At 41.1% G+C, this 144,179-nt stretch overlaps 3 protein-coding genes across 3 annotated transcripts; 2 read left to right on the top strand and 1 right to left on the bottom strand.

The window, feature by feature from the left end:
• The first annotated feature begins 35,771 nt into the window (after nt 1-35,771).
• myef2 (myelin expression factor 2) lies at nt 35,772-58,643 on the top strand. The gene is made up of 16 exons (XM_061883877.1): nt 35,772-35,952; nt 38,967-39,166; nt 39,873-39,925; nt 40,684-40,691; nt 40,779-40,872; nt 42,896-43,078; nt 43,185-43,338; nt 43,430-43,479; nt 43,548-43,608; nt 47,767-47,868; nt 52,299-52,337; nt 52,423-52,509; nt 52,614-52,700; nt 57,644-57,804; nt 58,079-58,130; nt 58,287-58,643. The coding sequence occupies exons 1-16, from the start codon at nt 35,843-35,845 to the stop codon at nt 58,448-58,450; spliced, it is 1,605 nt and encodes a 534-aa protein (XP_061739861.1). The 5' UTR covers nt 35,772-35,842; the 3' UTR covers nt 58,451-58,643.
• Nucleotides 58,644-59,023: 380 nt separating this feature from the next.
• On the bottom strand, nt 59,024-98,879 carry slc24a5 (solute carrier family 24 member 5). Its single transcript, XM_061883865.1, has 9 exons — nt 98,612-98,879; nt 98,168-98,347; nt 75,531-75,614; nt 75,294-75,397; nt 75,110-75,210; nt 72,275-72,558; nt 67,368-67,574; nt 59,744-59,845; nt 59,024-59,640 (listed from the first exon to the last, which is right to left on the bottom strand). The coding sequence occupies exons 1-9, from the start codon at nt 98,772-98,774 to the stop codon at nt 59,318-59,320; spliced, it is 1,548 nt and encodes a 515-aa protein (XP_061739849.1). The 5' UTR covers nt 98,775-98,879; the 3' UTR covers nt 59,024-59,317.
• Nucleotides 98,880-135,280: 36,401 nt separating this feature from the next.
• LOC133540876 (E3 ubiquitin-protein ligase RNF128-like) lies at nt 135,281-137,812 on the top strand. The gene has a single exon (XM_061883891.1). The coding sequence runs from the start codon at nt 135,689-135,691 to the stop codon at nt 136,769-136,771; it is 1,083 nt and encodes a 360-aa protein (XP_061739875.1). The 5' UTR covers nt 135,281-135,688; the 3' UTR covers nt 136,772-137,812.
• Nucleotides 137,813-144,179: the final 6,367 nt, after the last annotated feature.

Here is a 144,179-nt window from a genome sequence, read left to right on the forward strand (position 1 = left end):
ATTAAAGGCCTACTGAAATGAGATTTTCTTATTTAAACGGGGATACTGTAGCAGGTCCATTCCATGTGTCATACTTGATCATTTCGCGATATTGCCATAGTTTTGCTGAAAGGATTCAGTAGAGAATATCCACGATAAAGTTCGCAACTGGAGAAAAGCCCTGCCTCTACCGGAAGTCGCAGACGATGACGTCACATGTTGATGGCTGCTCATATATTCACATTGATTTTAATGGGAGCTTCCAACAAAAACAGCTACTCAGACCAAGAAAACGACAATTTCCCCATTAATTTGAGCGAGGATGAAAGATTCGTGTTTGAGGATATTGATAGCGACGGATTAGAAAAAGTAAAAAAAAAAAAAAAAAAAAACGCGATTGCAATCGCGTTGTATTGAGACGGATTCAAATGTTTTTAGAGACATTTACTATGATAATTCTCGAAAATCTATAATCTTTCTATTGTGTTGCTAGTGTTTTAGTGAGTTTAACTGTACCTGATAGTCGGAAGTGTACGTCCACGGCCGGGTGTTGACGCGCAGTGTCTCGGGGAAGTCGACGGCAGCTGTACGGGAGGCAGAAGCTCAGCTGATATCCAGTAAGAAGCAACTTTTTAACCACAATTTTCTCACCGAAACCTGCTGGTTGACATGTAGTCCAGATCCATGTCCGCTCTGATCCATAGGAAAGTTTCACCTCCGTGAATTTTAAACAAGGAATCACCGTGTGTTTGTGTGGCTAAAGGCTGAAGCTTCCCAACTCCATCTTTCTACTTTGACTTCTCCAATATTAATTGAACAAATTGCAAAAGATTCAGCAACACAGATCTCCAAAATACTGTGTAATTATCCCGTTAAAGCAGACAACTTTTAGCTGTGTGTGTGCGCAGCGCTCATATTCATAACAGCCCGTGACGTCATGTGTACACGTCATCATTACGCAACGTTTTCAAGAAAAAAAATCCTGGGAAATTTAAAATTGCAGTTTAGTAAACTAAAAAGGCCTTATTGGCATGTGTTGCAATGTTAATATTTCATCATTGATATATAAACTATCAGACTGCGTGGTGGGTAGTAGTGGGTTTCAGTAGGCCTTTAAAAGCTGTGTCAAGTGTTGAAGGTGGAAAGCAGTGATTTGATGCTAGTGGCCTGAAAAGGCTCATTCCTTACAGGTTAAAATGTTTTCTAAATCGACAGTATATTCTGAGCGAGTGACTAACTACAGGATTAATGTTGATTGTCTTCACTGATATAGGCAAAGCTGCACCCATTAGTGCTTCCAAAGAAGCAGGAACCACAAGAATGCGTCTCCAGCCTCACTTATGTAGGACTTTCCAGTATGATGCACTTCCGACTTCTGGCAACAAATGTGTGTTCCTACTTCCTGAAACAAACACGTGCATGTTCTAATCATGGCAGACTTAGCACCAGACAACGAAAACAACTCATTTTGGACAAATGAGGATGAACTACTGGTTATAGAAGCAAGCAAGAAAAGAGTGAAATTTTGGTGCAGAAGGAAGTCGAGAAATTGAGGTTGGTGTGACTTGACTGTGTAAATGTGGAACTCTGAGCCAACCTATGCCAACATAAATGGCATGCTTACACAAAATCTATGGGAAAAATCTTCCCCGGCCAGCTAGACCAAATGGGAAAACTGTCCATCAAGTAAGTCACCATAATATTGATCATGATACATACAGCACATCATGCTTGTTAGTACAACTACGGTACATATGCTGTCAAGATAGCGGTGTAAAAAGAAAACAAGAAATGTGGGCTAATAATTTATAGATACAGCAATATGAGTGTTCATAGTTTTCAGTCAGTACAGATTTGTGTCCTATCACATCGTATTCATTCAGCTGCTAACGCAATAAGCTTGCTTACAGCTATTGCCGAAGCAAAGTTTTTCCAGTGTTAGTACACTGGAAAAAGAGTTCCTCAGTGTTTGCTCCTACAATAACAATGTAGATACAGTTTGGTTATTATACAGGTTACAAAATGTAAATAAAGCATTGTTGGCGGTTTTTGGATGCATTTCAGAACGAGCTGATTATTACTTTTTAGAATTCCAAAAAATACAAAAAAACTTTTGTGTTCTTGTCCCTCATAAGGATTGTGAACGATAGCAAAATCCCCCCAAAAAGTGCAGTTTCCCTTCGATTTTAGGGCAATAACCTCACGCTTATGTGCAGGTACGAATGGAGCTTCAACTCGCTAATTGCGATGAAGGCCACTTGGCTGTTCCATTTGAAAATACCCTTCAGCACGGTCTGCACGGGCTACAGGGAGAGGCACTTTCAAGCCGACGAGTATCCAAACATTTGACACACAAAGCAGGAGAGAGGAACTATCACTAGCTGCTGTGCTAAGTCACTAACAGTACTGAGAAACCTAAACAGATTAGGTTAATAAGGTCACTACAAGGAGGGATTTAAGTTATTTCTAAATAAAGCTGTAGTCACTCACCAAAAGCCAATTGCAATCGGTGACGAAAGCATTGCATCCATAGCCACTTTTTCATCTCGACTGCTTTGATGATATTGCTCTTGTTGTCCATTGTTGCTGCCAAGAGTCCTTTTTCGTCAAGCCCACAGTTATCAAGGACATCCTGCAGATCTTTGGCAATATTTACACTGGTGTGGTCCTCTGGAAAATAGTTTGTTTGTCGGCACACTGTTTTCATCTCCAAATCTTCAATTAAGAGCACTGTTAAGCACGTACAGTACATGGCTCGCATGTGCAGCTTATCCCTATGTCAGTTGTTAAAGCGAATTACTTTAGCGAGCCCTTCTGTCAAGTTCTGTCTGATTGTCGTGTACATTTTATGCAAAACCTCTCTAGCAAAATGATTTTCTACAGGTTTATCAATGGGGACCAAATCCTTGGCGATGTGATAGGCCACCGCCTTGGTAATGTCGCACCAACTTTCACCTTTTTTGTGGTAAGGCAAAGCAGCGCTGAAGGATGTTTGATTGCAATGAACCGTGTTTCGGAACAGAGGTCAAGGCAGGCTGCGAGCGCTTGGAGGCTGCAGCAGCACCACGTAGTTTCACATTCTCCCCATACAGCAGTTGGTGGTACTGGTGTGAAGGTTGAAAAAGCTCAAAGTGCTCCCAACTTTTGAAGAAATTTGCTCGCAGCATGTTTTGCAAATAACATTTTGTTGCTCTTCATCTGCAATACAAAATCCAAAATACATCCAAATTACAGAACCATCGTTTTTTTTTCTTCTTTTGAACTATATCTTCTTCTTTATCACTTGGAAACGTAGTCACCATATTCTTTTGAAAAGTTTATTGTGTTTGTGTTGTTTGCTTTGGAGAAGCCTACGTAAACACGCAAGGGGCGGGGTTGCCTGTCAGGAGCAGAGAAGAGCAAACGTCAGTGGCAAAGAAAGCATCAAAAGATATAATATTTCCTTTAATTGCCGCCAGGGCGCTAATTAATTGAAAACCTCTTCTCACTCCGGCGTTTACCAAAGGCATGCGGTAAAGGCAAGCATGCGCTAATTATTTTAAAACCTCTTGTCACTCTGGCGCTTACAAAAGGCATGCTGTAAATTTAGGCCTGCGCTTATAAATTTGAGTGTGATGTACAGATACCATCATGAAAAGCATATTTAATGAAAAAAAACGTTATTATGGTCTTACCTTTACTTATAAATGAAGTCCATGTGCAGCTCCTTCTGATCAAAAGCATCAATAACTTGTTTATAGATGTCTTCCTTATCTTTCTTCAGTTTTAAGTCTCTCTGTCTCGATGGAGATCTTCCTTTATTACCTCCTGCTTCGATTGAAAGTCCAGTTTAGAAAACTGTTTTATTTTAGATATGTAATCCTCCATGTTAAAAGTGCTTCGATTGAAAGTCCAGTTTAGAAAACTGTTTTATTTTAGATATGTAATCCTCCATGTTAAAAGTGCAAGCGAGAAGAAAAAATAAACGATCGCTGTTCACTCTTGCTGCTTGTTGTCACTTCTTCTGCAGCCGAGTAGTCGCAAGAAGGATCACTAGCGCCTTCTACCACCAGGAGGCGGGAGTCATTTAATTACTTATATTTGATACACGCAGCTACGTTATATGAATAAAACATAGCTGCTTACTGCTCTTTTTAGCATATTCAATAGCTTGGACCTTAAATCCTACTGAATAGCTCTTAATCTCCTTACCTCTTTGCGATTTCAAATTATTTAAATCAGCCTCCCCCATTTTGAAAATGATGACAGGTGAAGTGTCACTCGTGACGTGACGAGTTTGACCCGGCGGAAATTCTAGGCATATGCTAATTATTTTGCAAAACGAGTTTGACCCGGCGGAAATTCTAGACATGCGCTAATAAAAATAATGTTTTGCGAAACGAGTTTGACCCGGCGTTAATCCTGAGCCGGCGGTAATGCTAACCATGCGCTAATTATTTTGCGAAACGAGTTTGACCCGCCAGTAATTCTAGGTAGGTGCATACTATATACCTGGCGGCAAGTCAAGGAAATACGGTATATCGCTATAGAGGCATTGTCTCAAATACTATTTTCCTCTAGATTTGTTGTAATATTTACAAAGTAGTTATTAAAGCTTTCAGCTACTTTGTTCGTTTTGTTATTTTTTACATTTCAGTCAGATAAAAATTGAGGGTAATCATTCACAGCATAATTTTTTACTGATGATATTTAGAATACCCCATGTTGCGCTCATGTTTTTATTACAATCTAATAAATGCCTGTTATATTCTTTGACAACATGTTTGTAAGATGCTCGTTATCTTGTAGTGCTATTTTTTTTTACTTATTTTCTGCCCCTGTAGATCTTTGTGTGAAATATACTAAAGTGCTGGATTTTTCTTCGTTTTAGTTAGATTTGTTGTGTTTTGTCATTTCCCTGTCTTTTCCTTGTTTATGGTGTCTGTTTTTTCTTCAGTAACTATTCCCCAGCGAGGCACACCTGCAACTAATCCCTACAGAGGTGTATTTAAGCTCGTCACCGACAGCTGGGTCCTGCCGGTTATTGTTTCCTGTACCGCCCACGTGCAGACGTCCTTATTCCTGCAATTCTTCACCTCTTTGTGTTTACTTCCTAGCCTCCCTAAGGTTCAGAGGATTTTTGTGTTGGACCTTTTGTGCTCCAGTGCACCCAGGCCTATTCCCCTGCCGACCACTGAGAGACTTGTTTGAGTTTGTTTATTCATGGTGTGCACTTCTGCTCCATCGCCTTTTGCTGAACTTTTGGACTTATTAAATTATTCTTTTGTTATAATTCTACCTGGCCTCCCGTCTCTGCATCCCGGGGTCACCCCCACTTGACCCGATCCTAACATAAGAACCGGCCACATCATGGACCCCTCAGAGACCAACCCCGTCAGAAGAACTCTGCACCAACAGGCCAAGAGACTACACCAACAAGTAGAACAGTTTAACCTGCTTGGCACATGTATCAACACCATGGCGGAACGCCAACACGCTCGTCTTGATGCTCTAGAAAGACAACTGGGAAATGTACTTACCGCTCTGCAGGCGATGACCCCTCCTACAGCCGACCCAGCAGTCCAGCGGAGACTTCCTCGCCCCTCATATAATCCGTTGCCTGACGACCCCCCTCCAGCAGCCTGTCCACCTCTCTCCAAGCCCGAGCTATTCTCAGGCGAGTCAGGTGACATGCGTCCCTTCCTCACTCAGTGTGAGATCTATTTTTAACTTTTACCCACGTCCTTTTACTCAGAAAGAGCCCACGTAGCGTGTGTTATGTCCCACTTGAGTGGCCGGGCAGTTGCCTGGGCCAACGCACAATGGAGACGCCAATCCTCGGTGTACGCCTCATTCGTCGCTTTTTCCAAAGCAATGAAGAGCATTTTTCAACGCGAGTTGTCAGGACGCGAGGCCGCACGATCATTACTACGCCTACAACAAGGACAGCACAGAGTCACGGACTTCGCCATCGAATTCAGAAGGCTGGCTACTGAAAGCGGATGGCCCACTTCCGCATTGGCGGACGTCTTCTCCCTCGGATTGGCCGATCGCATCCGGAAGCAGATGATCCCGCTCAAGACTCCTGACAGCCTCGATGAACTCGTCACTCTGGCGGTGGAGATTGAAAATCGCCTAATCGACTGGGAGAGAGAGAGGTTCCAACGCCAGAGATTCCACGCTCCGACATATAGTGGGAGTGGCCAGGGATCGAATCAAATTACAGCCGCGCCGATACCCAGGGTTGACACCCTGCCGATATCACACAAAGAGGATTCCATGCAGCTCGGAGGAAATCGTCTCTCTCCAGCTGAGAGAGATGGTCGACTTCGCCTCCAGCTGCGTTTATATTGCCGCTCTCTAGCTCCACTTCCTTGCAGCACCCCAGCTGCACACCCTCCAGCCACCGATCCCGCTCCTCTACTACCACCTACAGGTCAGACTGTATCAAGGCTCCAACTCTCGGGCATGCTCATGCTTGCCTGGGACAAGGACCAGAAAATGGATATTAGGGCTCTTATTGACTCTGGTTCTGATGACTATTTTATCAACGAGTCCGTTGTTAAACGTTTTTCTATACCCGTGGTTAAATTACTCAAACCTAGAGTAGTCCAATCCCTCGACGGAGGCCACCTGGCGAGCGTCACCCATCAGACTCAGCTGTTATCACTTGAATTATCTGGTAACCATCCATCCATCCCATCTTCTTCCGCTTATCCGAGGTCGGGTCGCAGGGGCAACAGCCTAAGCAGGGAAACCCAGACTTCCCTTTCCCCAGCCACTTCGTCTAGCTCTTCCCGGGGGATCCCGAGGCGTTCCCAGGCCAGCCGGGAGACATAGTCTTCCCAATGTGTCCTGGGTCTTCTCCGTGGTCTCCTACCGGTTGGACGTGCCCTAAACACCTCCCTAGGGAGGTGTTCGGGTGGCATCCTGACCAGATGCCTGAACCACCTCATCTGGCTCCTCTCGATGTGGAAGAGCAGCGGCTTTACTTTGAGTTCCTCCCGGATGGCAGAGCTTCTCACCATATCTCTAAGGGAGAGCCCCGCCACACGGCGGAGGAAACTCATTTCGGACGCTTGTACCCGTGATCTTATCCTTTCGGTCATGACCCAAAGCTCATGACCATAGGTGAGGATGGGAACGTAGATCGACCGGTAAATTGAGAGCTTTGCCTTGCGGCTCAGCTCCTTCTTCACCACAACGGATCGGTACAACGTCCGCATTACTGAAGACGCCGCACCGATCCCGCCTGTCGATCTCACGATCCACTCTTCCCTCACTCGTGAACAAGACTCCTAGGTACTTGAACTCCTCCACTTGGGGCAGGGTCTCCTCCCCAACCCGGAGATGGTTTCAACCCTTTTCCGGGCGAGAACCATGAACTCGGACTTGGAGGTGCTGATTCTCATTCCGGTCGCTTCACACTCGGCTGCAAACTGATCCAGTGAGAGCTGAAGATCCCGGTCAGATGAAGCCATCAGGACCACATCATCTGCAAAAAGCAGAGACCTAATCCTGCGGTCACCAAACCGGAACCCCTCAACGCCTTGACTGTGCCTAGAAATTCTGTCCATAAAAGTTATGAACAGAATCGGTGACAAAGGACAGCCTTGGCAGAGTCCAACCCTCACTGGAAATGTGTTCGACTTACTGCCGGCAATGCGGACCCATACTCTCTGAGCACTCCCCACAGGACTTCCCGAGGGACACGGTCGAATGCCTTCTCCAAGTCCACAAATCACATGTAGACTGGTTCGGCAAACTCCCATGCACCCTCAAGAACCCTGCCGAGAGTATAGAGCTGGTCCACAGTTCCACGACCAGGACGAAAACCACACTGTTCCTCCTGAATCCGAGGTTCGACTATCCGGCGTAGCCTCCTCTCCAGTACACCTGAATAAACCTTACCGGGAAGGCTGAGGAGTGTGATCCCACGATAGTTGGAACACACCTTCCGGTCCCCCTTCTTAAAGAGATGAACCACCACCCCGGTCTGCCAATCCAGAGGCACCGCCCCCGATGTCCACGCGATGCTGCAGAGTCTTGTCAACCAAGACAGCCCCACAGCATCCAGAGCCTTAAGGAACTCCGTGCGGATCTCGCCCACCCCCGGGGCCTTGCCACCGAGGAGCTTATTAACTACCTCAGCGACCTCAGCTCCAGAAATAGGAGAGTCCACCACAGATTCCCCAGGCACTGCTTCCTCATAGGAAGACGTGTTGGTGGGATTGAGGAGGTCTTCGAAGTATTCCTTCCACCTATCCACAACATCCGCAGTTGAGGTCAGCAGAACACCATCCGCACCATACACGGTGTTGATAGTGCACTGCTTCCCCTTCCTGAGGCGGCGGACGGTGGTCCAGAATCGCTTCGAAGCCGTCCGGAAGTCGTTTTCCATGGCTTCCCCGAACCCCTCCCATGTCCGAGTTTTTGCCTCAGCGACCGCTGAAACCGCACACCGCTTGGCCTGTCGGTACCTGTCCACTGCCTCCAGAGTCCTATGAGCCAAAAGGACCCGATAGGACTCCTTCTTCAGCTTGATGGCATCCCTCACCGCTGGTGTCCACCAAGGGGTTTTAGGATTGGCGGCCCGACAGGCACCAACTACCTTGCGGCCACAGCTCCGATCAGCCGCCTCGACAATAGAGGTGCGGAACATGGTCAACTCGGACTCAATGTCCAGCACCTCCCTCGTGACATGTTCAAAGTTCTTCCGGAGATTGGAATTGAAACTTTGTCTGACAGGAGACTCTGCCAGACGTTCCCAGCAGACCCTCACAATGCGTTTGGGCCTGCCAGGTCTGTCCGGCATCCTCCCCCACCATCGCAGCCAACTCACCACCAGGTGGTGATCGGTAGAAAGCTCCGCCCCTCTCTTCACCCGAGTGTCCAAAACATAAGGCCGCAAATCCGATGACACAACTACAAAGTCGATCATGGAACTGCGGCCTAGGGTGTCCTGGTGCCAAGTGCACATATGGACACCCTTATGTTTGAACATGGTGTTTGTTATGGACAATCCGTGACGAGCACAAAAGTTCAATAACAAAACACCACTCGGGTTCAGATCCGGCGGCCATTCTTCCCAATCACGCCTCTCCAGGTTTCACTGTCGTTGCCAACATAAGCGTTGAAGTCCCCCAGTAGGACAAGGGAATCACCCGGGGAGCACTTTCCAGTACTCCCTCGAGTGTACCCAAAAAGGGTGGGTACTCTGAACTGCTGTTTGGTGCGTAAGCACAAACAACAGTCAGGACCCGTCCCCCCACCCGAAAGCGGAGGGAAGCTACCCTTTCGTCCACTGGGTTGAACTCCAACGTGCAGGCTTTGAGCCGGGGAGCAACAAGAATTGCCACCCCAGCCCGTCTCCTCTCACTGTCGGCAACGCCAGAGTGGAAGAGGGTCCAGTCCCTCTCGAGAGAAGTGGTTCCAGAGCCCTTGCTGTGCGTCGAAGTGAGTCCGACTATATCCAGCCGCAACTTCTCCACTTCGCGCACTAGCTCAGGCTCTTCCCCCCCCCAGTGAGGTGACGTTCCACGTCCCAAGAGCTAGCTTCTGCAGCCGAGGATCGGACCGCCAAGTGCCCTGCTTTCGGCTGCCGCCCAGCTCACATTGCACCCAACCTCTATGGCCCCTGCTATGGGTGGTGAGCCCATTGGAAGGGTGACCCACGTTGCCTCTTCGGGCTGTGCCCGGCCGGGCCCCATGGGAACAGGCCCGGCCACCAGGCGCTCGCCATCGTGCCCCACCTCCGGGCCTGGCTCCAAAAGGGGGGGCCCCGGTGACCCGCGTCCGGGCGAGGGAAATCTGGGTCCATATTTTCTCTTCTTCATAGAGGTCTTCGAGCTGCTCTTTGTCTGATCCCTCACCTAGAACCTGTTTGCCTTGGGAGACCCTACCAGGGGGCATAAAGCCCCCGGACAACATAGCTCCTAGGATCATTGGGACACGCAAACTCCTCTACCACGATAAGGTGGCAGCTCAGAGAGGAGTATTTGGTAACCATTTTGAATCAATGATTTTTTTAGTTATTCCTTCTCGTTCTGCTCCGGTTGTGCTCGGGCTTACCTGGCTATCTAGACACAATCCCCATTTTGACTGGTCCAAAGCCACAATCATTAACTGGGGTATTTTTTTTCACACTGTTTGTCTGCGTTCCGCATGTCCTCGCACAGAGTCCCCGCATATCGTTACCCAGGAAGTCATACATTTATCGGTTGTGCCCACTGCCTACCACAACCTTAAATAAGTTTTTAGCAAGGATAGGGCTGTGTCGTTACCTTCACACCGTCCCTATGATTGTGGTATTGATCTCCTCCCTGGTGCTACACTCCCTTCTTCGAGACTATTCAACATTTCTAGACACGAAAGTGATTCACTAGAGGACTATATCACCATTTCGCTTGCTTCTGGTCTTATTCGTCCCTCCAACTCTCCTCAAGCCGCCGTTTATTTTTTGTGGAAAAGAAGGATAAAACACTCCGCCCTTGCATCGATTATCGTGCCCTCAATAATATTACTTCCATCCATCCATCCATCCATCATCTTCCGCTTATCCGAGGTCGGGTCGTGGGGGCAGCAGCCTAAGCAGGGAAGCCCAGACTTCCCTATCTCCAGCCACTTCGTCTAGCTCTTCCCGGGGGATCCCGAGGCGTTCCCAGGCCAGCCGGGAGACATAGTCTTCCCAACGTGTCCTGGGTCTTCCCCGTGGCCTCCTACCAGCTGGACGTGCCCTAAACACATCCCTAGGGAGGCGTTCGGGTGGCATCCTGACCAGATGCCCGAACCACTTCATCTGGCTCCTCTCGATGTGGAGGAGCAGCGGCTTTACGTTGAGCTCCTCCCGGATGGCAGAGCTTCTCACCCTATCTCTAAGGGAGAGCCCCGCCACACGGCGGAGGAAACTCATTTCGGCCGCTTGTACCTGTGATCTTATCCTTTCGGTCATGACCCAAAGCTCGTGACCATAGGTGAGGATGGGAACGTAGATCGAACGGTAAATTGAGAGCTTTGCCTTCCGGCTCAGCTCCTTCTTCACCACAACGGATCGATACAACGTCCGCATTACTGAAGACGCCGCACCGATCCGCCTGTCGATCTCACGATCCACTTTTCCCCCACTCGTGAACAAGACTCCTAGGTACTTGAACTCCTCCACTTGGGTCAGGGTCTCCTCCCCAACCCGGAGATGGCACTCCACCCTTTTCCGGGCGAGAACCATGGACTCGGACTTGGAGGTGCTGATTCTCATTCCGGTCGCTTCACACTCGGCTGCGAACCGATCCAGTGAGAGCTGAAGATCCCGGCCAGATGAAGCCATCAGGACTACATCATCTGCAAAAAGCAGAGACCTAATCCCGTGGCCACCAAACCGGAACCCCTCAACGCCTTGGCTGCGCCTAGAAATTCTGTCCATAAAAGTTATGAACAGAATCGGTGACAAAGGACAGCCTTGGCGGAGTCCAACCCTCACTGGAAACGTGTCCGACTTACTGCCACTAATGCGGACCAAGCTCTGACACTGATCATACAGGGAGCGGACTGCCACAATAAGACAGTCCGATACCCCATACTCTCTGACCACTCCCCACAGGACTTCCCGAGGGACACGGTCGAATGCCTTCTCCAAGTCCACAAAGCACATGTAGACTGGTTGGGCAAACTCCCATGCACACTCAAGAACCCTGCCGAGAGTATAGAGCTGGTCCACAGTTCCACGACCAGGACGAAAACCACACTGTTCCTCCTGAATCCGAGGTTCGACTATCCGGCGAAGCCTCCTCTCCAGTACACCTGAATAAACCTTACTGGGAAGGCTGAGGAGTGTGATCCCACGATAGTTGGAACACACCCTCCGGTCCCCCTTCTTAAAGAGAGGGACCACCACCCCGGTCTGCCAATCCAGAGGTACCGCCCCCGATGTCCACGCGATGCTGCAGAGTCTTGTCAACCAAGACAGCCCCACAGCATCCAGAGCCTTAAGGAACTCCGGGCGGATCTCATCCACCCCCGGGGCCTTGCCGCCGAGGAGCTTTTTAACTACCTCAGCGACCTCAGCCCCAGAAATAGGAGAGTCCACTACAGATTCCCCAGGCACCGCTTCCTCAAAGAAAGACGTGTTGGTGGGATTGAGGAGGTCTTCGAAGTATTCCCTCCACCGATCCACAACTTCCGCAGTCGAAGTCAGCAGACCACCATCCGCACCATACACGGTGTTGATAGTGCACTGCTTCCCCTTCCTGAGGCGCCGTATGGTGGTCCAGAATCGCTTCGAAGCTGTCCGGAAGTCGTTTTCCATGGCTTCCCCGAACTCTTCCCATGTCCGAGTTTTTGCCTCCGCGACCGCTAAAGCTGCACACCGCTTGGCCCGTCGGTACCTGTCCACTGCCTCCGGAGTCCTATGAGCCAAAAGAACCCGATAGGACTCCTTCTTCAGCTTGACGGCATCCCTCACTGCTGGTGTCCACCAACGGGTTCTGGGATTACCGCCACGACAGGCACCAACAACCTTGCGGCCACAGCTCCAATCAGCCGCCTCGACAATAGAGGTTCGGAACATGGTCCACTCGGACTCAATGTCCCGCACCTCCCTCGTGACATGTTCAAATTTCTCCCGGAGGTGTGAATTGAAACTCTCTCTGACAGGAGACTCTGCCAGACGTTCCCATCAGACCCTCACAATGCGCTTGGGCCTGCCAGGTCTGTCCGGCATCCTCCCCCACCATCGCAGCCAACTCACCACCAGGTGGTGATCGGTAGAAAGCTCCGCCCCTCTCTTCACCTGAGTGTCCAAAACATAAGGCCGCAAATCCGATGACACAACTACAAAGTCGATCATGGAACTGCGGCCTAGGGTGTCCTGGTGCCAAGTGCACATATGGGCACCCTTATGTTTGAACATGGTGTTTGTTATGGACAATCCGTGACGAGCACAAAAGTCCAATAACAAAACACCACTCGGGTTTAGATCCGGGCGACCATTCTTCCCAATCACGCCTCTCCAGGTTTCACTGTCGTTGCCAACATGAGCGTTGAAGTCTCCCAGTAGGACAAGGGAATCACCCGGAGGAGCACTTTCCAGTACTCCCTCGAGTGTACCCAAAAAGGGTGGGTATTCTGAACTGCTGTTTGGTGCGTAAGCACAAACAACAGTCAGGACCCGTCCCCCCACCCGAAGGCGAAGGGAAGCTACCCTCTCGTCCACCGGGTTGAACTCCAACGTGCAGGCTTTGAGCCGGGGTGCAAGGAGAATTGCCACCCCAGCCCGTCGCCTCTCACTGCCGGCAACGCCAGAGTGGAAGAGGGTCCAGTCCCTCTCGAGAGAACTGGTTCTAGAGCCCTTGCTGTGCGTTGAGGTGAGTCCGACTATATCCAGCCGGAACTTCTCTACCTCACGCACTAGCTCAGGCTCCTTCCCCCCCAGTGAGGTGACGTTCCACGTCCCAAGAGCTAGCTTCTGTAGCCGAGGATCGGACCGCCAAGTGCCCTGCTTTCGGCTGCCGCCCAGCTCACAATGCACCCAACCTCTATGGCCCCTCCTATGAGTGGTGAGCCCATTGGAGGGATGACCCATGTTGCCTCTTCGGGCTGTGCCCGGCCGGGCCCCATGGGGACAGGCCCGACCACCAGGCGCTCGCCATCGTGCCCCAACTCCGGGCCTGGCTCCAGAGCGGGGCCCCGGTGACCCACGTCCGGGCGAGGGAAATCTGGGTTCATTTTGTTGTAATTCCATAGAAGTCTTTGAGCTGCTCTTTGTCTGATCACTCACCTAGGACCTGTTTGTCTTGGGAGACCCTACCAGGGGGCATGAAAGCCCCCAGACAACATAGCTCCTAGGATCATTGGGACACGCAAACTCCTCTACCACGGTAAGGTAGCAGCTCAGAGAGGAGCAATAATAATAATAAGGAGCAATAATAATAATAATAATAATAATAATAATAATAGCAATAATAATAATAATATATAATAATAATATTACAATAATATTACAATAATATTACTGTTAAAAATAAATATCCTCTACCGCTTCTCGACTCAGCTTTCAACCCACTACACACTGCTAGACTTTTCACCAAATTGGAACTCAGCAATGCTTACCACTCAGTCAGAATTAAGCAAGGAGATGAATGGAAGACTGCATTCAACACACCATTAGGACATTTTGAATACCTGGTCATGCCTTTCGGCCTCACCAATGCTCCCGCCGTTTTTCAGGGCCTCATCAATGATGTCCTGCGTGACATGCTCGACCGTTTCATGGTAGTGTATTTAGACAATATCCGGAGGTTGTTCCTTTTTTGGGTTTTATTATGAGAAGGGTCAACTCTGAGCAGATCCGGCAAAAATCCAGGCAGTGGTTGATTGGCCCACCTCCAAAGGTTTCTAGGTTTTGCTCATTTTTATCGTCGTTTTATCCGCAATTTTAGAAGAGTAGCTGAACCATTAACAAGACTTACTTCCACTAAGCTCCCCTTTTTATGGACTTCAGAGACTCAGTCTGCGTTTGATAAACTCAAGTCTTTGTTCACCTCTGCACCGGTTCTTGTCCACCCTAACATTTCCTCTCAATTCTTTGTCGAGGTTGACGCATCTGACTCCGGCGTGGGGGCTGTTCTCTTCCAGCGCTAAACTTCCGACCAGAGTCTGCACCCCTGTGCCTTCTTCTCACGCCGCCTGACCCCAGCGGAACGCAATTATGATATCGGCAATAGAGAGCTACTCACTGTGGTGTTGGTGCTGCAAAAATGGAGACACTGGCTGGAGGGTTCGGAGACTCCTTTTGTGGTGTTCACAGACCATAAGAACCTGGCCTACATTCGTACTGCTCAGCAGCTCAATCCCAGACAAGCAAGGTGGGCATTATTTCTAGCCAGATTCAATTGCATCATGACCTTCCGCCCCGGCTCCCAGAATGGTAAGCCAGATGCCCTCTCGAGGATGTACTCCTGCCCCGAAGAAGAGGTCAAGACCGAGATGATCTTCCCGCCATCAGGAGTGCTGGGAGCATTGCAGTGGGACATTAAAGGCCATGTCAACGAGGGACTCAAGAACGTTCCCTCTCCAAAGAACTGCCCTCAAGGACATTTGTTTGTGATCCCAGAGCTCCGTCCAGAAGTACTGAACTGGGCCCACAGCTCCAAGGTCACCTGCCACTTGGGCATTACCCGTACCGTTTTCCTCCTGTCCAAACGCTTTTGGTGGCCAACCTTCAGGGCTGACACCAGGGAATTTGTATCTGCCTGTGCCACTTGTGCCCGTAATAAAGCTTCACACCAGGCACCAGCTGGTCTTCTGCGTCCACTTCCCATTGCCTCCCGCCCGTGGTCTCATGTGGTGCTGGACTTCGTCACAGGACTTCCACCATCCAAGGGCAACACTGTGATATTGACTTTAGTCGACCGCTTCTCCAAATTGCCCTCTGCACTCGAGACTGCAGAGTTGCTCATATGCCATGTTTTCCGGCTGCATGGTATACCATTGGATGTGGTTTTGGACAGAGAGCCACAATTCTCGTCTGCTGTTTGGAGGGCGTTCTGCAAAGCCTTAGGAGCATCGCCTAGCCTTTCTTCTGGATACCACCCGCAGACAAATGGTCAGACTGAGCGGACTAATCAGGATCTGGAGTCTGCCATCCGCTGCGTCTGGCACCAGCAGCCGGCCTCCTGGGCGTTCAATCTACCATGAATTGGGTACGCTCATAATACCCTCATCAGCTCTGCTACAGGCATGTCCCCTTTTCCCTACACCTGCTCTGTTATGCACCGCAGAACGCAACCAGCGCCTCGCCAACCACCACAGCAGCACGGCACCGGACTACAGGCCCGGTCAAAAGGTGTGGTTGTCATCTCGTGACCTACTTCTCCAAGTGGACTCAAAGAAGACTGAGGGAAATAGCGCAGACAAGAGGGGGATATGACAGACAGACAACAATACCAACAACAACAAAATCAGAACAACATTAGCAATTACGATATGTACAAATATGATACGAAAAGTGATAGCAAATAATCATTTAGTGAAGTAAATATTATTACCACATAAATGACAATGAACATTATTGCACTACAAATTAAGCAATAAAAATATTCCATCCATCCATTTCCTACCGCTTGTCCCTTTCAGGGTCACGGGGGGTGCTACATAATAATACAAAAATATCTCTATTATCAAGAGTACAATTGTTTCAAATGCAACAATACATATATGTAATGATAACTTGAATTAGAAAAGAAAGCAGATACATGGAGGGAAAGAAAGATAAGCAAACTTTATTGACCTTGTAGATTGTTATAGTAACATTAGGTTAAATTTTGTCAGTTTGCCCTGTTTTACCCAGTTTTGACGAGAGGAACAACCTTGATATATGTTTCATGAAACATGATTATATGCATGAGTTTATATATGCATATGTGCTTGTATATGTACAGTATGTGTACAGTATATATGTTTGTGCAGTGAGTGTATATGTACAGTATGTGTAAATGTATGTTTGTGCAGTGACTGTATGTGTACAGTATGTATATATATGTATGTTTTTACAGTGAATGTGTGTCTGAATGTATGTACCGTGAGTGTGTATGTATGTAGTGTATTTGTGTATGTACGTGGGAGCGTACAGTATGTACCTTTGTGTGTGGGTGAATATCAATGTGTGCGCAAACGTTTGTATGAATTAATGTACGTATGTATGTATGTATATGTGTATGAATATTTGTGTGTACATGAGTATATATGTGTATTTTTATGTACAATATACAATTTTGTATTTCTCTCCCTGTGTGCGCGGGAGCCAAAGTACGGCCCCAGCCACCCAGAGATCCCCCATCCTATACAGCAGGTGCAGTGCCCAGGGAACAAGGGACCAACGGCGAGAGACGAGAGACAACACCCCACACAGGCCAGGAGACTCCCCGCAGTCGGACCACCCCCACGCCCGCCGCGGGACCACCCAGCACAGGCCCACGGGAACCACCCACCCCACCTGCAGGTTTTTTTTAATGTAGTAATTGTTTTAGAGCCTTTAAGTTGTTCACGCAGGCTGTTCCATAGATGGATCCCTCTAACGGTTATGCACATGATTGTTATCTTTGTCGTGGCCTTGGTTATTTGGAGAATGCCAGTTCTTCTGAGGTTGTAGCATGATTCTTTGGGTTGTAACGTATCTTGGATTCTCTGGGGAAGAATGTGATTGTGCGCCTTATACATGACTTCAGTGTTCAAATCAATGAGGTAGTGCAATTTTACTGTTTAATTTATTAAAGACTACATTTGTTGGGGCACAATATTCGGCATGGTTAACTACTCTGATAGCTTTCTTTTGTCATAAAAAACAATTGGTTGGATATTTTTTTTTATAGGTGTTCTGCCATATTTTCACATTGTAAGTAAGGTATGGACATATGAAGGAATTATATAGCATATGGAGAACCCTGAGATTAAGAGAAGATTTAATTTTACATAATCTTCCAATTTGTTTTGATATTTTGTTTGTTAAAATATTGTTATGCGCTTTCCAATTTTGCTTTAATTGTTAGAATACCGATTTGTACTTGGCATTGTTTATTTACTCTTCTATTTCCAAATACAATATATATTGTTTCTTGGATTTAACAAAGAGAGAACAGTCTACCAAGTCAAATTCATTGTATGTTAAACAAACTTGGCCAAAAAATAGAATTCTGATTCTGATTCAGATAATGTATTCTTCTTATTATTAATATTTTTTAGTCCCTTTGTCATGCATTGTTGATTTTTCTTATTTTGCTTCTTACTAAGTTGCTTCCATGGACAATATTTGTTGTAAAGCATCATGAAAGTATTAAAAAGTACTATATGCATCGGCTACATCATTTTCAGTGTGTATCTTTTACCAAAGTTGTTTCCTCATTATACACTGTCCCTCTAATGTGTTCACACCAGTGAGTTTGCTTCTTGCAGTGGTCAGTTAATGCCAAAATGGTAGGTTTAATTAGGCTTTAATCTTGACGAGTAAGGTACTTGTTATGCTACATCAGAGCTTGCTAACATGAATTTACATTCAATGTGTTAAGTTATGATGCATATTATTTGTGCTGGTGTGTTTTTCATAATTAATAACAGGTTATGTAGTATTTTATTGTTTGATACAGTATGTGCACTACTTTAAGAGATGTATATTTTCCAATCAAAGAAAGCAAGGAAATTACTGTCATTATTTACATCACAAACACAATTCACCAACATTGCCTCGTTGTCATTCCACAATTTTGACAAAAGCTATACACAAAAGTTACAATATTAAACAACATACGTAAATACATAACGGTATACAATGGTAAAATACTGGTATTTGCAGTATGCAATAATAAAAGAGGCAAAGCACTCGTTCTACTGGTGGCCCGAGCTTGACATTGTGGTAGTATTTCAAATACTATGACATGTGTATTATTATTGTGTATGTTTGTACTGTGTGTCTACTTATTAGATGATGATGCAGTTGTGTTGCCAATAATAGTAGTAATTACATCACAAGCACAGCTTTGTCGTTCATCATTGTTGTTGTCAGCTATTACGCGCCTTCCCTCCATTTTATGGTCACAGTACTCTGATCGGGTGGCGACAGGGCGTGAAAGAGGCGGCAATATCATCATTCCCGGTTAATATCGGCACCTACTCAGTGGCGTAGCGGTTAGAGTGTCTGCCCTGAGATCGGTAGGGTGTGAGTTCAAACCCCGGCCGAGTCATACCATAGACTATAAAAAAATGGGACCCATTGCCCTGCTTGGCACTCAGCATCAAGGGTTGGAATTGGGGGTTAAATCACCATAAATGATTCCCGGGCGCGGCACCGCTGCTGCCCACTGCTCCCCTCACCTCCCAGGGGGTGATCAAGGGTGATGGGTCAAATGCAGGGAATAATTTCGCCACACCTAGTGTGTGTGACAATCATTGGTATTTTAACTTTTAACTTTTTCCCTGGTCGCATGGAAATGACAAGGCGTAGTTCTCAGACTTACCCACTCTGGAGTACGTTCTCAAAAACTCTTGTCAGAGTAATGATACACAAACGATACACATCTTTACCGTTTTCACCTAAAAACATTCCCAGGGACAGGCCCTAATATATTCGGGAACACTAATATTCTACAGATAGGTGTTATCTTGTAGCTTGGCATTTAACTGTTGGCGCAATATGCCGCATTCTCTTCTTGCAGGACCTACAACTCCTGTCTCAATGCTGTGTTGTCCTTTCTCGGAATCTTTCATTTCATCTTTAAACTTTCTTACATCTTCACAGAAATAATATCTCTCCCTGTCATTATGTGCTTGTAGACTTTCTATATTTCATTGTAGACCTCTGATGCTACATTGTAGATTGTTTGCACCAACATTTCTATGTTTATGGTCATCTGTTTCTTGAAATTCTATCTGGGATTGTTCAGTTGACCGCGTGTCATAGTTGCTAAGCCGTTGCCGTTGTTAGCTTGATGGCTAACTGCACTTCTATCTTGTTTATTTCCACACATGTTGTACCTTGCGGAGGAGGTCAAAGCTGTGTCTGCCTGTTTTAGAGATCACTTTGTTTGATCAGAAACGCTCAAAATTTGGCCAAACTCTCACAGCATTATTGCATTATAACTTTGGGTTGCTAGGCAACCTCTTTGAGCTAGTGTTCAGCTAGTTAGCCTTCAGCTTGCGACACCTTCACCTTACTGGTCACCAAGCCCCCCCTCTGGAGCCAAGCCGGACATAGCCCGAAGGCTCCCCTCCAAAGGGATCACTATCATAGGCGGGGGCATAGAGGTTGGGTGCTTTGTGAGCGGGGCGGCAGCCAAAGGCAGGGCCACTGGCGGTTCAATCCTCCGCTACAAAAGTCACCTTGCTGGGGATAAAGTATCTAGACGCATAGCAAGTAAAGTATCCTGACGTACAGCAAGTTGGACTGGTTTTGGAACCAGTCCTCTCTAGGGGGGCTGTGCCCTCATTCACTCTAGGGCTGCAAACAGTGAGAGGTGACGGGCGGGGATGCCAATACTTGTAACCCCGCGTCTCAGAGCCTGTACATTGGAGTTTAACCCAGTCGACTAGAGGGTAGCTTCCCTCTGCCTCTGGGTAGGAAGACGAATCATGACTATTGTTTGTGCCTCTGCACCAAACAGCAGTTCAGAGTACCCGCCGTTTTTGGATTAAATAGAGAGAGTACTGGAGAGTACTACTCCAGTTGATTCTCTTGTTCTTCTGGGGGACTTCAACACTCACATTGGCAATAACAGTAAAACCTGGAGAGGCGTGATTGGGAAAAACGACCACCCTGATCTGAACCGAATGGGCTTTGTTAACAGAGGTGCGTAGTAACCCGCTACATTTACTCCGTTACATCTACTTGAGTAACTTTTGGGATAAAGTGTACTTCTAAGAGTAGTTTTAATGCAATATACTTTTACTTGAATACATTTATAGAGCAGAAACGCTACTTTTACTCCGTTCCATTTATCTACATTCAGCTCGCTACTCGCTACTGATTTTTATCGATCTGTTAATGCACGCTTTGTTTTGGTTTGTCAGACAGACCTTCAAAGTAGGATCTATCACATGCCTGCATTTCACCAAACAAATGCAGTCACGGGTGAGGTTTGACTCCGTTTCACCAATCAAATGCAGTCACTGGTGACATTTGACTCCCTTTCACCAATCAAACAGAGCCAGGCGGTCACATGATTAACTGCACACTTTTTTTGAATGGGTTGAATGGGTTGTACTTGTATAGCGCTTTTCTTTTTCTTTTTATAAACCTTTATTTATAAATTTCAACATTTTCAAACAAATGAAAATAATAATCAAAGTAAGTACCAAAACAGTACAAAACAGTATGAAAAACGTACAAAACAGCACCAGGGGGTTTGTAAAATAGAATGCAAAAAAAAAATTATACATATATATATATATATATATATATATATATATATATATATATATATATATATATATATATATATATATATATAATTATGTATAATTAATAATATATATATATATATATATATTATATATATATATATATACAAAATAAACAAAGTGAAAAGCCATATGCTCACTCAATCTCAGTAAATAACTTGAATTTGGAACACAGCATCATCGTTTTCACAGCTTTTTGGTTGTTAGAGGTAGAGAGTTTTAATGTAGAGTTCTAAATCTTTTTTAAAGGCACAAAAAACAGGTTGGGTATTGAGAAACTTACATTTATGAATATAAAACTTAGCCAATAGTATAATGAGGTTGCAAAGGTAAAATTAATTTTCTATTTTTTTTTCAATTGTCACAACCACTGGCTTGTTAGTGGCTGTAACATTAAGGGAGACCACACCGATTTGTACATTTTAGCCAACAGATCTTTTATTTTACAACATGTATCAGTGATCAGTAATGTGAATTAACCAAGGAATGTATCAGTAAATGAGTGTTGTCCAAAAGGGTGCAAGTGTGGTGCTAATCCCGGCCGTCGTTGCCGTGACCATACGGTCACCAAACGAATGTGCCTGTGGGACGAGAGCGAGAGAGAGAGAGAGAGCATGAGAGAGAGAGCATGCTGATGGGAGGCCTTTTATAGGCCGCCCAATCAGCAGCCCTCTGAGATGTTGCACGTCTTCACAGGCCAGCTCCACCTGCGGGTCGGAGGACCAAAGTGCCCCAAACACTAACCGACAGAGCCGGTCATGACAGCTCCACCTGCGGGTCGGAGGACCAAAGTGCCCCAAACACTAACCGGCAGACATGACATCCCCCCCTTAAAAACAGAGACCCGTGTTAACTGGGTCTCTGAAGCACCATCAAAAAATAGAAAACCAAAACCTACAGTAGCCCCAGTAGCTATATTCTAGTCCCACTGACGCACCTCCCCTCCACCCCAGACCAACCAGAACCCAAACCATCCCAAACACCCTCCTTCCCCTCTGACCTTCCCTGCACCCAGCAAATCCTGGTACCCGGACAGCGACCTTTAAGGGAAACAGAGAAAAACCGCAGGTTAGGAGTGAGTGGAGATGATTAGACCTCCTGGTCCAGAGCCCGAGAGAGCGCATCAGCCATTACTAATGAATGGAGCGAAATCAGACGCAGCTGACTCTACTGATTTCGTCTGCTCGTCTGACACAGATGCATCATCTTCAATCACTTGCTCACAATGAACTTCCAAACGAGGTAACGGTGTTAGATCAGAGACGCCAAAATCAACTGGATGCACAACAGAAACACACCCAGCTACCTTGGCATTAGATTTACGGCCCTTCAACAGCGGGCAGTCCTTTTTCCAATGTCCCTCCTGCAAACAGTAATGACATTTATCCGTCGGGCTTGGGCGAGATTTGCTACTTCCATTATCAAATTTAGGAACATTACTGGAATTGCCATAATTGGATCGATTTGAACTACGACCATAACGAGGAGGAGAACGTTGTGGAGGAGAACGAGCAGGATCATAACGTTGGTGGCTATTATACCGTGGAGGACTGCTGTAAGGCCTACGTTTATGAGTCAACACAAAGGTATCAGCAAGCGAGGCTGCCTCCTCCACTGACTTTGCCTTTTGCTCATTAATGTAGGTTGCAATTCGATCTGGTACAATGTTCTTAAACTGCTCCAAAATCAACAAATCACGCAAATTTTCGTAAGTTGAGACAGACTCTGAAGTGAGCCACCGGTTAAAATAACTACTCAACTCTCTTGCCACTTCAGCATGGGTCTGATTATCACGTTTACGCCAGTTTCTGAAACGTTGTCTGTAAGCTTCTGGATTCAGTTCATAACATTTCAAGACCGCTTTTTTCACCTCAGCATACTTGTGCCTATCAACAGGTGTTAATGCCAAGTATGCCTCCCGTGCGCGTCCTACTAGTACAGTTTGCAAAAGCACCGTTCTATCCTCTTCACTCCACTTTTTGTCAGAGGCCATCTGTTCAAACAGTGAGAAAAACACGTCTGGGTCACGTTCGTCAAACTTTGGAACATACTTTACCATGCTATCCATACTTGACCCGGACAGATTTCCACTAATCTTACCTTCTGACATTAGTTTCAAACGATCCTGTTCAATTTTAATTTTCTCAAGCTGTACTGTAAGGTCCATTTCACTTTTTTTCAAATCCATTTCTTTTTCAAATTTGAGTCTCTCCATATCTGCTTGCTGTTGCAATTCTCGTTCTAATTTGATTTTTTCCAGTTCAAAAAGACGTTCTTTCTCCTTAGCCTTTTGCGCCCACTCAAATTCAAGTGCCTTCATCTCTCTTTGTTGCTCAAAAGTCAGTATGCCTACCCTCTCTGACTGCATAGGCTCTGACATACCCTTCACATGAGCGTCACCACCTTTTCCTGAAGGCAAAATGCTCTGGTCACACAAAAACTCGTGAATGGAGTCACGCAAGGGTCCCTTCTTACCAGTTCTAATGGCTGATGACAATTCCATGCCATACTTTTCTGCCAATTGCAACAACTGTTCCTTATTAAGGGCAAACAACAATTTCTCAGATGGTGCTTCCACAAAAGCCTCCATCCTGCTCAACCCAGGCCGTCAGTACCAATCTGGCTACTGTACCAAACCAACAATGAAACTACTGAAAAAACAACCCAACCAAAAACTAGCTCTAATTACGCTAGGCTCTCTCTCTCCAACCAATCCAACCAGGTCTCTAAAACATTACAGTTATGTTAACACAGCAAACTAACCTCGGAGCATCCCCCTAAACATTTTCCCCCCACTAGACTAATCTATTTTCACACAGAGCCCGAGGACGAGGATCATTTACTCACCAATACCTGTGGAGACGTACCATCCCGACAAAGCCGATTCAGCCGTTTCTCCAAGGCGGTGCCCTCGCCCAGGCTCTGTGACAGCAGGAACCTAGAACCCGTACTAGATGGGGATAAAGGCGACAGCTCCTAAGAGGCTGAATGCAATGCTACAAACTGCAATGAAACTAAACCAAGATGGCTGGAACAAACAATTCAGTGTCTACCTAACTTGCACGGTCAAACAAAGCCTCAAAAGTACAAATCAGTAGATCCCCCAATTAACTAACTGATAACAGGCCCTAACTGACTATCAGCAGTACACAATTAGTAACTCAGCTCTACTCACCTTCCTACGCTCCAAAAGCCAGTAGAAGGAATACTCAATACAAAGAGCTCTACGCACCTTCCTACGCTGCCATAGCCAGTAGAAGGAATTACCATAGCCTAAAGTTACTACCAAAGATCGGACGAGCCCCCATATGTCACAACCACTGGCTTGTTAGTGGCTGTAACATTAAGGGAGACCACACCGATTTGTACATTTTAGCCAACAGATCTTTTATTTTACAACATGTATCAGTGATCAGTAATGTGAATTAACCAAGGAATGTATCAGTAAATGAGTGTTGTCCAAAAGGGTGCAAGTGTGGTGCTAATCCCGGCCGTCGTTGCCGTGACCATACGGTCACCAAACGAATGTGCCTGTGGGACGAGAGCGAGAGAGAGAGAGAGAGCATGAGAGAGAGAGCATGCTGATGGGAGGCCTTTTATAGGCCGCCCAATCAGCAGCCCTCTGAGATGTTGCACGTCTTCACAGGCCAGCTCCAGCTGCGGGTCGGAGGACCAAAGTGCCCCAAACACTAACCGACAGAGCCGGTCATGACAGCTCTACCTGCGGGTCGGAGGACCAAAGTGCCCCAAACACTAACCGGCAGAGCCGGGCATGACACAATACAGTGTAAAACCAAATATATATATTATTCAATATACATTATTGTTTTAGTTGCTTAAGATATATCCCTGGCTCTGAATTTGTTCATTGCTATTTTTATGTTTTTGTGCATTACTTGTTGCCTTCATCATTAAACGAACAGGTTACTCTGTTACGCCTGTGTGGCATCGTGGTACCGGGTTCAATTCCCTCGAGGATGCGTCAAAATTGAACACCGCAAAGGTAAGTTTTAACAGATTTATTCTACAACAAGGACCTAAGAAACAAAACACTGGAGCTAACAAAAGGAAACCAAAGACGCTAGTATGAGAACTAGGTGATACAAAATACAAACTAAACTGACCCGTAGGTACAAAAGAGAAAACAAAACCTTCAGCATGAGAACTGGAATAAACAATGGCTAGCGTGAAAAGCTTAGCGAGAATATAAATACATGAGAGTATTGCAGGCGTAACTCGTTGCGTGAAAAGCAAATCATGAACCCAGGCTGAACAAACAAAAGAGGACGGCTTATAAAGTGACTGTGATTATCTGTAGCAGGTGTGCGGGGCCGTGAACAGCAGGCGAACTGATGAGTAACCATGGTAATAACTAAACAGGAAGTATGAGGGTAGAACGACGGAGTGATAAAAATGCAACAATAAACCATAATATGGGAAGATCAGAGTACGGATCTTAACAGTATCCTCCCCCAAAAGGACAGATCCCAGATGTCCCAAAAACATAAACACAAACTTGAACCCCCTCCCCAAAACCAGAAAGTCCACAAACGAAGGGAGGGCGGAGGGAGGCCACGGTGGAGGGTCGCCAGGTCGCATGTCCCCGAATCCACCGAGGACAGGCAATGTGGCGGCGGCGGATGGAACGCCATTGCCGAAAGAGTTTTGGCGGCCGACCTTGAAAAGGCCACATCAGTGGCCGCCTTGCAGGATGAGGTGCACGGCGAGGTGGACGACCTCGCAGAGGCCACACCCGTGGCAGACGTGGAGGATGACGCTTCAGCACCGAAGACCAGGCATCCTTGGAAGCAGCAGACGAGGGTGCGGGGACTGCAGCCAAAGCAGGCCCGAGTGCAGCTGGCGAGGATGATGCGGGTGCTGCAGCCGAAGAAGGGGTCATTGGCAGCGTGGAAACCACAGAAGGCGTCATTGGCGGCGTGGAAGCCGCAGAACGCGTCATTGGCGGCGTGGAAGCCGCAGAAGGCGTCATTTGCGGCGTGGAAGCCGCAGGAGTCGTCATTGGCGGCGTGGAAGCCGCAGGAGTGGTCATTGGCGGCGTGGAAGCCGCAGGAGTGGTCATTGGCGGCGTGGAAGCCGCAGGAGTCGTTATTGGCGGCGTGGAAGCCGCAGGAGTCGTCATTGGCGGCGTAGAAGCCGCAGGAGTCGTCATTGGCGGCGTGGAAACCGCAGGAGTCGTCATTGGCGGCGTGGAAACCGCAGGAGTCGTTATTGGCGGCGTGGAAACCGCAGGAGTCGTCGTCGACGTGAATGCAGGCGTAGTCGTCGGTAGTGCTGGCGTGGGCTCCAGCCCCAACGTCTGCGCTGATGTGGGCTCCAGCCCTGTCGTCGACGCTGGTGTAAGTTCCAGCCCCGTCGTCGACGCTGGTGTGGGCTCCAGCTCCAGCCCCATCGTCGGCGGTGCTTGGCGGCGTGGAGCTGGTACCGGAGTGGGCTCCAGCTTGCGAACTGGTGCTGGAGTGGGCTCCAGCCCTGGAGTTGGTGCTGGCGTGAGAACCAGCTTAGAGTCTGAAACTGGCGTGATAACAAGGCTAGAAACATTTTATGGTGTGAAAACCAGGCTTGAGTCCTGTGCTGGTGTGAGAACCAGACTGGGAGAAGTAGCTGGTACAAAAACCAGGTGAGAGTCTGATGCTGGCTTGATAACCAGGCTAGGGACAAAACTAGATGGACTGGGACAAGGACTTGTGCCGAACACCGGAGGAGGAGGACGTGCTGGAGGTAATGACCTCGCAAGTCTGAACACCGGTGGAGGAGGTCTGCAAGGCCGTTGAGACTTGGCCTGGCGAAAAACAGGTAAAGGTGGTCTGCATGGTGGCTGTGGTTTAGAGGGTAGCATCTGTGCTACGTCCGTAGCACAGCTATAAGCCATAGCCCCCCCCCCTCCAGACGGGGATCCCAAACCCGTTCCCTATGGTCAGGGACTGACCTTAAGGGAGGGTGGTGGGAGGTTTGGAGGCGGGCCGACTCCTCCCCTTTAATTTGTCCAGAATTTCCTTTAGAAAAGGGAGGAAACACCTTGGACTTGGCCGGAAAATGGGGTTTTAATGGAGGTGTAGGAGAAGCACATGATTGTGAATTACCAGAATAATAAAAAATAAAAATTGTCCTGATAATTTTGTATTTGATCATAAATGTTATTGTTAGAAAGTTGTTGAGCGGTAGATCTACTGTCCACAATATAAAAATCTTCAGCAAAGATATCGACGACAGGGGGCGGTGTTGCGTCACCGGTGGGCGTTCCCCACATGTCATCACTACAGTCTGAGATGGTGTCATGGCGGCCGAAGGAATGATTGAAAAAAAAACAAGCAGGATTACCGGTAGTGGAAGGTGAATCCTGAATGGAATGACAGTTGCTGTATCCATGGGGAGGAATAAGTGGTGCTGGAACATTACTGCCACGCGGGGGACCTCTCCACTGTACCCCCCGCCTCTTCGGGGCAGCGCGAACGGCTTCGGAGGAGACTTCAGGCCCACAGCCGAGTCTTTCCTGCTCCCAAGCCATGAGCTCCAACCACAGCCCTAAGTCGAAGGGTTCCTTCCTCTGGTTCGACGCGAGGGAATTTTTTTTTTGCTGGGTTCATACTGTTGCGCCTGTGTGGCATCGTGGTACCGGGTTCGATTCCCTCGAGGATGCGTCAAAATTGAACACAGCAAAGGTAAGTTTTAACAGATTTATTCTACAACAAGGATCTAAGAAACAAAACACTGGAGCTAATAAAAGGAAACCAAAGACGCTAGTATGAGAACTAGGTGACACAAAATACAAACTAAACTGACCCGTAGGTACAAAAGAGAAAACAAAACCTTCAGCATGAGAACTGGAATTAACAATGGCTAGCGTGAAAAGCTTAGGGAGAATATACATACATGAGAGTATTGCAGGCGTAACTCGTTGCGTGAAAAGCAAATCATGAACCCAGGCTGAACAAACAAAAGAGGACGGCTTATAAAGTGACGGTGATTATCTGTAGCAGGTGTGCGGGGCCGTGAACAGCAGGCGAACTGATGAGTAACCATGGTAATGACTTAACAGGAAGTATGAGGGTAGAACGGCGGAGTGATAAAAATGCAACAATAAACCATAATATGGGAAGATCAGAGTACGGATCTTAACATACTCATCAGTTACTCACTACTTGAGTAGTTTTTTCCACAACATTTTACTTTTACTCAAGTAAATATCTGGGTGACTACTCCTTGCTTTTACTTGAGTAATACATCTCTAAAGTAGCAGTACTCTTACTTGAGTACAATTTCTGGCTACTCTACCCACCTCTGTTTGTTAATGGACTTTTGTGCTCGACACAGATTGTACAAAACAAACACCATGTTCAAAAATAAGGGTGTCCATATGTGCACTTGGCATCAGGACACCCTAGGCCGCAGTTCGATGATCAACTCCGTGGTTGTGTCATCGAATCTGCAGTCTCATGTTTTGCACACACGGGTAAAGAGAGGGGCGGCGCTTTCAACCGAACACCATCTGATGGTGAGTCGGCTCCGACGAAGGGAAGGATGCCTGACAGATCTGGCAGACCCTAACGCACTGTGAAGGTCTACTGGTGCGCTGGGAACATCTGTCAGAGTCCCTCATTAGAAAGAGTTTCAATTCCCACCTCCGCAAGAGTCCGAGAGGACCATGTTTTGAGCTTTTATTGTTGAGGCAGCCGGTCAGAGCTATGGATGCAAGGTGGTTTGGGCCTGTCGTGGCGGTAATCCCAGTACCTGCTGGTGGATACCAGTAATGAGGATTGCCCTCAAGATGAAGATGAGTCATGTCAGGTCCTTTTGGCCCGCATGGGACTCCGGAGGCAGTGAACAGATACCGACAGGCCAAGTGGCGTGCGGCTTTGGTTGTCACAAAGGCAAAATCTCGGACATGGGAAGTGTTTGGAGAAGCCATGGAAAACGACATCCTGGAGGCTTCAAAGTCATTCCAGACCACATTCCGTCGCCTCAGTAGCGGATAAGCAGTGCATTGTCAACAACAACCCTTTCTTGGTTGACGACACTTGGCCGCAGTGCGTGGACATTGGGTGGTGCCTCTGCATTTGCAGCCCAGGGCGGTGGTTCCTTTCTTCAAGAATGGGACTCGGAAGGTGTGCTCCAACTGGGATCACATTCCTCAGCCTTCCCGGTAACGTCTATTAAGGTGTACTGGAGAGGAGGCTATGCTGGATAGACAAACCTCGTATTCAGGAAATTGTTGAACTGTGGACAACCTCTATGGCAGTGGTCCCCAACCACTAGATTGGTACCGGGCCTGCAGAAGAATTGTTTATTCATTTTTAAAACATAATATATATATTTTTTTAATTACATTTTTTATTTTTTTATTAAATCAACATAAAAACACAAGATACACTTACAATTAGTGCAACATCCCAGAAAAACTCCCTTTTTCATGACAAAGAAAAAAAAAAAGTACCCCCCCAACAAGTGCACTCAAAAAGGAGTGGGGAAAATAACTAAGGATGCCCACAAAACGGATTGAACAAACAGACCATGCACACAAAATGTGTGGAGAGGAAATAGTAACACTACACGGATGCGGCGGGACAGAGCCACAAGAAACGAGAAGTGTGAGTGAAGCCAAATTAGAGGGGAGGAACACGACGAGTAGGGTGAACAATCAGGAATTTACTGGCACAATGAGAATAGACTGGAGAGCTTAAGTAGTCACCGGGAAATGGGAATCGGGTGTGCGCAAAGGTGGCCCTGCCCTAAGACCCAGAAACCAGGCACTGCATAAAAAGCAGACAAACCCCTGCAGTTGCCAGATCATGACACACACTTTCTCCGACTTAACTTTCGTCTGTACCACTATAGACACACCAATAAACTTGTTCATAGATGTATAATAAAAAAGCCTGAAGTCACCGTTTGTTGTAATTGTAATATGTTTGTTGCACAAGTACTGAATATATAAAATGTTAATGTGACAGATTGTAGCCAAAGGTTAATTTTCATCTGCAGTCTTCGGCAGGCTGATGTTATATATAGTATACATTTTCAACCTGCCGGGGACCCATCCGTCCATCCATCCATTTTCTACCGCTTATTCCCTTTGGGGTCGCGGGGGGCGCTGGTGCTTATCTCAGTTACAATCGGGCGGAAGGCAGTGTACACCCTGGACAAGTCACCACCTCATCACAGGGCCATCACAGATAGACAGACAACATTCACACTCACATTCACACACCAGGGCCAATTTTTAGTGTTGCCAATCAACCTATCCCCAGGTGCATGTCTTTGGAATTGGGAGGAAGCCGGAGTACCTGGAGGGAACCCACGCATTCACGGGGAGAACATGCAAACTCCGCACAGAAAGATCCCGAGCCCGGGGTTGAACCCAGGACTACTCAGGACTAGGGTTGGGTATCGAGTATCGATTGGAACCGGGACTAACTTTCCGATTCTCCCGGAATCGTTCAAAAGTTTAAATTTCGATTCCTAGTTTCGATACCCAGTCCGCCGACCGGAAGAAGAAGCCACTGAACACCAACGAAGAAGCGCCCACCGCCGGAAGTGTTAGCATAGCCGAGCCTATGTAGCCGAGCGAGTCAGTCAAGCATGGTTAGCGGGCGCTGACGGTCGAAAGTGTGGCTTTATTTTACTAAAAAAAATGAAATATTGGCGAAATGTAACACGTGCGACAGGACTGATGAAGCACCTCCGAGTTCATGGAGTACAAATAAATGCGTGTCCCATCTTCGACAGGAGACAATATCTGTCCAGAACGCTCACGCATCCTGCCTGAGAAGGCGGATATGGTCATTTTCCTAAACAAGAACTGTCTCTGATTTTATACTGTACCTGCTGCTCATCTGGACTGGGTTTTGCAAATTGTTTCTTATTGTTTATTTGCTTTTCTGCACCAGGTTAGCCCATCAGCGGGAGCACGGTAACATGTTTAAGTACCTGCAGCATCATACACTTATGTGTAAATATGTTTTCATGAGGTTTCCTGCAGCATCATACACTTGTGTGTAAATGTGTTTTCATGAGGTTTTCAAAAATAAAGCTCTCTTGATGAACGTGTACCTCTGTGAAAATATATTCATAATTTATAATATTTATATTCAAGTTCATATATTTGGTATTTATATTCTAGATGAAAACAGCCCTGTGATTAATTTATAGTAAAGTTCATAAAAAGTTAATAGAATTAAAATTGATGGAGAATGTCAGACTATTTCATTCAGTTAGCTAGCTCATTTAATATATCCTAAACTTTTTTTTGACGCTGCCTTTTTTTTTTTTTTTTTTTTAAAGAAAGAATCGGAATCGAGAATCGTCAGGTATCGGAATCAAAACAAAAAATCGGAATCGGAATCGTTCGAATTCAAACGATACCCAACCCTACTCAGGACCTTCGTATTGTGAGGCAGACGCACGAAGCCCTGCCGGGGACCCTTTTATCAACAAAAAAAATAAAAAATCTGAGGCTCCCACTAATGCATTGTTAAAGTAAGTTGTTTTTTTATGCACTAAATTTTGCTGTGTTTATCTGCCTAAAGTTGAATTAATCCATCCATCTTCTACCACTTGTCTCTCTCAGGGTTGCGAGCGGAATGTGGAACAAGTTGCCACCTCATCACATTCACACTCTCGGATCAATTTTTCTGTTGTCAGTCAACCTATCCCAAGGTACATATCTTTGGAGGTGGTAGGAAGCTGGAGTACCTGTAGGGAACCCACGCAGTCACAAGGAGAACATGCAAACTCCACACAGAATGACCCTGAGCTGGCTGCTAAAAGCAAGGACCTTCGTATTGTGAGGCACACGCACTAACCCCTGTACCACTGTGCTTCTCTAGGCCATATGTAATACATTAATATATATATATATACATATATATATATATATATATATATATATATATATATATATATATACTACAGTATATATATTGATTCCGAAGAAATAGCGATTATTGAAGGACCTGAATTGACGCTGTGGTATATTTGCTTACATGTGAGCTATAGTAAGTGGTAAATGGGTTATACTTGTACTCAAAGCGCTTTCACACTATTTCCACATTCACAGTTGCCATGCAATGCCCTAACCACGATCAGGGTGAAGTGTCTTGCCCGAAGGACACAACAGACGTGACTAAGGTGGTGGATGCCGGGGATTAAACCAGAAACTCTCAGGTTGCTGGCACGGCAGCTCTCCCAACCGAACCAAGCTGGAGTTGAAAAATAAAGCTCACATAGATCCACGCTGATGTCTGTCTCCTCTACTTAACATCCATTAAAAGATTAGAACCCTTCCAAATATTGTAAACTACATACATCCATTTATGCATTATAATACTTTAATTTATGTTTAGGTAGAAAAACGCAAATTTTTAAGGTGTAGCGACTTTTTTTCTATTTTTTAGTAGTAACGACTTTTTCCCAGTCAACTTTGTTTGTTTTCACTTAATCGCACTGCACATATCAGTGACATGGAAGCCACATTGAGACCACAAGCGTTTACACTGGAGTCTGATAAAAATCACATTTTACTTTCAGTGTAAGCTGTCAGCTGGAATAAAAAAAAAAATTAAATCCAATTTGGGCCTGCATTGTAAGTGCAGTCATTGTCACTCTATGGATTTTTTTGACTTCAAAAACCATATCCTAATATTAGTATGTTTATTATCATATTAATTATTATATTAACATGATATAATAAGGCAGCACGGTGCAAAATGGGTTAGTGCATCTGCCTCACAATATAGAAGGTCCTGAGTAGTCCTGAGTTCAATCCCGGGCTCGGGATCTTTCAGTGTGGAGTTTGCATGTTCTCCCCGTGACTGCGTGGGTTCCCTCCGGGTACTCCGGCTTCCTCCCACCTCCAAAGACATGCACCTGGGGATAGGTTGATTGGCAACACTAAATTAGCCCTAGTGTGTGAATGTGAGTGTGAATGTTGTCTGTCTATCTGTGTTGGCCCTGCGATGAGGTGGCGACTGGTCCAGGGTGTACCCTGCCTACCGCCCTAATGCAGCTGAGATAGGCTCCAGCGACCCCAAAAGGGACAAGCGGTAGGAAATGGATGGATGGATATAATAATATAATAATAATATTCATTATTATTATTATTATTATAACTATAGAGTGCTCACCCTTGCATGGGCCCTCATAATTTATGTCACGAAAATATAGCAAAATGTCTAGCAGGGGTAGGGATGAACCTATGGCTCTCGAGCCAGATGTGGCTCGTTTAATGACTGCATCTGGCCCTCAGATAAATCTTAGCTGGCATTGCTTAACACGATAAGTAATGAATAATTCCGCTGGTAATCACAGTGTTAACAATAACGTTCAAAATATAAAACATTCTCATGCATTTTAATCCATCCATCTGTTTTCTACCGCACCTGTTCAAGAAGTGGCATTAATGGTAAGAAGTATTTTATTTATTATTGGTAAGCTTTAGAATAACAATGTTATTAAAAAGAGGTAAGCTACTTATTATACTCTAAAAATGTTGGTCTTACTTAAAAATGCACACATTTAGTTGTATTCAATGTTAAGCAATATTATATGGCTCTCACGGAAATACAAATTAAAATACTCGGCTTTCGTGGCTCTCTCAGCCAAAAATGTTCCCGACCCCTGTTGTATAGCAATGTGTCTATTACTCATTAACCATTTACCATGAATTGATTAACGTGGACTCCGACTTAAAGGCCTACTGAAATGAGATTTTCTTATTCAAACGGGGATAGCAGGTCCATTCTATGTGTCATACTTGATCATTTCCCGATATTGCCATATTTTTGCTGAAAGGATTTAGTAGAGAACATCGACGATAAAGTTCGCAACTTTTGGTGCTGATAAAAAAGCCTTGCCTTTTCCGGAAGTCGCATACGATGAAGTCACAAGGCTGAGGGCTCCTCACGTCCTCTAATTGTTTATAATGGGAGCCTCCAGCGGCAAGAGCTATTCGGACCGAGAAAACGACAATTTCCCCATTAATTTGAGCGAGGATGAAAGATTTGTGGATGATGATATTGATAGTGAAGGACTAGAAAAAAAATAAAAATAAAATAAAGATAAAAAGCGACGGCTCCAGGCGGCGGCAGTGTGAGCGTTTCTGATGTAATTATACACATTTACTAGGATAATTCTGGAAGATCCCTTATCTGCTTATTGTTTTAATAGTGTTTTAGTGAGATTGTAAAGACATACCTCGAGGTCGGATGGCTGCGGTGAACACGCAGTGTCTCAGAGAGAAGCCGAGGAGCCAAGCTCACAGCTGTCTTTTAAACAGCTACTGCAGGAGGACGAATAATCCAATGATGTATCCGGTAAGATATATATCACAATTTTCCCATCCAAAAACATGCTGGTTGACGTAGAGATCGCTCTGTGTTAAAAACAAAGAAACACTGGCTGTGTCTCGGTGCTAAAGACAGCTGCAATACAACGCTTTCCACCAACAGCATCGTTCTTTATAGTCTCCATTATTAATTGAACGAATTGCAAAAGCTTCAGCAACACAGATGTCCAGAATACTGTTTAATTGCGCGATGAAAAGAGACGACTTTTAGCCGCAAATGGTGGTGCGCTAAAATTTCTTGACAGTCCGTGACGTCACGCGCACGCGTCATCATTCCGCGACGTTTTCAACAAGAAACTCCGCGGGAAATTTAAAATTGCAATTTAGTAAACTAAACCGGCCGTATTGGCATGTGTTGCAATGTTAATATTTCATCATTGATATATAAACTATCAGACTGCTTGGTCGGTCGGTAGTAGTGTATTTCAGTAGGCCTTTAAAGAAGTTGAAAAACGTATTCGGGTTTTTACCATTTAGTGGTCAATTGTACAGAATATGTACTGTACTGTCCAATCTACTAATAAAAGTTTCAATCAATCAAAAAAATTGTTTATTTTGATTGATTGATTGAAACTTTTATTAGTAGATTGCGCAGTACAGTACATATTCCGTACAATTGACCACTAAATATAACACCTGAATACGTTTTTCAACTTGTTTAAGTCGGGGTCCACGTTAATCAATTCATATTTTATTAATTTTTCAAATATATTGAAATCCAAAAAGGGACAAGCGGTAAAAATGAATGGATGAATTAAATCAGTGGTTCTCAAATGGGGGTACACGTACCCCTGGGGGTACTTGAAGGTATGCCAAGGGGTACGTGAGATTTTTCAAAAATATTCTAAAAACAGCCACAATTGAAAAATCCTTTATAAATATATTTTTTGAATAATAATTCAACAAAAATGAATGTATACAGTTCATAAAGTGTGAAAAGAAATGCAACAATGCAATATTCAGTGTTCACATCTAGATTTTTGTGGACATGTTCCATAAATATTGATGTTAAAGATTCATTTTTTTGTGAAGAAATGTTTGAATGAAGTTGATGAATCCAGATGGATCTCTATTACAATCCCCAAAGAGGGCACTTTAAGTTGATGATTACTTCTACGTGTAGAATTCTTTATTTATAATTCAATCACCTGTTTATTTTTCAACAAGTTTTTAGTTATTTTTATATATTTTTTTCGAAATAGTTCAAGAAAGACTACAACAAATGAGCAATATTTTGCACTGTTATACAATTTAATAAATCAAAAAATTATGACATAGTGCTGTATTTTACTTCTTTATCTCTTTTTTTCAACCAAAAATGCTTTGCTCTGATTAGGGGGTACTTGAATTGGAAAACATTTTCACCGGGGGTACATCACTGAAAAAAGGTTGAGAACCACTGAATTAGATCGATGGATGGATTTATATTTACATGTTCACGCATTCTCTCGCCTGTTCTGCTGTATCGCATGCCTTCTTTCTGCCTGGCTAGTGCCAAAATCTCGCGATACGAGAGCACGTCGCCTGGACTAATTCAAACTGCGTCAGGGCATCTTGTCTTTTGCAGGGAACACGAAGCTGAACATGGAAGATATCCTCTCTGTTGATGTGAACCCCAAGCTGGACGAGCTTGCTGTACCCATAGTGTCTGACAGCAACGAGCCGTCTCCAGAAACACCAAACGGCGTGAAGACGTGAGTAAAAAGGATCTACGTTTCTTTACACCGAATGTATGAAGCGCTCCAAGCTAAGCTAAAATGGAGTCCCCGTGATGTTAGCCATTGTTAGCAGAGCAAGGCCGCCATGCTTGGCGCAGTCTTCTGTACGCCAGCTAACACACGGGTGTCATTTTTTTCTTCCTGGTTTACACAATAAATGACTTGTTTTTTCTAACTCAATTTACTCCGAGTCTGGCGGTTAGGAAAATTAGCAGTTGCACAAGGTGCGCCAACAAAAACAGGCCAACGGGCAATGATAACATGTCTTTGTTCTCAAATTAAGCGCTTTAATGCATCAAAATAATTAATCGTTAATATTGCGTAATACACGTCAGTGTCAGTTTATTTTAATCCATCATCTAGATTGCTTAAGCGAAAATTTTTGCATCTACTCAAGCCTGGTTTACACTAAGCAGGTTAAGGTTATCCCACCTAACCTTAGTGCCCACACACACGCACACACAATGGTCGTTTTAGACCCCCTCCGTCCGTCCGCTGGCTCAACACGACCTAGTACGCATGCGCGAAAAATGCGCACGTCACAGTCACATCCAGTGTTGCTTTGAGTGCAAGTTCTTAAATTTAACTTATATGAACAATATCCAGTGTTGGAGTATTTCAAATAACTGGAATCCAGTGTGCTGTGGGGCCCTATTGTAGTAAATCACCCCTGAGCCATCATAAATGAATCAAATCTTTGTTAAACAAGTAAACAATGTGATAGAATAGAAACTACCTTATTGATGATCCCTTGGGAAATTCAGCACCACAGTTCGCTCACAAAAAACAATAATACAAATATATAACATATATAATATATGAATACTGTATTTTCCGCACTATAAGCCGCACTTAGAAACCACAAATTTTCTCAAAAGCTGACAGTGCGCCTTATATATGGATTAATATAAATATTTATTTTCATAAAGTTTAGGTCTCGTAACTACGGTAAACAGGGCTAATACGATTCATTTCATTTGTGTGTTTCTGTAAAGACGACCACAAAATGGCTCCTACTAAGAGACACGCGTACAACGTAGAATTCAAACTCAAGGCAATAAGTCACGCAGAAGAACACGGAAATAGAGCAGCAGCGAGAGAATTGAACATAAATGAATCAATGGTGCGTAGGTGGAGGAAGCAACAAGATGACCTGCGCCATTTTGGATGCCGTATTCGCCCAACTTTTTAATTCAGACAACGAAGAAGAATCATTTGAGGGATTTATGGATGAGGAATAACTTCAGAAAGTTAGCTTTAAATGTTTATTTTGTGTGCTGTGACATTAACGTTCAAGCAACGTTGAGTTATTGATGTTGCTATTGCTCTGCAATATTTTGAGTGTTGTGATTGCACAATTGCGCATTATATTTTGAGTGTTACTATTGTGATTGCACATTTGCACACTGGTTTGTATGTAACATACTATTAAAGTTTGACTGACCTATCTGACTGTTTTTTTGACATTCCCTTTAACACAGCGTAGGCGCAGCTTATGACTCGGTGCGGCTTATAGGTGAACAAAGTTTTTAAATATGCCGTTCATTGAAGGTGCGGCTTATAACCCGCGGCGGCTTACAGCGCGGAAAATACGGTAATATAAATATGTTCTACTTATATTCTACATTTAAGTGCACTCAAGAAGGAATATATGCATTATACATTCTGATGGCTATCGATATGAAGGCCCTTCTGTGTTGTTCCGTGTTGCATTTTGGGAGTCTGAGCCTTCCACTGAACGTGCTCATTCTCTCCCCAAGGTCAGAGTGTAGTGGGTGGGAGGTGTTGTCCATAATGGCTAGGAGTTTGGCTAGACTTATTTTCTCTGACACCACCGCCAGAGAGTCTAGCTCCACTCCCACCACGTTACTGGCCTTCTTTACCAGCTTGTCCAATCTGTTTGCATCCCTCGCTGTCAGCCCGCTGACCCAGCAGGCAATGGCGTACAAGAAGGCGCCCGCCACTACCGACTCGTAGAACATCTTCAACATCTTTGTACAGACGTTGAAGGATCCTAGCCTCCTGAGGAAGTGGAGGCGATGATAAAGAACATCTTACAACAATCAATCTAGATATCTTGTCAGGACACTTCTCACTCTTTTGCCTTCACCTTCAATGTCCATTCGTTTTTGGTGACTATATACTCTGGACCTAGACGTTGAGTTTGCGACATACATGGCGAACAATACTGATAGTCTGCGTTGCCAGGCGGCCAGGTAATACAAAGCACACTGCCTTTTTTATCACATCCACTGGACGCCGCATTTTCGTTGACTCTCCTTCGACAAATAGAAAAAAATATTCAGTAAGTAGACTCAGAACTGACCTCGACATTGGAAAGTTCGCTTTCCGTCTAAGATGTGTTGTATCCGAAATAGCTGCAATCGTTTTCTTTTCAGGTATTCTTTTGGGATTTCCACAAGCGTCTGTACATGTAGAAGAATGAGAAACACTGCCATGTCTGGATGACTCGCCTCAATATTTCCAGTGGTTAGCTCCGGTTGTCATGAAGCTGGCTGTGGCGCGTTCTTTCTGGTGTCACTTCCTGTGTGGGGCGCGGTCTTTCTGACTTCACTTCCTCTCCGAACTCTGGAAGCGATCAATGAGTCCATACAAAACTAAGAGCCAGAGAGTCAAGAAATACACGGCGCACTTACATGTTTAAAACATTATCCGAGGACGATTACCTTAAATAATAGTGCAGCTGAAACGGGCCTTAGGCTAAATAATTATTCGTTTAAGGAGTTATTCGGCTTAGTGTAGACATAGCCTATTTAAAACCTACTAAAACCTTGGTGACAACAATATGACAGGCTAAAAACAGGGTATTGTTTTATATAGAAGCGTTTTATATTGACAACAGACTTGCATAGCTCTTCATTCGTCGATCGTGCAATCATTTGCAGTATAACCTAACGAAGGCTGAAACGTATTTAGAAAATGTTAAAATGTTATTGAAAGTGTTAACAAACTGTAATGCTTGTTTTTAGGGACGCTGAGGAATCCAAGCCCTCTAATGATCAACAAGATGGTAAAGAGTCTTCCGGAGGTAGAAGAGGAAACCGCTACCATCCTTACAAAGACAAAAACAGTGGTGAAAAGAGAAGTGGTCATAAAAACCAGGTGTTCATCAGCAACATTCCCTATGAAATGAAATGGCAGGCAATTAAAGATCTCATGCGAGAGAAAGGTAAGCCAGATTTATTTAGGTGAGGTTTGTTTCTTAACTTACTTTTGCTTCCACAGCATTATGTAACTTATACCCTTACAAGATGGATGTTTCTAATACTAGTTGTAGTAGTAGTAGTAATGCTGCCGTAGTTTCCACTTTTTTCTGAATATGCCCAAATAGCAGTAAATAACATTTTGTGCTATGGCGTTTCAAAATTTCTGGGTGGAAGTTAATATAGAGTCAGTAATATGATGATATGTGAGAAAAGGATGATGATGTATTTCACTTGCTGTTTTAGCTAAACCCAAATATATTTTAGAATGACGTGACTGTATGACTTTGTTGCATCTGTTGCAGAGTGAACCTTGTTTATGTGAATGAACTGACTGAACTATTTGAAAAACTTTCTCGAGGCCTGAAAGACAGCATAAACCTCAATTGCTATGAATGGAATCTGTTGACCACCTGTTCAATGTTGAAGTCTTTCAAATTTCCCAGGTTGAACGTAGCTGTGTGTCTCTGGCCTTGGCCTTTGGGTGTCTCAGTCACTGCCCAGCAAGGCATGGTGGTACCTGGTGGGATGTTGGTCTGGGCTGACTGTATATCATTAATGGGACATCTCCAGTTTTAGCGGCATTGCCAAGGCCGACGGCACTTTGATGACTTGGTGATTTACATTCCTTTGTTCTTTTTTGGTATTTTTTCCTGTGTATGTCTCATGTAGTCGGTGAGGTAACATACGTGGAGCTCTTTAAGGATGCTGAAGGAAAGTCAAGGGTAAGTGATGTGGCCAATTTGCTGCACGAGGTTTTAAATGCCCTCAGCAGGCTCTCCTTAATCAAGTGCTTTTGAAGGTTCCAATCCTTTGGGTCTTACTAGAACTGGATGTACTCTAGGTTGCTTCTAGAGCCTGATAGGTGGATAATGATTGACATTTACTTGAAATGGAGATGTCTTGTTGATTTTTGGAAAGTAGTATTATGAACTCCAAGAGCACACTTTTTTGCTTTTGTTGTTGTCATTTTATTGGTGTAAAACTTTGTTTGTTTGACTATTTTCCAAAGGGACATATGGATTGTGTGATTTGTCTGATTGACCCTCAAAATGGCTCAGCAAAGGAACAAAACACTCTTATGAGTTTATGTAGTATTTTTTATTCACATATTACTTTTCAATGGCAAAAATGCATATAATATGTGTAGCTATGCTTCAATGAAAGTAATAAAACATTTTATTCATTCTGCCATTTTGCCCTAAAATGTTACTTCTAAATTTAATTTAATATCATGAAGAGATTAAGAAAATGCATATTCCGCTTTATATTTTTTTAAATATATTGAAGTAATCTCTTCTCAATATAGTTTTGAAAATGTATATTTATATCATGTTTGCAAAACAATACATTTCAAATTGAAAACAGCCAGTAGATGAATTAGGATGTTCAAGTGTCTTGTCCTGCTTTTAACTATTTCTTGTCCTCCCTTTATATTGCAACTTTGTGTGCAACCTGAACCTCTGTGATGTCCATTGGTTAGGGTTGTGGGTAAGAAAAAAAATATTGAAGATGAAAATTTGGGTTATTTTGAATTTTCTTGGTATAATGACCTTCTTCTTTGTCCTGCTTAAATAGTGTGGTGGAATTCAAAGATGAAGAGTTTGTGAAAAAAGCAATAGAAACAATGAATAAATATGACTTGTTTGGAAGGCCTCTCAACATCAAGGAGGTAAGCAAGCTTCCGTGGTCATTGAAGATGGACTGTACTTGTTTAGATCAACATTTCTTTCACTTCTGATCTTATACTGAATTTCCCCCAGGGATCAATAAAGTACTTTCTATTCTATTCTATACTTTAATCTGAATCTCTGCTGATACTGATATTATTCCGTTACCAGTTTTGTTTCCTTAAATGTTATGTTAACATTAAAATGTGTTTTGTATAGTGATGCCTTGATTAGTCGACGTAAACGACGCAAGAAAATTAATTGCTGGCCCTTTTTTAAAACATTTTTTTAAAAAGTCGATTTGTTGTTTTACTGTCGACACCCATTTATTTTTAGTCCCCGTGTTGGTAAAGAGTTATTAGCTTGTGCAGCTGACTAAAGTATGGCCATACACGGAGTGTAGCCTCCTATCAGTTAAGAACTATTATATCCATCTTGAAAGATAAACCATACCTCCCACAAGTATCATATTCACAAGAGGACAGGAGAACTACCGACACATGTTACACATACACTGAGCAAGAGAGCTAGCAAAGATGAAACGCCATACTAAACGCTAAGCTAGCTTAAATATTTATTAAAGAAACCGAATAATGTGCCCTTTTACACATTAACAGAAGTCTAGCTGGATCCACGTTACAGCGGCAAGTAACTAGCTATAAACAGAAAACTAGCAAGTAAAATCATATATAGTACAGGGGTCGGCAACCTTTACTTCTCAAAGAGCCATTTTGACCCGTTTCACAAAATAAAGAAGACAATGGGAGCCACAAAACTCTTTTGAAATTTAAAATGAAATAACACAGCATAAAGAGTTTAGTTTTTTTTGCTTTGTGCTATGTGTATACCAGGGGTCTTAGACATGCGGCCCGCACCCTGATAAGAAAATTTAATGTTAGTGCGGCCCGCGACTTTTATATGAATGCCACTTGACAGCATCACACTTGTCAACCCTCCCAAATTTTTCGTGAGGATCCCGAATTCTCAAAGCAACTATTTTCGCGATTATTTGCTGATGGTCACCCAGTTAACAAAAATAAGGGCGAGATATGAGGCCACTGCCTTTGACACCTTCTAAAACATGTACCAACGGCTTGCCAGCCCAGTAACATGTTATATGTGGCTTCCGCAGATACACATACTCGACTGCAAGGCATAGTTGTTCAACAGCCATTCAGGTTACACTGAAGGTTGTGATATAAACAACTTTAACCTTCTTACTAATATGTGGCACACTGTGAACCCACACCAAACAAGAATGACAAACACATTTCGGGAGAACATCCTCACAGTAACACAACATGAACAGAAATTAAAAAAAACCCACAACCCTGACTCTTACTGGCTATATTATACACCCCGCTAGCGCCCACCCCACCCCAACATCTCCGTGCGTCGGTTGAGGTGGGCGGGGGTGTATAATATAGCCAGGAAGAGTCAGGGATGCATGGGATTGTGGGTATTTGTTCTGTTCTGTTTGTTGTCTTACAGTGCGGATGTTCTCCCGAAATGTGTTTGTCATTCTTGTTTGGTGTGGGTTCACAGTGTGGCGCATATTAGTAGGAGTGTTAAAGTTGTTTATATCACAACCTTCAGTGTAACCCGTGTGGCTGTTGAGTAAGTAAACGGGCGAGATGACATGTCGCAGAGGATGTTAAAAGTAAAGCCATCACGGCACGCCCTCAATATTGTTGTCCGAGTGAAAATCGGAGACTCTTAGCCCTGGGTGATGTCCGGGAGAGGCACCAAAATCCGTAAACCTCCCGAAATAATCGGGGGGGTCGGTGATTATGCAGCTGACCCACATCAGAGTGGCCAAAGAGCCGCATGCGGCTCCAGAGCCGCGGGTTGCTGACCCCTGATCTAGCAGGACAGCATAATTAATATCAAATCGACTTTAAAGTTTATAATATTTTACATCATCATGTTGCAGTAGCAGAAGCTATCATTGGTCCATCTTTATCTTTATAGCATCTCCTCAGTACAGTTTGAAATAAGTAATGTTTTATCTGCTTCTCATTGAAGGACACTGATGGAGAACATGTGCGACGTGTGCTGCAGCGCATGGGAGATGGAGTTCGGGGGCAGGAAATGGGACCTGGTGTAATAAATATCCCCCCCTCAATCGCCAACAATCCCAACATTCCACATGAAATCAAGCATGCACTGCAAACGGGTCGACTAGGATCTACAGTGTTTGTGGCCAATGTGAGGACAACTTAAATTTTAATAAAACATTAATGCAGACCTAATTATTCCTTCCAGGATATTACGGAATATTAGTGTTTTTTATTGATGTCATTTTGTTTTATAGCTTGATTTCAAGGTGGGCTGGAAGAAGCTAAAGGAAGTGTTTAGCATGGCAGGTATGGTAAAACGGTCTGACGTAAAAGAGGACAAGGATGGCAAGAGCCGTGGCATGGGTACCGTTACTTTTGAGCAGCCACTGGAGGCTGTGCAGGCTATATGTATCCTTTAAGTGTCAACACAAAAACTGCAAGTACAAAAATGAATACATGTTTAATTTTAAATTGACTTTCTCCTTGACTCAGCATCCAGCAATGTTTAATGGACAGATGCTCTTTGACAGACAGATGCATGTAAAAATGGTGAGGTGATTCTGTTTAATATAACTTAATAGACTGGCATTTAATAAATGGATGTTTTACTTTGACAGGATGAAAAATCCCTGCCCCCTGATGATATTCGACAAGTTGAAAAAACACCTCAGCTCCCACGTGAGTGTGCTAACATTGTGGCTGAAACTCATGTTTGCATACAAGAACCCAGTGATAGACATTTATATTAATGACTATACACAGCTAAAAGAAAAACAGGCAATCTTGTTTAAAAATTCGAGTCCCTCTGTGAATTAACATACTGCATTTAAGAACCGTGTCCATCAATGGTGTAACTAGTCGAAGTCCCAGAGAATTAATAATTTCCAGTCATGTTGTTGTTATGATAGAAATAGGTAACACACAAACTAAAGGGATTGTTACGTGCGGGTGTAGTTTGTCATTAAATGCTATAACATGTAAAACAGCAGTATACAATGTTCATAACACAATTGGAATTTTACCGCCCTAAAAGCAGTTGTGTAAATGTTGCAAACAGACCCTTTTAATATGCCATCGCCAAATTGTCTATAAATGTCTAAAACTAAATGATCCAAAACTAAAAGTACAAGTTTAGCTATCTATACCTCCTGAAGAGTCTAATGAGTTACAGCAAAACAGCTGCCTTAATTATTTTTTCATTAGTATAGTTCAGTTTCAGATTATTTCGAACATTAATGCGAGACAATGTAACGCATCACACAATTCCAATTGTTTCATTACAGGAAGTCCGAAAAAGAGTAGGAAGAAGCAGAGCTTATTTAATCCTACCCCTTTTCAGACCATGGCAATTTTATCCAATTTCTTTGTTCTCTGTAACAGAACAGTGAACAAATAAATAATATACCATAGTAAGCAAACAAATATTAAATACACAAATAAACTTTGCCTCAAGAAAATAAGGGTTCAAGATGTTCATCGCAATTCTTGTTCTGTGTACTTTGTTTGAACAGTCTCTTAAACTGAATCATATTGGTACTTTGTTTAATTTCTTTGGTTAATCTCTGTGTTGGCCATGCGATGAGGTGGCGACTTGTCCATGGTGTACACCGCCTTCCACCCGATTTGTAGCTGAGATAGGCACCTGCGCCCCCAAAAGGGACAAGCGGTAGAAAATTGATGGATGGATGGATAATCCATTCCATAATTTAAAGGCCTACTGAAATGACATTTTCTTATATAAACGGGGATAGCAGGTCCATTCTATGTCATACTTGATCATTTCGCGATATTGCCATATTTTTGCTGAAAGGATTTAGTAGAGAACATCGACGATAAAGTTCGCAACTTTTGGTCGCTAATAAAAAAGCCTTGCCTGTACCCAAAGTAGCAGACGATGTGCGCGTGACGTCACCGGTGTGAGGGCTCCTCCCATCCTCACATTGTTTATAATCATAGCCACCAGCAGCGAGAGCGATTCCGACCGAAAAAGCGACAATTTCCTCATTAATTTCAGCGAGGATGAAAGATTCGTGGATGAGGAAAGTTAGAGTGAAGCACTAAAAAAATAAAGAAAAAAAGAAGAGGCGACGGCTCCAGGCGGCAGTGGGAGCGATTCAGATGTTATTTGACACATTTAGTAGGATAATTCTGGAAAATCCCTTATCTGCTTATTGTGTTAATAGTGTTTTACTGAGATTATAAGGTCATACCTGAAAGTCGGAGGGCTGCGGTGAACGCCAGTGTCTCTGAGAGAAGCCAATGGAGGAGCCAAGATCACAGCTGCCGTTTTGACAGCTGCAGGAGGTCGCATAATCCGCTGAAGTCTCCAGTAAGAGCCGACTTAATATCACAATTGGTTGACATGTGGTAGAGAAACTTGTTCGCTTGACCGCTCTGTGTTAAAGCTTCACAACAAACAAAGAAACACCGGCTGTTTTTCGGTTGCTAAAGGCAGCTGCAATCCACCGCTTTCCACCAACAGCATTGTTCTTTATAGTCTCCATTATTAATTGAACAAATTGCAAAAGATTCAGCAACACAGAAGTCCAAAATACTGTGTAATTATGCGATGAAAAGAGACGACTTTTAGCCGTGAGTGGTGCTGGGCTGAAATGTCTGCTCCAACCGATAACGTCACAAGCACGCGTCAACATAAGCGTCATCATTCCGCAGCATTTTCAACAGGGTACCTCGCGGGAAATATAAAATTACAATTTAGTAAACTAAACCGGCCGTTTTGGCATGTGTTGCAATGTTAAGATTTCATCATTGATATATAAACTGCGTGGTCGGTAGTAGTGGGTTTCAGTAGGCCTTTAATTCCACATACTGATATACTAAAGGTTTTAAGTGTTGTACGAGCATACAAAGGTTTTAAATTAGATTTTCCTCTAAGGTTATATTTCTCCTCTTTTGTTGAGAATAATTGTACATTCTTTGGTAGCAGGTATTAGTTTGTTTTATACGTACGGTAATTTCCATAATTTTAATTTCAATAATTTCAATAATTGTGATTTAATAAATTAAGGGTTTGTATGTTCTCTATATCCAACATTATGTATTGTTGTAATTGATCTTTTTTGTAACACATTTAGTGAATGACGCGCACATTTGTAGTTGTTTCCCCATATTTCTACACAATAACTCAGATTTGGTAACACTAGCGAGCAGTAGAGGATATGAAGTGATTTTTGGTTTAGAACAGGGGTGTCAAACTCATTTTAGATCGGGGGCCACATGGAGAAAAATCGACTCCCAAGTGGGCCGGACTGGTAAAATCCCTGCACGATAACCTAAAAATAAAGACACCTTCAGATTGTTTTCTCTTTTTAAAAATAGAAGGAGCACATTCTGAAAATTTAAAAATCATTATGTTGTTGTTTTTTTACACTTACATGTTGCGGTTAATAGTATTCTATCTTTTTGTCGTTATTTATATTTCCTGAATGAATTATGTGATAATGTTCATCAGTCAACTCAATGGTGTTCATTTTCAATCTATCAAGATAAAATATATCAAAATGAAATTACAGTATGCCATGTATGTAGTTTGATCATTTTCCTCGATTGATGTACTAACATCATTTGTTTTATTCTGTACACATGTACCATCCTCTACAGCAGGGGTCGCCAACCTTTACCACTCAAAGAACCATTTTTTACCTGTTTCACAAAATAAAGAAAACTATGGGAGCCACAAGACTCTTTTAAAATTTAAAATGAAATAACAGTGTACAAAGTTTTTTTTGGTTTGTGCTATGTATTAACCAGGGGTCTCAGACACCCCTGCCCGCACCTTAATATGAAAACTTTATATTAGTGCGGCCCGCGAGTTTCATTTGAATGCTGCTTGACATCACATTTGCCAACTATCTAAATTTTTCCGGGAGACTACAGAGTTTCAGAGCAACCTTTCTCTCGACCATGCTGGTTTTCACCCAAACAATAATAAGGGCGTGCTATGATGACAATGCGTTTAGCGCCTTCCACAACCGTCACAAACATCTTACCAGCCCATTCGCATATTGTATGAGGCTTCTGCAGACACACATAAGCGTCTGTAAGACATACTTACTCAACAGCCATACAGGTTACACTGAGGGTTGCGATATAAACAACTTTAACACTCTTACTAATATGCGCCACACTGTGAACCCACACCAAACAAGAATGACAAACACATTTCGGGAAAACATCCGTACTGTAACACATTATAAACATAACATAACCAATACCCAGAATCCCATGCATCCCTGACTATTCCGGGCTCCATTATACACCCCCGCTAGCACCAAATCTCAACCACCGCACGGAGGGGGAGGGGGGGGTGTATAATGGAGCATACAACTTTTGATCTCGACTGTATCTCCTGCCATAGTATATGAATAGGTTAGAACATAATATATTGCTTTACTGACAAGAAAAATACAATCATTAGTAAATTGTTAAAGATCAAACACAAATTGTAGCAATTTGTTACAAAACCTACCGCCTGAATGCAGCTGAGATAGGTTCCAGCGACCCCAAAAGCGACACGCTGTAGAAAATGGATGAATGGATGTTACGAAATTCAGTAATTTCAGTTGCATTGTTTCGCGCTAAGTGGGAGGTTTTGACTCTGCTAATAATTGTCAACAAGCTAAGCAGCTTCGTGCGTCTACTTATCTGTATGGGCATGACAGGGGAGCTGGTTAACTATATTGTCTTTAAACTCCTTGAGCAGGTCTGGTTTAAAATAGCAGGAGTTTTTTCTTTCTTGTAAGTTGGGTGCTGAATGGCAAGAAGGCTTGGTGGCTGTCAGCCAATTTAACTTTGCTTTTACTCTTTTGTCCACAGGTGGTCTATCTGGTGTTGGCATGGGACTGGGACCAGGAGGGCAACCTATTAATGCAAACAATCTGAACAGCGGAGGAAGTATGGGTAGCATGGGCGCAGGAGGTCAGTCACTGATAAATAATTTGTGTATTTTTAGTCCGGGTTTTCTGATCAATGGTGTATTTACCATGTATGTTGAGTAGGGTTGTCAAAAGTATTGATACTCCAACTTTGTGTCCGGGTATGATAATGTATGATTTTCATCAACAATTTAATTTTGTTACTCTACGTAAAATCTGCACTGCAAGCACAGAATTTTGCCATTGTGGGATAAATAAAGTTTATCTTATTTAGGGCTGCACAATATTGTAATCACAATTATTTACTCTTAATAAAACATATTTTATTACACTTTATATTTTAAACAAAAATAATGTAAATGTGGCTTTCATTTCATAAATAAAACTATAAAAAACTATTCATTAATATAAAATGTACAAAAGACACGGCTAATAAAAATAAATATGCCATTGCAGGGTGCGATTACAAAGTGCAAACAAGTGGAAAAAAATCTGATTATGCACGTACAAGGTAACACGTTCATTGTACTGCTCACAATATATATAGGACATATGTGATTGGCCAAATAAAACGCTATAACATTGGTTATTTTGTCGAGTCTATGAGAGGTGGATAAATACGGGATCTCTCGGTGGACGGTTGATGTTACGGTTGTCTGTATTTTGGGCACCCCCGCTTTTGTAGTTGTTCGTAGGGGCGTTGGCGGGTAGTCCGCTCTGTTCGCAACCAGCTTTACAACGCACTGAAACGATGGCGGTTGAGAAAAGAAGTGAAGTGTTGTTAATGCTTAATGTGTATCCACAACGCGCTAAGTTGTTGGTATATGCACACTAACGCAGGTTTGCCGTGCAACTCATTGTGGCATTGGTTTTTGGTTCATTCGCGCAGGTGCATTTCCGGATTTCGGGAAATGAGCGGGAGTGCCTGGACTAAAGCGAGATGTGTTGTCGTGTTTTTCCAGGTTAATATGTGTGCCTGTTGGTAATCTGCGGGAGGGGAAGGCACTGATGTAATAATATATAAGTATATATATATAATATATATATTAGGGGTGTGGGAAAAAATTAATTCGAATACAAATCGCGATTCTCACGTTGTGCGAATCAGAATCGATTCTCTTTTTTTTTTTTTATCGATATTTTATCATTATTATTGTTATAATTTTTTTTTATCAATCCAACAAACCAATACACAGCAATACCATAACAATGCAATTCAATTCCCAAACCAAATCTGACCCAGCAACACTCAGAACTGCAGTAAACAGAGCAATTGAGACACAAACACGACACAGAACAAACCAAAAGTAGTGAAACAAAAATGAATATTATCAATGACAGTATCAATATTAGTTATAATTTCAGCATAGCAGTGATTAAAAATCCCTCATTGACATTATCATTAGACATTCATAAAATAAAAAAGAATAGTGTTACAGTGGGTTGCATAGCATCTCATAAGCTTGACAACACACTGTGTCCAATGTTTTCACAAAGATAAAATAAGTCATATTTTTGGTTCGTTTAATAGTTAAAACAAATTTACATTAATGCAATCAGTTGATAAAACATTGTCCTTTACATCTATAAAAGCTTTTTTTTTTTTAAATCTACTACTCTGCTAGCATGTAAGCAGACTGTCGTAGATTCTGCTGAAATGTATTTTCTCTTTAAAGTCCCAGCATGTAGCAGAGCAGTGTTAACCTGCAACACTTCACTAACCATCCTTAAAATATTGTTCTGAAAGTTATTAATTGTTACCGTATTTGCAGTTTTCTGTTTATTTTGAACTGTTCTGTCTATTGTTACATCTTGTAAATGTTTTTTTTTTTAGTTAAAAAAAGTACACAATATTGTAGAGTCGAATGTTTTAGTCACTGTGGAATTAAAATTATATTGAGTATATTGGATATTTTTTGCTATCGAGTTGAACACTTTAGTAATCTGACTGCCCTAATGGTGAGTGCTATTGATTATGGGCCCTATTATCCTGTTTGCTCGCGTCGCTGACAGAGACATCATCACCCTCATTGTTTACTGATGCAAATATGTTGTGCGTTATGATAAACGCGCATTTGTCGCCAGGCTATGCTTTTTATTGATACTTATCAGATTAAATTTTGTATTATCAATAGCAAAGTTGTCAAAAGTGTGGCCCAGAGACCATTTGCGGCTTGCAGCTGTTTTAAAGGCCTACGGCACATTCTAAAAATACTATTAAATTAAATAGACATAACAAATATGGAATAAAAAAGCTTAGAGGTGAAATGTAATTTAGAAAAAGTTGCAATGTTGACTAATAAAACAAAGCTGTTTTTTTTTTGTTTAAAACTGTCATTGCACAAAACATAATATTGAATCCAAATCAATGTTTTTATGAAATATTGACCTATCCAGACCTCCGATTACTTCACATCAAATTTTCCACTTAGAAATATATATTTTGTGGAAGAGTTTGCATATTTTGTGTTTGCCATAAAAACATTTTCTTTGACAAAAAGTGGAAAAAAAAAAAAACCCTTAAAAAAACCTTCCAAACTGACTGATAGATATGAAGTTGCTGTAGACCCGAGAGATTTAAGCATTTATTAAATAATGTATTTAGGCCCTGGCAGACAATTATCGTCATTTCATGACTGAAGCAAAACCATTTTTTTACACCTTTTATATTAAAATAAATGCATCCCCAACTTATTGAATAAAGACATAGAAAAAACTACCGGCAGCAGTAAAGTTTAGATCCATGAAGGAAAGAATAAAGTGAATGAATGTTTATAACTGAATATGCATAAAAATGTGTTTTCTTTTGTATTATTTTTTTAATGAATTAAGTAACGTTTATGACAACCTTTTTCCAAAACACAATATAAAATGTGAGATATAACAGGATAATGCATACATTTATCATTTGTTTTCAAAATGGTTACAAAAAAGTGGGACCCCATTTTTATGACTTGATGGGGGTCCTGGGACCCCTTTTTGAAAATTCCTCGCGCCAACACTGAGTACTGACACCAATAGTGTTTACTTTAAGATATTCAAGATTACTGAAAGATTTTGCTTTTCAAATATTTATCATAATAAAAGTCAGAAAAAAAAACACAGATCAGCAATTTACAATACCATTGCATTCATTAAACAATTCCCCGTATTCTCTTTCTTTACTTATAAATATTAAAGCAAAATAAAGTCAATAGTAGGATTGTGAAAGATAAACCCATAACGGAATATCAGTCGGTGGAAACCACGTAAATTCATAAAAATCAGCAGTGAATCCTTTAATTAATCATGACTTGAGGGTCAACACCGTGGAACGACTCAGTTTCACTGTCCATCATATCCACAATCAGGTGTCGGTGACAACACTGACTTGACTTGTGAAAAAGGGGACAATTTTGCCTTGCAGAAAGACTACTTTGTTATGACATGCTTCTTAATCAACTCCCATTAACCACTCCTCTGCTTCCCCCACCCTTGTGAAGTCCCCAAATAGCTGTCCAGGATATGCCTGTAATATAATTATTTAATTGTGGTCCTCAAGAATAAGCATGTCCTCATCCATCGTTTGAAATTACATCTTAAAACCTCTGACAAGTTGACTTCAGTGCCGTTTCTGCCCATAAGGACATATCAGGCTCTAAATGCTATCCGCCTTGAACACGGAGTATTTTATTTTGAGAGTAAACTGGATCATTTGGGAAAAATTATGTGAATGACTTCTTGTAACTGATATTTTAGCTGATTCATGCTAAATTGATCCGCCATGTTGCGGCAATCTGCTAAAGTAGAAGCACTGCGTATATTTTGAGCATGGCTGCGAAATAAATATTTTTGACATATGATTCTGTTTGTCTTTTTACTTTATATTTGCCTTACAGAAGCATCTTTAGGGATATTTTTGGAAATACTGTAAGCATGTAGCTTTTACAAAATGTGCTGTTTTCCCCCCAATATATTTAAAGATAGAAGTACCGATGGGTGTTATCTTTCATCCAGGATATTGTATATTCTCGGCGCATACAACTGATCATTTGACTGTTCAGTTTACCTTAGAAGACGTTTGGCCTCTCATCCAAGCGATTTTCATCAGTTAATGCTCATAGGCTTGGTGCCAAAGATCCTAACTACTCTTCCTTTAACAGGAGGAGGCACGCATGCCCAGGAAGTAATGGGTTTTGGTTCTTTTGTGGTGTATAAAAAAATGGGTCCATCAACAAATGTTAAACAAAATCATTCATATGTTATCGAATCGTTCTGTTTGTGTGTTGTTTCAAGTTAGTTTAGCAATTGGCATACCTTCCTGTCTGCATCTGCTTGTTCTACTGGTGTAATATGTTTAGTATGCCTACTAAACTTCAAAGCATCCAACCACCTCTTGTACAGTTCCATTGATCAGTCGTCGAACAGATATAAATGTTTTGTTTATATACTGTACATTAACATGATGTAATCGATGTGGTCCTTTTCCTCTAGTTATGGATATCCCAGGTTATGGTGGAATGAACAGAGGGGGTAAGTTGATTTTCTGCTGTCATGTGTTGTATTGGCTGTAGTTTGACCAATCATGTTTTGTATTTGACAATGGGGGTTTTGTCAGGTGTTGGTGGAGGTTTTGGAGTCATGGACATGGCCAACATGGGTAACTTTGGAGGAAGAGAAATACCGCCAATTGGCAGAATGGGCGGTGAGTGTTCTCTTTGATTATTTGCTTAAACAATGATCAGATTAGTAGAAGAATGAACACCAGGTAAGCTTGCTGTTTTATTTTTGTTTTGTTTTTTATTTAAGATATGTACCGGTCAAGAATGGGCGGGATGGATTTTGGCTGTGACATGCCATTGAATCGAGGATTTGGCGATTCATTTGGAGCAATGAGTGAGTCATATATCCTGGCATTTTTTCTGAGATTTTGCAATGTAATCGCTTGAATTCATGAACTGTCTGTGTGTAAAGTTGCCGTGTGCTGTAGTGTAACTTATAGTGTATGGAATTACATTATCTCCATTTGAGGTGTCCGATAATATCGGACTGCCGATATTATCGGCCGATAAATGCTTTAAAATGTAATATCAGAAATTATCAGTATTGTTTTTAAAAAGTAAAACTTAGGACTTTTTAAAACGCCGCTGTACAGAGTGGTACACGGACGTAGGGAGAAGTACAGAGCGCTGATAAACCTTAAAGGAACTGTCTTTGTGTGCCGGCCCAATCACATAATATCTATGGCTTTTCACACACCAAGTGAATGCAATCCATACTCGGTCAACAGCCATACAGGTCACACTGAGGGTGGCCGTATAACCAACTTTACCACATTTACAAATATGCGCCACACTGTGAACCCACACCAAACAAGAATGAAAAACACATTTCGAGAGATCATCAGGACCGTAACAACATAACAAATACCCAGAACCGCTTGCAGCACTAACACTTCCGGGACGCTACAATATACACCCCCTGCTACCCCACTTCAACTCCGCCCTCCTCATGCTCTCTCAAGGAGAGCATGTCCCAAATTCCAAGGTGCTGTTTTGAGGTGTGTTAATAAAAATAATATACTTTGACTTCAATAACAAATATGGCTGTGCCATGTTGGCCTTTTTTTTTTATTTTTTACATGAGTTGTTTGATTTTGGAAAACCTTGTTACATTGTTTAATGCATCCAGCAGGGCATCACAACAAAATTAAGCATAATAATGTGTTAATTCCACAACTGTATATATCAGGTGAAGATGTGGGAAAAGGTGGAATAGGGAACATGGACACTAGATTACGTTTACTAGGTGGGGCGGCGTGGCGCAGTGGAAGAGTGGCCGTGCGCAACCCGAGGGTCCCGGGTTCAAATCCCACCTAGTACCAACCTCGTCACGTCCGTTGTGTCCTGAGCAAGACACTTCACCCTTGCTCCTGATGGGTGCTGGTTGGCGCCTTGCATGGCAGCTCCCTTCATCAGTGTGTGAATGTGTGTGTGAATGTGGAAGTAGTGTCAAAGCGCTTTGAGTACCTTGAAGGTAGAAAAGCACTATACAAGTACAACTATTAGGCGTGGGCAATATGGCATAAAGCTGAAATCTCAGATTTCTTCCACAAAGGTTTTAATTTGCGTTGTTTTTTTGCTTCTTTTTAAAGACACAAATGAGGGTTGCATATTACGTCCCATCCATTTGTCTTCTTCGCAGCTTAATTCACACGACGGACAAGCAGCTATAGCGTACCATTTAAACAAAGTGAGTGAGTGTAGCGTTTGAGCAGAAAATGCTGTATTGCAGATCTGTACTCGGGTGTTAGTCAAATAGAGAGATAAGAAGGAGCTTTCATGCGGTCCCGAAACAGTGGCTCATAAAGGTAATGAAGTCAGGAAAAAAATGAAAGTGGGTTGACGGAAATGGCTCTTAACAATATCACTTTAATCGTCTTGTGGAATACAATCCGATTGCTTGTATCTGCAGTGACCACTTTGTAAAATGTTTGTTTAAACATTTTAATTTGTTTGAGAAACCTTCTGTGATGCAATCGACTTATTAGTAGTGTTTGATAGCAAATCTGAACGTAAAGAAATGACATTAGATCGCATTTGTTTTTTGTTCTTTTGTGGTTGCTATATGTCTGAATATAACTACGAAGACCTGGTTGTGCAAATAAACTAACGTCACGTTAAGTCCACGTAAAAAATATTGTGATTTTTGGCCCAATCCACTGTATTTTTGTCGATTTTAATAACAGAATCTAAAAGCTAATTTCTTGTTGTGCAAGAAAGCTAAGTGCTATGTTTGACACAGATGACCACATTATAGCATCTTTGGTGATATTCGTTATTAAAATAATATCCTAAATAGTATTTATAAACTAGATGAATACATTTCTAGTATGCTCAACAGCATCTACTGAATCTTGATATTGTTTGCAAACATAGCTGAACAACAGGAACCTATTCAGCTAAAAATTGAGACAAAATATGAACTTCACACCATAAAAATAATTGCAGACATGAATTGTAGATGAGACTAATTCGTAGCAGGAAATCAACTTAAAAAATCCTTTTATGCAATCATTTTCAAATAACTAAATGTATAGCTTTCTCTGGGAGGCAATACTTGTGCTTAAATAAAATACTTCTGCAAACAAAAATTTAGCATTGTACATTGCATGCAAATATATACAACATTGACATTAATAGTGCTCTTGAAAGAAAATACTTTTGTTAATATAAATATGTAGCATTGCATGCAAATAAATTCAAAAGTATCAATAAGAATTTCAACAATTATTAAATGTTAATAAAAATCAATCATATCAATAAAGTACAAACTTAAAACTTGTGTTTTGAATAAAATGTTTTTTAAATCAAAATGTAGTATTGTACATTGCAGGGTTTCCCCTAAACTGCCAGGATGCCTGTGGTGTTGGACGTGTTCACAATGAGTCAAGTAATTTGCTATGATAGAATTTTCTTTGAAAAAGGCTAAAACAAATGTATACATACATTTAAAACAAATCTATTTTTATTAATCAGTATTAACATATATTTTTTTGTAGTTTTGACATATTTTTAATTGTTGCTTCTTTTTGTACGAGTACTTTGTTGATAATTTTTGAGCGTTTACAGACATTTAATTACTTTTTAAAACATTTAAAACAACTAGCAATAAATCAAACATCTTCTGCTGGTATAATAGAATGTACTCGTGTTTAGAGACTCTATTTCTATTCCTTGATGTCCCTGGCTTAAGAGGCTGCAGTGAGCATGCATCACACTTGCTTGGCGCTGTTGCTCTAGTTGGACTTTCTCTTTTTAAAAGCTGACACTGACCTCTTACAATTTGCACATTTTGAAGATGGCCATCCACGCTACTATGTCTGCAATATATATATAAAAACCACGTCCACATTGCAGACATGCTGACAACGCTCAAGACAATAAGTTTTGTTTACATCCGGTTTCGGTAGCGCTGTTTTTAGTGATCTAAGTCTATTTTCAGCGGTCAAGTTTTCGGTACATCACTTGTCAATAGTGCGCGAATGATAGGCTATATGTATTAATTCATACTGTAACGACCAGCTAATGGTAATATTTTATATCCGTGTTGTTTGGATTTAATGTCAGTTTTTCTCATATTTACAAACACACACCGTTCATGCTTTAAAGGCGATTGGTGGAAGCGTTGTGTGTCTGGCGGGGAAATGAAGACTCAAAGAAATTAAAGTGTTTTCATGGTTGGTTTGTTATCGTAGCATTGGTAATAAAAGTTAAAAATAGCGTGGGACTTTGTGTGATTTCTTCTAGGTGCTACAATATATTACTTTAATTTGTTTTCATGTGCAAAAAAAGTCCTCATTTTGAAGGTGGTGGTAATAAAAATGCAGTGGGGGTGCGCCAAGTTCAATTACATTAAGGGGAAACCCTGCATTGTATGCAAATAAATAATCAAGTAAAACATTGAAATGACTATAGTTTTAGTAAGTGGATAAAGACAGGCTTTCCCTTTAAACATCCTGGGGACAAGCAGTACAGGATGGATGGATGGGTCCTGGGCTCCTTGTTAGTGTGTACTGATGTAAAAGACAATGTACACTTAATTGCACATGTAATATATTATCCATGAAAGTTTTGCAGCAGCACACGCGCGTACGAGCTGTCTGGTTTGGATGAGCATAGCGACTGCCTTAGTGATCGCTCTGTGCATTGTTCTCTGTACTGTACATGGTACCTTGTGTAAATTATTTGTCCACAATACGTTGCTTTTAAGGTGGAGTTGTTATTGCAGTCTTGGATGCTTTGTAAAGTGTTACATTTCCTCCACTCGGCTTGATACTGGAATAAGTTTGTTGTGCTGCTACCTTTTTTTAAATCTTTGCATCATTAAGTCATGGCTGGAAAGCGTAAATAAAAACAGAATACAATGATTTGCAAATCCTTCTCATCCTATATTGAATTGAATACACATTTTTTTGCAAATATTAGCTCATTTGGCATTTGATGCCTGCAACATGTTTCACAAAAGCTTGCACAAGTGGTAAAAAAGACTGAGAAAATTGAGGAATGCTCATCGAACACTAACTTGGAACATCCCAGAGGTGAACAGGCTAATTGGGAACAGGTGCGTGCCATTGGGTATAAAAGCAGCTTCCAGTCATTCACAAACAGGGATGGGGCAAGGGTCACCACTTTGTGAAAGAATGTGTGAGCAAATTGTCCAAGAGTTAAAGAACAACATTTTTCAACAAACTATTAAAAGAAATTTAGGGATTTCATCAAAATGTTTAGAGAATCTGGAGAAATCACTGCATGTAATGGGCAATGCCTGTGACCTTTGATACCTCAGGCAGTACTGCATCAAAAACCGACATCAGTCACCACATGGGCTCAGGAACACTTCAGAAAACCACTGTCAGTAACCACAGTTTTTCGCTACATCAGTAAATGCAAGTTAAGATTCTACTAGGCAAAGCGAAAGCCTTTTATCAACACCCAGAAACGCCACCGGCTTCACAACGTTGTGTCCTCCATAACAAAGAAGAAAATAATCATCTGGACTGTTTTAGGCGCAAAGTTTAAAAGCCAGCATCTGTGATGGTATGGGGGTGTATTGGTGCCCAAGGCATGGGTAACTTACACATCTGTGAAGGAACCATTAATGCTGAAAGATACATACAGGTTTTGCGGTAACACATGTTGCCATCCAAGCAACGTCTTTTTCATGGACTCATATTTTCACTAATGGATCTCAGGCCTGGAAGGGTGTTGCATCTTTTAATTGCTACCTTGAAGTGGTTGCTGTTTCTCTGAGATATTTTCTGTTTGATTCAATCACAGGTGGTGGCATGGGCAGTATGGCGATGGATCGAATGGGCATGTCAGGAATGGACATGAACCGCGGCTTTGGGGGCTTTGGAGGCGGACCGAGTTACATGGGCGGAGGCATGTCTGACCGAAGCTTTGGATCCAAAGCAGGCTGTCAGATATTTGTGCGAAATGTAAGTGCGAGTGTAATAAAGTACTAATCCTACTATTCTTTATCCACGTATCGGTCACACGGCTTTTGGACAGAGCATAGGTTGTCAGTTTTTGTTTTTGTAACATGAGTTGGTGTCTCATTTTCTTCCTTTCTTTCTTATAGATGTTAGTCATTATATTTTTTATTAATGTCTTTCTGAGCAATTGCTCAGAGGTGATATTATGGTTGTCTACAGCTATGGCATGCTTATTAAAATTAAACTATGTAAAGGAACTCCTACTATTTCTTTGCAGCTCCCCTATGATCTTACATGGCAAAAGCTTAAAGAGAAGTTCAGTCACTGCGGTAAGCTTTATTCTTTTATCCGAAATATGAATACAACACACATTTAATCCATCTAAATCTTACCACATACTGTTTAATCTGTATTATAAATGATAATCACATGTAATTACACATTGTTTTTTATTCTGATATGTTACTTCCTCTTGTTGACTGCAGGCCAGGTGATGTTTGCAGAGATCAAGATGGAGAATGGCAAGTCCAAGGGCTGCGGAACTGTGAGATTTGACTGTCCTGAGAGTGCAGAGAAAGCCTGCAGACTGATGAATTTCAACAAGATCAATGGCCGAGAGGTGGATGTCCGTATTGATCGCAATGCCTAAACCTTTTGTAAGAACAGGCTCACACAGTGAGCTGTAGTTTTGTTTTAAAAACACAATTACTTCATCTAGACTCCACAGTTTTCACATTTGTTTCTGCGGATATATTCATACATTCTGTAGTCCATTTCATCTGTTTTGTAAACCTTTTTTAATTATCTGTCAGTTTGAGCAAATAAACATTTTAATTTTTAAACCTGCTGGTTATTAAAGTCTGTTTAGTTCAAAGTCTTTGTGTGACATAGCTTTTGCTGTACTGCACAATATTGCTCAACACTGCTATGAAGTGGCCATATAGTTTGGTGTGATGTTCCAAAGGCTTTAAATGTTGGTAATTTAATTTACACCATACCAGTATTATTTAGAATAAGACCCAAATTACACCACAGATTATAGATGTTAATGTGTAACCACAGGGTTGGCGGTGTTCATTAAAATTCAACTGTTGTAAGCAAGGAGATGGCAGATTTTCTTTACTGCTGTTTATGGTTGTTTCACTCTGGTCCTCACAGGCAATAAGAACCTGCTTGTAAAACTTAATCAGAATTGAGCAGTCTGCTTAAAAAGAGGAATCAGGCCAGTCAACATCTTGTTTATTCTCTGTGGTTTGAGTGGTGACTCCAGTCACAACAGTTTTCGCATATTGGAAGATATAAATAAGACATTTCCGAGCTAACTGGAGAAGGGAAATGCGTGCATTGTGATAACCTTTGTGGTTTTAAGGGAGTTCACACCTCAACATCAACATCTTTGGTACGTTGACCTCTCCCTTTTCCAAAGATGTGAGCGGCCCATCCTTCTTGGCTCTGTAGATTTAATTGTGAGCGTGAATCTCTGTAAACATGCATTTGGTCATCGGAGGGTCAGATCTCAGTCACTGCACAGCCTTACAGGATTATTACCAATAATCCCCAACTCGTACAGGATAGAAAGCGTAGCAAAAAGAATGTAACAGATGAAGGAACTGAGCCCCAGTTTCCAGTCCAGTTTCCAGCCATTCACATGCACTGCCACAAAAAGGAAGACGATTGAAAAAAGGAGTGTTGAAGAAATGAAGACCAGGCCAGTGCTGTTGACCTCCACAGGGTTGGCGGTGTCCATGAATGCAGTCTTGATGAACCATGGTAAACCAAGGCACAGCATGTCAAATACGTTAGAACCCACAATGTTGGACATGGCCATGTCAGCTTTCCCTGAAAGAGGATGGATTGAATTAGCAGGGATTTAATTTGGTAAGATCAAACAAATGTAATCTTTTCTCAGTGGTGCTTAATTATTGTAGGTGCAAATATTTACCTTCTCTGGCCACAATAACACTGGCTACAGTATCTGGAATACTTGTACCAGCTGCAAGGAGAGTGAGTCCCATCACTGTATCAGGGATGCCAAGTGTCTCACCTGTTTAAACATAACATCTTACGTATGTCACAATACAAACCGTACTTTGACTGTAATAGTTTGTTAAGCTGCTTATTAAGACATGTTAAGTGCTGTAATGCCACACTTCTAAAAAGCAGAATCTGTAATTGCTGAGTCAAGCTTTTACAATATAATGTTACAGGGCTAACATAAACATTTGAATGATTTATATAAGCAAAATTACTGCACAAGCAGAACCGAATGCAGCTCACTTAAAATGGAGCATATTTTCAAAGTCCAGACATGTCTAAACTACAGTGAAAACTTACAACTGTATGCAGGACTAAACATCACTAATAAAAAGATGAATGTCTATGATGAAGTAGTCATGTTTAGTCCTAAAGTGAAGTTAATGACTTCTCCGGCTCATGCAGTAATTTACTGCCTTTAGTCTTAATATTCTGCACCAAAATTCATGTTTACTCTTCTTCCATAGCGTTTTTTATCCACTTCTATCTCCCAAGGCGTTCATCCAACTAATCCTTTTCAAGCATTTAAAACGTTCAGCGCTTTCACAACATGCAGGCTCAGTCAACAAACGTTCCCCAATATTACCATCCATCCATCCATTTTCTACCGCTTATTCCCTTTCGGGGCTGCGGGGGGCGCTGGCGCCTATCTCAGCTACAATCGGGCGGAAGGCAGGGTACACCATGGACAAGTCGCCACCTCATCGCAGGGCCAACACAGATAGACAACATTCACACTCACACACTAGGGCTAATTTAGTGTTGCCAATCAACCTATCCCCAGGTGCATGTCTTTGGAGGTGGGAGGAAACCGGAGTACCCGGAGGGAACCCACGCATTCACGGGGAGAACATGCAAACTCCACACAGAAAGATCCCAAGCCTGGATTTGAACCCAGGACTGCAGGAACTTCGTATTGTGAGGCAGACGCACTAACCCCTCTGCCACCGTGAAGCCCGCTGCAACAATGTTTTCAGCTAATATTACCGACTTTTCAATAAATCATAACGTTCATATTTTTCTGCCCGTTTTTTCTTTCAGCGACTACTCTCACATTTTTCAACTAATTCAAACCATTCTTCCATTAAAACATTCGTGTTGATTAGGAAAATAAAACTTGGTATTTTTTTAACCCAAAAATTCCCATTTTTTACATTATTAATGATTTTCTAGACTATTGTACAATACAATTGATACGCTCACCGCCATTTTCTCTGAGGGTTGGCTTTTTTTCCCCTGAAAAAACATTGAATGCTGTTCAACACTATCGTAAAATATATTTGTTGAAGAAAAAAAACATTTATTTAGTCTGAAATGATTAAAAAAGCTATGCTTATAAATGCATTCTGGGTAAAGTGGTCATTTTGACCTGTTGCAGTACGATTAAACAATGACGGCCACCTTTGTATTTCAGTCATTAGTCACCTTGAAGGTTCATTTGCAATAGGTTAATGTTAGTTTATTGAACATAGTTTTTATTTAATTGTGCTTTTGTAACATACTTTTATGTGAAGTTTCATATTGAAGTAATTTTATAAAGACAATGGTAGTATATCTTATTGAGGGACATGGATTCATACACAAGATGGATACAATTTAGACGACAAGCTCTTTATCTCCCCTATCAATGTAAGTAATGGTTTCAATGTTTTTATGTCAAAATGTTGGCTACTCTAAAAAAAAATATGTTAATTTATGCCAAAAATGAGATGAAAACTAAAGAACTCTGGGTAATCAATCAATTCAACCGTTGAATCTCGCCCTTTAAGAACAAAAGCTAGGACGTACCCAGGTAATGTGGCCAATTGTGTAAATCTTTTTTAGATAATTTTACATTTTTGAGTCACATAGTTTAATGCCAACTGTTACATAGTTTTATCGTTTCTATAGTCATTGTACATTTCAGTATGGTTAAAGCGATTTTAACATTGAAATATTTTCTACTGGCCAAAAGTATTTTTACATTCAAGCCACTTCACAGTCTGTTTGTATCCATCCTTCCTTCCATAGTCCACCAACATTTCAACCAGCATTCTTCAATATTCTACCATCCATCCATTTACTACCGCTTATTCCCTTTGGGGTCGCGGTGCCTATCTCAGCTACAATCGGGCGGAAGGCGGGGTACACCCTAGAATCGCAGAATATTCTAACATACTTTATCAAAAGAAAATATGTTGACAGATCCCCCAAATTAGCTCAAAACATTGTTGCAGCGGGCAGCACGGTGGTATAGGGGTTAGTGCGTATGCCTCACAATATGAAGGTCCTGAGTAGTCCTGGGTTCAATCCCGGGCTCGGGGTCTTTCTGTGTGGAGTTTGCATGTTCTCCCCGTGACTGCGTGGGTTCCCTCCAGGTACTCCGGCTTCCTCCCACCTCCAAAAACATGCACCTGGGGATAGGTTGATTGGCAACACTAAATGGGCCCTTGTGTGTGAATGTTGTCTATCCGTGGTGACTTGTCCAGGGTGTACACCGCCTTCCGCCCAATTGTAGCTGAGATAGGCACCAACGACCCCAAAGGCAATAAGCGGTAGAAATGGATGGATGGGCATTGTTGGAGCAAAAAATTCTAGGTAATCAGATGCTATTTTAACGGCTAAATTGTTCTCTTTAAGCTTCAAAGTTGGACATTATGTTGAGTGTTTGGCTGAGATGCTGACACACAAGCCCATCAACCAATTGATGTGTAATCAACTCCTGGAAGTAACCGAAAAATGTAATCTTTAAGAACAAATGTTAACTTCTTTGAGTCACATGAACAAATACATGTTATTTTAAAGTGCAGTAAAAGTCTACAGAGTGTAAAGAGAAACCCTCTAAATTAGCTAAAAAGGTACTCCTGTAGCACACATCTTTTCTTAAACAAAAGCCTGTCTGTTTAGTACAGTGGTTTGCATGATTGGCTTCTGAGCAGCAGGACCTGGTTCAATGTTCCCAACTCCCTGGAAGCATGGACTGACTCTCGAGGGTTAATTTAGTGAGTTCATTCTGGGATGCATCCTTTCTTGGGTAATTTTGCAGCCATTCTTATAGTTTAATTCGAACTATTATAACATTAATTCCTAAATTCATAGAACGTTGCAGTACAGTTTCCTATCTTCAACATTCAAATGTTTCTTACAATCACAATACATTCACATTCTAAACATTGAATGTGAATGTTAATGAAATTAAACAATGGATGTCCGCTAAATTTTTGCAACTCAACGCCAAGAAAACGGAAATGCTGATTATCGGTCCTGCTAGACACCAACATCTATTTAATAATACCACCTTAACATTTGACAACCAAATAATTATACAAGGCAACTGGGTAAAGAATCTGGGTATCATCTTCGACCGAACTCTCTCGTTTGAGTCACACATTAAGAACGTTACTAAAACGCCTTCTTTTATCTCCATAATATCGCGATAGTGTTCCATTTTGTCCACTAACGACGCTGAGATCATTATCCATGCATTTGTTACGTCTCGTCTCGATTACTGTCACGTATTATTTTCGGGTCTCCCCATGTTAGCATTAAAAGATTACAGTTGGTACAAAATGCGGCTGCTAGACTTTTGACAAGAACAAGAAAGTTTGATCACATTACGCCTGCACTGGCTCACCTGCACTTGTTTCCTGTGCACTTAAAATGTGACTAAGGTTTTACTACTTACGTATAAAATACTACACGGTCTAGTTCCAGCCTATCTTGCCGATTGTATTGTACCGTATGTCCCGGCAAGAAATCTGCGTTCGAAGGACTCCGGCTTATTAGTGATTCCCAAAGCCCAAAAAAAGTCTGCGGGCTGTAGAGCTTTTTCATTTCGGGCTCCAGTACTCTGGAATGCCCTCCCGGTAACAGTTGGAGATGCTACTTCAGTAGAAGCATTTAAGTCTCATCTTAAAACTCATTTGTATACTCTAGCCTTTAAATAGACCTCCTTTTAGACCAGTTGATCTGCCGTTTCTTTTCTGCTCTGTCCCCATCTCCTTCGTGGAGGGGGGGGCACAAGTTCGGTGGCCATGGATGAAGCGCTCGCCTGTGCATCGGTTGGGGACATCTCTGTGCTGCTGACCTGTCTCCGCTCGAGATGGTCTCCTGCTCGACCCACAATTGACTGGACTCTCACTATTATGTTGGATCCACTATGGACTGGACTTTCACCATATTATGTTACACCCACTCGACGTCCATTGTGTCCGGACCGGATGCTCATAGTCATTCACATTGACATTCCACTGGGTTGTGAGTTTTTCCTTGCCCTTTTGTGGGCTCTGAACCGAGGATGTCGTTGTGGCTTGTGCAGCTCTTTGAGACACTTGTAATTTAGGGCTGTATAAATAGAAATTGATTGATTGATTGATTTCACAGTTAAACCGTTTCCACCTTTCCTCATACATTACACTTTGACTTAAAGGCCTACTGAAACCCACTACTACCCACCACGCAGTCTGATAGTTTATACATCAATGATGAAATATTAACATTGCAACACATGCCAATACGGCCTTTTTAGTTTACTAAATTGCAATTTTTAATTTCCCAATACTTTTTTTCTTGAAAACGTTGCGTAATGATGACGTGTACGTGTGACGTCACGGGCTGTTATGAATATGAGCGCTGCACACACACACAGCTAAAAGTCGTCTGCTTTAACGGCATAATTACACAGTATTTTGGAGATCTGTGTTGCTGAATCTTTTGCAATTTGTTCAATTAATATTGGAAAAGTCAAAGTAGCAAGACGGAGTTGGGAAGCTTTAGCCTTTAGCCACACAAACACACGGTGATTCCTTGTTTAAAATTCACGGAGGTGAAACTTTACTATGGATCACAGCGGACATAGATCCCAACTGAATGTCAACCAGCAGGTTTCAGTGAGAAAATTGTGGTTAAAAAGTCGCCTCTTACCAGATATCAGCTGAGCTTGTGCCGTCCATACAGCTGCCGTCGACACCGGGCCATGGACGTACATTTCCGACTATCAGGTACTGTTAAAATCACTAAAAAACTAGCAACACAATAGAAAGATAAGGGATTTCCCAGAATTATCCTAGTAAATGTCTCTAAAAACATATGAATCTGTCTCAATGCAACGTGATTGCAATCGCGTTTTTTTTTTATTCTCGTCCGTCGCTATCAATATCCTCAAACACAAATCTTTCATCCTCGCTCAAATTAATGGGGAAATTGTCCTCTTCTCGGTCGGAATAGCTGTTTTTGTTGGAGGGTCCCATTATAAACAATGTGAATATATGAGGAGCCATCAACATGTGACGTCATCGTCTGCGACTTCCGGTAGAGGCAGGGCTTTTCTGTTAGCACCGAAAGTTGTGAACTTTATCGTGGATGTTCTCTACTAAATCCTTTCAGCAAAAATATGGCAATATCGCGAAATGATCAAGTATGACACATAGAATGGACCTGCTATCCCCGTTTAAATAAGAAAATCTCATTTCAGTAGGCCTTTAAACGAGCATTCTTCAATATTCAAACCATTTCTACTGTTCATTCAAACATAAATAAATAAATGGGTTGTACTTGTATAGCGCTTTTCTACCTTCAAGGTACTCAAAGCTCTTTGACACTACTTCCACTTTTACCCATTCACACACACATTCACACACTGATGGAGGGAGCTGCCATGCAAGGCGCTAACCAACACCCATCATGAGCAAGGGTGAAGTGTCTTGCTCAGGACACAACGGACGTGACGAGGTTGGTACTAGGTGGGATTGAACCAGGGACCCTCGGGTTGCGCACGGCCACTCTTCCACTGCGCCACGCTGTCCCTACACCTAAACATAATCCGACAATCCTTTTAAATTCCTTCTGCATTTCAGTTTGGCTAAAGCATTTGGGGCATTTACACACTTTCTATAGAAATAGTATTTTATAGTCATTAGTAAACTATTGCAGGCATTTTTTGTACGAAAAAAAATTCATGATAAATTGAAGTGAAGTATATTTTATATAGCGCTTTTCTCAAAGTGACTCAAAGCGCTTTACATTGTGAAACCCAATATCTAAGTTACATTTTTAAACCAGTGTGGGTGCCACTGGAAGCAGGTGGGTAAAGTCTCTTGCCCAAGGACACCACGGCAGTGACTAGGATGGCAGAAGCGGGGATCGAACCTGCAACCCTCAAGTTGCTGGCACGGCCGCTCTACCAACCGAGCTATACAGTCCCAAATTAATGTTCTATAACTTTTTTTGTAAAATTTTATTTCAACAACATTAACGCATATATTTATAAACCTTCCTTACTCAATTCCGACCAGGATTTCAACCCATGCTACTTTCTTTCAAGAAAAGCGCTATTCCTGCAACAGGAGTCATTATATCCTTAGCAATGACGGAGCAGAAAGCAGCTAGGAATACGTTTGCTGTGAAAAAATTTAAGAAGCAAACAATTGGTTGAACTCTTTTCATTCTTAAGTAAACGTTTAAAGGGGGTATTTTGCCTATCGCTAAAAATCATTATGGGCAACAAGAACACATGTTTTTTTTTAGATCCTAAAGATGATTTAAAAAAAAAGGGCCTGCAAGATGCGGCTAATGGCAATTACTATTGTAGCCTTCAAAGCCATCTAAAACAACTTTAAACCCCTCGATCAATGTTTTATGTACGCACTGCAAGTAAATAGTCAAGGCAGTCACAGAAACATTCATAACAGTATGAATTATATTCAATATTTACCCTATTGTGGACATTTCTTGCACTACCGTAACTTTTTTCTCAGCGCATTTATTCCCCATTTCCATAGCAGCTCACTTCCGACTTCCAGACAAAAAATGTGTGTTCCTACTTTTGGAAACAAATGTAAGTGTGTTTTAATCAGGGCAGACTTGATACCAGACAACAAAGATGACTCTTTTTGGACATAATTAAATCCATAATTGCGATTTCCCAAAACTTCAAGTTGTAAAAAAGTAGCAGCTAGAGAGGATTTGATTCTTAGGTAAATAAGCCAGCATTCTTCCAATCTTAACTATCAGTGCATATCTCAAGCATTGAAAGTGGTCCAAATGAGAACAAGTCATGTTCATACAGTAAATGTCAGCGCACAAAACTGACGCAGTTATCAGTCTCATGTCCACTCTTTGGCTAGACTTGAGAGCCTCACCGAGGACTACGGCATAATAACCCCATTATACTTCAGTACAACTAGCGCTGTCACATGAGAAAGTTTGCCCCATAAGCTTCCGTTGTAACTAAAGTTGCCCGTGAGGGTGGGTTGGCGGTTTGGTTCTATGTGCAAACCTGGTATTCACATGACTGCTGCCTCCGGGTGTACTGCTCTGTAAGCCTCCAGAGGCCGGGTCAGCACATGGCCTAGTGGAACTGCAATAATCCCCTCCACCTCTCATCCTTGCGAGACTATGGCATCTCAGGAATTAGGCAGCAGACCGACATGTGATTCGACTCGGACGTTTTTCTCACAGGCTCCAAGGCCTGCTGTGATCTACAACTCCCACCTTCTCAGCCACAATGTGTTCATTCCACCCCCAGCTCAGGAGTGCAAAACACAGCATCTTACCAACAACAGTGACCATCCACACCAGGATGTATGTGAAACTGGAAATCCAGATTGCAGACATGATGAAGGTGATGGCGAACCATTGCTTCCACCATTGTCTTCGGCAGTCGGGGACGGTCAGGAAAAGCAGGGTGATGATGGGTAAAGCCAACACCCACAGGATCCTTTTCCAGTCGCTCTCCGGCACAGCAAACACACTTTTGTGTTCTGCAAGTAGATTGGACAAAAGTACCTTTAGGGCTTGACTTGTAAACGCACTGGGTTGAGTTCTTCCTTGCCCTTATGTGGGATCTGAACCGAGGATGTCGTTGTGGCTTGTGCAGCCCTTTGAGACACTTGTTATTTAGGGCTATATAAATAAAACATTGATTGATTGAGTGACTGCATTGTGGGTCTTGCTGCACCCTGAATCGCTTATTTACATGGCCCAAGGCAAGATTATGTGGCTAAGTTTTGTTTTTGTTTTTTAACAAATTCAAAACATGGTGCAAATATGAGGCGTCACTTTTTTGGGAATTTTGCCTTATCATTCGCAATCATTATGAGAGACAAAAAGACAACGGGTTTTTTTTGTGTTTTTTTGCATTCCAACATGTAAAAATCAGCTAACAATGCAGCTAATGGGAGCAATCAATTCTACTTCTAAATCACTTAAAAAAAGCATTCAAACACCATCACAAATACTTTATTTACATTTCGTAACCTGTATAATAACCAATCTGTAGCAAGATTGTTATTGTAAGTGCAAACACTGAGGATTTATTTTTCTATTATAGTAACACATTGCCGTGCTTTGGTATTAGCCGTAAAAGCTACCTACGGAAATAGATAAGATCTTCTACATCAGCACCAAATGCGTTTGAGTTTATAATGCACAACACAATGTGACAGGACACCACTCTGTACTGACTGATAAACATGAACAATCATATTACAGGAGACTGACCATACGTCCTCTTTTCCCCGGACATCAGATGTCCGGCATTTAAGTTAGGGTTGCGTGTATTTTCAATGTACGTCTAGGGTTAAGAAGGGGTTAAAAACAAAACAAATTGTGAAGGTGTGCGCATGCAGCAGCATTCGTGAGGCAGGGGCTGAGACAGAGAGAGCTAGAGAACGAGGGCGTGGATTGATTGATTGATTGAAACTTATCAGTAGATTGCACAGTACAGTACATATTCCGTACAATTAACACCCGAATAAGTTTTTCAACTTGTTTAAGTCGGGGTCCACGTTAATAAATTCATGGTACAAATATATACTATCAGCATAATACAGTCATCACACAAGTTAATCATCAGAGTATTTACATTGAATTATTTACATTATTTACAATCCAGAGGGTGGGATGTGGAGGGGGTTGGGCGGGGGAGGTTAGGAGGGACACAGACACAAACAAGAGAGAGAGTAGAAACAGACAGAACAGAAGAGAGAAGCCAAAACGTAAATGCAACTTCACGGATGATTTGCGGGAAAAGTATCCGTGTTTTCGTCATGGCCGTGACACATGGGAAGCAGAATGCACTGTGTGCAAAGCAGGAAGGTAAATCTGTGGCAAATAAAGGGGCCAACGATCTACAAGCCCATAGCAACACTGCAAAGCACAAATCAGCTGTGCAGGGCGAGAGCTTGTCTGCTGTTTTTTTTTTTTTTTTTTAATTATTTTTTTTTAATAAACTTGTTTTGAGGCATTATTGTTGTTTACGTTGTATACAAGAGGTTATATTGAATATTTGTACCTATGCACTTTTTTTTTCCAAAACTGTGAATGTTACAGAATATAAGTATGACTTATTTTGTTATACTGTCAAGCAGTGATGGCGTTAACACATTTGTTGTGTGTTTTGGGGCACATTCTAAAAATACTATTAAAATAAATAAAAACATAAAAGTGAAATGAAATAGCTTCAAGGTGAAATATAATTTAGAAAAAGTTGTAATGTTGACTAATAAAACAGAACTGTTTTTTTCTTTCAAACTGTCATTGCTCAAAACATGATATTGAATCAAAATCAATGTTATTATAAACTATTGACCTATCCAGAGTTCCGATTACATCACATCAAATATTCCACTTTAAAAAATATTTTAGGTGGAAGATTTTGCATATTTTGTGTGTTTGCCATAAAAAACATAGTTTTGTTTGACAAAAAAGGGTGAAAAACAAACAAACAAAAAACAACATAAAATAAACGAAAACATTTTGAAATGAGGAATAGAGATGAAGTTGATGTAGAATCCAGAGATTTACATGTTAAATATAAAATGTATGTATGCTCTGGCACGCCATTATCATCATTTGGTGACCGAAGCAAAACACTTTTTACACTTTTATACTGAAATAAATACACCTACAACTTATTAGATAAAAACATACAAAAAACTAGCGGCAGCGGTAAAGTTTAGATCCATGAAGGAAAGAAGAAAGTCAATGAATTTTTATAACTGAATACATTTACATATGCATTAAAATGTGTCTTCTTTTTTTATTATTTCTTTTTATTAATTAAGTAACGTTTATGACAACCTTTTTCCAAAACACAATATAGAATGTTAGATATGACAGGACAATGCATACGTTTATCATTTATTTTCAAAACGCTTACAAAAAAGCGGGACCCCAAATATTGACTGTGGGACCCCATTTTTATGACTTGATGGGGTTCCTGGGACCCCATTTTGAAACTTCTTAGCACCAACACTGCTGTCAACAGAGGAAAAAAATGTTTAATTTAAGTATATATGTTATTTATAAAGCAAGTTCATGAATGTATCATTGGCAAATTTTCACCTAGTCCCGGCCTTGGCGTGCTGCCCGCCTTGGCACACAAATATGTGTCCTCTTTTTTGGATTTCACAATATGGTCAGCCTATATTACAGTATCTGTAAAGTATTAGCACAAATTTCATGTTTTGTGTGACTCACTCGATGGAAAGTTGTGTCTTTGGTCCCGCTGGCCAAGGACATTTTTTCTGGTTTTATTTGGGGTAAGCACTCCATTTATGTCAAAATAGCATTGCTTCAAATTCCATATTTTGCAGCTTCGAGTCACTTTCATCTAACTCCCTCAGCTTCCGTCTGCTCCGTCTCACCTTCTTCTTCGTGCTGGCTTCTAGAAGCAGCAGTTCATCCCCCGTTCATTCAGCTCAAAAAAGATGAGGTTGTGAATCATCATAAAATAGTCATCTTCCTTGTTTGTTACTAAGTCTTCCATTATTACGACAGACGCACGCGTTTACCCGGAAGTAGAACCAAACATTGCTGGATGTGCGCTGCTATGGAAACGGAAAGCAATGCGTGCAATTGATCGAATTACAGTAAATATTTTAAACATATTAGATATTGTTATGGACATGTCTGTTACTACATTATATAAATACTTGCAGTGTGTATATAAAACGTTGCTGGATGGTTTTGAAGTTGTTTTAGAGGGCTTTGAAGGCTACAACACTGACTCCCATTAGCCTCATCTTCCAAGCCTTTTTTTTATCATCTTTAAAATCCTAATTAAAAAAAGACATGTGTTCTTAATTCCTTATATTAATTGTGAATGATAAGCACATTTCCAAAAAAAGTGCATTTCCCCTTTAACTGCCAGACATACTTGCCAACCCTCCCGAATTTTCCGGGAGACTCCCGAATTTCAGTGCCTCTCCTGAAAATCTCCCGGCACAACCATTTTCCCGAATCTCTAGCGATTTCTAGCCGGACAACAAGGCACGCCCCCTCCAGGTCCATGCGGACCTGAGTGACGACAGCCTTTCGTCACGTCCGCTTTTCCTCCATATAAACAGCGTGCCGGCCCAGTCACGTTATAACATCTAAGGCTTTTGGAGCTCAGTGCACAACTGCAAACACAACAAGAAGGAGACGAAGCAGAAGAACGAAGAAGAGACAGTCATGACGACGACGAGTAAGAAAAAAAAGTACGCTTGCAAGTCATCAGAGAGGGTCTTAAGCATGGTTAGAAAAATAGTGACAGAGAATAGAACGAGGATGGACAATTCAACCCTAAACTCACTCCGTTCCTGCAAATTAAATTTCACAGATGCTGCCCATACCTATGTTTCTTCAAAGGCTGCGCTACTGGCTGCAAAGCATCCATCCATCCATTTTCTACCACTTATTCCCTTTTGGGGTCGCGGGGGCGCTGGCGCCTATCTCAGCTACAATCGGGCGGAAGGCGGGGTACACCCTGGACAAGTCGCCACCTCATCGCAGGGCCAACACAGATAGACAGACAACATTCACACTCACATTCACACACTAGGGCCAATTTAGTGTTGCCAATCAACCTATCCCCAGGTGCATGTCTTTGGAAGTGGGAGGAAGCCCGAGTACCCGGAGGGAACCCACGCATTCACGGGGAGAACATGCAAACTCCACACAGAAAGATCCCGAGCCTGGATTTGAACCCAGGACTGCAGGACCTTCGTATTGTGAGGCAGACGCACTAACCCCTCTGCCACCGTGGCCCTACGATGAGGTGGCGACTTGTCCGGGGTGTACCCCGCCTTCCGCCCGATTGTAGCTGAGATAGGCGCCAGCGCCCCCCGCGAGCCCAAAAGGGAATAAGCGGTAGAAAATGGATGGATGGATGGATGAAATACAAGTATATAAAAGTAATAACGGGCTTGCTTTTTAGAGAAACCTGCTAATGAAACAAGGCTGGACACTCGAAGACATAAAAAAGGAAATCCATAGATTGCATGCAATTTGAACAGAGGACAATGAGCCCTAGTAGACTTTGGATTCTGAAATTCTTCACCGGCATTATAACTGACTCCTTTGGCTGTAAATACAAGTTTGGCTTTGACAATAGCGGCAGCTTACTCAAATCCGTTGTCCGTCGGACGTGCTGAATGTACTGTGTGACAGTAAGAGGTTAGCAAATAGGACGTCTTACCATCGGGGATTTCATTGAGGCCATGCAAGCTGAGAGAGAGATGGGAGTATTCTGAATCATCCTGGAAGATTCCACTGTCTGTCCTGGAGTGACTGTAGACCCTCAGGTTGGTTTCACTCTGCCAGCCAATCAGAGGTCTTGTTTCACTTTTCTCCTCTGGGACTTTACCCAGACAGGCGCAGCAGGGGCTGATTCTGCTCAGGACAAACTCACTGATGCGGATGTCAAAGCACAGAATGATGATGTAGACGCAGTAGACCAAAATGAGAAAGGCGGCGTCGTACCTGGCATAGAAGAAGACATAAAGTAGACACAAATCAGCTCACTGTTGGAATTGTTTTTTTCTGTCTGTAATTGATGTGGCTTTTTTTGTTTTGTTTCTGCACGGGAAACAATTGATTTCAAAAAAGGAAAAATAGTCACATTCTGAGCAATCATTTATTATTTTTTTCCTAAAAAAGGAAAAAAAAATGTACTCAGCATTTTTTACATTAGAAAAACAATATTATTTTGAAAAACTATATCCAGCCATGAGCTTCACGGTGTCAGAGGGGTTATGTGAAAGTGAATGTTGTCTGTCTATCTGTATTGGCCCTGCGATAAGGTGGAGACTTGTCCAGGGTGTAGACTGCCTTCCGCCCGATTGTAGCTGAGATAGGCACCAGCGCCCCCCACGACCCCAAGGGGAATAAGCGGTAGAAAATGGACGGATGGATGGATATCCAGCCATTTCTTATGAAGACATTTTTTTGCCATAAATTAACATTTATTTCTAATAACCAGCGGAAAACCTAATTTGGATTATTCTTCAACACATTATGAATATGTGTCTTAAATTAAAAAATAAACTGTTTACCTCATTTTCTAAAACTAAAAATAGACACACAAATTAAAAAAATATACCGTATTTTTCAGACTAAAAGTCACAGTTTTTTTCGTAGTTTGGCCAGGGGTGCGACTAATGTGTGAAATAATTAACACATTACCGTAAAATATCAAATAATATTATTTAGCTCATTCACGTAAGAGACTAGACGTATAAGATTTCATGGGATTTAGCGATTAGGAGTGACAGATTGTTTGGTAAACGTATAGCATGTTCTATATGTTATAGTTATTTGAATGACTCTTACCATAATATGTTCCGTAAACATACCAGGCACCTTCTCAGTTGGTTATTTATGCGTCATATAACGTACACTTATTCAGCCTGTTGTTCACTATTCTTTATTTATTTTAAATTGCCTTTCAAATTTCTATTCTTGGTGTTGGGTTTTATCAAATAAATTTCCCCCCAAAAATGCGACTTATACTCCAGTGCGACTTATATATGTTTTTTCCTTCTTTATTATGCATTTTCAGCAGGTGCGACTTATACTCCGAAAAATATGGTACATTTGTAACATTTATTTCAAAGAAAAAAAAAAAAATTATTAATGAGATATTTCTTTCTTTCATACTACACTAATTTGTTTTGTCAGCTATAACACAAAGTATGTGTGATTTCGGGCCTACTTTTTGATATATCATCCTTTTATTCATTGAAATATATCATCACATTTATGTTTCCATTTTTGGGATAATCTACCGGGGGACATTGCAATGTGCAATGTCAGCACTATTTTTTCCCGCAACTTCAAATGCACTTGTTTTAATAAATAAATGCAGCATTTTAAAAGCACAATCTGTGTAAATACATTAGTCTGTGGTTAAAAGGACTTGAAAGGACTCAAAACTCAAAATGCAGGACTTGGGACTTAACTTGAGACTTTCCAGTCTTGACTTTGGACTTGACTCGGGAATTGCCTGTATTGACTCGGGACTTGACTCGGGACTTGAGGACAAAGACTTGAGACTTACTTATGACTTGCAAATCAATGACTTGGTCCCACCTCTGCCTGGACGTGCCCTTTGACATGACGCCAGTAATTCATGTCAAAGGGTTCAATCTTTGTGGAAAAATTGATGCTGACAGAGCAATTAACTCATACTTGTATTGTAAATATCACTTTTACTTGTGAGCTTTGTTAATAAGAACGCAGAATATGTGCAATTTGAGAGAAATAGCAGTTTAAAATTGTTTAGAGGCAGCACGGTGGAACAGGGGTTAGTGCATGTGCCTCACAATACGAAGGTCCTGAGTAGTCCTGAGTTCAATCCCGGGCTCGGGGTCTTTCTGTGTGGAGTTTGCATGTTCTCCCCGTGACTGTATGGGTTCCCTCCAGGTACTCTGGCTTCTTCCCACTTCCAATGACATGCACCTGGGGATAGGTTGATTGGCAACACTAAATTGGCCCTAGTGTGTGAATGTGAGTGTGAATGTTGTCTGTCTATCTGTGTTGGCCCTGCAATGAGGTGGCGACTTGTCCAGGGTGTACGCCGCCTTCCGCCCGAATGCAGCTGAGATAAGCTCCAGCACCCCCCGTGACCCCAAAAGGGACAAGCGGTAGAAAATGGACGGATGGATGCCATTTCAAATGTAGATCTCTGTTATTTGTTGTGTTCATCCAGAATTGTATTATTATTATTTTCAATCCTAGCCAGGGTATTCAACAGACAATAGAAACAACTTTATGAAGGCCTGCTCTCTCTTAGAACTCTACTATATGACTTATTTGAATTTTAACCACAATGACACTTACACACTTCTAATAAAATAGGATGCCAGCAGTTTATGATGTGACAAGACAAGATAAAATACACATGTATCGATCGCACTGCCATCATAAAAAGTCTATGGTGTGCTGCATGTGAAGAACGATTGGTGTTCCCGCTGCAATGAGACACATAACTGCTTTTTACAAGTACCACACGTTCATCGTCACGCTCACTCACCAGTACACCTTGTTATCAGAAATGATAGCAATTACGGCCGCAACACTGATACCGTACGCCAAGGAGTCCCTGAACAATGGCCAGCAGGTGAGACGTCCTGCCTGGAAGTGAAAACAAAAACAATTATTTAGCAGCGAGTAAGTGGGTCAACATGCGTTTGTATCGGAAGGTGTCAGAACGTTACCATAGGGGCCAAGATTCCACATGCAGCACAGATGCCCAAGAGGTTGTAGACAGCTGAACCCACTATCGTGCTGACCCCAATGTCCCCCTTTGTCACAAACACACCTGAGGCACCAAGGTCACAGGTCATGATATTAGGGAAGGTTGTTTGACAATATAATATTAGGGAAGGTTGTTTGACAATAAAATATTAGGGAAGGTTGTTTGACAATAAAGTATTGTTTAAATAATAGTTTACCCAGAAAGGCTGTCACCAGCTCAGGTGCAGAACTCCCAGCTGCCATGAATGTAGCTCCGGCGACATCTTGAGACAGTCCCAGGCCTGAGACACACAAGTATACGTGACAACATAATGATGCACAATATAAGGATGAAAACAAAATACATCCTTGCACTACCTGAGCTCACAAAGATTGTTATCTTCTCTGGCTAGCATTATATTGATCATCCAGTCCATATAAGGATTATTGTAAGTCCAAGGTGAAACATGGAAAAAAATATATAAAAAAACACAGGGGTACCCCAAATTGTATACGCCCAGGTTTAATTTTAAGTATGATTTGGTTTTGGGCAGAACTTTGCAACAGAATATGTTTGTGTTTTTATGCACTCTGTCAGTACTATTAAACACTCAGGGATGATGAGGTGGCGACTTGTCCAGGGTATACACAGCCTTCCGCTTGATTGTAGCTGAGATAGGCACCAGCGGCCCCCGCGACCCCAAGGGGAATAAGCGGTAGAAAATGGATGGATGGATGACTCCATTCCGTGTGCTTTTTTTTAGTGCAGCTGCAAAAGATTTTAAATAAAAACAAAGTTGTAGCCAACAATAATAGACAGTCAATGAGAGCCGTGTTTTCCAGATTGTCACTGAACGCACCACACTGCCAGCCATTAGTAAATCTTAAAGGGTAACTGCACTTTTTTTGGAACCTTGCATATCGTTGTCAATTATTATGAGAGACAAGAACACACATGTCTTTTTTTTTAGGATTCTGAAGATGATCAAAAATGCTTGCAAGATGCAACTAATGGGAGTCACCATTGTAGCCTTCAAAACCAAACAACTCCAAAACCCTCCATCAATGTTTTATATACACACTGAATGTGTGTATATATATATATATATATATATATATATAATGATAAATAAATGATAAATGGGTTGTACTTGTATAGCGCTTTTCTACCTTCAAGGTACTCAAAGCGCTTTGACACTACTTCCACATTTACCCATTCACACACACATTCACACACTGATGGAGGGAGCTGCCATGCAAGGCGCCAACCAGCAACCATCAGGAGCGAGGGTGAAGTGTCTTGCTCAGGACACAACGGATGTGACGAGGTTGGTTCTAGGTGGGATTTGAACCAGTGACCCTCGGGTTGCGCACGGCCACTCTCCCACTGCGCCATGCCGTCCCTGTATATATATATATATATATATATATATATATATATATATATATCAGACACGTTCATAACATATTTTGGTCATTTGCATACCGGATGCAATACCAGAACTTATTTCTTCAGCGCATTTATTAACGTTCCAAAAAGCAACGTACTTCCAGAAAGAAACGCGTATGTGTGTTTAATCATAGCAGTCTTGGTAACAGACAACGAAGACAACTATTTTTAGACAAATAAGAATTCACGACCTAATCTTTTTGAAGCTGAATATACGGAGGATGAACTGCTGCTTATAGATGCAAGCACAAAGACAGGATGAAACGTTGGAGCAGAAGGAAGCCGAAAGAGTGAGGTTGGTGTGACTTGACCGGAAATGCGGAGCTTTCAGCCAAGGCATGCCGACAGAAATGGCGTGCTTATCCAAACTCAAAAAACATTTAGCTATTGACATTGGCTAGCTAATCTCTTAACGTAGCTAGCTTCCGCCGCAACGCTTTCCTCAGTATATTATAATAATGTTGCTTTAGCTTGGTTATCATACAGGTTATGGAATGCTTTTTTAAAGGGATTTAGAGGCAGACTGGATCACTCCCATTAGCTGCATTGCTAGCCACCTAAAATGAGCCCATTTTTACAAAATAAAATGAAAAAAAACATGTCTTCTTGTCTTTCATAATGATTATGAATGATATAGGCAACATTTAAAAAATTGGGGAATTTTGGAATTTTTACATTATCCCTCCACAATCCTTTTTGGAGACAATAAATAGCACGCTTTACCTTTCAGTGCAATCTTTGCTTTCTTTATTGTCCATTTTCTCGTTAGTGCAAAGAAGCACGACCGTTGTGTTGTCAAGGTAAGCTGAAATATGCTCTCGTGTCACGTAGCTTGCGTGACTGACGCTGGCTGGCTCCTCTCCCTCCGAACAAGAGTTGCGGTCGCTTGCCCTCCAGCGTTTTGGAAGAAAATTGCAAGTCACACGTCTTCCCCTGCAGATGATCAATAAATGAATCCAGACGGGCCGCAAGCTGTGTGACTTGCATGCCTCTGAGAGAAAAAACGTTGCCTGTGCAGGTGGCGGAGAAACATTGTCCATGCATCCACATCCAACACGTGACCAGAGTCAATACCAAGTCAATGCAAACTTGCCTCCGATGTCATGTGATATATGACTGTTATGACTACTTATTGGCCTCCATCGATGCACCAGTAGAATGCATATGACATCAGAGCTATTTGGTCAGTGCTATAATCTTCTGGTAATGCCATGACATCATTGCTAAATAATCACTGCATTCATGTTTATCGTTCCATGATTTTTAATCTATCCATCCATTTTCTACTGCTTGTCCCTTTTGGGGCTGCGGGGGGTGCTGGAGCCTATCTCAGCTGCATTCGGGCGGAAGGCGGAGTACACCCTGGACAAGTCACCACCTCATCACAGGGCCAACACAGATAGACAGACAACGTTCACACTCACATTCACACACTAGGGCCAATTTAGTGTTGCCAATCAACCTATCCCCAGGTTCATGTCTTTGGAGGTGGGAGGAAGCCGGAGTACCCGGAGGGAACCCACGCAGTCACGGGGAGAACATGCAAACTCCACAAAGAAAAATCCTGAGCCCCGGAATGAATTACGGACAACTCACTCCTCATAATTGTTCATCAAAACTGCACGTTTAGCGTTGAAGTCGCTTAAAGGATTCCAATATGTCAAAGGAGATCTATAATGATTTGGTCATCATTGTCACCGACGTCCCACTGGGTGTGAGTTTTCCTTGCCCTTATGTGGGCCTACCGAGGATGTGGTAGTGGTTTGTGTTGTGGTTTGTGCAGCCCTTTGAGACACTAGTGATTTAGGGCTATATAAGTAAACATTGATTGATTGATTGATTGATTTAATCAACATTTAATACACTTATTTGTGGTCGAGATATTATGTATTGGTTATGCTTGGGTGTACATTTTGCTCCACGGTCACATTTATAACCTACTTTTATGCGGGTGTCTGCAAGCAGTTCGTTTATTGAGACGCTCCCTTTAGATTGCCAATGAAATCGTCTATGCCAAGATTGCGTAACCATATTGCCAGTGCTCTTTAAAGGACCGCGAGCGCCCCCTAAAGGACCACCAATATCTGTTTCTCAGCTGTGTTCTGTATGGGCCGCAGAGGTATGTAGTTGTAATTCCCTTTCCCACCACTTGGGCAGTAATGACAATTTCATACAAAGAAGAAAAAGAAGTTTCTTAAGCGCCAAATTATGACTGCAGTGGTAATGCTGTATTTTCTTTTTGTTCTTTAATTTCATTGATAGTTTAATCATGAAAAATATTAATTATTAATTTAGTTGATTTATAATTTAGGATTACATAGACATTTATTTTTGAGTGTTAATATTGGAGTAAGCCCTGGGCCCCTCTGCAGGAAAAAATTTGGGCCCCCGAGTTAAACATTTTTTCATTAACAACCACTTATCTACACATGATCCTCTCCAAAAGTATATCAGAATTGTTTTGCAGTTCCCTTAACTGTGGTTTCAGTGCATCACATATTATCAAGTAGCGATTTGTGCAGGCGTTTTAAGTTGTCATGTTAACATTACATAGGATTTAGAGTGTATGTAGTGTTTTAAGAGCATTTAAAGTGTTTTGTACGAAAGCTGTGTGGAGTGTGAGGAGGGCTCATAAATACGTTAAAGGCCTACTGAAATGTGATTTTCTAATTCAAACGGGGATAGCAGATCCATTCTATGTGTCATACTTGATCATTTCGCAATATTGCCATATTTTTGCTGAAAGGATTTAGTAGAGAACATCGACAATAAAGTTCGCAACTTTTGGTCGCTAATACATAAGTGCCTTTACCGGAAGGAGCAGACGATGTGCGCGTGACGTCACGGGTTGTAGGCAGTGTTAATTTTGACAGCAAAATTTGATTTAGTTTTAGTCATAGTCTTTTGACTAAGATGTAATTTAGTTTTAGTCATAATTTAGTTATTTAAATTGTTTTAGTTTTAGTTGACGAAATATCATAAGATTATAGTCGACGAAAACTACAGTAGATTTAGTCGACTAAAGGGTAATACGTAAACTTTCCCTTCAATTTCTGAAAGTCAAAGCAAAACAGCGGAAAAATCACCGATACAAGTCGTATTTTGATGAAAATCATGTCTCAAATTTAGTATTTCACGAGTAAGCCGTGTAATAAACGGGATAACGTCGAGTGAGTTGTATGTTGTTGAAATGCTTACCTGTGTGTGGATTTCGGGGTGATTCGACTGTAAATGTCGCTTCAAGTTTGTTGTGTTTTTCCCCGTAATCCTCGCGCTGCATTTCTTACTCTGCGTTATCTTTGACGTCAAATATAACATTTCCCCATATGTCCTCTCTCCTCCTCCTCCTCCCCGGCGTTGACATGTTGTCTTCTGCAGCGCATTCCCGGGTCAGTCTCAAACGCAAACTACGTTTACGTAACTTCCTCACCACATCGCTCTGATTGGTTCTCTTCCCAACTCCTCCCGCCTTTTCCTACCAAAATGAGTTCCGATTGGATATCGTCTGTGGCAGACATTTTTGTCTCGTTTTTATTCGTTGACGAATATGTCAATACACTTCGTCATCGTCTTAGTCCACGTAAATTATTTTTATTTAGTTATTGTCTCGTTTTAGTCGGAAAAAAAAGGTCGTTGACGATAACTATGACGAAAATTTTTCGTCAACAAAATTAACGCTGGTTGTAGTGCTCCTCACATCCTCACATTGCTTACAATTATAGCCAGCAGCAGCGAGAGCTATTTGGACCGAGAAAGGGACAATTCCCCCATTAATTTGAGCGAGGATGAAAGATTTGTGGATGAGGAAATTTAAAGTGAAGGACTTGAAAAAAAAAAAAAAGTAAAAAAAAGGCGATTGCAGTGGGAGCTATTCCGATGTGTTTAGACACATTTACTAGGATCATTCTGGAAAATCCCTTATCTGCTATTGTGTTGCTAGTATTTTAGTGAGATTAAATAGTACCTGAAAGTCGGAGGGGTGTGGCAAAGGGTGTGTTGACGCCAGAGTCTCTGAGGGAAGTCACGGCAGATGCAGCAGGACGGAAGCTCCGCCGATGTCTCCGGTAAGAGGCGACTTACTACCAGAATTTTCTCACCGAAAACTGCCGGTTGACATGTAGTCGGGATCCATGTTCGCTTGACCGCTCTGATCCATAGTAAAGCTTCATCTTTGGGAATTTTAAACAAGGAAACACCGGCTGTGTTTTTGGGGCTAAAGGCTAAAAGCTTCCCACCTCCATCCTTCTACTTTGACTTCTCCGTTATTAATTGAACAAACTGCAAAAGATTTAGCAACACAGATGTCCAGAATACTGTGTAATTATGCGATTAAAGCACACTACTTATAGCTTGGATCAGGCTGGAAAATAATGTCCGCTAAAACCGGTGACGTCAACCGCACGCGTCATCATACGAGTCATCATACCAGGGCGTTTTCAACACGACACTTTGCGGGAAATTCAAAATTGCAATTTAGTAAACTAAAAAGGCCGTATTTGCATGTGTTGCAATGTTAATATTTCATCATTGATAGATATATAAACTATCAGACTGCGTGGTCGGTAGTAGTGGGTTTCAGTAGGCCTTTAAGGGTCCCATTCTCCCATGGGGTTAAGAGAAAAAAGTAGGAAATTGGGCGGATTCTCCTCCACTTAAGTCTGTCACCTTCATCCAAGATGCACACTTTTGGTGGAGCAACCCTCAAATGTGGGCGTTCCCTGTCAAATCCCATTGATTGGAGTATTTTTGGCCTATGCGTTTCTGAGGCTAGAATAAGTCCAGCACGCCTGGAAGGTAGAACATTATATTGCACTTTAATACATACGATTTAATTTAAGTGGCGATCATGTGAATATTAAGTGGAAAATACATCTATAATGTTGCGTCAATCAATTAATTGGATTGTTTTTTTTCACAGTTTACATCAAACTGCCCTGTACAAGCCCAAGCTGTCAAGCCCTTCTGTATGGAAGTAGAATTGTCGTACATAAACTTATATATATCAATATGATATTAATACATATGCATAAATTATTAAATATTTTCAATAATTTACCGGTCGATCTACGTTCCCATCCTCACCTATGGTCATGAGCTTTGGGTCATGACTGAAAGGACAAGATCACGGGTACAAGCGGCCGAAATGAGTTTCCTCCGCCGGGTGGCGGGTCTCTCCCTTAGAAATAGGGTGAGAAACTCTACCATCCGGGAGGAGCTCAAAGTAAAGCCGCTGCTCCTCCACATCGAGAGGAGCCAGATGAGGTGGTTCGGGCATCTGGTCAGGATGCCAACCGAACGCCTCCCTGGGGAGGTGTTTATGGCACGTCCAACCGGTAGGAGGCCACGGGAAAGACCCCGGACACATTGGGAAGACTATGTCTACAGGCTGGCCTAGGAAAACCTTGGGATCCCCTGGGAAGAGCTGGACGAAGTGGCTGGGGAGAGGAAAGTCTGGTCTTTCCTGCTTAGGCTGCTGCTCCCGCGACCCGACCTCGGATAAGCGGAAGAAAATGAATGGATGGATGGATATTATTAAATATACAAATACAAATGTGATATACAAATAAATAAATAATTTGTATAAATAAACAAGTATTTGTAAATACATTTTTTAGATTTGAAAATATATAAAAATAAAATGTATAAATATAAAAATGTGACATACAAAGAAATCCAGAGTTTGTATAAATACAAGCGTATTCACGGTGGCAGAGGGGTTAGTGCGTCTGCCTCACAATACGAAGGTCCTGCAGTCCTGGGTTCAAATCCAGGCTCGGGATCTTTCTGTGTGGAGTTTGCATGTTCTCCCCGTGAATGCGTGGGTTCCCTCCGGGTACTCCGGCTTCCTCCCACTTCCAAAGACATGCACCTGGGGATAGGTTGATTGGCAACACTAAATTGGCTCTAGTGTGTGAATGTGAGTGTGAATGTTGTCTGTTTATCTGTGTTGGCCCTGCGATGAGGTGGCGACTTGTCCAGGGTGTACCCTGCCTTCCGCCCGATTGTAGCTGAGATAGGCGCCAGCGCCCCCCGCGACCTCGAAAGGGAATAAGCGGTAGAAAATGGATGGATGGACAAGCGTATTTGTACATATATTTTTGAGATTTGAATATAAATATGCTTGATTTTGTATTTGCATTGAATTTGCATATGTGGATCGCTTTTTTGCTTTTGTGTCGATGAGACATTCCTCCCACAAACCAGATGCACAAATAAATGGAACCTACACACTCCCCTGAACAACCAGCAGAGGGCACTCTTGATTTATTTGAATGTCACATTTTTATATTTATACATTTTATTTGTATATATTTTCAAATTTCAAAAATATATTTACAGATAAACGTTTATACAAATTATTTATTTTTTTGTACATCACAATGGTATATTTATCAATATTTGTATTTGTATATGTATTAATTTATGCATATTAGACTTAGACTTAGACTTAAACTTCCTTTTTATTGTCATTCAAATTTAAACTTTACAGTAGAAATAAGAACGAAATTTCGTTGCATTAGATCATGGTAGTGCAGGATAAAAAAAAAAAACAATAAGGTGCAGATATTAATAAATAGATTACTGTACAGATAAATACATTGCACTTTTTCATATGCATCCAGGGTTATGGATGTATGTTATATTGTCTTTTTTATTCCAGCGAGTTAATTCATTTTGGAGGGAGTTAAGGGGATTATTATGATCTGTTCAAGAGTCTTACGGCCTGTGGGAAGAAGCTGTTACAGAACCTGGAGGTTATGCTACGGAGGCTGGGGAACCTCTTCCTAGAGTCCAGCAGTGAAAACAGTCCTTGGTTGGGGGTGGGAGGAGTCTTTGCAGATTTTCTGAGCCCTGGTCAGGCAGCGGCTTTTTGCGATCTCCTGGATAGGAGGAAAAGGAGTCCTGATAATCTTTTCCGCCGTCCTCACCACTCTCTGGAGAGACTTCCAGTCTGAGGCATTGCAGGCTCCAGTCCAGACAGAGATGCTGTTGGTCAGCAGGCTCTCTATAGTGCCTCTGTAGAATGTGGTGAGAATGGGGGGAGGGAGCTGTGCTCTTTTCATCCGACGCAAAAAGTGCATGTGCTGCTGAGCTCTTTTTACAAGAGCTCCGGTGTGTAGGGACCAGGTTATATTGTCAGCGATCTGCACCCCCAGGAAGTTGGTGCTGCTTACCATCTCCACCGCTGTGCCGTTGATGAAGAGTGGAGCGTGGCTGGACTGGTGCTTCCTGAAGTCAACAATGATCTCCTTTGTCTTGTCGACGTTCAGGACCAGGTTGTTGGTTCTGCACCAGTCAACAAGATGTTTCACCTCCTCCCTGTAGTCCATGTCGTCATTGTCACGGATGAGGCCCGCTACTGTCGTATTATCCGCATACTTCACAATGTGGTTAGTAGTGGACCTGGCGCAGCAGTCATGGGTCATCAATGTGAACAGCAGTGGACTCAGGATGGAGTCCTGGGGGGAGCCGGTGCTCAGGGAGATGGCACTAGAGGGGTTGTTGCCCACTCTCACAGATTGGGGTCTGTCTGTGAGGAAGTCAAGCAGCCAGTTGCATAGGGGGGTACTGAATCCAAGGGATGCCAGTTTGCTCCCAAAATGCTGAGGGATGATGGTGTTGAATGCTGAGCTGAAGTCCAGAAACAACATTCGCACATGTGTGTCCTTTCCTTCCAGATGTTCTAAGCTCAGGTGGAGTGCAGAGGAGATGGCGTCCTCTGTGGAGCGGTTTGGGTGATAAGCGAACTGGTATGGGTTGAATGTGGGGGGAAGTCTGGAGACAATGTATCCCTTTACCAGCCTCTCGACGCACTTCATTATGATGGGGGTGAGTGCAACGGGGCGATAATCATTGAGGGAGGAGATTGGGGGTTTTTTAGGCACATGAATGATTGTGGCCGTGTTAAAACATGATGGTACCACAGCCTGGGTCAGCGAGATGTTGAAGATGTCTGTGAGAACCCCACCCAGCTGGTCTGCACATCCCTTAAGCACCTTGCCCGGAATGTCATCAGGTCCCGGTGCTTTCCAGGTGTTCACTCTCCTCAGGGTTTTCAGGACATCCGCTGTGTAAGGTTGAGCTGCTGCTCATCAGGGCGAGGGATGGATTTTCTCGCCGGAGTGGTGTTAAGTGCCTCAAACCTTGCAAAGTAGTTGTTAATGTCATTTAGGAAGCTGATACTGTTGTCACAGGGATAGGGGGCAGCTTTATAGTCTGTGATGACCTCTATGCCCTGCCACATTCGTCTAGTGTTCGTGGGGTTCTCGAAGAAGTCCTGCACTTTCTGACTGTGAGCACGCTTTGCAACCTTAGTGGCACGGTTCAGATTAGCTCTGGCTGATTTTAATGCCAACATGTCGCCAGACTTGAAAGCCTTGTTCCGAACCTTCAGCATTGCACATACTTCACTGTTCATCCAGGGTTTCTCGTTGGCCCGTGTGGGGATGTTCTTGATCACACTGACATCCTCCATGCACTTCTGAATGTATGCGGACACAGACTCTGCATACTCCTCCACACGTGTGATGATTATCGGTGGCGGCTTCCTTGAACATGTCTCTGTCTGTGGTTTCGAAGCAGTCTTGTAATGCTTCCGTTGCTCCCTCTGGCCAGGTCCTCACCTGCCTCACTGTAGCTTGCTTCCTGATCAGCAGGGGCTTGTATGCAGGAATTAGCATCACAGATAAATGGTCTGAGGAGCCAAGGTGGGGGCGTGGTGCGCATTTATACGCCTGTTTAATATTACTATGAACCAAGTCCAGCTTGCTTCCACCCCTGGTTGCAAAATTCACATATTGATGGAAATGAGGGAAAACTGTTTTCATGTTAGCGTGATTAAAATCCCCTGCAACGATGAAAACACCCTCTGGATGTGTAGTTTGCAGTTCATTGATGGAGCAGTACAAAGCATTCAAAACTTATTTGGTGTTAGCACTGGGGGGGAATGTACACTGCTGTGAAGACCATAGCACTGAATTCCCTGGATAAATAAAATGGCCTGCATTTTATAGTTAATATTTCTACATCGGGAGAGCAGTGACATGAGACTATCTTCCCGTTGTTGCACCAGTTGTTATTGATGTATATACAAACACCACCTCCCCGGGATTTACCAGTGAGAGTGCTGCTCCTGTCCGACCGAAACATAGTTAGCCCCTCGATGCTAACTGCCTCGTCCGGAACGGATGGTTTCAGCCACGTTTCTGTGAAAAATATGCCGCAGCAGTCCCTCATCTCGCGTCGTGCATATAAATCCAGCTCCAGGTAGTCCAGTTTGTTCTCCAGGGAGCGGACATTTGAGAGCAGGATGGAAGGAAGCGGCGTTCTGTGAGGATTAGCCTTTAGCTTTGTTGTTATCCCCGCTCGGCATCCCGTCTTCTGCTTCCGATCACACCGCTAACGTCTCCTCTGTTTACGGTCCCCTCTGGTACTAGGCTCCGCTGCTTCACAGGCCGCTGGATGTAGCCGGCGTAGTATTCCGAGGCTAACGAGGAGGTCCAACGTATACACATCTTTTGGTCCAATCCATCCACATCCAAAATTGTCTGGCGGCCGTACGTTACCACGGAGTGTCCACGCTGGAAGCCAGCCATGAAATTCACAGAATTTACCGGTAGATTTGCCAATATGGTTTATTACTACTAAGAGCCTCTGCTCTTGCATGTATGAATAAATATACATATTTGTATATATCATTTATAGATATCATATTTCATATTGATATATATAAATTGATGTGAGACAATTCTACTTCCATACTTCTGACGTGTCACGGCTTCACAAACATGTGTACTAAACAGAACTCTTAACATCACAAATAACATCAGAGTGGTTCCATAAAAAAATGAAAAAAAGTTTTACCTAAAGAATATTTTTCACATCCAACCAGGAAAATTAAAAAAAAAAAAGTGTTATCTTTTTCATGATTTTCAATGACTTTCACGAGTTTTGGTAAAATCAGAATCAGAACCAGAAATACTCTGATAATCCCCCTAGGGGAAATTAAGATTTTCAGCGCATCCCCATTCAAGATTAAACAAACACTACAGGGAGAAAGACCAGCGCTCCTTATAAAAAACATGAGAAAAAGGGAAACGCTAAGGAGTGGGTGTGATGAGAAAAAAAAAATATGTGATGGAACATATATATATATATATATATATATATATATATATATATATATATATATATATATATATATATATATATATATATATATATGTATTGATTGGATTATCCAGAGAATAGTGCTCGATACCGTGGTAGAGCGCAATATGTAGGTGTTTCATGAGGTTCTTCCCTCAATCATCAGGAGAATATCTCCTGATGATTGAGGGAACACCTCAAGAAACAGTTCTGTAGAGATGAAGTAGTCTTGTGATTTTTCCCACACCTATATATATATATATATATATATATATATATATATATATGTTCCACCATTTTCACACAGCCAAATAAAGGGGTCACGGTAAAGTCCGCCTCATTAGTATTGAGCCCTCACTTACGCACTTTTGCCTAATTACGCATTGTGGGCGTGTCTGCAGGTGGATGGGGGAATACGGATAACATACGTAAGGAACATACGTAAATCCAAGCATACAAAAACACTTAAGTGCATACGGAAGAATAAGGCACTAAAAACATGTATATATGCATCATATACATAATATTCATAAAAATCATATGCGTTCATGGTACCCAACCACCATGATAATTGACGCAAAGTGGGCGTGTCTGCAGGTGGATGGGAGAATACGAATAACATACGTAAGGAACATACGTAACTCCAGGCATATCAAAACACTTAAGAGTATACGGAAGAATAAGGCACTAAATACATGTATATATACATTAAATACATAATATTCATAAAAATCATATGCGTTCGTGGAACCTAACCACTATAATAATTGACGGAACACTATCTTAAAGATGCAGATAACCGCTGTTTTTTTTTTCAGACACAGTCAAAAATAAACTTCATTAATAGGGCAGCTGCAGTGGCTGCTGGTTGCAGGAGCCCTGCACTCTTGTGTATCCATCCTTGTGTTCTTGATGTTTCCCTCTTGTTTTCATGTGTTTTTTGGCCTTTTGGCAAGCCCTTTCGGGACTCCGCAACAAGGGGTGGAACTTTTGTCACTTCTGCAGTGCTTCTTAGTGCCCTCAGCAGATGATGGTGTGGAACAATGATATGGACACCGCGGTGTACAGTATGTGGATGTTGAAATTGCGTTTTTGCTTTGTTCTTTTGTTTTTCTTTTTTTTAATAAGTGTTTTTATTGAATTTGACAGGTATTACAATGTACAATAGAACAGTCAACACATTTTCCCCTTTTTTTCCCACCCACTTCCAAGAACAGCAACCCAACCCATACCCCATACACACATAAACCCCCCTCCCCCCAGGTCCTACATAAGTTAAAGGTACAGTCACAAATGGAAAATAATTAGTAAATCACTTTTTTTTCCGAAAAAAAAAAATCAGATAGTAAATATACACCCGGAATAAATATAAAAAAATTAATAAAAAATAAATAAAAAGAAGCTGGTTTATGAAAGGTGAACTTTTCATGTGTCCTGTAGCGTTTTTAAATTAGCTATGTAGTCAACCATACAGCCCCAAGCAAAATAAAACTTCTCAGGTGCCCCCCTAAGATTGAACTTTATTTTTTCCAGATCTAAATACATCATAAGGTCTTTAAGCCATAAGGAGGCTTTGGGGCAGAAAGGTGACTTCCACTCAAGCAAAATTCTCCTATGTGCTAATAAGGATGCAAAGGCGATACTATCCTTAAATTTTCTCCTTATTTGGGGATCTGATACGGTCCCCAAAATAGCCATTTCTGCACATGGTGTCATATTTAAATCCAGTGCCTTAGCAAGGTGTTTGAAAATAGTTGTCCAATAATCCAGCAAATGGGGACAAGACCAAAACATGTGCGTCATGTTTGCAGGTGACATGATTGGTGCAATCAAATGTGCGCTATATTTATTGTTCATTGCTCTTTTTTTGTTGTGTTTTACTTAAAGCTATATGTAGAATTGGCCTGGCTGAAGTAGCAGCTGGTTGCAGCAGCTTTTTACTCCATCCACCCATTTCCTACCGCTTATTCCCCCTTGGGGTTGCGGGGAGCGCTGGCGCCTATCTCAGCTACAATCGAGTGGAAGGTGGGGTACTCTTGTAATGTATTTTATATCGTTTGTCTTCTTTGATGTTCAGTTTCAGTTAGAAAGAATAGAATACAATAGAAAGTACTTTATTGATCCCTGGAGGAAATTCAGCACCACAGATCGGTTCAGTTCAGTTTTAGTTTATTTTGAACATGCTTATAATACAAATAAAATGTGATGCATCACATATTTCCAGTTGTTTTATTACAGCACGTCCAAAAAGGAGTAGGAGGGGCTTATTTAATGTTTGTAACAGAACATTTACAATACAGTCATAATAAATAAATGATTAAATTAACCAAAAGTAAGTAAACAAATATTAAATACATAAATAGTCATGACCTATGTTTTTTTTTTTTAAGGTTCAAGATTTTTACCATAATTTCCTTCTTTGTACTTTGTGAACACTTGTAGTTTGAACAGTCCCCTTAAACTAAATCATATTGGTGCTTTATTTGATTTCTTTGCTTAGTCCATTCCATAATTTAATTCCACATATGGATATGCTAAAGGTTTTAAGTGTTGTATGAGCATACAAAGATTTTAAATTCGATTTTCCTCTAAGGTTATATTTCCCCTCTTTTGTTGAGAAGAATTTTTGTACATTCTTGGGAAGCAGGTTATAGTTTGGTTTGTACATCATTTTAAATGTTTGCAAACGCACCAAGCCATTGAATTTCACAATTTTTGATTCAATAAATATATTGTTTGTGTGTAGTCTGTATGCAACATTATGTATTATTCTAATTGATCTTTTTTGTAATACTGTAAGTAAATGAAGCGCACATTTGTAGTTATTTCCCCATATTTCTACACAATAACTCAGACATGGTAACACTAGTTAGCAGTAAAGCCTATGTTTAATTTGTTCCAGAACATAATTTGCTTTCTTCATTATTAATGTGTTGCTTGCTACTTTTGTTGTATATTTTTACATGAGGTTTCCAGTTCATTTTATCAGCTATTATTACACCCAAAAATGTGTTTTCTTTTACCCTTTCAATATAAACTCTGTCTATTTGAATTTGTCTTTGACTTTCCCTTTCTACCATGTGTTTTTATCTATTTTGTGGACTTTTTGTATCTGCACTGCAACCACCATTTCCCCGTTGTAGGATAAATAAAGTCCATCCTATCCTATCCTACAGTATATAAATTCACGGTTCACAACATTAGGTGCACCTGCCCACTCTCAGATTGATACAGAGCTGCATAAAAAATGTTGCTTTTACCAGCATTTATGTCACTGCATGTTGGTGAAGTTAATTATTTTTATATAGTGCTTTTCTCTAGCAACTCAAAGCGCTTTACATAGTGAAACCCATTATCAACAATTTTTAACTATATTTAAACTATTTTGGGTGGCACTGGGAGCTGGTGATTGAAGGACACCACAGCCTGGGATTGAACCTGGAACCCTCAAGTTGCTGGCACAGCCTTTCTACTAAACGAGCCATGCATCCCTGTGTTATCATGAGCATGCCAAACTTAGATTAAAATAATACTTAATCACTTTAATAATACATACTAAGTACAAAAGTTGCAATGTGGCTGTCTTTTCATCTGAGTTTAGCGGCTAATCCAATTTCGTAGTGGCCCATCTTGACAAAAGAGTCCAGTGTAAAAGGTTATGGAAAAAAAACCCCCGAAGGTATTCATTTTATAGACATCAGATCAGGCGGGATAGCCACCATCAGCCATGGTATTTTCACAGCCTGAAACAGAGGAGGAGGAGGCTGGCCAACAACACACTAGAAATGTACAAGTAAGTACAAAACCCAAAACCAGTGGAGTTGGCACGTTGTGTAAATCATAAATAAAAACAGAATACAATGATTTGCAAATCGTTTCCCCCTTATATACAATTGAATAGACAGCAAAGACAAGATACTTAACGTTCAAACTGGAAACTTATTTTTTGCAAATATTATTTCATTTGGAATTTGATGCCTGCCACGTGTTTCAAAAAAGCTGGCACAAGTGGCAAAAAAGACTGAGCAAGTTGAGGAATGCTCATCAAACACTTATTTGGAACATCCCACATGTGAACAGGCTAATTGGGAAAAGGTGGGTGCCATGATTGGGTATAAAAGCAGCTTTCATGAAATGCTCAGTCATTCACAAACAAGGATGGGGTGAGGGTCACTACTTTGTGAACAAAAGCGTCAGCAAATTGTTGAACAGTTTAAGAATAACATTTCTCAATGAGCTATTGCAAAGAATTTAGGGGTTTTACCATCTACGGTCCGTAAAATCATCAAAAAGTTCAGAGAATCTGGAGAAATCACTGCACGTAAGCGATGATATTACGGACTTTTGATCTCTCAGGCGGAACTGCATCAAAAACCGACATCCGTGTGTAAAGGATATCAGCACATGGGCTCAGGAACACTTCATAAAACCACTGTCAGTAACTACAGTTGGTTGCTACATCTGTAAGTGCAAGTTTAAACTCTACTATGCAAAGCGAAAGCCATTTATCAACAACACCCAGAAACGCTGCCGAGTTCGCTAGGCCCCAGCTCATCTAAGATGGACTGATGCAAAGTGTAATAGTGTTCTGTGGTCTGACGAGTCCACATTTCAAATTGTTTTTGGAAAAAGTGGACATCGTGTTCTCCGGACCAAAAAGGAAAAGAACCATCCGGATTGTTATACACGCAAAGTTTAAAAGCCAGCATCTATGATGGGGTGTATTAGTGCCCAAGGCATGGGTAACTTACACATCTGTGAAGGCACCATTAATGCTGAAAGGTACATACAGGTTTTGTTGCCAAGCAACGTTAACATTGACGCCCCTGCTTATTTCAGCAAGACAATGCCAAGCCATGTGTTACAACAGCGTGGCTTCAAAGTAAAAGAGTACGGGTACTGGACTGGCCTGCATGTAGTCCAGACCTGTCTCCCACTGAAAATATGTGGCACATTATAAAGCCTAAAATACCACAACAAGGACCCTGAACTGTTGAACAACTTAAGCTGTACATCAAGCAAGAATGGGAAATAATTCTACATAAAAGGCTTCAAAAACTGGTCTCCTCAGTTCCCAAACGTTTACTGAGAGTTGTTAGAAGGAAAGGCCATGTAACACAGTGGTAAAAATGCCCCTGTGCCAGATTTTTTGCAATGTATTGCTGCCATTAAATTCTAATATAATGATTATTTTCCCCAAAAAATTTAGTTTCTCAGTTGGAACATTAAATATATTGTCTTTGCAGTCTATTCAATTGAATATAAGTTGAAAAGGATTTGCAAATCATTGTATTCTGTTTTTATTTATGAATTACACAACGTGCCAACTTGAGTGGTTTTGGGTTTTGTACGTCAACCGCACTGTGATGTCACAAATGGCTCACTGTTAAATAAAAAAAAAGAATAATTCAGAGGCATCCAAAACTGTGCAAGCTCTCATCTGAATGCATGATCCTTATGATTGGACACTTTGGCATAGTTCGACATGAGTTTGCAACTTTGTAACATTTATAGATCAGAAAAGTGGAAAGCCATTGTAATTTCCCTTTAAGAAATGGTGGTGCTGTAATTATCCAATAAGGACTATTTTGAAAACAAGGTAACATTATTATTGATGCTTAACCCTCAGAACACACAAAATAAATTAAAATACCCTAATTGTGTGCGTGTACATTTGAACTACTTTACATATCCACATCAGAACAATAAACCAGAGAAGTGAATCCAAATGCTGCAACTATCCTTTGACTCTGACTCATTTTTCAGTCCTATCACCAGTTGGGTGGCAGCGAGTGCAATTCATTTTACAAAAGTCTCCCAAACAAACAGCCCGCAAGTGCAAATCGGTTCCCAACCTTTTTAAAAATAATGCCTATCATTCACAATTTCTGTGTAAGACAAGAACACACATCTTTCTCTTTTCTGTGCGATCTAAATCATGAAAAATCGCTTTAAATATGCGGCTTACAATGGAACAAATGGGATTCAAGGTTTCCGCCAATAAAGCGGTCTAAAAAAAATATTGAAAAAACAGCAACAATAACCATTTACATGTCGTGACCTACATATTAACCAAGCTGTAGCAACATTGTTATTGAATGAGTTAACATGAATAAATAAATAATAAATGGGTTGTACTTGTATAGCGCTTTTCTACCTTCAAGGTACTCAAAGCGCTTTGACACTACTTCCACATTTACCCATTCACACACACATTCACACACTGATGGAGGGAGCTGCCATGCAAGGCGTTAACCAGCACCCATCAGGAGCAAGGGTGAAGTGCCTTGCTCAGGACACAACGGACGTGGTACTAGGTGGGGATTGAACCAGGGACCCTCAGGTTGCGCACAGCCACTCTTCCACTGCACCACGCCGTCCCATAGAGAAACATAGAGAAACTACTTTTACAAACCCCGTTTCCATATGAGTTGGGAAATTCTGTTAGATGTAAATATAAACGGAATACAATAATTTGCAAATCATTTTCAACCAACATTCAGTTGAATATGCTACAAGACAACATATTTGATGTTCAAACTGATAAACATTTTTTTTGCAAATAATCATTTACTTTAGAATTTGATGCCAGCAACACGTGACAAAGAAGTTGGGAAAGGTGGCAATAAATACTGATAAAGTTGAGGAATGCTCATCAAACACTTATTTGGAATTGTTAATATTGATGTGGTGATGATATTTTCTCAGCAAAAACAAACAGCTATTAATGCTGTGGTACAGACACGAAAAAGAGGTGTGGCTTTGAGTTCATAGATGTAATAGACAGAAACCATTGTTAAATTTTCTTGGATTTTTAGAGAATTTCTGTGTAGAAAATACCTTCCAAAGTATGTCATGATAAAAAGAATGATACAATAACTTCCGCTTTAGGGAGCAATGCCGCAGCCCGAGGCTGAAATTTTTCAATTCCTCTATTTTTACCTAACTGGGATCCCTGATGAAAACATGTAATACATACAATATTTCTGTCATTTTAAGAATGACTGGGACGTCACACAATTCGCTATATCGTTCAACAACTACTAATCATGGCAGACTTCATAAGAGCCAGTAATGACTACCAAAGGACAAATGACAATCATAACCTTACATTTTTTAGCCTGAATACAAGAAGGATAAGCTACAAGTTTTAGAAGCTGGGTTATAAGCAGCTCAGCTCTCGTGAAACACTAAGCACCTTGTAGAATATTGCAAAGTGCTAAACAAGACAAACAAACCATGAAAATCATAAAACAATCACTTGCTGCATAATTTCAGCTCTCACTGAGATACAACAACTGATGGTATGTTTATAAGTTTCAGCACTTTCCTGTTGAGATGATGGATTGTGAATAATCGTCACTCCTCAGGTATAAATAAAAAGGTGGGAGCAAACAAGTATCTTTCCGTGTTTTTTCTCACAATATCATCAGTTCTGAATTGAATTTGAAATTTGACCAACTTATTGGCTTATGGTTACAACCTATTATCATCCAGGTGTGATGGGACGGTTTATAATCTAGCACAAACTTTTACAAACTCAGAGGCGATACATTAGCAGTAGCTAAGTAGCGAATTCATCGCTTTGTGCTCATGGCACTGTGTTACTACAAACCCCGATCTAGATAGATAGATAGATAGATAGATAGTACTTTATTTATTCCGTCAGGAGAGTTCCTTCAGGAAAATTACAATTTTCAGCACAATCCCATTCAAGATCAGACAAACATTACAGGGAGACAGAACTGGATCGCTGACGGGTCTGCCGGCTTCCAGCGCCCCTTACAAAAAAGATGACATACAGGTAAACAAGAGGGGGGGGGGGGGGAAATAGAAGATTAAAATAAAATTAAAAAATCGGTCTTAGCCTAGGCCCTGGAGTGGAGGTGCAGACTGAGGCCAAGGGGAAAAAAAAAAAAAAAAAATAGTTGGGAAATTGTGTTAGATGTAAATATAAACGGAATACAATGATTTGCAAATCATTTTCAACCCATATTCAATTGAATGTACTACATTCTTTTTTGAGAAAAACTCTTCACTCCATCTTTTTTCAGGCAATTCATAAATACATGAGATATGAGGGCTATATGTGATTACAAATATTGTAGTTGTTGGGTTTCTTCTTTCTTCACTCATCTTCAATGAATACTCCAGTTGTATAAAAATTAAAGATGATTGTTTATTTTAAGGATGGTTCAGTACAATGCCTCACAGCACCGGGAAACAAAACATCGGTAACTGTGGAAAATAGAACACAACTCCATCGCGCTTCTTTCTGTGAGTCTCTCGTATTCTCTCGCGCGAAGTGAACCGGAAGAGATCACGTGATGATAACACGGACGAGCCGGCACTACCGTATACAACCTATAGGAGGCGCATAACAACAACGGCAAGCCTCTCTTCCCATGACACACAGAAACAGCATTAACAACAATGAGATCACATTTACTCCACAGTAGTTGTAAAAATATTTTGTTAAACTAGTGAGTAACTTGGTAAAGTTTGTTTGTTCATTTATAACGTGAAGCTTTTTATGACACTCTTAATAAATCCATGATTATATTTTGTCGCACTTCTTAGGCAACTTTGGCCACGCAGACCTATATCTAGTACAAGTTACTGGGTTTATTATTATTAAATCATGAGACATAATATCTACTGGTCAACAGCAATATTTCATATCGTTGCTTACTAAGAGTATTGTAACGCATGAAAATGGCTCACCAGGCCAGGACTGCACAACTAATCAAATTTTAAACGTGATCAGGATTTTGGCAGCTAAGACTAAATAAAGGTGATCGTTGCCAATATTAAGTTTTAAAGGGGAACATTATCACAATTTCAGAAGGGTTAAAACCAATAAAAATCAGTTCCCAGTGGCTTATTTTATTTTTCGAAGTTTTTTTCAAAATTTTACCCATCATGGAATATCCCGAAAAAAGGCTTTAAAGTGCCTGATTTTCGCTATCTGTAAATCCAGCCCCCCATTTTGCCCCCTGGACAAGTCTCACTTAAAATCATATGAGAAGTAATTGTTTGACTAGTCAACTAACCGCATATATCATCGCTAACTAGTAGACTATTAATAGGTTGATTGGCAACACTAAATTGGCCCTAGTGTGTGAATGTGAGTGTGAATGTTGTCTGTCTATCTGTGTTGGCCCTGCGATGAGGTGGGAACTTGTCCAGGGTGCACCCCGCCTTCCGCCCGATTGTAGCTGAGATAGGCACCAGGGCCCGCAGCCACCCCAAAGGGAATAAGCGGTAGAAATGGATGGATGGATAGTAGACTATTAAAATAATAGTCAGTTGCAGCCCTAGTGTATACTCACCTTTGTGAGGTATATGGTATCGGCATACTAGAATGTTATCACGGTTCTAGTGTCCATTTGTAACATTTCAAATATGCCTCTTTGCGCTATGAAGTTCTACTCAAATTGATAGAAAGAATGAAAATTAAGTTGGTTTCCCAATAGTAATTGTCACAATCACCACAACTAATTAATGTTGAAAGGCCCAGCGTTGCCATAGAATACACATTCGGAAAAAACTGCAGAGTTTATGGAGCCTACGTCAGCAACCTTCAGAAAAAAGGCAGACTACACTCTGGACGGGTTAGCAGCCAATCACAGGGTAAATGCAGAGACAAACAACTATTTATATTCATTTGCACTTTCACTGGGAAGCAACTGAACCCATGTTGCCTGCAGGGAAGTCAGGCAAGTATTTCATGATCGGACAACCATCTTAATTATTGAATTAATCTGCATTCCTTCAGCTCACCTCTCTTCTTAACGCTTCGTTTTTAAGACATTTTGGACAACTATATGCTGTTAAAGGCCTACTGAAACCCACTACTACCCACCACGCAGTCTGATAGTTTATATATCAATGATGAAATATTAACATTGCAACACATGCCAATACGGCCTTTTTAGTTTACTAAATTGCAGTTTTAAATTTCCCGGGAGTTTCGTCTTGGAAACGTCGTGTAATGATGACGTGTACGCAAGACGTCACAGGTTTTTAGGAAGTATGAGCGCTGCGCACACACACAGCTAAAAGTCGTCTGCTTTAACGGCATAATTACACAGTATTTTGGAGATCTGTATTGCTGAATCTTTTGCAATTTGTTCAATTAATATTGGAGAAGTCACAGTAGAAAGATGGAGTTTGGAAGCTTTAGCCTTTAGCCACACAAACACACAGTGATTCCTTGTTTAAAATTCCTGGAGGTGAAAATTTACTATGGATCAGAGCGCAGTCAAGCGGACATGGAGCCGTACCGAATGTCAACCAGCAGGTTTCGGTGAGAAAATTGTAGTTAAAAAGTCGCCACTTACCGGATATCAGCTAAGCTTGTGCCGTTGGTACAGCTGTCGTCGACTCCCCTGAGACACTGCGCGTAAATAAATCCGTGGACGTACACCTCAGACTATCAGGTACTATTTAACTCACTAAAACACTAGCAACACAATAGAAAGATAAGGGATTATCCTAGTAAATGCGTCTAAAAAAGTCCGGAATCCATCCCATTGCAATCACGTTTTTTTTTTTTTTAACTTGTTTTTTTTCTAGTCCATCGCTATTAATATCCTCAAACACAAATATTTCATCCTCGCTCAAATTAATTGGGAAATTGTCGTTTTCTCGGTCCGAATAGCACTTTTTGTTGGAGGCTCCCATTAAAAACAATGTGAATATGTGAGGAGCCGTCAACATGTGACGTCATCGTCTGCGACTTCCGGCAGAGGCAGGGCATTTCTCTTAGCACCGAAAGTTGCAAACTTTATCGTGGATGTTCTCTACTAAATCCTTTCAGCAAAAATATGGCAATATCGCGAAATGATCAAGTATGACACATAGAATGGACCTGCTATCCCCGTTTAAATAAGAAAATCTCATTTCAGTAGGCCTTTAAGGTCCATGTAAACTCAATAAATGCCTACTTAGAACGCAACACCTTTGGGACCACATAGAAAAGTCATGGTGAGCCAGCAGTTCCAAAATCGGTCATCTCGGACCCCACAAATTTTCTTCTTGAAAGAATTGATTGATTGGAACTTGTATTAGTTGATTGCACAGTACAGTACATATTCCATAGAATTGACCACTAAATGGTAACACCCAAATAAGTTTTTCAACTTGTTTATGTCGGGGTCCATGTTAATCAATTCATTGTAAACAACAACTAATTGACCGTGTACGTGCAATATGGGTGTTAATGTTATAAGTGTTTTATAGCGAACCACTTACGGTCACTGATGACTTCTAAGGATGGCAGGAAGTAGTCGTCACAGACAATGGCCACAGCCAAGAGCATGTAGAAGATGATCATGAAGTAGATGGCAAGACCTCCATCTTTCCTCTCCTGCAAGGTGAAGAAGCCATCAGGGAACTCGGACGACTGAGGCGCGATGCACTCCGTCTCATTCTCTGAAACAGCATGACAAACACAACTCTGTCAAACACTTAACCAAACTCTTTAATGGCAATTACACGCCAGTGAGGGGTGGATATTAGTCAAGCAAACACAGTCACAGTTGCCGCATGCAGCCACAATCCATTACTCATACTTTGCGGTGCAAAATGAAGCGAAACATTTCTATTGATACTTTGCACTGGCTTAAATTTATGCAGACACAACCGTGGAAGCAAAGACCACTCTTAGAATTATTTCAACAAGTTATTGTGACTTACCAAGTGCCCTGCGCACCCTGTTTGTGCGGCTCCAGTCAGGTGCATTTGCTGTGTATGACACCAGATGAACGGTGCAGTACAAAAACAGGACAAACCCCAAAAAGTAAGGGATGAAGTCTTTTCTCGTTTTTTTCTGAATAACTGCATCCTTATTCGTGGCCATTTGGTGTAAAAAAGACAAATATCAGGAATAATTCCAAGAAATCATTCAGGCTTGAAATGTGCGCATAGGAGCTACATCAAAGTACAATTCTGCAAGCTGCACAGAGAGGAAGAGAGTGTTGGAGGGGGAAAGCATATTTTAAGTAGGGGTGGGCGATACTGACCGTTTTGGTATCAATCGATACCATGTAAATACAGAGACAGTATTGCTGATACTTTTTACTTGAAATTCTTCAAGACCATAAATGATTTTGTGATTTGGCTTTACATGTTTTGATCATTAACATAATCACAAATATTTTATTTTTATTTTTTTTAATTATCTTTATGACAACCAGGATAACACACAGAACAAATGTTTTAGTTGTACTTTTATTGTATCCCATCCATCCATTTTGTTGTTGTTGTTGTCCCAGGGGTGCTGGATTCTATTTCAGCTGCATTCGGGCGGAAGGCGGGGTACACCCTGGACAAGTCGCCACCTCATCACAGGGCCAACACAGATAGACAGACAACATTCACACACTAGGGCCAATTTAGTGTTGCCAATCAACCTATCCCCAGGTGCATGTCTCTGGAGGTGGGAGGAAGCTGGAGTACCCGGAGTGAACCCACAAAGTCACTGGGAGAACATGCAAACAGTTTTATTTTGTTTTAATCATAATTATAATCACAATAAAATTAGGAAGAATATTTTAGTTTTGCATTACTTTTTTTATCGTTATCATAATCAGAATAAAACAGTGGGCACTTTAGTTTTACTTCAACTTTTTTGATCATTACTATAGTCAAAATAAACAGAGGATAAATATTTTAGCTTTACTCAAGTTTATTTGATCGTTATTATAATAGGAATAAAGAACATGACAAATATTTTAGTTTTGCTAAAATTTTCTGATAATTATTATAATGACAATAAAACACAGGACAGATATTTTAGTTATACCTGTAAGTGGTTGATCATTATTAAAACCTGAATAAATCAGAGGACAAGTATTTTAGTTTTACTTAAATTTTTGATCATTACTATAGTCAGAATAAAACACAGGACAGGTATTTTACATTTTCTCCAGTTTTTTGAATCATGACAAGTGCTAGAAAATATGTATATATATATATATATATATATATATATATATATATATATATATATATATATATATATATATATGTATATATGTGTTTAGAAAATCTATATTTGAACAAATACATTTTTGTGCCTAAAATTTTGTGTTTTTTATATACAAACCCCGTTTCCATATGAGTTGGGAAATTGTTAGATGTAAATATAAACTGAATACAATGATTTGCAAATCCTTTTCAACCCATATTCAATTGAATGCACTACAAAGAGAAGATATTTGATGTTCAAACTCATAAACTTTGTTTTATTTTTTTAAATAATTAACTTAGAATTTCATGGCTGCAACACGTGCCAAAGTAGTTGGGAAAGGGCATGTTCACCACTGTGTTACATCACCTTTTCTTTTAACAACACCCAATAAATGTTTGGGAACTGAAGAAACTAATTGTTGAAGTTTTGAAAATAGAATTCTTTCCCATTCTTGTTTTATGTAGAGCTTCAGTCGTTTAACTGTCCGGGGTCTCCGCTGTCGTATTTTACGCTTCATAATGCGCCACACATTTTCGATGGGAGACAGGTCTGGACTGCAGGCGGACCAGGAAAGTATCCGCACTCTTTTTTTACGAAGCTACGCTGTTGTATCACTTGTCTTGCTGAAATAAGCAGGGGCGTCCATGATAACGTTGCTTGGATGAACAGATGTTGTTCCAAAACCTGTATGGACCTTTCAGCATTAATGATGCCTTCACAGATGTGTAAGTTACCCATGCCTTGGGCACTAATACACCCCCATACCATCACAGATACTGGTTTTTGAACTTTGCGCCTATAAAAATCTGTATGGTTATTTTCCTCTTTGTTCTGGAGGACACCACGTCCTCTGTTTCCAAATATAATTTGAAATGTGGACTCCGGTGGCGTTTAAGGATATTGTTGATAAATGGGTTTGGCTTTGCATAGTATAATTTTAACTTGCACTTACAGATGTAGCGACCAACTGTAGTTAATGACAGTGGTTTTATGAAGTGTTCCTGAGCCCATGTGGTGATATCCTTTACACACTGATGTTGGTTTTTGATGCAGTACCGCCTGAGGGATCAAAAGTCCGTAATATCATTGCTTATGTGCAGCGATTTCTCCAGCTTCTCTGAACTTTTTGATGATTTTACGGACCGTAGATGGTAAAATCCCTAACTTCCTTGCAATAGCTCGTTGAGAAATGTTGTTCTAAAACTGTTTGATAATTTGCTTACAAATTGGTGACCCTCGCCCCATTCTTGTTTGTGAATTACTTAGCATTTCATGGAAGCTGCTTTTATACCCAATCATGGCACCCACCGGTTCCCAATTAGCCTGCACACCTGTGGGATGTTCCAAATAAGTGTTAATAATTATTTGCAAAAAAAAAAAAAAAAAGTTTATGAGTTTGAACATCAAATATGTTTTTTTTGTAGCATATTCAACTGAATATGGGTTGAAAATGATTTGCAAATCATTATAATCTGTTTATATTTACATCTAACACAATTTCCCAACCATATGGAAACGGGGTTTATATATATATGTATATACATATATATATATATATGTATATATATATATGTATATATATATATACATATATATATATATATATATATATATATATATATATATATATATATATATATATTAGGGCTGCGAATCTTTGGGTGTCCCACGATTCGATTCAATATTGATTCTTGGGTCACGATTCGATATTATATCGATTTTTTTCGATTTGCCTCTCGATTCAAAAACGATATTTTTCTGATTCAAAACGATTCTGTATTCATTCAATACATAGGATTTCAGCAGGATCTACCCCAGTCTGCTGACATGCAAGCAGAGTAGCAGATTTGAAAAAAAAAAAAGCTTTTATAATTGTAAAGCACAATGTTTCATCAACTGATTGCAATAATGTAAATTTGTTTTAACTAATAAACAAACCAAAAATATGACTTATTTTATTTTTGTGAAAACATTGGACACAGTGTGTTGTCAAGCTTATGAGATGTGATGCAAGTGTAAGCCACTGTGACATTATTGTTCTTTTTTTAATTTTTATACATGTCTAATGATAATGTCAACGAGGGATTTTTAATCACTGCTATGTTGAAATTATAACTAATATTGATACTGTTGTTGACAATATTCATTTTGTTTCACTACTTTTGGTTTGTTCTGTGTCGTGTTTGTGTCTCCTCTCAATTGCTCTGTTTATTGCAGTTCTGAGTGTTGCTGGGTCAGGTTTGGTTTTGGAATTGGATTGCATTGTTATGGTATTGCTGTGTAGTGGTTTGTTGGATTGATAAAAAAATAATAAAATACAAATAAAAAATCGATTTTTAAAAAATGAGAATCAATTCTGAATCGCACAATGTATTCGAATTGATTTTTTCCCACACCCCTAATACATATATATATATATATATATATATATATATATATATATATATATATATATATATTAGGGCTGGGCAACGATTAAAATTTTTAATCGAAGTTAATCGCGCTATTTCTCCGATTAATCGCGATTAACTGCATTGTATACGCAAAACCTAATAATGAATTCAAAAGTAGTGTGTAGTGCACCTTTATTGGAATATTCTCCCACATGAACAAAAGCGCCAAAACATTTGTTGTGCAAACACAATTTAAATCAGTCCTTGTTAAACAGTAGTAGTTAAATAGCATATTTTATGAAAATTAACTAAAAAAATGTAAATACAAACATTTAAGCTTATTGCCACTGCCAGGGTATTTAAATTATCCTGTTTGTTATGGAAAATAAATATAATCTACATACAAATCTCTGAGCCACAATCATAACATCTGAACAGGCAATTTCTGAGGTAACAGCAGAAACATTTTTTTTTATGTTTAAAAAAACCTATATTATAGGTAGTGGGCTGTTTTAGGGAATTTTTGATCAAATTATCCGTAGTAGCAATATTAATAATGTTGTGTTTATTCTGCGTAGTGCACTTAAAATAATTATGACCATATCTAGGAATTGATATGATGGGAATTTTGCTTGGTGCTTTGATAAACTGAACGCATCATATACATGGTACTATATTGTGATGTTATGAGCCTGGGAAAAAAAAACTACCCTACCCAGCATGCAACAGGAGTGATGAGCATGCGCGGTAGCCCGGTATAGGTTGTGTTTCGCCATGACGGCGTCTTGTATGTTGTGATATGCAGGCTCTGAAAGTAAACGTTAAGAACTCAGCCAACACTCCTTGTCTGCATTATTCATAAATAGACAGACAACACAAATACTCCGCTGCTTCACAGGCCGCTGGATGTAGCCAGCAAAGTATTCCCATGCTAGCTAGCCGGTCTAGCAAGCACGCGTCATTCAGTCCAAAACGGCCCGATCTATCCACATTCAGAATTGTCTGGCGGTCGTAAGTGATCCCGGAGTGACCACGCTGTAAGCCAGCCATGAAATTTGCAGAATTGTCTGGTATTTTTGCCAAATGTTCCATCTTTACCAAGAGATCGGGGCGACGCCGAAGCCCATCCGGGCGACGCCGAAGCCCATCCGGGCGACGCCATCTTGTTAAGAAAAGGCGTTAACAAAATAAAAGCATGTAAACAACATACGCAAATGTGCGATAAAATAATTGTCGGCGTTAATAGATTGATGACTTAACTCGTAATTAACGCATTAATTTGCCCACCCCTAATATATATATATATATATATATATATATATATATATATATATATATATGTATGTATATATATATATATATATATATATATATATATATATATATATATATATATATATATATTTATATATATATATATATATATACATATATATATATATATATATATATATATATATATATATATATATATATATATATGTATATATCCATCCATCATCTTCCGCCTATCCGAGGTCGGGTCGCGGGGGCAACAGCCTAAGCAGGGAAACCCAGACTTCCCTCTCCCCAGCCACTTCGTCTAGCCCTTCCCGGGGGATCCCGAGGCGTTCCCAGGCCAGCCGGGAGACATAGTCTTCCCAACGTGTCCTGGGTCTTCCCCGTGGCCTCCTACCGGTTGGACGTGCCCTAAACACCTCCCTAGGGAGGCGTTCGGGTGGCATCCTGACCAGATGCCCGAACCACCTCATCTGGCTCCTCTCGATGTGGAGGAGCAGCGGCTTTACTTTGAGTCCCTCCCGGATGGCAGAGCTTCTCACCCTATCTCTAAGGGAGAGCCCCGCCACACGGCGGAGGAAACTCATTTCGGCCGTTTGTACCCGTGATCTTATCCTTTCGGTCATGACCCAAAGCTCATGACCATAGGTGAGGATGGGAACGTAGATCGACCGGTAAATTGAGAGCTTTGCCTTCCGGCTCAGCTCCTTCTTCACCACAACGGATCGGTACAACGTCCGCATTACTGAAGACGCCGCACCGATCCGCCTGTCGATCTCACGATCCACTCTTCCCTCACTCGTGAACAAGACTCCTAGGTACTTGAACTCCTCCACTTGGGGCAGGGTCTCCTCCCCAACCCGGAGATGGCACTCCACCCTTTTCCGGGCGAGAACCATGGACTCGGACTTGGAGGTGCTGATTCTCATTCCGGTCGCTTCACACTCGGCTGCGAACCGATCCAGCGAGAGCTGAAGATCCTGGTCAGATGAAGCCATCAGGACCACATCATCTGCAAAAAGCAGAGACCTAATCCTGCGGTTACCAAACCGGAACCCCTCAACGCCTTGACTGCGCCTAGAAATTCTGTCCATAAAAGTTATGAACAGAATCGGTGACAAAGGACAGCCTTGGCGGAGTCCAACCCTCACTGGAAATGTGTTCGACTTACTGCCGGCAATGCGAACCAAGCTCTGGCACTGATCGTACAGGGAACGGACCGCCACAATAAGACAGTCCGATACCCCATACTCTCTGAGCACTCCCCACTGGACTTCCCGAGGGACACAGTCGAATGCCTTCTCCAAGTCCACAAAGCACATGTAGACTGGTTGGGCAAACTCCCATGCACCCTCAAGAACCCTGCCGAGAGTATAGAGCTGGTCCGCAGTTCCACGACCAGGACGAAAACCACACTGTTCCTCCTGAATCCGAGGTTCGACTATCCGACGTAGCATCCTCTCCAGTACACCTGAATAAACCTTACCGGGAAGGCTGAGGAGTGTGATCCCACGATAGTTGGAACACACCCTCCGGTCCCCCTTCTTAAAGAGAGGAACCACCACCCCGGTCTGCCAATCCAGAGGTACCGCCCCCGATGTCCACGCGATGCTGCAAAGTCTTGTCAACCAAGACAGCCCCACAGCATCCAGAGCCTTAAGGAACTCCGGGCGGATCTTGTCCACCCCTGGGGCCTTGCCACCAAGGAGCTTTTTAACTACCTCAGCGACCTCAGCCCCAGAAATAGAAGAGTCCACCACAGATTCCCCAGGCACTGCTTCCTCATAGGAAGACGTGTTGGTGGGATTGAGGAGGTCTTCGAAGTATTCCTTCCACCTATCAACAACATCCGCAGTCGAGGTCAGCAGAACACCATCCGCACCATACACGGTGTTGATAGTGCACTGCTTCCCCTTCCTGAGGCGGCGGACGGTGGTCCAGAATCGCTTCGAAGCCGTCCGGAAGTCGTTTTCCATGGCTTCCCCGAACTCTTCCCATGTCCGAGTTTTTGCCTCCGCGACCGCTGAAGCTGCACACCGCTTGGCCTGTCGGTACCTGTCCACTGCCTCCGGAGTCCTATGAGCCAAAAGGACTCGATAGGACTCCTTCTTCAGCTTGACGGCATCCCTCACCGCTGGTGTCCACCAAGGGGTTTTAGGATTGCCGCCCCGACAGGCACCAACTACCTTGCGGCCACAGCTCCGATCTGCCGCCTCGACAATAGAGGTGCGGAACATGGTCCACTCGGACTCAATGTCCAGCACCTCCCTCGTGACATGTTCAAAGTTCTTCCGGAGGTGGGAATTGAAACTTTGTCTGACAGGAGACTCTGCCAGACGTTCCCAGCAGACCCTCACAATGCGTTTGGGCCTCCCAGGTCTGTCCGGCATCCTCCCCCACCATCGCAGCCAACTCACCACCAGGTGGTGATCGGTAGAAAGCTCCGCCCCTCTCTTCACCCGAGTGTCCAAAACATGAGGCCGCAAATCCGATGACACAACTACAAAGTCGATCATGGAACTGCGGCCTAGGGTGTCCTGGTGCCAAGTGCCCATATGGACACCCTTATGTTTGAACATGGTGTTTGTTATCGACAAACTGCGACGAGCACAAAAGTCCAATAACAAAACACCACTCGGGTTCAGATCCGGGCGACCATTCTTCCCAATCACGCCTCTCCAGGTTTCACTGTCGTTGCCAACGTGAGCGTTGAAGTCTCCCAGTAGGACAAGGAAATCACCCGGGGGAGCACTTTCCAGTACTCCCTCGAGTGTTCCCAAAAAGGGTGGGTACTCTGAACTGCTGTTTGGTGCATAAGCACAAACAACAGTCAGGACCCGTCCCCCCACCCGAAGGCGGAGGGAGGCTACCCTTTCGTCCACCGGGTTGAACTCCAACGTACAGGCTTTGAGCCGGGGGGAAACAAGAATTGCCACCCCAGCCCGTCGCCTCTCACTGCCGGCAACGCCAGAGTGGAAGAGGGTCCAATCCCTCTCGAGAGAAGTTCCAGAGCCCTTGCTGTGCGTCGAAGTGAGTCCGACTATATCCAGCCGGAATTTCTCGACTTCGCGCACTAGCTCAGGCTCTTTCCCCCCCAGTGACGTGACGTTCCACGTCCCAAGAGCTAGCTTCTGTAGCCGAGGATCGGACCGCCAAGTGCCCTGCCTTCGGCTGTCGCCCAGCTCACAATGCACCCGACCTCTATGGCCCCTGCTATGGGTGGTGAGCCCATTGGAGGGGTGACCCACGTTGCCTCTTCGGGCTGTGCCCGGCCGAGCCCCATGGGAACAGGCCCGGCCACCAGGCGCTCGCCATCGTGCCCCACCTCCGGGCCTGGCTCCAGAGGGGGGCCCCGGTGACCCGCGTCCGGGCGAGGGAAATCTGGGTCCATGGTTTTTCATCTTCATAAAGGTCTTCGAGCTGCTCTTTGTCTGATCCCTCACCTAGAACCTGTTTGCATTGGGAGACCCTACCAGGGGCCCGGACAACATAGCTCCTAGGATCATTGGGACACGCAAACTCCTCTACCACGATAAGGTTGCAGCTCAGAGAGGAGTATATGTATATATATATATATATATATATATATATATATATATATATATATATATATATATGTATATATATATATATATATATATATATATATATATATATATATATATATGTATATATATATATATATATATATACATACATATAAACACAACATTTCAGGCACAAAAACGTATTTGTTCAAATACAGATTTTCTAAACATTTGAACAATATGTACTGAACAGCAATATGATATAATGTAACAATATCAACAAGATTATAAAAATATATGAGAAAAAAGTGATTTAATAAAACACATGATAAAACATAATACAACAGAAGTAACAAAAAACAAACTGCCATTTTAGCAAGTAATTACATAGGCCAAACTGGAACTAGTAGTCTCTTCAAGCCTGTATTGTTCTACTACCGATATCACACACGATATCGACATCTGAATCGATTTGCGTCCGTACTTTAAGGCCTGCTGAGATCACGAGTTGTGACTCATTCCATGTGAGCAGATTCCAACCAGCCTGGAGTACTTCTAGATCAAGTGTGAATGAAATTGATGTGTTCACAACAAATCACATTTAGTCAGCAGGAGCGCAGCAGTCCGCCTCAGAAACAATAAGCACTTTGACAGATAACTTAGTTGCCATTAACATTTCACGAATTATTGACTCAGCACCGATTACAATGCTATTGAAGCTCGCTATTAAATACCCTTTATATAGTTACGAGCTAACAGTTTAATAATAATTATGAGATTTAAAAAACCCTCGAAATTATGAGATAGAAAAGTCGAATCTACGAAATGAAACATCTGAATTGAAATAAAAGACGTTCTGTTTCATAACGCTAGGCTAATAATTTCGACTTTCTTATCTATTTTTTATCCCATAATTGTGACTTTTTACCTCATAAATAGGACTTCTCATTCGGGTCTTCCCGTGTGTCGGAAGCAGGTTTTTGCATGCAATTGAGTCACTCTCAGTCCCAAACAGTCGTACAGTACTCCCCCAAGTGGTCCTGCAGCGGAGTAGTTGGGGTGTCGCTCCCACTTCACAACACACGTATTACTTCTTCAAGACGTGTCTCGGGGTGCGTGCGTGTTGCGGATAGTTTGTCTAAAGTGTCAACGGCGACAGACAAAACGAGCGGTAAGTTAGTGTTTTGTCTTAATAATGTCTGAATGAGCTCACCTATGTGGAATTACACTGTAATATTGATGTTGTTGATGTGACGTCACCGCAGCTTAGATTCACATGATGACTGCAGTCGTTGATGAAGGACTCACTGGTCAACTGCAAACCTTGTTCTTGTCTAGTTGGGAATGGGATGGATGTTGTTTACACATCAGTAAACTGCACTCCCCTGTGGCTTAGTTTGGTTATCCTCCTTGTTGTTATTCAAATGCAATATTTGTAAATATTGTGATTTTTCTGGTATAGTTGTGAATGCATTTAATTGTAAATATTCCTGTGGTGTGGTTCTCAAATGGGGGTACGCGTACCCCTGGGGGTACTTGAAGGCATGCCAAGGGGTAGGTGAGATTTTTAAAAAATATTCTAAAAATAAAAACAATTCAAAAATCATTTATAAATATATGTATTGAATAATACTTAAACAAAATATGAATGAAAGTTCATAAACTGTGAAAAAAAAACAACTGTGTTGACAGCTAGATTTTTTGTGGACATGTTCCCTAAATATTGATGTTAAAGATTTCTTTTTTTTGTGAAGAAATGTTTAGAATTAAGTCCATGAATCTAGATGGATTTCTATTACAATCCCCAAAGAGGGCACTTTAAGTTGATGATTACTTCTATGTGTAGAAATCTTTATTTATGATTGTTTATTTTTCAACAAGTTTTTAGTTATTTTTATATATTTTTTTCCAAATAGTTCAAGAAAAACCACTTCAACTGAGCAATATTTTACAGTGTCATACAATTTATTAAATCAGAAACTGATGACATAGTGCTGTATTTTACTTCTTTATCTCAGGATCTTTCTGTGTGGAGTTTGCATGTTCTCCCCGTGAATGCGTGGGTTCTCTCCGGATACTCCGGCTTCCTCCCACTTCCAAAGACATGCACCTGGGGATAGGTTGATTGGCAACACTATATTGTCCCTAGTGTGTGAATGTGAGTGTGAATGTTGTCTGTCTATCTGTGTTGGCCCTGCGATGAGGTGGTGGCTTGTCCAGGGCGTACGCCGCCTTCCGCCCAATTGTAGCTGAGATAGGCACCAGCGCCCCCCTCGACCCCAAAGGGAATAAGCGATAGGAAATGGATGAACGGATGGATCTCTTTTTTTCAAACAAAAATGCTTTGCTTTGATTAGGGGGTACTTGAATTAAAAAAATGTTCACAGGGGGTACATCACTGAAAAAAGGTTGAGAACCACTGGTATGGTGCAGGGGTGTTAAACTTATTTGAGCTCGGGGGCCAAACGGAGGAAAATCTGTGCACACGCGGGCAGGAGTATTAAAATCATGGCATTAAAGGCCTACTGAAATTAGATTTTCTTATTCAAACGTAGATAGCAGGTCCATTCTATGGGTCATATTTGATCATTTCGCGATATTGCCATATTTTTGCTGAAAGGATTTAGTAGAAAACATCCACGATAAATTTCGCAACTTTTGCTTGCTAACAGAAAAGCCCTGCCTCTACCGGAAGTAGCAGACGATGACGTCACATGTTGATGGCTCCTCACATCTTCACATTGTTTTTAATGGGAGCCTCCAACAAAAAGAGCTATTCCGACCGAGAAAACGACAATTTCCCCATTAATTTGGGAGAAGATGAAAGATTCGTGTTTGAGGATATTGATAGCGACGGACTAGAAAATAAAACAAGAACAAAAAGAAGAAGAAAAAAAAACGTGATTGCACAGGGACGGATTCAGATGTTTTTACACACATTTACTAGGATAATTCTGGGAAATCCCCTATCTTTCTATTGTGTTATTCGTGTTTTAGTGAGTTTAACAGTACCTGATAGTTGGAGGGGTTTGTCTTGATGCGCAGTGTCTCAGGGGAGTCGACGGCAGCTTTATGGGCGGCACAAGCTCAGCTGATCTCCGGTAAGAGGCGACTTTTTACCACAATTTTCTCACCGAAAACTGCCGGTTGACATTCGGTCGGGATCCATGTTCGCTATAATCCATAGTAAAGTTTCACCTCTGTGAATTTTAAACAAGGAATCACCATGAGTTTGTGTGGCTAAAGGCTAAAGCTTCCCAACTCCATCTTTCTACTTTGACTTCTCCAATATCCATCCATCCATTTTCTACCGCTTATTCCCTTTCGGGGTCGCGGGGGGTGCTGGCGCCTATCTCAGCTACAATCGGGCGGAAGGCAGGGTACACCCTGGACAAGTCGCCACCTCATTGCAGGGCCAACACAGATAGACAGACAACATTCACACTCACATTCACACACTAGGGCCAATTTAGTGTTGCAAATCAACCTATCCCCAGGTGCATGTCTTTGGAGCTGGGAGGAAGCCGGAGTACCCGGAGGGAGCCCACGCATTCACGGGGAGAACATGCAAACTCCACACAGAAAGATCCCGAGCCTGGATTTGAACCCAGGACTGCAGGACCTTCGTATTGTGAGGCAGACGCACTAACCCACGACAAATTGCAAAGGATTCAGCAACACAGATCTCCAAAATATTGTGTAATTATGCGGTTAAAGCAGACAACTTTTAGCTGTGTGTGTGCGCAGCGCTCATATTTCCTAACAGCCCGTGACGTCTTGCGTACACGTCATTACGCAACGTTTTCAAGAAAAAACTCCCGGGAAATATAAAATTGCAATTTAGTAACATAAAAAGGCCGTATTGGCATGTGTTGCAATGTTAATATTTCATCATTGATATATAAACTATCAGACTGCGTGGTGGGTTGTGGTGGGTTTCAGTAGGCCTTTGAAACAAACGAAAATAAAGACAACTTCAGATTGTTTTCTTTGTCTTACTTTGGCCAAAAATAGAACAAACACATTCTGAAAATGTTACAATAAAAATACAGGAAAAAAATACTGGCAGCGGTAAAGTTTAATAATAATAATAATAATAATAATAATAAATTACATTTGTAACGCTCTTTACATTTGTCAAAATCTCAAAGTGCTACAAAGTAGGGCTGGGCGATAAATCGATATACTCAATATATCGCGGGTTTGACTCTTAGCGATTTTGAAATTGACTATATCGTGATATTCGAGTATACATTCTCACGTAGTTGCTTTTAGCTGCGGGCATTACACTGCATGCGTTTCCCACTCTTGTCTCTGCTTCTCACTGAGACATAACCCAAGTGCACCTTCTTACATACGTCACGTGTGCAACGTCACACGCTCCCGCTGACCAGACAGGTAGCGACATGGTAACGTTAGCTATGATGCCAACGGTCAGGTGCGGGTGGTAATACGAGAGAGAGAAGGTGCAAATCTGGTAACAAATGGAGGAAGAATTAATTAGCAAGAAAAACAGCACGGGATCAATCGTCCGGCGGTGGTTTGGCTTCAAGCGGATGTATATTCAACATTTATGCGGCAAAAGCGTTGCTACAAAACATAGTAGCTATAGCATCTTTTGAAAAGTCACCCGCTAGAGAATGAAGGAGTGTTTGAAACTCTGCATGTTAACATCTCCAGCCGGTGCCACACCCACAAAATGCCGAAGCATCCATTTCCAGATCAACACCGTATGAAAAAAAAAAGTCAACAACAGAAGAAGATAACGTCCGCAGGAGCCTACCACATAGCGAAGGACATAAACTATTTGATTTCCTTTTATGCAGCTCATTTTTATTTGACAGTTATTGAAATATATTGTGTGACATCATGCACAAAAGTGCTCTTTATTTGTTTTTAACTATTGTAGTTGCATTCTGTACAAAAAGTACACTTTAATTTAGTGTTGTTTTGATATGTCATCTTGGTGACATCATTCACAAAAGTGCACTTACAGCTTGTTTTAAAATGTCTCTGACAGTCTTGCACTTTCTGTTTTGGAAATGACATGAATGTATGTGCCACTGTTTAATAACTGTTTAATAAATACAGTTTTGGTCAATTGACTTAGTTGTGATTTTCCTCTCTGCATGAAAGTTTAAAATGAGCATATATTGATGCAGTATGAATAGAATGTTTTAATGTACACACATAGAACCATCATACTGGTGTAATTATATGCATCAAGTGTTCATTCAAGGCTAAGGCAAAAATATCGAGATATATATTGTGTATCGTGACATGGCCTAAAAATATCGAGATATTAATAAAAGGCCGTATCGCCCTGCCCTACTACAAAGCATAAAAAAGGTAAAAAACACAAATTAAAAGTTGGAATATATAATAGAAAATTAAAATAGAAATAAAAACATGAAAAACACTAGATAAACACTAGATCCATGAAGGAAAGAAGAAAGTGAATGAATTTGTATAACTGAATATCTGTTGCAGGTTCCAGGTAGCCATGACAAACAGTCAGATAATAATTTCCTGGCACACAAAATGTTTCAGCTGTTCACAGACTGGTCCCTCTCATCAGATTTTTTATTAACAGAAATTACAAATCCACAATTCACTTCATTTCCCATATCTTTTCTCAATTTGTATTATTATCATGTCAATGTCTTTTACTTTATCTTCCCCTCTATTTTCATCGAAACACTCAATTAACTATCATTAAACTGTTACTGTATCACTGGAGTTATAATTACCCTAACAATACTGTATGTTTTTTCCATATATTTTCCCATATCCTCATCATCACTCCAAAACATACAATATAGTCCCCAATTACACCTTTTTTCACTGTCTTGTCTTCCTCAGAAAGATTCACGTTTAACTCAGCATCAAGGGTTGGAATTGGGGGTTAAATCACCACAAATGATTCCAGGGCGCGGCACCGCTGCTGCCCACTGCTTTCCTCACCTCCCAGGGGGTGAACAAGGGGATGGGTCAAATGCAGAGGACACATTTCGCCACACCTAGTGTGTGTGTGACAATCATTGGTACTTTAACTCTAACTCTAATGCACTTTTTAGCAACATTAATTTAAGCACTTTACTTTCCTTTATATTCTTCTTATAATAGCAACTTTAAGTTGCTGTACTTGAAATGTTCATTGACCATCCCTGAGAGCTTAACTTATACAACCATGACTAAACACAATACAATAGCATGTAAAACCTATTCCAGAACACACACATCATACAAAAATACATTAGAAAATCAATGAGAAAACTGGAGCTTTGATTTGGGAGTCTGAATTAGGATCAGAAGATCCTATACAAACATTGCGCACTCACGTAGCCATTTTGTATTAATTACTGCAGCCACGCTGCAAAAACTGAAATCTAAATAAGATTAAATATCTCAAATAAGGGTGATATTTGCTTATTTTCTGTCTGATAAGATAATTCTTCTCACTAAGCTGATTTTATGTTAGTGTTTTACTTGTTTTAAGGGTTTTGGTCTTAAATGATCTCAGTAAGATAGTACAGCTTGTTGCTGAGATTTTATGACCTATATTGAGTAAAACATGCTTGAAACTAGAATATCAAGTGTTGCAAAGCTGTGTCATTAACACTCACAAGTATAAAACTCCTTTAAAATAATAATTTCTTACTTCAAGCATGAAAAAAAAATCATATTAAAACAGATGACAGCCAAATGGACTTTGCTGTTTAATTTTCAATGAAACAGTAGAAAATACGTACTCATATAGTAGTACAGTTGTTATTAGTGAAAATATATATATTTTAAGGTATTTGTGGGTTCATTGAGGTTAGCTAATTTTACTTTGTGAACGCCTTCTTGCCGCCACCGTACGGGTTGCATGGACCATTGATGGAGGACATCGCTGAGCAGGTTTGACTCTCGTTTATTATTTCAATAAACCATTTTGTGTCCCAGTCGGTCGCACCGATTTCCAGCGCTTCCTCCTCTGCTGCTCGTCTCGGCTGGCCTTTCGGTCGCCGGTGACTCCGTCTTCCTCGGGGGTTCATCGTTCGTCTGGTCATTCGTCTGGTCGTTCGTCTGGTCGTTCGTCTAGCTGTCTTTACTCCGACTCTCTCCTACTCCTTCTACCCCGATTGCTCCTCCTTCTCCCCTTTTATACAGCAGGAGATGCACAGATTGAGAGCAGGTGTGTGTGTTACGCACCTGGTTCTGATCGCTGCAGCGTCGCTCCAGGTGCGCCCCGCCTCTCCGTTCCGCTGCATACTCCGCCTCCTGGCCGCCATCTTGAGTAGGACCACGGTTTGCTCTACCTCGCTGTCGGCCCGTCGGTTCCGTCCTTCCACATACTTGTTTTGGAAATTCTTGACAAGCCAAATTTTCTCATTCTATTGGCAGATAATTTGGCTTAGTTAAAAAAAAATACCCCTAATTTTTGTATTTTTTATTTTTGTTTTTGAACATCGACTTTTTGCAGTGCAGACTGCTGTGCTCTGCACTGGATTCATTCACAAACACTAACTACACCTTGCAAACACTTTAGAGCAGGGGTGCTCACTTTTTCTGCGGGCGAGCTACTTTTCAATTGACCAAGTCGAGGAGATCTACCTCATTCATATTTATCATTTATATTTATTTATTTATGAAAGAGACATTTTTGTTAACAAGTTAATCGTGTTTAATGATAATACAAGCATGTTTAACACATACAGATTCCTTTCTTTCATGAAGACAAGGATATAAATTGGTGTATTACCTGATTCTGATGACTTGCATTATTTGGAATCAGACAGTGGTGCTGATAACGTGCGCATTTTCAAATGGAGGAGAAAAAAAGTTCTCCTTTCTGTCCAATACCACATGAAAGTGGTTGGATTTGGCATCTCGTTTGTCCAACTTGCTTACTGGTTTTTAAACATTTTGTTATGAGAGTAGCATATGTGTGTGTGCCAGCAGGTGAGTGACGTCAGTGAGTGTGTGGTCGAGGGAGGAGACGGAGCGGTCGTTGAGGGCGGGGGAGCGGCTAGGGTTTTTTTGTGGGATTTTGACTGTGTGCAAGACGTAAATAAAAAGCCACGATTTGCAACTAATCGCTAGACTCGTCATTTTGCCCTGGAGTCCGGAATTGTGAAGACCCACTGCCGGGTAAAGTGAAGGGTGTTGCCCGAGAATCCATCGGCCCTGGAGAAGTTTCTCCCCTGTGCTCCTTGACTACGGTCTAGGCGCCAGAAGCAGGAAAGGTGCAACAACTTTATACGAAACACATTGGCAACAAACTCAGTTGCTTGCTAGCTTGTGCACGCTAGCTTTCTAAGACTCTTATTTTGTTAGCACAGGCAGGATGAAGCAGGTCTTTTATGGTGAAGACAGGAACTCTGCAGTCGGTCTTTAGAGTTTTGACAGCAGGTATGGCCCAAGAGTCTGTTGAAATATAAAGTGTTTCTCTCGTCCTGTCAGTGATTATTTTCTCAATGAGCTCGCAGCAGCCAGCGTCATCTCACAAGATCTTCGGGTGCCGAGAATGTTAAACAACTGACGAAAGTGAAGTCTTGGTGAAGATTGATGATTGCTCATTTTTATGTCTATTTTTTTAATTGCTGGCTTGTGATCGACTGACACACGCTCCGCGATCGACCGGTAGCTCGCGATCGACGTAATGGGCACCCCTGCTTTAGAGTTAGGCTCCACCATCAGAATGTGTACTTAAAGTTATAATGACCACATGGATATCATTCAGTAAGTTGATTCCCCAAAACTATCCTGTTAAACAGGAGGAAAAGCACACAGAATGCTTCAGTTGTTTACAGACTAGTCGCTCTCTTCAGAATGACAAGAAGCTTCCGGTCTGCAGGTAATAGCAGTCAATTAGGAAGAAACGCTCTACTGACCAAGGTGAATACTGATAAATGTGGAATGACGCTCCAAAAACAAATTCAAACCACAAAATAAAATAAAAAAAAAAATCTACACAAAAATGTGACGCATTATAATGGGTCACAAATGCATTTATAAATGCTTAAAAAAGAGTTTTCTTTTGTATTTTTTTTTTTTAGGAATCAAGTAACGTTTATGACAACCTTATTCCAAAACACAATATAAAATGTGAGATAGAACAGGATAAGGCAGTGCTTCTCAACCTTTTTTCAGTGATGTACCTGTGAACATTTTTTAAATTCAAGTACCCCCTAATCAGAGCAAAGCATTTTTGGTTGAAAAAAAAGAGATAAAGAAGTAAAATACAGCACTATGTCATCAGTTTCTGATTTATTAAATTGTATAACAGTGCAAAATATTGCTCATTTGTAGTGGTCTTTGTTGAACTATTTGGAAAAAAAAGATATAAAAAATAACTAAACACTTGTTGAAAAATTCACAAGTGATTCAATTATAAATAAAGATTTCTACACATAGAAGTAATCATCAACTTAAAGTGCCCTCTTTGGGGATTGTAATAGAGATCCATTTGGATTCATGAACTTAATTCTAAACATTTCTTCACAAAAAAAGAAATGTTTAACATCAATATTTATGGAACATGTCCACAAAAAATCTAGCTGTCAACACTGAATATTGCATTGTTGCATTTCTTTTCACAGTTTATGAACTTAAATTCATATTTTGTTGAAGTATTATTCAATAAATATATTTATAAAGGATTTTTGAATTGTTGCTATTTTTAGAATATTTCTTAAAAATCTCACGTACCTCTTGGCATACCTTCAAGTACCCCCAGGGGTACGCGTACCCCCATTTGAGAACCCTTGGGATAAGGCATACATTTATCTTTTTTTTTCAGAATGGTTACAAAAAAGTGGGACAACAAAAATTTAATGTGGGACCCCGTTTTTGAAAATTCCTAGCGCCAACCCTGATGGAGTATTGGTGCGTGTAAAACAGCAGCAGATGGCTTTGGCCTGCAGGCTTGTTTTAATACTACTAGCTTACCTGCTCAGTGGCATTGTGGTTAGAGTGTCCACCCTGAGTTCAGCAGGTTGTGAGTTCAAACCCCGGCCGAGTCATACCAAAGACTATAAAAATGGGACCTCCCTGCTTGGCAGCATCAATGGTTGAAATTGAGGATTAAATCACCACAATCATTCCTGAGCGTGGCCACCGCTGCTTCTCACTGCTTGCCTCACAGGGGGTGGAACAAGGGGATTGGGTCCAATGCAGAGTAATTTCACCACACCTAGTGTGTGTGGTACCTTAACTTTAATCAAATAGATAGATAGATAGATAGATAGTACTTTATTGATTCCTTCAGGAGAGTTCCTTCAGGAAAGTTAAAATTCCAGCAGCAGTGTACAGAGTTGAGATCAATTTAAAGAAAAAAGTAAAAAGTAAATAATGGGGGTTTAAATGGAAACAAAATAGAGAAATATTACAAAAAGAATAAAAACAATGGGAATAACAATATAACAGTAAAATAAGAATATAACAAGACAAAGTAGGCAGTAGTGACCATGTTATGAAAACGTATTGCACTGTTAATGTTTTGCATCCCCTGTCATCCTAATACCCCCCGTCCCCGTCCCAGAGAGGAGTTGTACAGTCTAATGGCGTGTAGGACAAAGCTTTTTGTCATCTTAACCTGTCTTCACATTTTGATGGCAGATCGGACCGTAGAAATAAGCCTGGGCGATAATACATTTTACTGGACAATAATGCCCGACAAAAGATTGCTAATAAACAATATTACTGTCAGCATTATTTTGAGACCAAACTGCACCAATGTAATAATATCCATCCATTCATCCATCAATTTCCTACTCCTTATTCCCTTTGGGGTCATATATTATATCATATGATGGTGCAAGTATTCATTTTAAATACAATTCATTTAGATTTCTAATCGGTTGGTTTCTTAACATTGTAATTGGAAGGTCAATAACTTTAATTATGCTAAATAAGTCAATATGAAAACAAAATTGACTACCAATCTCTGCTAGCAATAATTTCACATCAAGAAATATTGAACATGTTGAAGTGACCTTGTGTGTCAGCCTGTCTGTGATCTTCTTTTAATTCTCTTTTTTGTATATATTTATTTCTTTTTTAAAATATTTTATCAGTATTATTTACATTTTTTATTTTTCCCCTCCCCCATCCGGTTGCGGGGAGTCTCTGGGCCCCTTCGGTGGGGCGGTACGCCTATCTGCCCATGTGGGGTGTGGTCTCTCCCTGGCTTGAGGGCTGGCTGTCCCCTGCTTCTCCCGGGTATGCCTGTCTGTGGCCTGCTGGTGGCTCTTCCAGGGGGCACGGTGGACCAGGCTCTGCTGTTTGTGGGTTGGGCTCTCTGGGTGGCTGATGCCATACTCTGGCTCCCACACACACTGGGAGTCAAATATATTGTACATACAAATACACATATATACTCACATACACACCTTTATTCAAACATACATACATAGGTACCAACGCTCCCATATACATACACAAATACAGTACATACCTACATAGTCAAAGTTCGTACATCCACACGCACATTCACCGTAAAAACATACATATACACATAATGTATATGTACAAGTACATATACATACGTTCACTCATGCATATAATCACGTTTCATCAAATATAAATTAACGTTGTTACCTTACTCAGCAGCTTAGTAGTTAGAGTGTCCGCCCTGAGATCGGTAGGTCGTGAGTTCTAACCCCGGCCGAGTCATACCAAAGACTATAAAAATGGGACTCATTACCTCCCTGCTTGGGACTCAGCATCAAGGGTTGTAATTGGGGGTTAAATCACCAAAAATGATTCCCGGGCGCGGCACCGCTGCTGCCCACTGCTCCCCTCACCTCCCTGGGGGTGAACAAGGGGATGGGTCAAATGCAGAGGACAAATTTCACCACACCTAGTGTGTAGGTGACAATCATTAGTACTTTAACTTAACTTAACTTTAACTAGGAGAAACTGGGCAACACATGGCACACTGACAAAGCTTAACCTATTGTTACTATAACAATCTACAAAGTTAATATAGCTGGCTTCTCTTTCTTCCCCTCCATTTATCTGCTTTTTTTGTATCTCTCGTTATCATTACATATATGCATTGTTGCATTTGAACAACTGTATTGTTGATAATAGAGGTAAATTATTGGTATTATTCATTATCAATAGCGCTATTTCTGTTGGTATTTGTATTGCTCCATTTTAAGTGTAATAATGCTCATTGTCATTTCTGTATTATTATTTATTTCAATAACTGCTTCTTTGTTATTAATTTTACTATCATATTTGTACATATCGTATTTGCTGATGTTGCCCTATTGTTGTTGTTGTTGTTGTTGTTATTGTTGTATTTGCTGTTGTTTTTGTCTCTCTGTCTAATCCCCCTCTTGTCCCCACAATTTTCCCCTCTTTCTTCCTTTTTTTCTCTTTCTATCCCCTCCTGCTCCGGCCCGGCTGCACCAAATGATAATATAAATACATTTAATAAAGTCAAATACAAATAAGGCAACAAGAGACGTATCCCACACTTCTCCTTTGTAAAGTAAATGTGTACAGCCGATCTGGGCATCTAGCTGGACAGGACAAAAAAATAAGAAAAAAAACGAACATGTTGAAGTGCAGTTCTTCCCCAGTTGGAAAAACTGAGTCAAGTGTTTGTTATTGTTGTAATGTTTCTGTTGTTGCCATCACTTTCCAAAAAATGTGTCATTCTGGCCTGTTCGTCCGTGTTGATGGTCATTTGCTCACTAGTTTGAAGACAATATATTCCCACAGGGACATCTTTTTTCTTCCTAATTGTTGTTACTTTGCGGTGCTTCTCACCAGCGAGTCGCAACTAGCGAGGCTCAGTCCATGCAAGCTAGCGGTCCTACCTACGCCCACCAAGACAAGGATTGTGGAAGACTTTACAAGACGATTCACTTTGTTCATATAATTCTCCTACTGAATAAACGCATTCAGGTGCTGAGAGGGTGAACCCTCTTGCACCCTGTTTGACAGCAAGAGGTGAGGAAAACAAACACACAAACATGGCAATTTATTGACAACGGACAAGTTGTTGAGTTCATCGTTTCATACATACAGCGGCAAATAATCAGTTGTGAAACTCAAGGCCCACCACTTAATCTTAAATATGCGCACGAACGCCTGGATGATAATATGCGTCAAAAAAGTACCTGATCTTTTATTACTAAATGTACCGTATTTCCTTTAATAGCAGCCGGGGCACTTATACATTTAAAACCTCTTCTCACTCCTGCGCTTATTCAAGACATGCGGTAAAAGTAAGCAGGCACTAATAATTTTAAAACCTCTTCTCACCCCTGCGCTTACCAATGGCGTGCAGTAAAAAATTGAGTGTGATGTAAGGATACCATCATGAAAAGCACATTTATTAAAAAAAAACGTTACTATGGTTATTATTTTCAGCACCGCCTTTTATAGTTCATTTGATATGTTTTATTTGTCTTTCATTCATAAAATACAAGGTCGTGAAATTCACTTTATGACTCAAATCAAAGCACTTTACTTGAAATGAATGTCAATTAAATGAATCTACAAAGGAGACGGTTTGTTATCCCCAGATTGCAGTTTTGCGTTTTCATCGCCAGGTGTCAGTATAGCAACACATGTCATCATGCAGTGTGTGTCAACAGTTTGGATTTCCATGTAGCAAGTTTTAATGTTGTAAATGTGATGTTTTAAGTGTTGTTAACTGTTTTTAATGTAACCTTGATGCTGCCCTCTTGGCTATGCAGGTCTCCCTTGGAAAAGAGATCTTTGATCTCAATGGGATTTTACCTGGTTGTAAAGGCTGCCGGTAAATAAAAAATCAATGAAAGGTGGTCTTACCTTTGCTTGTAAATGAGATCCATGCTGGCTCCTTCTGATCAAGGGCATCGATGTATTCCTTATCTTTCTTCAGATTTAAAAAGTTTCTCAGAAAGCTGCTATCGGACCGCTGCTATCAGTTAGCTCGGGTGTGGGCGACTCCCCTCTCGTTCTACTCCATGGGTGATATCTTTATCCCAGGACCACCACGAAAGGGCATGGTTTGAGAAGTTTGTCTTAGTTTATTTTTCAATAAACCCTCAGTCAGGTCGCTCTTCTGCTTGCTCGCCGGTATCTTGGGCACGGCTGCTACCGCTAACTGCTACAGCTGTGCACTGCATGTCTGTCGGACCGTCGGCTCCACCTCTTCACAGCTGGTATATTAATAAAACATAGTGTTCTTTTTAGTATACCGGGATTCAATAGCTTGGACCTTAAATCCTACTGAATAGCTCTTAATCTTCTTCCCTTTGTGCGATTTCAAATTTTTGAAATAAGCCTCCGCCATTTTGAAAATGATGATTGGGGATGCGTCACTCCTGACATCACGAATTTGATCCGGCGGTAATAGTAAGCATGCGCTAATAATTTTGGGAAGCGATTTTGACCCGGCAGTAATTCAAGGCAGGCGCATATTACATGCCTGGCGGCAATTCAAGGAAATAAGGTATTCGTTCTTTCTATTTTGACCCAAAAAAATCTATGGATTGCATGAAATTGCATATGTTTACAACTTTAATATCACCCAATAATGCAACAAATATATCATCATCCATCCAATACTTAAATGTCCGCTTGACTTATGTAAAACAAAAGTTATCCATCAAATTGTACAAAATGAAAAAATTACAATAGATTTTAGGGTAAAATTTACGGTGGTTTTACAGCATATTATTGTAGATTGAACAAAAACACTCCACCACAGTTTTGTACGGTAAAATGATGTCAACTGAGCTGTTTTTTTCTTCCTGTTGCTGTTTTTGTGGTGTGTTACTGTAGATGGAGAAACAATACCACATTTTTTTATCCAAAAACTCTGGCATCTCAGTGTTACCGTTTTTACATTTACAGTAATATGTCCACAGTCAAGATGATTGTGTCATCACTTTATCGACGGGCACAATGAAATGTTTGTTAGGCTTTGTTAAATATAGGCTACATGATATGTGACTTTATTATTATGTAAAACGGACGAAAATCGCCACAAAATTAACTACAACATGATTGATTGGCAACGGTAAATTGGCACTAGTGTGTGAACGTGAGTGTGAATGTTGTCTGTCTATCTGTGTTGGCCCTGTGATGAGGTGGCGGCTTGTCTAGAGTGTACCCCGCCTTCCGCCCGACTGCACTTGAGATAGGCTCCAGCACATCCCGCGACCCCAAAAAGGGACAAGAGGGTAGAAAATGGAAGGATGGATGGATTTTGTAAAAAAAAAAACCAACTCTACATTTTCACAGTAAAATTCTGGCGACTAAGCTGCCAGTTTTTTCCCAAAAGTTATAGTTTTTCCATTTACTGTAATATGTTGTGGAGGCAAAAAAAAATGTTTTACCACAGTAGAATACTGGTGACTAAGTGGCCAGTTTTACAGTGGGCCCAAAATTAATATATATATATATATATATATATATATATATATATATATATATATATATATATATATATATGTCTTAATTAGATTATTAGAGAATAGTGCTCGATACTGTGGTAGAGCGCAATATATGTATGTGTGGGAAAAAAAATCACAAGACTATTTAATCTCTACAGAACTGTTTCATTAGGGGTTCCCTCAGTGCAATGGGAAGAACGATTCAGTTGCAGCCAACATCAGCAGGATGGCTGTTACATGAAAAGCTCCACAAAAACATTTATTTACTCAAAACAAGGAAAATGGATAAATCTGTCTTTGCATAGGAACTGTTCATATATGCTTACAGCCTGTATATAAAACGTTGATGGAGGTTTTTAGATTTTTTTTTTAAGAGCGCTTTATAGGTGGAATTGCTCGGATCCCCATGATCTACATTGTAAACCACATATCGCTCGCTTTTATCTATGATTTAGAATGCATAAAAAATATAAACATATGTTCCTGTTTAACATAGGGGTTGTGAATCATAGGCAAAATCAAGTAAAAGTGATGTTCCCCTTTAAAGAACTGTTGGAGTCATACAAGGTCTGTTCCTTGGTGTTTTAGTTAAAGGGGATCCATTATGCAAAATCAACTCTTCTTATAGCTCGGTATAGCTCGGTTGGTAGAGCGGCCGTGCCAGCAACTTGAGGGTTGCAGGTTCAAACCCCGCTTCTGCCATCCTTGACACTGCCGTTGTGTCCTTGGGCAAGACACTCTAGCCACCTGCTTCCATTGCCACCCACACTGGTTTAAATGTAATTTAGATATTGGGTTTCACTATGTAAAGTGCTTTGAGTCACTAGAGAAAAAGCGCTATATAAATATACTTCACTTCACTTACCTATTGGTCCCTTTTTTTGTGTATTTGGGCGCTGCATAAGTCCTGAAAATGTGAAATCAAACCATGGACGCATTGCGGAGATATTTATAAAACAATTTTGTCCCTCCTTCATACTGCCTTCAAATGGGTCGTTAAAATTTTTCTCCATTAGTGACATCTTCCCATTAACAGCGAATATCTCCATGTATTCTAAAGTTTTACCCAAAGAGCTTTGCGCAGGTCTGCCATTGTAGTCCCACGTTGCAATCAATAACTTCCTTCTTTTTCTCTATCTTCTTGTTGTGGGGCAAACTGGCTCGTTTGCATTCAAATAAGTTTGAGCTGCATCCAGTGTTAATGAATTCCTGATACATTTGAACATTTTTATGTTGTATTTAAGACTGTGGCACATCTGTTTGATATGTTTTTTTAAAGCCAAGTGTTGTGTCTAAAATGACACCCAGGTAATGATATTCACTAACATTTTGAATTGTTTCCTTATTAACAGTTATATTTGGAAAGGATGACATTTTATATTTGTTTACAAAATATGTTTTTGCCGTTTTCTTAATGTTTAATGTAAGACTAGAGTCATGTGGGCAATCTTGCCACCTTCTTTCTGCATGGTTGCTGTAAGTTTTTTGGCAACCGTTTCAGCATCCTTTCCGCAAGTATAAGTGACCGTGTCATCTGCATACATCTGGATATTTACATCCTCACATACAGACGGCAGGTCGTTTATATACATGGAGAAAAGAAGAGGGCCGATGTTAGAGCCTAATTGTGCCAGGCCAATATCAGTAGCAGTGAAACCGGATGTTGTGTTATCAATACGGACACATTGGGTCTGACCAAATAGGCCAGAGTATCTGTCGACAGTTTAAAAGTTGTTAATTTTTTAAGTAACGTGGGGTGACTAACTGTATCAAATGCCCTGCAAAGGTCTAAGAATATTGCTCCAACTACACCTCCATTGTCAAGGTTTTGTTTTATTGTGTCTAGTAGAAGGCAACATGCAGTTTCGGTCGAGTGATTTGCCTGAAACCCAAACTGCAAGGGATTTTGGAGGTCTTCATAGTCCAGATGTTATGTGATTTGCTCTATGATCACTTTTTCTATTGCTTTGGAAATATCGGGGAGAAGGCTAATCGGTCTGTAATTGTTGATGTCTTGTTTATTTCCTGCTTTATGGATTGGGATGATAGTGGCAGTTTTCGATCTGGTAGGGAAAGTGTTTTCTGTTATTGATTGATTTATGAATGTTGCTATATGAGCAGTAAGACTATCTTTATACGTTTTTAGGAAGAAAGTGTCCAAACCGTATACATCTCTCGATCTTGAGCTCGATAATATGCATGGGATATTGTTTACCTTTGTTTCACTTGTTAATTCTAAACTTAGTCCATCCTGAATAACTGGCAATCTTTGCACAGATTTTGAGGGAAGTTTTTTTTCAGAGTTTGTACAGGCTGGATAAAATGTTCATTAAAATGATTACTTATGTCCAGACTGTCTGTTACATTAATGCCATTGATATTTAATATTATTTCTTGTTTGCTCTCTTCTAGTGAGTTTGACAATGCTTTTCCATAACTGTCTAATGTTCCATTTTGCAGCTTTGATTAATTCTAAGTGAAAGTTGCAACCTTGTTCCTCAAATCTAAAAAAAAAATCATACTATCCGTATTTACACCTGTTTTAATAGCTCTTTTGAGAGCTGAGTCCCAATTTTTAACTAGAGTCCACATTGTTTCATTATTCCAAGTTATTTTTGATATAGCACTTTTCTTTCTGTTTTTTTTTAAGTGTATTTACGGATAATCTCTTTAACTTTTGTCATTCGGTTATCACAGTTATAGAACAATATATTTCACATTAATTTGTTTTAGTACAAACATGCATTAAACTATGTTTGCGTAACAAATAAACATTTTGAAATGTTATGAAAAAGTGTGAAAAAAAAAAAAAAAATTCAACTTAAGGCCCTAACTCATGTCCACACGAAGACAGATATTAAAACAATAAATGCATATTTATCTCTGCGTTTAGGCCTCTTGTCCACACGCAAAAGCGTACTTTTGTCTTCAAAAACGCAGACTTTTGCAAACGCTGGCCGAAGTGTAGAGTTTCAAAACTCTCCGCTTAGCGTATGCGTGTACATGGCACAAACGGAGCCATTTCCAAGCTCAACAACACTGCCTTGCGGCTTTAAACAAGCTATAAGAGGAAGTACTCTATGTTTGAACTAGGGCTGGGCGATATGGCCTTTTCTTAATATCTCGATATTTTTAGGCCATATCGCGATACACGATATATATCTCGATATTTTGCCTTAGCCTTGAATGAACACTTGATACATATAATCACAGCAGTATGAGGATTTTATCTGTGTACATTAAAATATTCTTCGTAGAACTGCATTAATATATGCTCATTTTAAACTTTCATGCAGAGAAGAAAATCACAACTAAGTCAATTGACCAAAACTGTATTTATTAAACATTTATTAGCAAGTGACTCTTCAAATGATGCTACATATTAGCAGTAATGCTACTTTTGGTAGCAACGCTTGTGCCTCACACTTGACAAATTAAAGGCCTACTGAAACCCACTACTACCGACCACGCAGTCTGATAGTTTATATATCAATGATGAAATATTAACATTGCAACACATGCCAATACGGCCTTTTTAGTTTACTAAATTACAATTTTAAATTTCCCGCAGAGTTTCTTGTTGAAAACGCCGTGGAATGATGACGTGTATGATGATGCGTGCGCGTAACGTCTCGAGTTGGAGGGGACATATTAGCGCAGCACCACTAGCGGCTAAAAGTCGTCTCTTTTCATCGTGCAATTACACAGTATTTTGGACATCTGTGTTGCTGAATCTTTTGCAATTTGTTCAATTAATAATGGAGAAGTCAAAGTAGAAATATGGAGGTGGGAAGCTTTAGCCTTTAGCCACACAAACACACGGTGTTTCCTTGTTTAAAATTCCCGGAGGTAAAGCTTTACTATGGATCAGAGCGGTCAAGCAAACATGGATCCCGACCACTTGTCAACCGGCAGGTTTCGGTGAGAAAATTGTGGTAAAAAGTCGCCTGTTGCCGGAGATCAGCGGAGCTTCTGTCGTGCTGCTGCTGCCGCGACTAATTCCCTCAGAGACTGGCGTCAAGACACCCATGGACACACCCCTCCGACTATCAGGTACTATTTAACTCACTAAAACACTAGCAACACAATAGAAAGTTAAGGGATTTCCCAAAATTATCTCAGTAAATGTGTCTAAAAACATCTGAATCGCTCGCAATGCAATCGCCTTTGTTTTTTTTTTAACTTTATTTTTATGAATTTTTTTTTTCTAGTCCTTCGCTATCAATATCCTCGGCCATGAATCTTTCATCCTCGCTCAAATTAATGGGGAAATTGTCGTTTTCTCGGTCTATATAGCTCTTTTTGTTGGAGGCTCCTATTATAAAAAATGTGAGGATGTGAGGAGCCCTCACACGGGTGACGTCATCGTCTGCGACTTCCGGTAAAGGCAAGGCTTTTTTATCAACACCAAAAGTTGCAAACTTTATCGTCGATGTTCTCTACTAAATCCTTTCAGCAAAAATATGGCAATATCGCGAAATGTTCAAGTATGACACATAGAATGGACCTGCTATCCCCGATTAAATAAGAAATTCTCATTTCAGTAGGCGTTTAAAGTTGTCTTTTACCATGAATTGATTTACGTGGACCCCGACTTAAACAAGTTGAAAAACTTTTCGGGTGTTACCATTTAGTGGTCAATGGTACGGAATATGTACTGAATTGTGCAATTTACTAAAAAAAAAGTTTTAATCAGTCAATCAATCTATTCGACATCTTCTCGCTTGAAGGCAAACTACCGCCAGACGATGGACCACCTGCTGTTTTTCTTGGGAATCAATTCTTCCTTCATTAGCACCTTCTTTCTGTCGTATTACCACTCGCACAGCTTCGCTAGCATCACAGCTAACGTTACCAAGTCTGCAACCTCTATGCTCCGTGATGGCGTTTACGTATGTGACATATAACGTGACAGTGTGTGACGTGTGTAAGAAGGTGCACTTACTTCTTGTGAGAAAGAGACACAAGAAGGAGTGGGAAAAGCCTGTAGTGTAAAGCCCGCAGCTAAAAGCAACTGCATGAGAACGTATACTCGAATATCACGATATAGTCATTATCTATATCGCACTGATACAAACCCGCGATATATCGCGTTGAGTAATATATCGCCCAGCCCTAGTCTGGACATAAACATGATGATATTTTCACTCAACAACAGGGGTGTCAAACTCAAATACAGAGTGGGCCAAAATTTAAAACTGAACAAAGCCGGCCGCGGGCCAAGTTTGAAAAAATTAACCTTTTAATAGGGACCCAAACAAGTTTTGCAGTGAATATTGAACAAGCAAGGCTTATATAACTTTATAGTGACATGCAAAATCGAGTTTCAAATAATAATTATAATTATTAAAAAATATCAATGGCATATCAAATAAAATTTGAATAAAAATGGAATGCCTCTTTTCTATGTGCAGCCTTCTGAGGTAAATATCAAAATAAACTTTTTCCACAGGCTAATAATACATTTGAAAAATAAATAATAATGATTGAATCAAACATTCAAGCCTTGAAGTAGCAAGAGAAAGTGCATTAATAAAACGTTAATTATTGCTCTGTTTGCTACACTGATATGCTTTAACACTGAATATGGAACAAGCAATGAATGAATGAATGAATTAAATAAGTTTATTTCGGTCATATAATCAACCATCAACCATTTTGTGTGACCAGTTTAACAGTACAGATACACATTTACACACAAAACATATACTGTTGTGAAAGCAAACCTCTTTTCATGTCCTCTATTTGCTGGCTCCTTTGAGTCGTGTCCAGGTCCTTGTACTTGTCCTGGTGTTTCCTTTCATAGTGTCACCTAATGTTATATTCCTTAGTTACCGACACATTGGCTCCACAAACGAGACAAACAGGTCTGTCTTTTACATATATAAACAGATATTCTGTCTCCTACCTGTCGAGAAAAGTTCTGTTTTCGCTCTTCCTTTTCGCCATTTTTGGTAGGGGTAACACAGTGACACTGACAGTTGTAGAATGAGGCTGTAGCACGTCTGGGAGAGAGGCACGGGGAGGCGGGGTGAGCCGGCTAGCTTTCAGCCGAAGCGTGGCACAAGAACGCGGATCGCTACTGACCCAGAGGAGAGAGCATGGCTGGCACGCAGAAACAACCGCAGAGGATTATGGGATTTGTAGTATTAGCACACTTGCTAACCTTGAGACCTCCGAATTCGGGAGATGGGGGGGCGCGCGAGGCGGGTTTGAGATGGTGGGTCGGGGGGTGTTTGATGTGGTTGGGGTTGGGGGGGTGGGTTTGGTGGTTGCGGGGATGTATATTGTAGCGTCCCGGAAGAGTTAGTACTGCAAAGGGTTCTGGGTATTTGTTCTGTTGTGTTTATGTTGTGTTAAGGTGCGGATGTTCTCCCATAATGTGTTTGCCATTCTTGTTTGGTGTGGGTTTACAGTGTGGCGCATATTTGTAACAGTATCAACATTTTTTATATGGCCACCGTCAGTACGATCTGTGTGGCTGTTGACTAAGTATGTCTTGCAGCCGTATGTGTGTGTGTGTTTAAAAGCCGCATATATTATATGACTGGGTTTGTAGGGGACACTAAAGACGATGCCTATAAGGCACTTCATCAATATAGATGAGTCTCAAGGGAAATTGGGAGGGTTGAAAAGTATGTTAGTGATGAATGCGGTGTTACAGCAGCACCGCCGCTGTATAATACCGGCGGGCCAGCTCTAATGTTAATTTGATATTGCCTCAAGGGCCAAATGAAATTACTCGGCGGGCCAAATTTGGCCCACGGGCCAGAGTTTGACACCCATGCTCAACAAGGTCCTGAGTAGTCATAGTTCTTTTTTTTTCTTTTCTCCAAGTCATAAGTTCAATCCTGGGCTCGGGATCTTTCTGTTTGGAGTTTGCATGTTCTCCTCGTGATTGTGAGGGTTCCCTCTGGGTACTCCAGCTTCCTCCCACCTCCAAAGACATGCACCTGGGGATAGGTTGATTGGCAACACTAAATTGGCCCTAGTGTGTGAATGTGAGTGTGAATGTTGTCTATCTATCGGTGTTGGCCCGGCGATGAGGTGGCGACTTGTCCAGGGTGTATCCCGCCTTCCGCCCGATTGTAGCTGATAGGCTCCATGCAAAAGGGTTTCCTTGGCTCGTTAGTGCATGCTGATTTTAGAAATAGTGTAATTACACAGCACATGTAATACATCACCATAATGCTGAACATGTTATAATTCTATGAGTGTTGGGTTTCAGCAGCACAAGCGAGTCACTCTTTAATAATGTTCCCATGGTATGTGTATGTGCAGGCTGGTTTTAAAGACAATGTACATGTTATTGTATGTCATGTATATCAAAGTAAACATTATAATAACAGAGGTGTAATGCTGCACCAAGTCAGCTATTGCTGTTTTTTTCAGACTTCTGATTGGATAAAATGTGCATGACAGCAGATGTATGTGTTTGTGTGTAGACATAGACAGTTTTAAAAACTACACTTGTGTGGATGGAGATCGTTTTAATCCAAAATATGTGTTTTTGAAACTCTTTGTGGAAATTCTTTGGCAACTCGAATCCTGATCCTAACACCGAGCTGAACCCAAACTATAGCTCTAACCAAACTCTAAACTAACTGTAACCCAGTCCTTCTTAAATAGTGGCCCCCCCATTGCCAGGAGGGCGGTGCCTGTGACCTCACTAGAATATGATGGAGTACGGTGTATGTAGCACTCGGCTTCACTGTAACCATGCTGGGAGACGAGGCAATTGTTTCATTTAATGTTAATAAGCTTAAAAGGTTATGCATGGGTATAGTTATAGCAATGATACATTTTACTATTTATAGACATGGTGTAGATTAGAGGGGCGCAGAATATTTTCTTCTACCCCAGGTGGGTGGTGACAGAAAATATTTCAGAAGCACTGCCCTAACCAGGGAGACGGCTTTCGTGGGAAAATTGAATCGACTTTGTGTGGAATTTACTATTTCAGTGCTTTTCTTTTCATACTTTGCACTGCACTGGATCATATTTAAAATGTAGCTAATGAGAATAGTTAAAAAGAAAAACCATACAAAGATAAAGGTACAAGCACTGGTTTTTAAAATACAAATGCTCACACAAAAAACTACTCAATCAAAATAACACTAGCATATGTAATGAGTTATTTATTACCTCTGATTATAACTATCCAAAGTTGTTTGATAATGCTTTGTTTAAGTCTTGTCACAAGTCCAGCCAGGAGGTGGCAGTATTACTAAAGCAAATTCTCTCGGGTACTGAAGCCAATGCTCACACTGATATGGCCTGCAGAAAAAAGTTATTTGATTGATACAAAGAAGTTTCATTGTTTGGCTTTCACCTGCTGTAATATTTCAGGAATTTAAGGGTCATTGTTCTTGTAATCAGCAAATGTGAGCTGCAACTGTTATGAGATTAAACACCGGTGTTGTCCTCTATTTAGTTACAAACCCTGTTTCCATATGAGTTGGGGAATTGTGTTAGATGTAAATATAAACGGAATACAATGATTTGCAAATCATTTTCAACCCATATTCAGTTGAATATGCTACAAAGACAACATATTTGATGTTCAAACTGATAAATTTATTTTTATTTTTTTGCAAATAACCATTAACTTTAGAATTTGATGCCAGCAACACGTGACAAAGAATTTGGGAAAGGTCGCAATATATACTGATAAAGTTGAGGAATGCTCATCAAACACTTATGTGGAACATCCCACAGGTGTGCAGGATAATTGGGAACAGTTGGGTGCCATGATTGGGCATAAAAGCAGCTTCCATGAAATGCTAAGTAATTCACAAACAAGGATGGGTTGAGGGTCACCACTTTGTAAGCAAATTGTCAAACAGTTTTAGAACAACATTTCTCAACGAGCTATTGCAAGGAATTTAGGGATTTTACCATCTATGGTCCATGAAATCATCAAAAAGTTCAGAGAATCTGGAGAGATCACTGCATTTAAGTGATGATATTACGGACATTTGATCCCTCAGGATCAAATGCATCAAAAACCGACCTCAGTGCGTAAAGGATATCAACACATGGGCTCAGGAACACTTCATAAAACCACTGTCTGTAACTACAGTTTGTCGCTACATCTGTAAGTGCAAGTTATAACTCTACTATGCAAAGCCAAACCCATTTATCAACAATATCCTGAAATGCCGCCGGTTTGGCTGGGCCCAAGCTCACCTAAGATGGTCTGACGAGTCCACATTTCAAATTATATTTGGAAACAGAGGACGTGGTGTCCTCCAGAACACAGAGGAAAATAACCATTCGGATTATAATAGGCGCAAATTTCAAAAGCCAGCATCCGTGATGGCATGGGTAACTTACACATCTATGAGGGCACCATTAGTGCTGAGAGGTACATACAGGTTTTAGAGCAACATATGTTGTCATCCAAGCATTGTTATCATGGACGCCCCTGCTTATTTCAGCAAGACAAGTGTTACAACAGCGTGGCTTTGTAAAAAAAGAGTGCGGGTACTTTCCTGGCCCGCCTGAAGTCCAGACCTGTCTCCCATCAAAAATGTGTGGCGCATTATGAAGCGTAAAATACGACAGTAACTACAGTTGCCCTCGCAAAAATGACTAATGATCTATTACTAACGATGGATTCTGATGCGTCATCTATGTTGCTGCTCCTCGATCTTAGCGCTGCTTTTGATACCGTCGATCATAATAATTTATTAAACACGAATTGGTATGTCAGACTTAGCCCTGTCTTTGTTTAACTCTTATCTAACTGACAGGGTGCAGTGTGTCTCCCATAACAATGTGACCTCGGACTATGTTAAGGTAACGTGTGGAGTTCCCCAGGGTTCGGTCCTTGGCCCTGCACTCTTCATTATCTACATGCTGCCGCTAGGTGACATCATACGCAAATACGGTGTTAGCTTTCACTCTTATGCTGATGACACCCAACTCTACATGCCCCTAAAGCTGACCAACACGCCGGATTGTAGTCAGCTGGAGGCGTGTCTTAATGAAATCAAACAATGGATGTCCGCTAACTTTTTGCAACTCAACGCCAAAAAAACGGAAATGCTGATTATCGGTCCTGCTAGACACCGACCTCTGTCTAATAATACAATTTTAACATTTGACAACCAAACAATTAAACAAGGCGACTCGGTAAAGAATCTGGGTATTATCTTCGACCCAACTCTTTCCTTTTAGTCACACATTAAAAGCGTTACTAAAACGGCCTTCTTTCATCTCCGTAATATCGCTAAAATTCGCTCCATTTTGTCCACTAGCGACGCTGAGATCATTATCCATGCGTTTGTTACGTCTCGTCTCGATTACTGTAACGTATTATTTTCTGGTCTCCCTATGTCTAGCAGTAAAGATTACAGTTGGTACAAAATGCGGCTGCTAGACTTTTGACAAGAACAAGAAAGTTTGATCATATTACGCCTATACTGGCTCACCTGCACTGGCTTCCTGTGCACTTAAGATGTGACTTTAAGGTTGTACTACTTACGTATAAAATACTACACGGTCTAGTTCCAGCCTATCTTGCCGATTGTATTGTACCATATGTCCCGGCAAGAAATCTGCGTTCAAAAGACTCCGGCTTATTAGTGATTCCCAGAGCCCAAAAAAAGTCTGCGGGCTATAGATCATTTTCCATTCAGGCTCCAGTACTCTGGAATCCCCTCCCCGGTAACAGTTCGAGATGCTACTTCAGTAGAAGCATTTAAGTCTCATCTTAAAAATCATTTGTATACTCTAGCCTTTAAATAGACCCCCTTTTTAGACCAGTTGATCTGCCATTTCTTTTCTTTCTCTCCTATGTCCACCTCTTCCTTGTGGAGGAGGTCCGGTCCGGTGGCCATGGATGAAGTACTGGCTGTCCAGAGTCGGGACCCAGGATGGACCGCTCGCCTGTGTATCGGTTGGGGACATCTCTGCGCTGCTGATCCGCCCCCGTTTGGGATGGTTTCCTGCTGGCTCCACTTTGGACGGGACTCTCGCTACTATATTAGATCCACTTTGGACTGGACTCTCGCGGTTATGTTAGATCCACTATGGATTGGACTTTCACAATATCATGTTAGACCCGCTCGACATCCATTGCTTTCGGTCCCCTATGGGGGGGTGTTGCCCACATATGCGGTCCTCTCCAAGGTTTCTCATAGCCATCATTGTCACTGTCACCGACGTCCCACTGGGGTGAGTTTTTCCTTGCCCTTATGTGGGCTCTACTGAGGATGTCGTTGTGGTTTGTCCAGCCCTTTGAGACACTTGTGATTTAGGGCTATATAAATAACATTGATTGATTAATAAAACAAGAATGGGAAAGAATTCCACTTTCAAAGCTTCAACAATTAGTTTCCTCAGTTCCCAAACGTTTATTGAGTTTTGTTAAAAGAAAAGGTGATGTAACACAGTGGTGAACATGTCCTTTCCCAACTACTTTGTCACGTGTTGCAGCCATGAAATTCTAAGTTATTATTATTTGCTAAAAAAAAAAAAGTTTATGAGTTCGAACATCAAATATCTTGTCTACGTAGTGCATTCAATTGAATATGGGTTGAAAAGGATTTGCAAATCATTGTATTCCGTTTATATTTACATCCAACACAATTTCCCAACTCATATGAAAACGGGGTTTGTATTTCTGCCCTTTTGATAAAATATTTAACAGTGGTTGGGCTGCCCCAGATTAGTGTGGATGTCCTGGAGAACTACTTGGCATGACAGGCAACCTCCCTGTCTTGAGGTCATTGGAAACCTCTTAATCTGAATGTGTGTGTGTGTGTGCGTGTGTGTGTGTTTGCGTGTGTGCGTGTGTGTGTGTGAGTTGGGCTTTCGCTTATGTGTTAGAGCAGTGGGTATCCCAGCACCATATAAATTATATTATCTAGAACAGTGGTTCTCAAATGGGGGTACACGTCATCCCTGGGGGTACTTGAAGGTATGCCAAGGGGAACATGAACATTTTCAAAAATATTCTAAAAATAGCAACAATTCCAAAATCCTTCACACATATATTTATTGAATAATACTTCGACAAAATATGAATGTAAGTTCATAAACTGTGGAAAAAAAAATACAACAATGCAATATTCAGTGTTGACAGCTAGATTTTTTGTGGACATGTTCTATAAATATTGATGTTAAAGATTTATTTTTTTGTGAAGAAATGTTTAGAAGTAAAGTTGATGAATCCAGATGGATCTCTATTACAATCCCCAAAGAGGGCACTTTAAGTTGATGATTACTTCTACGTGTAGAAATCTTTATTTATTTTATAATTGAATCACTTGTTTATTTTTCAACAAGTTTTTAGTTATTTTTATATCTTTTTTTCCAAATAGTTCAAGAAAGACCACTACAAATGAGCAATATTTTGCACTATTATACAATTTAATAAATCAGAAACTGATGACATAGTGCTGTATTTTACTTCTTTATCTCTTTTTTTCAACCAAAAATGCTTTGCTCTGATTTTTGTGTACTTGAATTAAAAAAATGTTCACAGGGGGTACATTACTGAAAAAAGGTTAAAAACCACTGTGGAAGAGGATACAATATACAATGGAAACTTTTGACAATACGTTGTTCCATCCCAAATCCAAACAAGAAAGGATACTTTACTTTTATATACAAAAATGTGGACGTTGCTGAGTAAATTATGTACACTCAAAAGAAGATAGGCTTCTTTTTTTTTTTTTTAAAGAAGTCACCTCTAGCTCAAAAACAAGGAAGGAAACAGGCTTAACAAGAAAAACTAGCTGGGTTGCTTTGTCCATGGTTACACAAGCACAACTCAGCACTTTTTATAACACACACAAACAACTGCCCTGTGCTTCGGACTTCTGTCCTTAAAATTGTCGTTATCAGGTGCTTATTACCACCAGCCTGCTCGTAATTAGTACCTCAGCTGCAGGAAGAGCGTGGGTTTGTGTTTTCCGTGTACTTCAACTTGTTGAATAGCAGCCACCCTGCCCTCTGCGAAAAGCGCGCAGCGTTCAAGGTTCAGGAAGATAAGGAGAGGTGAATGGCTGACGCGTAGCTCGTGTTATGTTACCAAAGGCTTGTATCAGATTACCCTTGACAGCAGGTTGGCTGAAACCAGAGCTATATCCAGACTGCCGGGGTTTCAACAACAAGGAAACTGGGCTGAAAAAGGCGTGTTAAAGTAGACAAAGAGACCAGCGGAGTGCTTCCTGTATTTTTTTCATTTGAGAAAGAGCGTTACTATGGGTGAGAAGACACATCGCAGCCTGTTGCTTCTGCTGTGTTTATCTGGACTCCTTCACTGTTCAGCTGCTCTGGTCTTCTGGACCGCGGTGGTGGAAATCAACTATTTCATCAGCCCCAACCAAACTGTGGACCGGGACTGCGAATGTGGCGTGTTTGGACGCAACTCTCCGCTCGCTCAGGCCACAGGTATGGTCGTTCTTCCCAAGGGAGACCCGAAAGGCTGCCAACCGGATTCTATGTACAATTTCAGTGCGTTACCCTGGATAGCGCTTGTTAAAAGGGGGAACTGCACTTTTAGCGAGAAGATCAATGCCGCCAAGCGCTACGGCGCCTCTGCTGTGGTGGTGTACAATGTGGACGGCACTGGCAACAGCACCACCCACATGGCCCACTCGGACGCTCTAGATGTTGTGTCCATCATGATCGGCAACATTCAAGGCATGGAGATTGCCAGCCTGGTGAAGAACGGAACACAAGTGCGGATGTTGATAGACGCGGGCAGCCCTCACGGTCCCTGGATGGACACCTACTGGCTTTACTTCATGTCCATCGCATTCTTCATAGTCACAGCCGCCTCTGTGGCCTACTTCTTGTTCATCTCTGCCAACCGTCTCCACAACCTGCGCACGCACCGGCGTGCTGAGAGGAAGCTGAAATCCGAGGCCAAGAAGGCCATCGGGCATTTACAGGTGCGCACGCTGAAGAGAGACGACAAGGAAACGATCGGCGACCATTACATGTGTGCCGTGTGCATTGAGTCCTACAAGGCGAGCGAGGTCGTGACGGTGCTGACATGCGACCACATTTTCCACAAAGCCTGCATCGAGCCCTGGTTGCTGGAGAAAAGGACCTGCCCCATGTGCAAGTGCGACATCCTTAAGGCCCTGGGAGTTGATGTGGAGGAAAAAGAGAGCATGGCTGAAGCTTCGCCACAAGAGGTCACCGTCATCACAGTAGCAGGAGGAGAGGCCATGTATGAGGTCCCACTCACTGGCCCTCTGAGCAGTGACCCCGAGAGGCATCAGCGTCACTATGACAACAGGGCCTTTGAGGAAGAGCCTGCTGCCAGAGCACAGTGACATGACACAGCGATTTAGTCAAATCAGCAGTTTAAAATCAAAATGCTTTTTTGGACACAATTATTATTATTATTATTGTTGCACTTTTTGGAGTCTCCCTTACAGGATGTCTTTGAATTGATTGTACAAATCATAATGGAACCGCACATTGTGTAATTAGATCGGATGCCAATTATGGGTGTGTTCATCAAGGCGAGTTGAGGCGAGCGCAGTTCTGCTTTGCTTTCTTCGAGGAGGAAGAGCAACAAAGACATTTGTATATCTGTTCTGGTCAAATTGTAGTCTTCCAAATGCCACTTTTGAAAGAAAAACAACAACACCAAAAAACATGTTTCTCCTAATGGGTAATCATTTCTTGTCTCACAGGATGACTTAGATGGCAAATTGCACAGGTTGTGTAGCACAGGCACACCCTCGGCTGTAAACACAGCATGACGCATTGTATCACGAGGAGTAAACATCATCACCCAAGGGACTTGTGGAAACTGCTTACTAACGAATTCGATATAGGTATATGTTTATTATATCCTGTACTGTATCAAGTCACGTTTGCTATTTGCTTGTTGATTCAAGTCACAACCTGAAATTCCCACCATAATAGGACTAATAAAGCGGCGATAACATCTGTGGTACTGCTGATTGTATATTTGTTTAACAAGGGGGAAATTATGTACCACTTCTAAAATTACACCTGTGTTATCATAAAAAGGGAGTATTGTTGTATGATCATGTATGAGGGCAGGTTAGAGTACAACTAAATTAATCTTTTTAGGTGTCTCCCTAAATGATATGGCTTTATTTTGCTATATTTTTGCATTATTGAGATAATGCCTTCTTCACAGCATTTAAAAAAACCTTTAGCTCTGTTTTGCTGGTGTTAATCTCTGTAATATATTTTTCTATGCTGACTCATTTTCATTGTGACGGATTTCAGGAGTTTAAAATATTTCTGTATTTGCAATAATGAATTGTGTTTGTTGTATGAAATCATAATGATGCATAGCAGAATGCAATAAATCCCTCAAAATGAGGCAGATGAAAGTAGGTGCTTATGAGAATTTTGTGCATCAGTGTTGATGTTTGACAATCAACATTTTCAGTTTTGAGTGCTTTGGTCACCGAATTTTACACAAGAGGGTCAACAAATTGAAACTGGCATTACTTTGATGCACTGCAGTTGTAATCTAATACAAACTACAATCATAACAGAAAGTCACATGACATGTTGTCAAAGATACAAGGAAATAAAAGACAGAACTCACAAAGGCTTGATGTTGAAGTTAACAACCACAATATTACTACAGGGTAGGCCAAATTCAACCATATTAAGCATTATATCACATTCATTGACTATCACCAGTACGTCATTACTCTATCTATGCCCAGAAATGACATATGACGTGTAAATGATACTGTCACAATTTTAGATTAGTATTTGTTTTGTGTCATTGTCATTACTGGTAATAACCTTGTTTTTACTCAATGTGTGAGTCATTTCTGGGTGTTGTCTTGGTCATACAATGGCATTAGGAAATTGACCGTTTCTGGAACACGTTTAATTGAAGCAGCAGATTGTTGGTCCATCCGGGACTACACCCTTGATGGTTGTGATGCTGTGCTCCTCAAGAAGGGTTGAGGTGCAGGGAATGGCGGCTGGAGCAGTAGAACCAGTCTATGTGTCAGTCTATGGTTTCGCCAGGGGCCTGATATCTTTAGCATTTTTGTGAGCAATGCAGTTTTAGCACAGGAAGTAAAAAAACATATTACTTAATGAGGTAAGGGAAATCTCTGGGGATTGTCTGTCTTTCAATTAGTTAAGAACTCGAAAAGTTATGGGCAGCTCTTAATGAAAACGTTTCACAAATTGTATACCGGTAATCAGAATCAGAATCAAAAACACTTTATTAATCCCCAAGGGGAAATTAAAATTTTCAGCACAATCCCATTCAAGATCAGACAAACATTACAGGGAGTCCGAACAGGATTGCTGACGGGTCTGCCAACTTTCGGCGCCTTTTACAAAAAAGGTGATATACAGGTAAACAATGGGGTGGGGGGTGAGAGAAAAAAAATGAACAGGTGATTAGATTTTGGAGGTGATCTACATAATATCTACCATGTTTCATTAGACTTACGTTACATGGCTGAGCTTCTCGGCACGTCTATGATAGCAGCCCCACCAACGCCCACACACAGAGAGAGGATGACTGACAAGAGTGTTCACATTGTTTATTTCATTCTGTCAGACCGAGGCAAAGAGTGAACTCTCTCTTAGCTTGATTGGAAGAGACGGATAAACAAAACAAACATGCACATACTTAATTTAATTTGATGTATCCTTCAATTTGCTTGTGTGTCTCTGTCTGTTAGTTAGGAACGCCGCTCAAAATGTTATGGGCAAATTTTCATTAAACTTTCAAGAAATGTTAAAAATGAGATAAGGACCAAGTGATTAATTTTGAGGGTTGATCCAGATAATCGTCTGGATTCAGGATTTTTTTAAAAAGGATCATTGTCTATTTGTAAATATGACCTGGCAGAGGTTTAAGTGTTTTTCTGGTTCGTAACTGTGAGATAAAGAGGGCATAGGGGTAAATAAGTTTTGCACCTGGACATGTTAAATTTGAACTGTAAGCAAGATTTGTATTCTTGATTATGTAACTCTGTAAACATGTTGTATGTTTACTACTACTAATGTCTCCACTATTCTCAATTATTTTCCATTTAAAATTAACAATGTATTTCATTTTATTACTTTTACAGGGTTTTAATATAATTGTCATCCTTATTAAAGAAACACTAATATTTTTGTGAACACTGTGACTGCAATTTTAGCGTAATTTTAAACTCCTTTTTGCTTATTTATATTTTATTTCTCCTTTTCCAACACCTTCCTTTCCTTCTCTCAGAAGGTAAACAAAGTGTAAACATGTGAAAGTTATGACGTTAATGATTTTTTTTTAGTAATAGAAATGGCGACCGGATGGGATTGAATATAAGTTTCACTTCTTTCTACTCCTTTTTGGGCATGATGAGTTGCGCAAATGTAACCACATGATGTCTTTCTTAACCATGGGACAAATAAACCATAACATAAGGATAAACATCGTTAACTTCTCTAACAGTGATAGTAAAACTGAGTTATAATGATTATCTGATAGAGTGCAATAAAAGTGTTTGGGTGCATCTGAATGACCGATTTGTACTGTTTTGGACAGTGTGACTGTACTATATGAGTCTTACTGTGAAATTAGAATTAGACAATATTTTTTTTTAAATATTTTTTTAGGACAGCTTAGGTTGCTAATTCTCTGAAACAGCATTTTGGTGCCTGGTTAGGGTGATGTCCTGAAATCTACAACTAAAGCCCTTGGGCAGAAAACAGGGTACAATGTGGGACAAGTCGCCACCTCATCGCAGGGCCAACAAATACACTATTTATTAACTCTGTTTTTTATCTATCCTATGAAAGGGTCTACATCTTAGTCTCCAGATTGCCTTCTTGGTCATTTCTAAAATCTTCTAATCTAAAATGTATTATATACTAACAACCACAATATTGACATAAACACTATGCTCGCCTCCATTATCCAGATCTATGGTGCTGTGTGCTCTATCATGTATTGAAAATGATCAATTATGATTTACACCATCAGAAAGGAATTGGTTCAACAGTGTACATTATTTTTGCTTGCATGAAAAAATGCTGAGAGCTTCTTGCCTCTCTCGTGAGTAACACACATTATTCCAAACAGCTCTCAGTATGATGCAGTCAAAACTACAAATGCAATAATAAACATATTGTTAAATAAGTACTTAAAAAAAAATTGATATTAGAACTTTGTTGATTTTTAAATGGTTACAGTATTGTATTTTATCTCATTAGCTTGGTGATTCTCAAACTGTGGTACGGTTACCACTAGTAGTACTCAAGCTCTACCCGGTGATACGCCAAAGAATCACTTAATTAAATATTGTAATGTAACAGTTTTCCATCCATCCATTTCCTACCGCTTATTCCCTTTGGCGTCGCTCAGCTACAATCGGGCGGAAGGTGGCGTACATCCTGGACAAGTCGCCAACACAGATAGACAACATTCACACTCACATTCACACACTAGGGACAATTTAGTGTTGCAAATCAACCTATCCCCAGGTGCATGTTTTTGGAGGTGGGAGGAAGTCGGAGTACCCGGAGGGAACCCACGCAGTCACGGGGAGAACATGCAAACTCCACACAGAAAGATCCCGAGCCCGGGATTGAACCCAGGACCACTCAGAACCTTCGTATTATGAGGCAGACGAAATAATCCCTCTTCCACAATGCTGCCCTGTAACAATGTTATTTTCCTATATTCCAAACGCAGTGTTACTGTTTAAACTGTGTGTAATATTACAATTTAATAATAATGTTGGTCATTATGGTGGTTTTGGAGAGACATGTTTTTTCTGAGGTGGTACTTGCTAAAAAAGGTCTAAGAACCACTGCATTAGATTGTGTATGAATACCCAATGAAGTGTGTTTAGTAAGGATGGGCATTTAACTTAATTTCCTTGAAACTTTAATGATTAATCATTGATTAGTTGTTGTTTATTAGATAAGATTTTAATGTGAGTGGAGAATATCTCTAGATGACCAAATGGCTTGACTGTCTTATTGCATTAAGCAAAATAATAATGTACTTCCAGGAATCGGTGATATGAATAAAGCTAATTTTTCCACAGCTGACGTCAACAAGTTAAGAATGACTCAACAGTGCATCAGCTTTGTGCAGCCAAGTACTCAATTTTTCAAGATGCAATTATTTAAAAAATTGACACAACGTTTCATCATAATCATTTAAAGGTGTTGTGTGCAACTTCCTCACGTTAACATTTTTCAAAACAAAAAACCAACAGCACCGACTAGCTTATGTTACCATTAGTGGTTTAACAGAACATTTTTGTTTGACAATGGTCAATATTTTTCACAATTACAAAGTATATGTCATAAAACTTGTTTTACCAACCTGAATAAAATAATTGGTGTTTACGTCAGTCACTCACCGGGTTAATCAACATGTACGTGCAGGGAGCGCACGCACACATGCAAAAACAGTCCCAAGAGAAACAACAATGAATTTGCAAGCATGTTGTTGTTATGATAGAATATACATTCAATGACAGCTAACCCTAGCTATCCAAATTGCTATTAGTAGCTAACAACACCTTATGCTAATAAGTGTGCATGTGTTATGTACGTACGTAATTACGTACAAGAAGCTGTGAGAGAGTGAATATACTTTGTAAAATACTTTGGAAAGTTATCATCCTCTAGATCAGTGGTTCTCAAATGGGGGTACTTGAAGGTATGCCAAGAGGTACGTGAGATTTTTTTGAAATATTTTAAAAATTGCAAAAATTCAAAAATCCTTTATTAATATATTTATTGAATAATACTTCAACAATACATGAATGTAAGTTTAGAAACCGTGAAAATAAATACAACAATGCAATATTCAGTGTTGACAGCTAGATTTTTTGTGGACATGTTCCATAAATATTGATGTTAAAGATTTCTTTTTTTGTGAAGAAATGTTTAGAATTAAGTTGATGAATCCAGATGGATCTCTATTACAATCCCCAAAGAGGGCACTTTAAGTTGATGACTACTTCTATGTGTAGAAATCTTTATTTATAATTGAACACTTGTTTATTTTTCAACAAGTTTTTAGTGAAATGGTAAATGGGTTGTACTTGTATAGGGCTTTTCTACCTTCAAGGTACTCAAAGCGCTTTGACACTACTTCCACATTCACCCATTCACAGACTGATGGAGGGAGCTGCCATGCAAGGCGCTAACCAGCACCCATCAGGAGCAAGGGTGAAGTGTCTTGCTCAGGACCCAACGGATGTGACGAGGTTGGTACTAGGTGGGAAATGAACCAGGGACCCTCGGGTTGCGCACGGCCACTCCCGCACTGCGCCACGCCGTCCCTTATTTGTATATCTTTTTTTTCAAATAGTTCAAGAAAGACCACAACAAATTAGCAATATTTTGCACTGTTATACAATTTAATAAATCAGAAACTGATGACACAGTGCTGTAATTTTACTTCTTTATTTCAACCAAAAATGTTTTGCTCTGATTAGGGGGTAATTGAAATGAAAAAATGTTCACATCAATGAAAAAAGGTTGAGAACCACTGCTCTAGACATCTGTGAAATGTTGCAAACAGCCCCTTGAATCAATTATGATGGCCACCTCTACTAGTGTGTGGTTGGTGTCCACCTGTGTGCGTTTGACATAGTGTAGTAAGAAAATAGTTAAAATATTGAGAACATTATCGACTATTTTTGGCGGGCCTTGATTTGGGATGCCAATGCTGTGATCTCAGCATTCACAGGTCAAATGTGGTTGTGGTATCACAGCCAGACAGAGAATCAATAGTGATCTAACTGGACTGGCTGGGAAGGACTGGCAAGCCTTAGTTTAGAGGCACACTCTGCTCAGTGGTGGCACTCCTCTGATTTATTGCAGTTGTTACTGAGAAAATTGACTCAGAGGGTTTTCATTTAACGGCATAGAATACAATCGAGGCTGTACACTTGAAACCGCATTTGACCTTCAAGTAAAGATTTGGATCAAAAAGTGGAATAAAACAGAAATAATTTTGCTTATTCCGCCTACAAAGCAAGTGTTCTGAGGATTTAAAAGTACATTGTGGACATTATATACTCCAGTGAAATGTATTGCACTTAGTTGTTGCATTGTCTTGATTTGTGTTTACATTGAACAAAGAGAACACAGCCTACCAAGTCTTATTTATTGTGTTTAAACATACTTGGTCAATAAAGCTGGTCCTAATCAGCGAGTCCCAGTGAATGTTTAATCCTTTACTACCACCTACTGACCAACAAATGTCATTATCATAGCTGCCTCCCAAATACAGTATATCATTGTTAATTGAAAAATGGTTTAAGTCATCTTTTAAAACACAAACAGTCAAGGCAAGGAATGTTCATTTATACAGCTCAATTTGTATATAAGGCAATTCAAAGTGCCTTACAGAAACTTATGAGAGCATTAATATAAAATAATCATGAATATCATAATTCCATTTAAAATCAGAAAATAAAATCCAGCCAGCCATTTTCTACCGCTTATTCCCTTTGGGGTCACTCAGCTACAATCGAGCGGAAGGCGGTGTACACCCTGGACAAGTCGCCACCTCATCGCAGGGCCAACACAGATAGACAAACAACATTCATACTCACATTCACACACTAGGGCAAATTTAGTGTTGCCAATCAACCTATCCCCAGGTGCATGTCTTTGGAGGTGGGAGGAACCCAGAGGGAACCCACGCAGTCACGGGGAGAAGATGCAAACTCCACACAGAAAGATCCCGAGCCCGGGATTGAACCC

The sequence above is a fragment of the Nerophis ophidion genome, linkage group LG02, assembly GCF_033978795.1.
Source record: "Nerophis ophidion isolate RoL-2023_Sa linkage group LG02, RoL_Noph_v1.0, whole genome shotgun sequence".
Classification (NCBI taxonomy): Eukaryota; Metazoa; Chordata; class Actinopteri; order Syngnathiformes; family Syngnathidae; genus Nerophis; species Nerophis ophidion.

Bases quoted from the DNA above. Each gene is read 5' to 3' on its own strand.
- myef2 (XM_061883877.1), top strand. From the start codon at position 35,843: ATGGAAGATATCCTCTCTGTTGATGTGAACCCCAAGCTGGACGAGCTT. The intron at 43,609-47,766 runs GTGAGTGTGCTA...TTTTGTCCACAG, and splicing joins AAAAACACCTCAGCTCCCAC to GTGGTCTATCTGGTGTTGGC. The intron at 58,131-58,286 runs GTAAGCTTTATT...TGTTGACTGCAG, and splicing joins AGAGAAGTTCAGTCACTGCG to GCCAGGTGATGTTTGCAGAG.
- slc24a5 (XM_061883865.1), bottom strand. From the start codon at position 98,774: ATGGCCACGAATAAGGATGCAGTTATTCAGAAAAAAACGAGAAAAGAC. The intron at 98,348-98,611 runs GTAAGTCACAAT...ATGCTGTTTCAG, and splicing joins CAGGGTGCGCAGGGCACTTG to AGAATGAGACGGAGTGCATC. The intron at 59,641-59,743 runs GTAAATATTTGC...ATCCTCTTTCAG, and splicing joins TGTTATTGTGGCCAGAGAAG to GGAAAGCTGACATGGCCATG.
- LOC133540876 (XM_061883891.1), top strand. From the start codon at position 135,689: ATGGGTGAGAAGACACATCGCAGCCTGTTGCTTCTGCTGTGTTTATCT.